General features: G+C 45.2%; 9 protein-coding genes and 1 long non-coding RNA gene across 10 annotated transcripts; 2 read left to right on the plus strand and 8 right to left on the minus strand.

Moving 5' to 3' along the window:
• The first annotated feature begins 13058 nt into the window (after window positions 1-13058).
• LOC117061458 (SLAM family member 8-like) lies at window positions 13059-13809 on the plus strand. The gene is made up of 2 exons (XM_033174297.1): window positions 13059-13380; window positions 13496-13809. Exons 1-2 carry the CDS (start codon window positions 13143-13145, stop codon window positions 13807-13809), a joined length of 552 nt encoding a protein of 183 aa, XP_033030188.1. The 5' UTR covers window positions 13059-13142.
• Window positions 13810-14649: 840 nt separating this feature from the next.
• Window positions 14650-17341, plus strand: LOC117061754. Its single transcript, XR_004428137.1, has 3 exons — window positions 14650-14688; window positions 14828-14916; window positions 16871-17341. It is a non-coding gene; the product is annotated as an uncharacterized LOC117061754 (long non-coding RNA).
• A 1685-nt stretch (window positions 17342-19026) lies between these two features.
• LOC117061459 (SLAM family member 7-like) lies at window positions 19027-21987 on the minus strand. The gene is made up of 4 exons (XM_033174298.1): window positions 21648-21987; window positions 20809-21111; window positions 20125-20152; window positions 19027-19030 (listed from the first exon to the last, which is right to left on the minus strand). The coding sequence occupies exons 1-4, from the start codon at window positions 21883-21885 to the stop codon at window positions 19027-19029; spliced, it is 573 nt and encodes a 190-aa protein (XP_033030189.1). The 5' UTR covers window positions 21886-21987.
• Window positions 21988-30978: 8991 nt separating this feature from the next.
• Window positions 30979-32494, minus strand: LOC117061460 (V-set and immunoglobulin domain-containing protein 10-like). Its single transcript, XM_033174299.1, has 3 exons — window positions 32157-32494; window positions 31740-32042; window positions 30979-31214 (listed from the first exon to the last, which is right to left on the minus strand). The coding sequence occupies exons 1-3, from the start codon at window positions 32278-32280 to the stop codon at window positions 30979-30981; spliced, it is 663 nt and encodes a 220-aa protein (XP_033030190.1). The 5' UTR covers window positions 32281-32494.
• Window positions 32495-44736: 12242 nt separating this feature from the next.
• LOC117061462 (SLAM family member 8-like) lies at window positions 44737-51678 on the minus strand. Its single transcript, XM_033174300.1, has 3 exons — window positions 51631-51678; window positions 45153-45497; window positions 44737-45038 (listed from the first exon to the last, which is right to left on the minus strand). Exons 2-3 carry the CDS (start codon window positions 45454-45456, stop codon window positions 44737-44739), a joined length of 606 nt encoding a protein of 201 aa, XP_033030191.1. The 5' UTR covers window positions 45457-45497; window positions 51631-51678.
• A 10208-nt stretch (window positions 51679-61886) lies between these two features.
• Window positions 61887-62674, minus strand: LOC117061463 (V-set and immunoglobulin domain-containing protein 10-like). The gene is made up of 3 exons (XM_033174301.1): window positions 62649-62674; window positions 62342-62553; window positions 61887-62230 (listed from the first exon to the last, which is right to left on the minus strand). Exons 1-3 carry the CDS (start codon window positions 62672-62674, stop codon window positions 61887-61889), a joined length of 582 nt encoding a protein of 193 aa, XP_033030192.1.
• Window positions 62675-74650: 11976 nt separating this feature from the next.
• Window positions 74651-77929, minus strand: LOC117061464 (V-set and immunoglobulin domain-containing protein 10-like). The gene is made up of 3 exons (XM_033174302.1): window positions 77875-77929; window positions 75112-75456; window positions 74651-74994 (listed from the first exon to the last, which is right to left on the minus strand). Exons 2-3 carry the CDS (start codon window positions 75413-75415, stop codon window positions 74651-74653), a joined length of 648 nt encoding a protein of 215 aa, XP_033030193.1. The 5' UTR covers window positions 75416-75456; window positions 77875-77929.
• A 3546-nt stretch (window positions 77930-81475) lies between these two features.
• Window positions 81476-84094, minus strand: LOC117039186. The gene is made up of 3 exons (XM_033136256.1): window positions 83901-84094; window positions 83663-83751; window positions 81476-82095 (listed from the first exon to the last, which is right to left on the minus strand). Exons 1-3 carry the CDS (start codon window positions 84064-84066, stop codon window positions 81697-81699), a joined length of 654 nt encoding a protein of 217 aa, XP_032992147.1. The 5' UTR covers window positions 84067-84094; the 3' UTR covers window positions 81476-81696.
• Window positions 84095-84393: 299 nt separating this feature from the next.
• LOC117061465 (V-set and immunoglobulin domain-containing protein 10-like) lies at window positions 84394-85181 on the minus strand. The gene is made up of 2 exons (XM_033174304.1): window positions 84853-85181; window positions 84394-84737 (listed from the first exon to the last, which is right to left on the minus strand). The coding sequence occupies exons 1-2, from the start codon at window positions 85055-85057 to the stop codon at window positions 84394-84396; spliced, it is 549 nt and encodes a 182-aa protein (XP_033030195.1). The 5' UTR covers window positions 85058-85181.
• Window positions 85182-130618: 45437 nt separating this feature from the next.
• On the minus strand, window positions 130619-133350 carry LOC117039023. The gene is made up of 2 exons (XM_033136055.1): window positions 133098-133350; window positions 130619-131113 (listed from the first exon to the last, which is right to left on the minus strand). The coding sequence occupies exons 1-2, from the start codon at window positions 133342-133344 to the stop codon at window positions 130725-130727; spliced, it is 636 nt and encodes a 211-aa protein (XP_032991946.1). The 5' UTR covers window positions 133345-133350; the 3' UTR covers window positions 130619-130724.
• Between the last annotated feature and the right edge of the window lie 7681 nt (window positions 133351-141031).

Below are 141031 nucleotides of genomic sequence, written 5' to 3' on the forward strand. Positions count from 1 at the left end.
GGTTTAGTGAAGAAGATCACCCTGCTTTATGTCTATTAATTTGTTTCATTCATGCATCACTTCCCATGAAACATCCAAGGCAATTTAATGCTAAGAAACATCAACAATTAAAAACAGATATAGGAATAGGAATAATAGGAATAGGAATAATTTATTATTGGCCAAGTACATTTTCCAACATACTTGGAATTTGTTTCGGCTACATTGCAATGTAAACATACAGACACTGTTCCTCTCACAATACAAAGAAGCAAAGAAACCCCACCCATAATTTACCTCCCCTTCAGCTATACAACTGCAAATTTAACAATTTAATGGCACAAGGGAAAAAACTATTCTTGTGCCTGGCCGATTTTGTATATGAAGTCCTGTAGCAACGTCCAGATGGAAGTAAATCAAGCAGATGATGACCGGGATGTAAAGGATCTGCTGCAATTCTCTCTGCTCTCTTCCTAACTCGGGTAGCATAAATTGTCTCTATTGAAGGCAAGCTAACACCAATTACCCTTTCTGCAATTCTTACAGCTCCTTGGAGCCTTTCCTTGTCTCTCTTGGAGGCTGTACTTTACCAAGCTGTTATAGAATTACAGAGAATGGTTTCAATGATGCCTCTGTAGAATTGGATCAGCACTTCCTGGGGCAATTTAGTTGACGCAGGAAATACAGCCTCTGGTGGACCTTTTTAATAATACTATTGATGTTGCTTGACCAATTTAAGTTATAAGAAATTATAGAGCCCAGGAACTTAAAGGACTCTACTACTACAACCATGTTACCAAGGATGGAAAGCGGTGGCAGGACGGAAGAGTGCCTTCTGAAATCAATTACAAATTACAAATAAAAACAATTTCAAATTCAGGTGAGTATAAAAATATCCCCACTCAAAAGGCTTGCTAAAAAGATCACCAACAGGTCCTGAAAGGACCATAGAGACCTCCTGATGAGATGATCTCTCCAGAAGGTAGAAAAACAATAAATATTTGTTTATTCCACCTGCTTCCCAAACAAAATATTCCCAAAATCCACCTTTAGAAACGAGAAGAGTTCTCTAGGTAGGGACTAAAAAGTGCAAATCAAACATGCCAGACAAATGGATTTTTAAAAGGGAATATTGTGGGATTCAGGTGGGTCTCCCTCAAAGGACTTCAGCAGATTCAGTGCTATTCTTTTCTTCCAAATATGTTCACCAAGGTGACAACTGTGATCTGCACCAAGAGTCCTAGAAGAATGATGGCAACTCTCAGGCTTACCCAAGACATAGGGATGTTTTCTCCTGTAGGGAAAGAGACAACATTGAAGGAGGGAGCCATCAGAAAATATCTGGGGATAACCTACTCCTGATGAGAGCCTCACAATACCCCCCCCCAAAAAAACCTATGAAGGTCAGAACATAAAAGGGCCCTGCTGTTGGGTCAGGCTAATATTGTGGGCCTGCCCTGCCTGCCCCAATGGAAAACACTGGGGTCGAGCATCCTTCCTCCAGCATCCTGAGATGAGAGAATGGGTGCTCCAAACAGCTGCTCACAGACCCAAATGTGCTCTGACATCGTGCAACCTTTGATAGCAGAACTCTGGCTGGTTTGTTCCCAGATATGTGAATGTTCAGGCACCGGGCTGTCATTTCAGAATGTGGGACTCTGCTCAGAGAAAATCAAAGAGAGGAAGACCTGAATTTATGCTGGTGCAAAAGAAGATTATGCTATGCCTTCCTGCAATTTTTTTTTTTAATTTACATTTTTAGTTTTATTTTATTTTATATTGACAAAGTAATAATCATAAATAAAAAAATAAATAAAAATGTGCACCCCACCACTGAGACCATTCAATTGTAACTACCCAACCTCCCAAAATTTCAAAACCAAAATATTTAAACCAAAACAACCAAACACCAACCCCTGCAATTCACCCATAGGTTTGTAGCTAACTCACCCCTAGTCTGGCAGATGTTGAAGACACTGAAGGAGATGTTCTTCTGATCTGCTGGATTGGTAACCAGGCAGGTGAAGTTGGGCTCTGAGAAGTTGAGCCACCAGGACAAGTGGAGGTCCTTGCCATTATTAGAGAGCTGGAACCAGTCTGACCCAACTTCTACATCCCCGAGGGGGTTCCCTCTTCTCCAGGAGATGTTAAATTCTCCCTCTCCAGACACCTGACATTGCAAGGTCACATTGCAGCCATATGGAGTACTGGACACATTTTGGGGGAGAATCTTCGGCTCTGGGACTGGCTCTGTGGGAAAAGGCAGGGAAAGTTTGTGCCATCAGTGCCGCTGACAGGTGTCAGTAACAACGAGGGATGGGAAGGGCTGGATCCTTTTCCATGCTCAGTTAACAAACAGACACAGGTAGGAAAACAATCACTTACCGTATACAGTGAGGAGGAATGTTTGATCTTGAAAGTGTTTTGTAACAAAGCTCACGCGAGCCCTGTACGCTCCACTGTCCTCCACCTGCAGATCATTGATCCTCAGTGTGGTCTCATTGACCATTTCCAGCCGCTGCCCAAATCTGTCTCTTGGGTGAGGCCTCTCCAGCTTTCTACCCCTGAATTCAGCAAACCAGAGTTCCAAACCAGTTTCAAGCTTGAAATCCCATTCAATTCTTTCTACGGTTTCTTCCGAGGGAACGCTTACGTGCAGCGAGACTGATCCTCCTGTGGTCCAGCTTACCTGGTACTGGGGAGGGATCTCTGCTGGATTACTTAGAGACCCTATTTATCAAAGAGAAAGGTGAGAGAGAATGTTTATGTCCCAATAAAAATGATATAGGCGCACTGTTCACAGTCCTTGAAACTTGCATCTGCATTCAGTCGTTATGTCTACCTTTCACACACACAAAAACCTCCTCACCCATCCAAACCACCCTTGCTTCTCTTAACCCTTAAAAATCTGGCATTGGCATCCTTATTTACACTGGGAAGGATCACCCATGCAACACAAGGAAATCAGCCTTTGCAGGATATGGCTATGGTCCCATTTGGCTGCAGATGTCCTGCCAGATTCCTGCCTCACCTGCAAATTGGATAATCCAAAGCAACAGAATTAGCCAAGTGGTTTTTGAGTCCATCTTCTTTGCCACTGTCCCGTTTCAGAGCTGGAATGGGCTCCACTGTGGATGGTTAAGCCCCTCCTGCTTTGACCACAGCCCCCCAACCACAGCAGTTTCCTCTTTTTCTTTTGGCCTCTTATCTTCTCTGTGACATCTCACTTCCTTTTCAGAAATCGAGTATCACAGAAACAATTTCCCACCACAATGCCTCCTTTTCTGCACCAGCCTCATGTTATTAATGGAAAATATTTTGCTGACCTCAACAAGGTCTTTGGCTGATTAAGCTACCTATGGCCTTTTAAATTGTTATTGTTATTATTATTATTATTATTATTATTATTATTATTATTATTATTATTATTCTACCCATCTGGCTGGGTTTCCCCAGCCATTCTGGGTGGCTCGCAGCATATATCAGATCATACTAAAACATCAAACATTTTAAACTTCCCGATACAGGGAAGCCTTCAGGTATTTTCTAAAACAGTTTTTAATCCCCTTGACATCTTACAGGAGGGCGTTCCACAGGGCAGGCGCCACCACCGAGAAGGCCCTCTGCCTAGTTCCCTGTAACTTCGCTTCTCGCAGGGAGGAAACCGCCAGGAGGCCCTCGGAGCTGGACCTCAGTGTCCGGGCTGAACAATGGGGGTAGAGACACTCCTTCAGGTATAGTGGACCAAGGCCGTTTAGGGCTTGAAATGTTTTGTTTGTTTGTTACTATGTGTTTTGTGGTTTTATATTGGATACCACCCTGTGATCCTCGGATGAAACCAGCCCTTTATTCAGAACCAGGAGGACTGGAATTCTGCCCTTTTCAGGATATGGCTAAAGAAATTGGAGTTCTTGATAGAAGCAATGCAGAAAATTGTAGAGAAACAAGAACTCAGGCCACAAGGTGATTTAAATGATTCAAGCTTTTCAAGTCTCTTATGGATAGATTTATTTCTTGAAGTTTATATGCCAGGTGGAGTTAATATACCAGGACAAGGCCCTGTTTCGGAGATTCTTCATCAGCCAGCAGAGTCTAGTACACGTTGACCTTAAGACATTTAGATTCTACTGGTTGATGAAGAATCTCCAAAACAGGGCCTTGTCCTGGTATATTAACTCCATTTTGCAGGATATGGGCCATCAGTTTCCTCAGGCTGGGCACTTTATTTTATTTATTTAACAAGATTTGAATACTGCTTAGTACAAAAGCAAACAAGGCTCTAGCTCCAGCCTCCAGCACCTCAAGGTAAGAACTGGTAATGACCCCCTGTCTCAAGCCCCCGAAGTGGGCTTCTGCAGTGAAATTTATGTGTGGAACAGTCAGGGCTTAATTTATAAAGTGGCTTGAGAGCAGTACATGTGAAAAGGATCTAGGAGTCTTGGTAGACCACAAACTTGACATGAGTCAACAGTGTGATGCAGCAGCTAAAAAAGCCAATGCAATTCTGGGCTGCATCAATAGGAGTATAGCGTCTAGATCAAGGGAAGTAATAGTACCACTATATTCTGCTCTGGTCAGACCTCACCTGGAATACTGTGTCCAGTTCTGGGCACCACAGTTCAAGAGGGATACTGACAAGCTGGAACGTGTCCAGAAGAGGGCAACCAAAATGGTCAAAGGCCTGGAAACAATGCCTTATGAGGAACGGCTTAGGGAGCTGGGTATGTTTAGCCTGGAGAAGAGAAGGTTAAGGGGTGATATGATAGCCATGTTCAAATATATCAAAGGATGTCATATAGAGGAGGGTGAAAGGTTGTTTTCTGCTGCTCCAGAGAAGCGGACACGGGGCAATGGGTTCAAACTACAAGAAAGAAGATTCCACCTAAACATTAGGAAGAACTTCCTGACAGTGAGAGCTGTACCGACAATGGAATTTGCTGCCAAGGAGTGTGGTGGAGTCTCCTTCTTTGGAGGTCTTGAAGCGGAGGCTTGACAGCCATCTGTCAGGAATGCTTTGATGGTGTTTCCTGCTTGGCAGGGGGTTGGACTGGATTGCCCTTGGGGTCTCTTCCAACTCTATGATTCTATGATTCTATGAGAGGTATCTGGGCCTAACATACCTGAACTTCACACTACCAGTCTTCTGCCTAAGCCAGGGATGGAGGACCTCAAGCTTGGGGGCCAAGTGCCTCTTTGTCTGGCCTTTAATGTCAGGGATGTGGATGAATTGAGAGCTGGTGAAGAGTCAGACTCAGGTGATGAGAGAAGATGAAAGAATGCCATTACAAAGCGAGACAGAGTCTGACTCTGGAGACGAAAGATTGCAGACAGAGCAGGGGGGGATGGGCTCTGCCCCCCTTTTCCAAGAGTTCCCTGACTCAGATAGTGCAGACAAGGGCAGCTTGCAAGAAGGGGGAGAGATAGACGGCAGTGGGAGGGTTGCTAGACAACCAGCAGAGAGACAGCAGACCAGAGAGTGATTCTCTTGAAAGTGGGAAGAAATTACTCCCTCCTTCTCCCCAGTCTCGGAGAACTGAAAAGATCAGAATGCAACGGAAGTGCAAAAGGGGAAGGCTGGGCTTTGGTGTCCTTCCTGCTGTGGTAAGGGCGGAGACTCAGAGTGACCAACTCCTTGCAATGGCAGCAAGCTGGGAGCCGCGCTCTGGGTGTGATTTATAAATAAACGTACCATAAAACTGCCAAAGGGTCATTAATTCTTATCAAGGTTTGCCTGCCTGCCTGAGATCATTACAGCTGAGACACTTCCCAGGCAGTGTTATGACAGTGCGCATGACTATAGGCATGTCCCCCCCCACACTTGCCTTCACCTCATCACCCAGATTGTTTGAGATTCTCCTTTCTTTTTGCCCAGAGAGGTTGAATCTTGGTTGCAACAAATGAACAAGCAAATGCTTACTAAGCATACTTTGCTTTTTTTATTTTCCTGGTTTTTGCCTCTTTATTTTTCTGCCTTTGACAGAACCTGGTGGGACCTAGCAGGATCACAAGTCCCTTAGGGAGGGGAATAGATGCATTGGTGATTCCCAGGGGTGCCAACTTGAATGAAATATTGGGTGGGGGGTAGGTGAGCCCCATTCTGCATAACTGATCACATTACATGGCACACACATACTGGTACTGTTTGAATGGAAATACCCATCAATGGGGGGTGGGGGTGGCCCCCTCAAATATTTTATTGGGGGTGGCAGCGAAGGGACCTCAGTCCCTGGGCAGTGGCTCCTATATCTTCAACCTGTCCCCACGGCACAACATCCACAAAACAGACTTTCTTTCCGAGACATCTTTTCCATACACACACACACACACCTGTGTGATTGATATATATATATATATATATATATATATATATATATATATATATATATATATATATATATATATACTATTAAATTTTCTGTTTTACAATTTAGACTATTCATTTAAACAACCTTAAAATACCAACGACTCCCCTTCTTCTCTTTCCAGCTTCATTTTGCATATCATAAATCCCTGCATATCTTACAAAAACTAAACCATTCAGTATTCCATGATTACATCCATCAAAACTTATTTACACTGTTGAATTTATCTTAATGCTGCCAACGTTTTCAAGTGTACACAATTCCCCCCCCCCATATATTCAATAAACGTTTTCCATATTCTGTCAGCTTAAGTTGCCATTCTTTTTTAGATGGGACCTCGCTAGTTTTCCATTTTGGGGCTAAGAAAACGAGACATATTTTCTTTACCAGGAAGGCTGCCAGCTGCTGACTAAATAATAGCAATAATAATAACTAATACATATAATAACTAATAACTAATAACTAATACAGTTGCTTAGTAGGAATCCACAACAGTGCCATGAAGATTCTTGCCCGGTATCCACAAGCAGTGACTTTCATAGAGAGGGCGCCCTCTACTGGTCCATCTCTCCATCACTCTCTCTCTCTCGCTCGCCCTCCCCCCCCCCCCCCACACTGAAGGATTCGAGGATTTAGCGGCGAGGGAGGGAGACGCTGCGGACGCTGCGGAGAGAAGCCGTCGAAACGTCCGGAAGCATTTCTGGCATTAATAGGAAAATGTTGACCAGTGGAGCGAGGTCCAGATGCAGGATCCAGTTCAAACCGCCCTGCTCTTGGCACACTTCCAAGGTCTTGGCACACACTTCCAAGGACTTTGGAAAGGTCGTTCTCGGAGTGGGGTGCCCCAACGGTGGAGAATGCCCCGTCCCTAGCCGCTAAAACCAGGAGCAGGCGACGCTCCTCGCGGGCATTCCCTGTTGCAAGGAGCCTGGGGAGGGAGGAAAGCCGCGCAGCGACCCGGGCAACTCGCTTCTGCATCTCCACTCGGCCGCCCCGCCGGGAACGTTCTCCGATGGGAAGAGACAGAGTCTCCCTCTTCTTGCATCTGTTGCTGCTCTTCTGCTGTTTTGGCAAGTCCTACGATGGAAGCGGGGACTCAGTGCTTGTGTGGGGAACAGAGATCTCTCACAAGACTTGTGTTAATAGCCAATCTTTGCAAGGAGAGCAATTCTGCTCCTCCCCCACAATCCACACCCAGCTATACACTTCCGTAGAGAAGGAAACATGACCTTTTCCTGCAGACATTTCCTCTTCGGAATGTTGCTGTACTTTCCTCTGGGTAAGTCCCACTACAGGGCCGTCTCGCCATAGGGGCTGGGTGGCACGGCGCACCAGTGCACCGGGCCCCCAGGGGTACCCCCGCGAGTCCGCCGGCATACCGGGCACCCCCTCCCCGACCCCAACCCGATCCCACGGGCGGGTGGGCGGGCGGATGCTTGCACGCCGGCGGCACAGCCGCTGCTGCCCATGCTGCTCCCCGGCCGCCCAGCCCCGTCTTCGAGCGCAGCGAGGGGGGGGAGCCGCACGGCCCCGCCGGCAGCCTCCCCCTGCCCCCACGGGCGGCCGGGTGCTTGCGCCGCCCGCGCTCTCCCCCGGACGCCCCGCCATGCGGCAGCGCCGCCCTCGTCCGTTTCCTCCATGCTGCAGCGCGGCTGGAGCCTCCCCCATGCCGGAGGAGTGCCCTCCAGCTGCTGCCTGCTCGGAGGGAAACACGGGTGGATCCCGGCCAAGGCGAGGCGGCCGTGCTAAGCTTTCAGCTGCCCAAACAGCTGGCCAGGGAGGTCAGCCCGTTTTTTCCTGTCTGTCACCATCGATGCCAACTTAGCCACGGATGTGTGCGGGATCTTGCCCGCTGCGCCTTACGAGAAGGCTGTTTACCAGCGGGGAAAAGGGGGGGGGAAGCTGCACCTGGCGAGCTGCTGCCTGTTTTGCAGCGGATGAAGATGCAGGAGCTCGGTGCAGGGTCCGTGAGTGAAAATGGAAGTCCCAAGCTGACAGGGGCATTGGGGGGGGGGGGCGCGCCAGAGGGATCTTTGAACCACTGCGCCGGATAGGCTTAATACGGCCCTGGTCCCACACTGTTTGTCCTGAAGAGCAATAAGACTTGCGCAAGCAGCTGATCTTTCCAGAGGCTGCGGAAGAGACTGGCCATCGTTGTCCTCCCCGACATTTGCCTCTTGCAGCAGGATGTGGGAGCCAGCTGTATGCTGCTTGGAGTGTAGCAAGACCAGTGCCAGAAACTTCATTGTCAGTTTACTCTTGTGTTGCTTTGCATCTATGTACTTAAGCTTAATTTTTCTTTAAAAATGTTTGGTGTTTGCCAAATTGTTTATTTCTGTCATTTTTTTTAATTTACCGTCATATTCTGCATTTTGTACATTCGTATTTCCTATGCTCTGCATTTTGATGTTTTGAACGTTTGCTGTGAGCCGCTTTGGGCGCAGCTTGTTGCGGAACTGATGCATATGAATAAACTCAATCAATCCCAATCAAGAGAGAAGTATCTAAGACAACTGCTTATTGGTTACCTGTACTTTTTTGGGGGGGCGGGGATTCTGGAGTAGGCATACCCCTAAACATTTTGTGAATCTAAGTTTGGCCTCATTGAGGGGCAGTATTTTAATATGAGTAGGAAAATGAGAGAGTACCCCTAAACAGTGAATGGGGGGCTGCCTTTGCCAGCTTCAGCCTGTTCTTAGCCAGTCCCAACCTGTCTTCCTTTTTTATATTCAACCAGCCCTGGCACTGCCTTGTCCTTAGTATCTGTGTTACCCTTGTGGCTCTCAGTATGTATCTCATTGCCTCTGGGACCAACTACCGTTGGGCTCTTTACCTACCACCTTCGCCTATGAGGGAACTGTCCAGGGCTGTGGACTTGGTTTCTCTTCTTTGCAATGGTTTTGCAGGACTCCGAAAGGTTGGTAATCTCCAGATTTGGGTGAGAATCAAACACCTATTCTAAACAAAACAAACAAACAAAAAAATCCTTCCAGCAGCACCTTAGAGGCCAACTAAGTTTGTTCTTGGTATGAGCTTTCCTGTGCATGCACACTTCTTCAGGTACACTGAAACAGAAGTCACCAGACTTCTGTATATATAGTGAGAGGGTTGGGAGGGGCATTCAACTACGGCAGACCAACACGTCGGCTACCTACCTGTAACTAGAACTATTCTAAACAGACACCTTTAACAGGCACACACAGGCAGGTGTTTAACACACAAAGAAGCACCTTGAGCTCTCACCCTTTTTCTCCTCCTCCACTGATCCTTGCTGGCTTATAAAGCGAGGATCAAAGAGCAGTGAAAGGAGGAGTCAGAAACAAAGGAGGGAAAACACAGTCTTGCTTGGGTGAGAAGGGGAGGGAAAGCTGGCACAGACAGCCTTGCTGGTATAAAGAGGAGGGTCTGATCTGCTGGGAAGAGAGGGGGCGGAAGGAGAAGTCCGTTGTGTTTGAAAGCTCACGACTCTTGCAAATGAAACCCTGGGCTCGGGCTACGCTTATAAGATGGATGAACAGGCATAGTTTAGGGCACCTATCCTGCGCAGAAAAATGAAGCTGTCCTTCTCAGGGTAGTGAAACAGATGCCTTAATGCTGCCCACAGGCAGGACGTGAGCTCGAAAGCGGCAAGTCTGCCCATCGGTGAGTCCCAGAAACAGCCATTCTGGTGCATGATTGCCACTCATGGCTCTCTGCTGTACTCTTCCTTGAGTAAGGACTTCACTGCTTTCTCCCTCAAAAAAACAAAAACAAACAAACAAAAACCACCTAAATGTACGGAGAGGGGCAGTTTGAGTTTGATTTGTCATGAAGCGGGAAATTATTGGCAATATTAATTACTAGCACTCAGGGTCTCCTCTCTCCCAACTGGAGCCTCCCCCCAAATACCCTTGCTGGCTTCAGAGGAATCTCCAACAGAAGGCTTTTGAGTATTTAATTGTGTGTGTGATATTTGTTACCGAGCTGAACTTGGGGGGGCAATCTGCGTGTATGATGAAGGTGATAAACTCCCCTGAAGGCGTGGGGTGGACCGAAATAAAAGCACAGGATGTGATGACTGCAAGTCGACCTGGTCTCTAGGGCAGAAATGTATTCCTGCAGGATTTTGTCAGTCATTCATCAATACAAAAGAAATGCCAGTTAAGAGCAAGCAGTGAATTAGAGGAGCCAACCAATGAGCATGAAAAGGCAGCTGGGGATCTCGGTAGAACGGAGTCAGTTTCTTCTCTGAACTCTGTATAAACTTATCTCGGTTTCACAAAAAAAATTGCATAATCATTTTTTCCTGAAACACACATGCAGATTGGTTTTAGATTGCTGCTTAGAATAATTTTTCACTGGGTTAGAGGTTTCTGGGTTGAGTTTTCAACAGACATTTTGCACAGCTCTGATTCTGTTTTGAGACTTTCTTACAACCAAGCAGTACTGTATATAAATTTTGTTAACTGAAATAAATGAACTTTTGTTCCCTGTGTAGGTAAATTCTACTTCTTTTCAGAATTTTTCCTTGTGACAATTACACAGAGCCAGATGTTCCACAAAATATGACGAAGGGACAGCTTTGAAAAGATTTAAGTACTGTATTTGATTGCTTTATTTACAGATGAAGTTCAGACCTCACATTATTTTATTTTAATCACCTGGACCAATCTTCTCTCTGAGTTTCTCTGGATCCCAGTTCCTGGACATCAGATAGGTGCCTATTGTTTGAGAACAAAGAGCACTTGATTTCTGGAATTTAACTTGCAACAATGTCCTTCTCTTCCAGTAAAGGGCCACATTGTTTGGACAGTTAGGAGAGTGTAGCAAATGTTTAACTAGTCAGTTGGGCATTTCCAGTGGGACAATGTACAATTCAGCAACAGTTAAAATTAATATTAATATCCTGCAACACCTGGATTCCTTGCGGACCTATGTACGAGTTCTATTTGTGGACTTTAGCTCAGCTTTTAATACTATTGTACCATCTAAATTGTTTTCTAAATTAATTAATCTCAATTTACCTGCCCCTGTTTGCCGGTGGATATACAACTTTTTAACAGACAGGAGGCAGTAGGTGAGGTTGGGGAAAATTATATCGAGCAACAATACCATCAATACCGGTGCTCCCCAGGGGTGTGTGCTTTCCCCACTGCTTTTCTCTCTCTACACAAACGAATGTACCTCAACTGATCCATCGGTTAAGATCTTGAAATTTGCTGATGACACAACAGTTATCGGGCTTATCCAGGAGGACGATGAATCTGTGTATAGGAGGGAAGTAGACCATCTTGTTTCGTGGTGCACCGAAAATAATTTGGTACTAAATACCCAAAAGACAGTAGAAATGGTAATTGATTTCAGAAGGCACTCTTCCGTTCTGCCACCACTTTCCATTCTTGGTAACATGGTTGTAGTAGTAGAGTCCTTTAAGTTCCTGGGCTCTATAATTTCTTATAACTTAAATTGGTCAAGCAACATCAATAGTATTATTAAAAAGGTCCACCAGAGGCTGTATTTCCTGCGTCAACTAAGGAAATTTAAATTGTCCCAGGAAGTGTTGATCCAATTCTACAGAAACTGTTCTCTGTAATTCTATAACAGCTTGGTACGGTACAGCCTCCAAGAGAGACAAGAAAAGGCTCCAAGGAGCTGTAAGAATTGCAGAAAGGGTAATTGGTGTTAGCTTGCCTTCAATAGAGACAATTTATGCTACCTGAGTTAGGAAGACAGCAGAGAGAATTGTAGCAGATCCTTTACATCCCGGTCATCATCTGCTTGATTTACTTCCATCTGGACGTCGCTACAGGACTTCATATACAAAATCGGCCAGGCACAAGAATAGTTTTTTCCCTTGTGCCATTAAATTGTTAAATTCGTAGTTGTATAGCTTAAGGGGAGGTAAAATATGGGTGGGGTTTCTTTGCTTCTTTGTATTGTGAGAGGAACAGTGTCTGTATGTTTACATTGCAATGTAGCCGAAACAAATTCCAAGTATGTTGGAAAATGTACTTGGCCAATAATAAATTATTCCTATTCCTATAGTGCAAACTTTCTTTTATTTAGGTCCCAAATACCCGAGAGACTAGTTTCACCTCCCTCAAACATTTGGGGGAATGCCAGCCCAGGAGTGGATCTTCTTTGTGACAGGCTGCTAAACTGTAGACGTCCCTCCCCACAGAGATGCACCTGGCACCTTTATTGAAGAGTTTCCATTATAAGCTAAAGATTCACCCCTTTACCATACCACTGACACCTGCAATATCATTTTTAGACCCCTTCCTATTACGTTTTAATGCTGCATTTTTAATGCTGCAAGAAGAAGAAGAAGAAGAAGAGGAGGAGGAGGAAGAGGAGGAGGAGGAGGAGTTTGGATTTGATATCCCGCTTTATCACTACCTGAAGGAGTCTCAAAGCGGCTCACATTCTCCTTTCCCTTCCTCCCCCACAACAAACACTCTGTGAAGTGAGTGGGGCTGAGAGACTTCAGAGAAGTGTGACTAGCCCAAGGTCACCCAGCAGCTGCATGTGGAGGAGCAGGGAATCGAACCCGGTTCACCAGATTATGAGTCCACCACTCTTAACCACTACACCACACTGGCTCTTTGCTCTGGCACCTCATGATGGAGGATGGATAAGGAGCTCAAAATGATAATGATACTTATTTTACCCTTTGTTCGTATCTCCTCCCCCACTCCTCCCCACCCCTCACTAGACACTTTAAACCATGCAGTGGGAAATGCACACCATCAGGTGAAGGGAATCCTGGGAGGATCAGTCTTGTTTCCTGCCAACGTATCTCAAGGAATAACAGTGGAGAAAATGGAATGGGACTTTTACCCCCAAAGGGGTGGCCTGGGCTTGTGGCTGGGGGAATTCAGACATGGGAATCTGGAGCACCCAAGTCCCACTGACCGGTTTGGACAACGGCTAGACATGGTGGACGAGACAACTCTGAGGATCAGAGACCTGGAGTTGGATGACGGTGGGACCTACAATGCTCGCATCTGGTTTACTAAGGCACAGTTTCAAGAACAGAGTTTCAGCCTCACTGTTTATGGTAAGTTATTGCTTTCACTGTTTGGCCCATGGAATAGGATCAGCACCATTTCCCTACGAAGGTACTGGGATGGGTGGGAACCAAACCTTATGCTGATTTCATCTGTGTTTCACAGAGCCAGTGCCAACACCAAGCATACTCTTTCAGGAAGTCTTCCAGACTTCGGAGGGATGCAGTGTGACCCTGCAATGCCAGGCACCTGGAAGGGAAGAATTCAGTATCTCATGGAAAAGGGGGAATCCCCCAAGGGCATTAGGAAACAGTCTGTATGGGGACTTTCAGCTTTCTGACAATGGAAGGAAACTCCGTGTCTTCTGGCGCAAAGGCTCTTCGGACTCTGCCTTCACTTGCCTGCTTAGCAATTCTGTTGGCCAAAAGAATGCCTCCTTTGAATTGCTCAAAATCTGCCCAAGTGATGAGGGTGAGTAAAAGTGTGACCTGGTCAGTGTATGGAGGAATAGCCGTATTTAGGTGAGATAGCTCAGCTGGTAGAGCATGAGACTCTTAATCTCAGGGTTGTAAGTATGAGCCCCATGTTGGGCGAAAGCTTCCTGCGTTGCAGGGGGTTGGACTAAATGACCCTCTGAGGTCTCTTCCAACTCTACAATTCTGTGATTTGTAGAAATGGTTTAATTGCTAACCCCCCCGCCGCCCCCTGGGTATGTGATCTTCTGAATCTCTGTGTTTTATCTTATTTTATCATGAACTAATTGGGTAACTTTTGGTTGCAATACAGTTTATAAATAAAAAATAAAAATAAAATGATAGGGGAAATGCAAACCAAAGTGATGGACCGAAACACTGTGCCAAAGTAATCCAATAAAGTCAATACAGTGGTACCTCAGGTTACATATGCTTCAGGTTACAAACTCCGCTAACCCAGAAATAATGCTTCAGGTTAAGAACTTTGCTTCAGGGTAAGAACAGAAATCTTATCCTGAAGGGAGGCCCCATTAGCTAAAGTGGTGCTTCAGGTGAAGAACAGTTTCAGCTTAAGAACGGACCTCTGGAACGAATAAAGTTATTAACCTGAGGTACCACTGTACAAATGGAACAGACTGGCACATTTGCTTACCCTTCGTTATTTGCTCTACTGCTCTCAGCCATGCAGGAAGGTCCCTTTGGTGGTTGTTATTAGAGAATATTTCAAGAGACTCTCGTTGCACATTGCAGATGTACAGGTGAGACACCAGAGACATAGCATTATCTACATTCCACTTCTCACGTTGGTGATCGTGATGGTGGCGGCAGTGATGTGGAGGAGGAGGAGGAGGAGGAGGAAGCAAAAATTCAAAAAGAAGGAAAGAGGTAGAGCCATCTCTGTCAATCTGTTTCCTGCCTCACCTGGGATGGAGGCTGCTTGTCAAATACACCTTTACTTTACTTTTCCTTATCTTGAGAGGCAGAAGTTGGTCCATGCCATGGAATAAATAATATGTCTCTTCAGATATTCACTCGTTGATGCTAGAGGACTTGGAGAGCTCTTCTGCACACCGGAACTCAGCAAGAAGTCCACAACAAGATGGTGAGAATCAGGTGAGACGAGCTCGTGAAGTGGTGAAGGGATGATGGTTCGATCCAATAATTATAAAATCAGTACAATTGTGATCCGTTCTTATTTTGAGGGGGGGGGACCCACACAAAACAGATTACAAGCAGGCAACAAGACTAGGCCACAACTACCCCTCTCCCTTACCCAACTCACTGATCAAGAAGTTGGTTGATTGATTGATTTAAATTTATATCTTGCCCATCTGGCTGGGTTTCCTCAGCCACTCTGGGTGACTTGCAACATATATAAAAACACAACAAAACATCAAATATTGGGGTATTTGGCAACCAACAAACCAATAAATCAATAGAAACCAACAACAACGACAGCAACAACCAGTTTGCAGTTATACCAAAATTAAAACAAAATAAAAAAATAAAAAAAATTCCTTCCAGTAGCACCTTAGAGACCAACTAAGTTTGTTCTTGGTATGAGCTTTTGTGTGCATGCACACCTCTTCAGATACACATGAAAGCTCATACCAAGAACAAACTTAGTTGGTCTCTAATGTGCTACTGGAAGGAATTTTTTTATTTTTTTATTTTTATTTTTACTATGGCAGACCAACACGGCTACCTACCTGTAACTGGAACCCAAATTAAAGTAACTGCCAACCCCAACTAAACATTTAACCAACACCAACCTGACAAAAAAGAAACAGAGGAACCAAAATTAGAACCATTTAGAACATTTTAAAACATTTTAGCCAGTTGCCCTAATCCAAGAATTGTTCCAGCAATGTCCCAGTGGCCTCCCAGGAGCCTCTTTTAGCTGTTCAGGGTGAGTCTGGGCCCATTCTCTAGGCCAGGGGAAAATGGGAAATTTATTATGGCATGAGGCATTGTTATTATGGCATTTCACCTGTATTATGGCATAGGTTTTTGTGAACAAGAATCCAGTTCATCCAATTCATGAAGGAGAGGGAGGCAGCCTCTGCAGAGAGCCAGTTCCCATCAGGGGAACATGCATGCACAGTCAAACTGAGCAGGGTTAAACCCTCCTCTCACCCACTGGCTGCAGGATTCTGCTTCTCCACAGGGGAAGGTGCATGTGGAACAGTCCCCAACAGGATTGTCGCCTCCACTCAGCAGCTACTCTGGATGCCTTCTAAAATGCTAATTGTATCATCAATTCCAACTGGAATATGAAACAATAATTGAAACATGGACCTTGACTTTAAAAATGTCACTTCCAGCAGAAGCAAACTGCCTCCTTTTGTCTGCTAAAACTGGGCAACTACACCCTAACTTAGGGTGAGTGATCCAGGAACCTGTAGAACCAAATGCTAACCCAAAATGAGTGGAAATATTGTATAGAGGTGCAGTGGCATAGCAAGGGCGGGGTGATGGGGGAGGGGTGCCCTGGGTTCCAGGGGAGGGGGGTGACACTTGGCGGCCCCCTCCCGCCACTCCCCACCGCCTGTGCTGCTCCATAGACAGGCAGGGCAGCCCCACGAGGCCCTGGTCGCCGAGGGAGCAGCATCGCCGGGCGGGATGCACTGCGCATGCCCGAAAATTCCGGGCATGTGCAGTGCATCTGAGTCGGTGCTGCTGTTTCTGTGGCAACCGAGCGACCTGCCAAGAGAGTGGCAGCCCGCGGGATGAGGCAGCCCCACGCCCCGCTGCCTGCTCAGCGGGTTGCCCGGTCGCTGCGGGAGCAGTGGCGCCGGGCCGGATGGACTGCGCATGAGCGGCATTTCCACCCATGTGCAGCCTTCCCGATGTGCGTCGTGACCCTGCCCCCAGGGTGGAGAGGCTTCCTCCGCCACTGTAGAGGTGTCTGTGATCTATCTTAGGGCACCATTGGGCTTTGCCAGAACTCCATTCTTTCCCGGGTTTATTTAGGTGGGTACAAATCCTCAGTGACTTTTTAAGGAGCTGCATCTGAGTCTCTCCTGTCATGTTCTATAGCTGGTTCTGGTTCTCTCTGCTCCTGCAGGTTTTCTGGGACAGAAAGGAAGTTTCAACGAGTTCCCCACCACCCTGGAAATCCTGTCCTCTTGTCTGTTCTGACTCTGTATCAGACCCAGAATCTTCAGGAAATGAACATTGCACCCCACAAGCCAAGGACCTGGGGGAGAAGGCACCCCTCTTGGAGTCGGCGCTAGAGATCCTATTAAGGGACCATCAGGGGAGAGAACCACGGAAGACCCTTCCTGGCCATCAATACTGGCGGAACCATACATACCCCAACACTAAATGCCGACAACGGCGCCAGGATTCCATTTCTGAATTAGCTAGACAAGAGTCAAAGTTGCCACCTAAGTATATTAATTAAGGTCATTAGGATAACATTGGAGGCTGCTTATACCAGAGGGCAAATGAGTGGGCCCCCTCTCTCACCTGGCTGGAAGTGAGAAAGAGTTGTCTGTGTGTGAGCTGGGCTAAAAACAGGCTGGTTGCAGAAGCCAGAGAGCTAGAGCCAAGCCTGATTTCTTTGTTTGTGTGTTTGTGTGTGTGTGTGTGATTTTTATTAAGTTTTCAATTTTACAGTTTAAACAACCTTAAAATGTCAATCAATTCCCTTCTTCTCTTTTCATGGTTCAATTTGCATATCAGAAATTCGGCGGTTCGAATCCCCGCGACGGGGTGAGCTCCCGTTGCTCGGTCCCTGCTCCTGCCCACCTAGCTGTTCGAAAGCATGAAGTGCAAGAAGATAAATAGGTACCGCTCCGGCGGGAAGGTAAACGGCGTTTCCATGCGCTGCTCTGGTTCGCCAGAAGCGGCTTAGTCATGCTGGCCACATGACCTGGAAGCTGTCTGAGGACAAATGCCAGCTCCTTCAGCCAGTAAAAGTGAGATGAGCGCCGCAACCCCAGAGTCGTCTGCGACTGGACGGTTTGGGGTCCCTTTACCTTTAAACCATTCCATTAATACATCCATCAACACTTATTTACACTGCTGAATTTATCGTAATGCTGCCAACATTTTCAAGTGTACACAATTTCCCCCATATATTCAATAAACATTTTCCAATCTTTTTTAAACGTATGTTCTTCTTGTTCTCTTATTCTATATGTTAAGTCTGCAAGCTGCGTATATTCCATCAGTTTAAGTTGCCATTCTTCTTTAGTTGGGATCTCTCTCATTTTCCATTTTGGGGCTAACAAAACATGGGCAGCAGTAGTGGAAAACATAAATAGCATTTTTTGACACCTGGGAATTTCCACCTGAACTATCCCCAACCAAAAGGACTCTGGGTTTGTTTGTTTTTTGAAAGGTACTTTTGAACATTTTTTTCAATTCATTGCGGATCATTTCCCAATACTCTTTTACCCTTTTACAGGTCCACCGCATATGAAATAATGTTCCCTCAACCTCATTGCATCTCCAATGCAGATAATCACTTATCTGATTCAGTCTTATACATATTAGCAAGTCTACTCGTAGCTAAATATCATCTGCAAATCATTTTCAAATAATTATCCTTCAAAGAATAACACGCTGTAAACTTCAGATCGTTCTTCCCAAGTTTTCCCCAAAGATTAAAATCTATGTTGTATCCTCTATCTATTGCTCAATGTGTCATATAATCTTTGACAAGCTCATCTTTTGTTTCCCAATCTAATAGCAGATTGTACATTTTAGATAAAAGTTTTTATTTGTTTTGTATAAGTTCTTTTTCGAATTGTGAGCTTTGGTCCAAAACAACAACAACAACAAAACCTTTTTTCCTATGTTAAACATTTCATGTAACTGATGAAATTGTTGTTGGGTTTTTATCTACCCGTGCTGCTTCAGCAGTCCTATTATGATATTATGATTTGTCTATATCATGTGAGTCTGAGAGCAGCGGTGTCAGCTCCCGAAAAAAGGTCAACAATTCTGGGCAACCGGGGCCCCCCGCTGGGCAGATCTTTGCACCCCGGCGCCACATATGCTTAAGACGGCCCTGTGCAGAGTGCCTTTCCCGCCATAGCTGATTCATAGCCCCTTGCTCCTGCACCCAAAACACTCCCATGTGCTCTGGCTTGGCCGTGTGGGGCGCAGGAGCCTTATGTTGGGAGTGCATGGCATCCGAAGGGAGAAGCAGGTCTGTCTGGGAGTCTGGAGCCAGAATTTCTGACTGATGGGAAGGTATTATTTACACCACGCTTATCTGCTCCGGAAAAGAAAACAGGAAACAGGTGTCTGGGAGGAAGGAAACGAACCATGTGGGGAGCGGGATTTAAATCCACACTCACGCGCTTGAATCTGGGGGTACTTTCCCTGCATGTGGGGGAGTTTTTGTGTGTGCGTGTGTGTATAGCACGCGCGTGCTGGTGCGAAGAGTGCCCTCTCTCTCCGGCCCCTTCGGCGCTCCTCTCCCGGACGTCGGAGAACAAGACAAGCAGAGAGGGAAACATTTGCAGAGATAGAGGACTCAGCCTGGGACTCGGGCACACCCGCGGCTGGCAAGCGGCCGATCCAGTCGCTGTAGTCACTCTGCTGGGTTGGGGTTTGGGCGGGCAGGAAGGAAGGAGAAATAAGGCTCATTGGGCTTCGCAGCCTGCACTAGCAGGGTCTCCAGTTGGTCTTCAAGGAGCAGCTCGCCTCCACCCCTTCACTTCTCCCAGCCCCTCTTGATGACATTCAGTCCTGCGCCTCGCCCGCCCGCCCGCTCACTGGCTCTCACTCTTCTCCCCCCCCACCCGGTTGGCGCTCTCCAGGGCAGGCGAAGAGTAACATCCGTCCTACTGAGTTCGGAAAAAGGAGCGGGGGGAGGGAGAGGCAATGGAGACCTGCAGCAACCACAACGCATGCGCAGAGCAGCAGCTTTTTACTCATCAGGCTTGCTCAGGGGTGCCGCTGCTGGACATTGCCTGTGATGTCCTTCCCTTGACGTAGTTATGATGTGTTCCGAAATGTATTCTGGGTTATTGCGGGAAGTTTTAAAAGTTCATGTCACCCTTTGTTCGGGGTTCGGATCCTCCGGAACCTTGTTGCGCAATAAACTCCTTTGCTTTTGCTCCAACTCCTGGCTCGTCTCCATTGACTCCGCAGCGAACCACGGGCTTCTTCCATAGGACCGGGAGCTGAGTAGCCTCTGCCCGGGAATTTCCGTAACAGTCGGGAGCCTCAATCCCAGGTGAGATGGGAAGAAGATTAATAGAGATGGTTCTACCTCCTTGATGCATTTTTCTCCACTGGCATATTGCCACCACAATCACAATTCCCAACAAAAAAACTGCAAAGAGACAATAAATAAGCCACCGGATCTTCCAGGTTCCAGTGTGTTCACCTGCAATGTGCAATAAGAGACTCTTGAAAATGCTTCAATAGCAACCAGAAAAGTGATTCTTCTACATGACCGAGAGAAGCAGAATGAATGAATGAATGAATGAAATGCCAGTCCATTTTATTACTTCAGGGACAGACTTCCAAAACAAAAATGTCTTCCTTTAGGATACAAGAAACCAGTGAGATGAAGGGGAGACAATGAAAAGAGGTGTTGCAACAGGGGCAGGAAATGTGTTGCCCTCCAGATGTTGCTGGACTCCAGTTTCCATCAGCTCCAGCCAGCAGGGCCAAAGGGCAAGGGTTATGCTGGCGGGTAGAGTCTGGCAGCCTCTGCAGGTCACCACACTGGCTACTGGGTGGTGTAGCCATAGGGCTGGATCCAGAATTACAGCACAATCCTGTGTGCAGTCAGGCATTGCTACAGCCTTCACTTTTGCCTGCTCCAAAGGTAATTTATTTACCTAAAGGTAGGAGGAGGAGGAAGCAACAGAAGCAACAATTCAGATGTGTCAGGGCAATCCTCAAGCAGGGCTGAATTTGCTCTAACACAGCTCAACAAGAATGTTTGCATATATGAACGTCTCTCCTTGAATCCCTATAGGGTATAAGTTATCCAAGACCCCAAACAGCAACTCTGGATAAAGATACATTGCTCACCTTCAGTACTTGAGCAGATGTGGAACAAGTCAAATGAGGCTCGCTTTTCACTGACAGGGTTGCTGACCAGGCATGTGAATGTGGAGTCAGAAGGCATGGTCTGCCAGGAGACATGGAGCTGCCTCCCACTATCAGAAAGCTGGAACTCATCCAGGCTGCTTTCTAAGGCCCTGGGGGGATCCCCTCTTTCCCAGGAGACCTTGAGTTCTTCCCTTCCAGGTGTCTGGCATTGCAGGGTCACATTACATCCCTCTGGAGTACTGGATACCGCTAGATGGAGCATCTGGGGTGTTGGCACATGCTCTGTTGAACACAATTGAAAGCAATATAAAGTTTGTGTCCCACCTGTCCCTGTACCAATGTAGTCAAATGCTGTTGATCCTATTCCATGAGCCAAACAGTGAAAGCAATAAATTACCATAAAGTGAAAGCAATAACTTACCATATCAGAAATAGACTGGAAAGAGAAGTTACTGAATTGCAACTTATTACCAAACTTAAAACCATGGAGAGACCTGGTCTGAATAGAGACATTGGATTCTTATCTCAATATACATGATATAGCTATTTTTAGCCATCTCACCCCTTCCTTTTTCCTGTAAGACCAATTGCAGTCGTTAACAGTCGTCAACAGGTATTTCCACACCTATCAGCCAATCATCCATTCCCACCACCCTTCTGAGTCATACCCCTCCCCACCCTCTCACTATATATAAGAGTCTGGTGACTTCTGTTTCAGCGTATCTGAAGAAGAAGTGTGCATGCACACGAAAGCTCATGCCAAGAACAAACTTAGTTGGTCTCTAAGGTGCTACTGGAATATTATTATTATTTTTTACCATAAACAGTGAGGCTGAAACTCTGTTCTTGAAACCGTGATTTCATAAACCAGATGCGAGCATTGTAGATCCCACTGTCATCCAACTCCAGGCCTTTGATCCTCAGTGTTGTCTCGTCCACCATGTCTAGTCGTTGTCCAAACCGATCAGAGGGACTTGAGTGCTCCAGTTTCCCATGACTGAATTCCCCCAGCCAATAGCCCAGGCCACCACTTTCAGGGTAAAAGTCCCATTCCATTTTCTCCACTGTTATTCCTTGAGATACGTTGGCAGGAATCAAGACTGATCCTCCCAGGATTCCTTTCACCTGATGGTGTGGATTCCCCACTGCATGGCTTAAAGTTTCTAGTGAGAGGAGGAGATACAAACATAGGTGAAAATAAGTATCATTATCATGTTTAGTGAAATCTGAAAAAGCAATTGATTAAACACTTAAATCTTTTTAAAGGTTTGCTATGCTGAAAATTTAGGAATATTTGGCTATGTGTAATTGACCCAAGGAAAAATTCTGAAAAATAAGTAGAATTCCCCCTCACAAGGAACAAAAGTTCATTTATTTCAGTTCACAAGATTTATACTTCTTGGTTTTAATAAAGCTTCAAAGCAGTATCAGAGCTGTGCAAAATGTCTGTTGAAAACACAACACAGAAAGATCTAACCCAGTGAAAAATTATTCTAAGCAGCAGTCTAAAAACAATCTGCATGTGTGTTTCAGGAGAAAATGATTATGCACTAATTTTTTGTGTGAAACTGAGGTAAGTTAATACAGAGGTCAGAGAAGACACTGACTCTGTTCCACCCAGATCCCCAGTTTCCTTCTCCTACTCATTGGTTGGCTCCTCTAATTCACTGCTTGCTCTTAACTGACATTTCTTTTGTATTGGTGAATGACTGACAAAATCCTTCAGGAAAACATTTCTGCCCTAGAGATTATTTTCCATCCCACACCTTCAAGGCAGATGACCACCTTCATCAAAGACTTTCAGCTCAGTAACAAATACAGTATGACAAAAAGAATTAAGCCTTGTCTTGCAGATTCCTTGGAAGCCAACAAGGGTGTTCTGGGAGGGTTCGAGATGGGGAAAGGAGGCCCTCAGGGCTAGCAAACAATATTGCCAATAATATCCCTCTTCATGCCAAATCAAACTCAGAGTGTCCCCTACATGCATGTAGGTGGGCTTCTTCTTCTTCTTCTTCTTCTTCTTCTTCTTCTTCTTCTTCTTCTTCTTCTTCTTCTTCTTCTTCTTCTTCTTCTTCTTCTTCTTCTTCTCTTTCATTTTTTGAGGGAGAAAGAAGTGAAGTCCTTACTCAAGGAAGAGTACAGCAATGCTCTGAAGAGGTCTTCTGAGAGAAAAATCCACAATCGTGGAGCCATGAGTGGCAGTGAAGCCCCAAACTGGCCGTTTCTGGGAATCACCGATGGGAAACTTGCTGATGTTGCGCTCAAATCTTGCCTGCTGGCTCCCCGTTCAGGCATCTGTTTCACCACTGCGAGAAGGACAACTTCATTCTTCTGCACAGGATAGGTACTCTAAAATAAGCCTGTTCATCCACTTTATAAGTGTAGCCTGACCCCAAGGTTTCATTTAAAAGAGACATGAAGTTTCCAACACAACGGTCTTCTCCTTCCTCCCTCTCGCTTCCCAGCAGATCAGATCCTCCTCTTTATACCAGCAAGGCTCGCTTTCCCTCCCCTTCTCATCCAAACAAGACTGTGTTTCCCCTCCTTTGTTTCTTACTCCTCCCTTCACGCCTCTTTGGTCCTCCCCTCATAAACCAGCAAGGATCAGCGGAGAAAGAGAAACCGACATGAGCTGTCTCAGTAACTTCGCTCTTGATTAGGATTGAGTTTTTTCAAATGCATCTGTTCCGCAACGAGCTGAGCCCAAAGCGGCTCACAGCAAACGTTCAAAACATCAAAATACAGAGCATTGGAAATACGAATGTACGAAATATAGAATAGGATAGCAAATTTTAAAAATGACATAAATAAACAATTTGGCAAACACAAACTAATTCAATATTGCCCCCCCCCCCCAAAAAAACCCTAAAACTTAAGTACACAGATACAAAGCAACACAAAAGTTAACAGACAATGAAGTTTCTAGCCCTGGTCTTCCTACACTCCAGGCAGCCGGGCTTAAATGCAGCTCAGAGGGGAGGGGAAGATGGATTACAACAGGGTTCCCTTATCCTGCTGGAAAAGGCAAATGTCGGGGTGGAAAACAATGGCCATTCTCTCCCCCAGCCTCTGGAAACACCGGCTGCTTGCGCAAGTCTTATTGCTCGTCACTCAGGACAAACAGTGTGATACGTTACCCCGAAGAAAGTACAGCAACATTCTGAAGAGGAAACGTCTGCCATAAAAAGTCATGTTTGCTTCTCCATGGACGTGTATCGCTGGGTGTGGTTTTTGGCGGCAAGGAGCAGAATTGCTCTCTTTGCAAAGACTGGCTATTAACAAAAATCATGTGACAGATCTGGCCAAAGAGAAAGCAATGAAAAACGCTGGCAGCTGTTGCAGACGGAGAAGGCTGTTGCAAATTTACCAGCAACAAAAAACATTCTAATTGCTCAGGTTTTTATTTAGGGTGAGCAAAAATCACATGTAACTAAACCCCAAAGGAATGTTCATATGCCTCCAAGCTCCAGAGGTATGGAATTAACTCCAGAGGGGAAATCAGGAACGTCAGAACATAACAAGATCGTGTCGGTGGCTCATCTAGCCTGGCATCCTGTTCTTCTCACAGTGACCTTCTGGATGCCTATGGGAAACTGGCAAGCAGGACCTGAGCACCAGAATGCTCTCTCCTTCTGTGGTTTCCAGGAGTTGGTATTCAGAAGCATTGCTGCCTCCAATGGAGGAGGGAGAGCAGAGCCACCCTGCCTAGTGTCCCTCAACAGTCTTCCCCTCCACAAATGTATCTCACCCTCTTTTCAAGCCATTCAGGGGGGTGGTCATCATCATCATCACTGCCTCTTGTGAGAGGATGCCTCTCTTGTGGGTGGTGGGGTCATGGTAGCTAAGAATATAGATCAGCACATACCGGTAGATAGTTGGGTGTGCAATGAACCAAGAGGTGAACAAAGGTTGTGGATGTTGCTCATTGCTGAGATAGCCTGGCAGACCATGTTGGGGAGGAGTCGTTGGCCCCAGTGACATGGGGAAATGTAGTCTAGGGGTCCTGGAAGCCCCATTTAGGATGCTGAAAGTCAGGACCTCTAAGGTACCTTTCCCTGAAATACTACCAGTTCCATATGCAGGGTCAGACAGACAAGCAGAGCTTTGTGGTCTCAATGTGTGAATGACATGATTGTGCACTGGGTAACATTCTGGGGGCAACCTGGGACTCTATAAAAGGGATGGGCGCTCAGTGGTGTAGCAAGCTCAGCTGGTAACTGGTGCTTAAAATTTCTTTTCACACACACACACACATTGATTATTCCCCCCCCCCCCCCCCGCTAAAATGGTTTGACTTTATTTCATATTCTCTTTCAAAGGAATGTGGATTCTGGGCCTTTGATAACAGGTAGGTGACTGTGGACAGATACTTAAATGTACAGGGTGGATTGTGTTTTGGCTTGTGTTATTTTATTTATGTTATTTATGTTATTTACCCGGTATGTTATTTATTTATTTAATAAAATGTATTTTTAAAAACCAACCTGTGAAGTGGTTTACCAAACAAACTCACAAACAAACAAAAAACAACAACAACACAGCAGTAAAATCAAGAAAAATTAACAACCCTACGTTAAAACATAAAAAACCTAAAATATTAAAACAGATTAAAATGGAAACAAAATTAAAAATTTAAAAATTCCTTCCGGTAGCACCTTAGAGACCAACTAAGTTTGTTCTTGGTATGAGCTTTCTTGTGCATGCACACTTCTTCAGATACACTGAAACAGAAGTCACCAGACCCTTATATATAGTGAGATGGTGGGGAGGGGTGTTACTCAGAAGGGTGGTGGGAATGCGTGATGGGCTGATGGGTGTGTTACAGAGTTCAGAGAAGAAACTGACTCTCTTCCACCAAGATCTCCAGTCCTCTTCTCCTGCTCATTGGTTGGCTCCTCTAATTCACTGTTTGGGTTTTTCTTGTGTTTTTTGTTTTGTTTTGCTTTTTGTCTTTTTTTGAGGGAGAAAGCAGTGAAGTCATTACCCAAGGAAGAGTAGGCTACAGCAATAGTCTGAAGAACAAGCCTTCTGCAAGAAAAATCCACCAGCGTATCTCTCCAGAAATGCAGAGATCCATGAGCTGCAGTTACGCACCACAATGTCCATTTCTGGGACTCACTGATGGGGAGTCTTGCTGCTGTTGAGGCAGGGAGGAAGATGGCCACCGATCTGAGAGACAGGGTGCAGGACCTGCTCTCGCCCTTTTATAGTCTTACAGTGGTACCTCTGGTTACGTACTTAATTCGTTCCGGAGGTCAGTTTTTAACCTGAAACTGTTCTCAACCTGAAGCACCACTTTAGCTAACAGGACCTCCCACTGCGCCACCAGAGCACAATTTCTGTTCTTATGCTGAAGCAAAGTTCTTAACCTGAAGCATTATTTCTGGGTTAGCGGAGTCTATAAAATGAAGCATATGTAACCTGAGGTACCACTGTATAGCTTTATTAAACCTTATTTGTTTTATTTTATTTACAGTGGCACCTCGGGGTTTTTTTTTAATAAGAATTTATTAATTTTCCATAACAAACAAATAAAACACCAACATTAACCCAACACCTAACTGAAAATAGACAAATACAAATATACCAATAATTCTTCTTCTTGTACCAAAAAAAATATTTCTTGTTCGAATCTTGGCTCAGACTTCCCCTGCCTTTTCACCTTCGGTTCTAATTCCAAGTATTACTTTAATAACTTCATATTCCAAAAAAAACTCAAATTCATTTTAAAAAGTTCACATCTAAACATTCTTCTTGAAAAATCTTATTTTCTAATATACAATATTTTTCCCGTTCTTAACTTAACAAAAATCAAATCATATTATAACTTCATATTAATTCAACACAAAATTCTAAATCTTAACGCATTATTCTCGAAACAGATCATAACAAATATCCTCTTTCCCTAAAACTGCTGCTAATAACAAAAATTAAAATATCCCTTTTCTTATTAAAAAGCTCAAAGTCTTGACACACCGGTTTCAGGGTACCATAATAGATCAATTTTTCTTTACCCTTAATACAGTTCACCCTATCCCCCTTCTGTCCATTTTCTTTGCTCGTCTTGCTCCGGTGCCGCTCCTCGAAATGACCTTTTTCCTTGCAACTCCACAGATCCAGACGAAGTCCATAACAATCCTTGCATAGAGCATCTGGGTACACATATCCTCTTCTTCCAGCTTCTCCGGTTCACAATACCATTCTTCTTTTATTTGTAAACATAGTAATTTTTCCACCAACGCTCCCGAGCTCTCACCTCGAGAGTTAGATATAACAAATTTCCCCGTCCTGGGTCTGCCACCCCCGAAGGATGTTTCATTTTCCCAGAGTCGCCAGACCATTTTGCCCTGTTCTTCAGCCATCCCTTTCAGCTCTTTGCCAAGGTTCTCTTCCAATGCAGCCATTTCCTGAAAAGTCTCCTCTGTGAGGTATATCTTTTCTGACATGTCCCGGTTCAATATCACCAATTTTTGATTGAGCAGTTCCAGTCTCAAGAAAGTAATCCTTTGATCATCACTTAGCTCATAGTTCGTAACCAACTCAAAAACGAAACCCAGCATGGCAGAAGCGGGCATAGGTGTCAAATTACAGTTTCAACTTCCAAACTTCTCCATCTTAGTGCCAGTAACTTTCCACTCAGTCACAATCTTTCGCAGCCATTTTCCCTGTAACCAGGGCGCAAGAACCACAAATTTTAAAAAGAGATATTTTCCACAAACTTGCTCCCCAAAGGGAGATCGAAAAAGTCTCACTTGTCAAAGTTCAGATACTTTGTAACCATCATTGTAACAGCAGTCTTTTAAACCGGTTATTTTCTTTTCTTTTTATAAGAATTTATTGACATTTTCATAACAAAACATAAACCCACACCCACACCTACATATATAAAACAAATACAGACATAATCACGATTCTTCTTCTTGTACACATATAAGAAAATATTCTAATTCCGAATCTTGACGGTTGACTTCCCCTGCCTCCTCTCCTTCGGTTTTAGATCCATATCTACTTTAATAACATCATCTCTCTAAAAAATTAAATTCATTTAAAAAGATTCAAATCTAGACAATAATATTTGTCCCTAATAGTTAGTAACAAATCTTTAAATCTTAACAAATTATTCTTATATCAGATCTTATATCAAACCGGTTATTTTCTATCCTCCGAGGGGAGGGAGGCAGGCTTCCTTTCCAAATACCTCCCGGATCGTTAAAATAGAACGAAAAACAAGTCCAATCCAATACTCACAACCACCGGGTTTCTTTAATTCCAATCTTGACAGGTAGAACATTGACGCTCGTTGCGAGCGGCGGGCGCCGCTCCACGTCCCGGTTGGGGCATGTCCCCTATAGCCCGGCTCTGTTGTCCCTTCACCCCCACTCCCCCTTTACAGGGGGAACGAGGGAAGGGTTCAGAGCCATAATGGGCCCGCCGGGGAGCCCAGGGTGCGGGACGCTCTTCCCGCACCCCACCGGAGCCCCGCTTTGCACAAGCTGCCTCCCTCCCCTTGTTCCATAATCAGTTTGTTAGGTCTTTTGTTCAGGAGGTGTGGGTCACTGGCCTGTTTTTGTTTTTTAAACCCAATTATTGGTTTTAATGTAAATACAAGAGCAACATATATCTACAGTAACCTGTCCAGTGTCACATTCTTATTAAGTTCCATATGCAGCACACAGTACACAAACAATACATTTATTCATGCATTGTCAATTCAAGTAGCCTCTCCACAGAGATTCTTATGCTGTGTGTGGAATAAAAGTATATATTGTGTCTCATTTCATAAAGGAAAAGAATGGAAGCCAAGTCTCACCAAAAGTGTCTATCTTTGAAGTGCCTCTAATTACCCTTCTATTGTGAGTAAAGGGGACGTGGGTGGCGATGTGGGTTAAACCATACAGCCTAGAGCTTGCCGATCAGAAGGTCGGTGGTTCGAATCCCCACGACAGGGTGAGCTCCCATTGCTCAGTCTCAGCTCCTGCCAACCTAGCAGTTTGAAAGCATATCAAAGTGCAAGTAGATAAATGGGTACTGCTCCGGCGGGAAGGTAAATGGCATTTCCGTGTGCTGCTCTGGTTCACCAGAAGCGGCTTAGTAATGCTGGCCACATGACCTGGAAGCTGTATGCTGGCTCCCTCGGCCAGTAAAGCGAGATGACCGCCGCAAACCCAGAGTCGTCCGTGACTGGACCTAATGCTCAGGGTTCCCTTTACCTTTTATGGTGAGTAAGGCATTCTAATAGAACCACATTCCAAATATTATTTACCAAGATTTCAATGGGGATTTCTACAGGTTGTTTCCAGTATTGGCCTATTGCAAATTGGGCTGCTGATAATCATAAAAATACATTTAAGGTTATTGCATTTAACCTCTGCATTTAAGGTTATTGTTTAAATTTGAGTTTAATGATAACAAGGCAAGAGCTGATGTGGGTGGAAGGGATTTGTGGGAATGATTAGGAACGTGGATGAGGATATATTTTCAGATATATCCTATCCCAGCTTGTGTTAGCAAGCTCCAAACTTAGCAGAGTTTCATTCCCTTTTAAAACACACAAAGCAGACGCGTGTGATGGCCTGGGAGTCAGACTCTGATGCTGAACCTGAGGGATCCCAGCCTGCACAGGATTCCCCGCCTCCAGAACCAGCTGAGCCGGGGCCAGGGCTTGAGCCTGAAGGATCCCCACCTGTGCTGGATCCCCAGGTGCAGGCATCAGCAGAGTCTGCTCTGGCTCCTGATGGGAGGGGGGACCCATTGCCTGCAGGTGCTCTACTCCCAGCCTCTTCAGAGGAAGCTGAGGCGGCCCCTGGGTCCAGTAACCCACCAGCCTCTCCTGAGCTGCAGAGGCTCAGGACAGAGAGGCGAAGAGAGCTAAGTGCCTACAGGAGGAGTGCTCGCCTCCAGGCCCGGAGGAGAGGCGAGTCTCCGGAGGATCGGGGCCGCCCTAAGCATAGGGCCAGATAAAAGCCAGCCAGACCCAGCCCAAGTTGCGTGAGCAACTTAGTTGCAAGCGTGTGCTCAACCTGCTACCTTGTGCCTGAACCTGCCTTGGACCTCGACCTGCTCCCTGCCTTGCTCCCCGCCGGACTGACCTCCTTTGGACCCCTAGACCCAGGACTGGACTTGGACCTCGCTTCACGGATAAACCCTTGGTGCCAGCACACGCGTTTGCACAGGCTTGCTAAAGCCTAAAATAATATATATATTCCTGGTATAATTCCCCTATATCCCTCTTAAAAGACTGCACACGACACAATGTATCTTAAATGAATAAAAAGAGTTTACTCACATACTTCCTGAGTTACACAGCGTTCTCAGAAGGCAGGTTTGCTCAGTAAAAGTATTTACATGTGGTTGCTACTTCCATAGGGAAAAGTAGCTCCCTTTGTTCTCTTGGCTGAGAGCCAGGAGAACATGCTTGTTGCTCTTTGGATAGACGAGGAGAAAATGGTGACTGGTCTTGGGATCTTGTTCCCAGGTGAGACCACACCTACTTCTGGTCACAGAGGAAGTTAACTCAGTCCAGGTAGCAGGAAGTTATGCCTGGAGGACTGAGTTACCCTCATGTCCACTCTAGCAATGTTGTGTTTTGACTGCTTTGTGTTTACATCCCACAGGATTGCTGTGTAATTTTGGAAATAGTTTGAAACACCTTTTCCCAAAAGGAGTAGACCAAAGTGCAACTCCACCATACATGGAAATGAGCCCCTTTCTCTGCAGGGAGAGATGCTAGTGTTTTTTTTTTTTTTACTGGATGGGATGGGAGTCCAGGGCCACCAAAAGACAATTTTAAGAGACGAACAGAGATGGTTTGTAGTGACAGGTTGTGCCACATTGATTGCCATTTATTCTCAGGTCACTGGCCTGTTTGAAATCTGCTTGTTCTTGTTCTTGTTTCTTTAAATATATCTGATTACCACATTAATAATAATTTTGAAAGTATTAAATGCCTCTCAAATGCATCAGATGCTTTCAATGTTATTACATAACAATCATTCCATCATTACTTTGCACACTGATCATCTCACCTCATCTTCTCCATCTTCTGGGTGGCTCCTCTCTGAAGTTCTTGAGTGCAAGAGTGCTGTTCCCCCTGCTCTCGCATCTCTCCTGTGGAATACAACATGAGACACATTATTGAGTCCATGACATTCACCAGTCTCTGCCTCTTGGAATAAGCAAAAAAAGGAAGAGGTATACTTGGCAGGAAGCCCCCATCTCAGGCGAGGTGGGAAGAAGATCAATAGAGATGGTCCTACCTCTTCTATTCCTTTCTAATCTGATCTTCCAGCACATCCAATTCACCATAACCACCACTATTATCACCAGAAGAAATATGAGGGAAGAGATAACCCGTGGACTCCAACTCAATGGTCCAAACTGTCCACCTGCAATGAGCAATAAGAGTCTCTCAAAACATATTTTAATAACAACTGCCAGAGTCTCACATAACCATGGAAATGTAGAGTTGGAAGGTTAAACTAGAGTCATCTAGTCCAACCCCCTGCGTTTTAGGGATCTTTTACCCAAGGAGGGGCTTGAACCCATGACTCCGAGATTCAAAGTCTCATGCTCACGCCTGGCCAAGTGCAGAAGAATAAATAACAAGAGATAAGCAAGTGCTGGTAATCTATCCCATTTGTATTGCAATGATTTGGGCTGTGAATGTCCTGTCCGATACACTTGCCTGCCCTGAATCAAGCTAGGAATAGGAGGAGATTGGGAGGGCAGCAGCAGCAATTCACAGGATCAGGGCAGTCTTCAAGGACAACTGTGTTTGCTCTGATCCTGCTCAAAAGCATGCAAAGAGAAGCATTTATTAATACAAACACATCTCCTCAAATCCCTCATGTTAAGGGCCAGCCTGCCTATTCACCTCCTCTGGATAATGAAGGAGAGGATATATTGCTCACCTTCATCACTCTCGCAGATGCTGAGCAAGTCAAAGGAGGCTCTCTTTTGGTCAACAGGATTGCTGACCAGGCAGGTGAATTTGGAGTAGAAAGAACTGTTCCAGGAGAAGACACGGAGGTCCTGGCCATTGTCAGAAACCTGGTAGCGATTCACACTCTTTCCCAAAGCCCTGTGCGGACCCCCTGTATCCCAGGAGACCTTGAGCTCTTCCCTTCCAGGTGTGTGGCATCGCAAGGTCACGTTACATCCACCTGGAGTCTTGGATTCCACTTGGTGGTGTATCTGTGGGGTTGGCACTGGCTCTGTGGAACACAAATGAAAACAGCATAAGCTTTCACCCCACCCCTACCAAGGCCTATGTTGCGAAATGGTGCTGATCCTACTCTATGAGCCAAACAGTGAAAGCAGTAACTTACCATAAACAGTGAGGTTGAAATGCTGTTCTTGAAACTGTGTTTTAGTAAACCAGATGCGAGTATTGTAGATTCCACCATCATCCAACTCCAGGTCTCTGAGCTTTATTGTTGTCTCGTTCACCATGTCTAGCCGTTGTCCAAACCGGCCAGTGGGACTTGGGTGCCCCAGTTTCCCATGACTGAATTCCCCCAGCCAATAGCCCAGGTCATGCCTTTGTGGGCGGAAGTCCCATTCAATTTTCTCTACTGTTATTCCTTGAGATACATTGGCAGGAAACAAGACTGATCCTCCCAGGATTCCCTTCACCTGGTGGCGTGGGTTTCCCACTTCATGGCTTGAAGTTTCTAGTGAGGGGTGGTGGTGGGGGAGGAGATACAAACAAAGGTGAAAATTAGTATCATTATTGTTTTTAGCTCCATCATGAGGTCCCAGAGCAGGTTACATCAACTTAAAATGCAGTCTTAAAATTTAATAGGGAGGGTCCTAAAAATTATTTTGCAGAGGACTTCTGGTTTTGCTGCTATGGTGAAGACTGCTTCCAATGAACCCGGGTATGCAGGCAATTAAGGATAATTTGAGAGTAATTATCCTTGCAATGCCCCCTCCTCCAGGGTCAGGGGGGGGTTCTGATACCTGCCTCCTGCTCCTACAAAATGCAGGGGGGAGGGGACGCTGAGTGCACAGCACTGCATGCATCAGAAACTCTCCATCGCAGTCATCATGAGCGGAGATTCTTCTGTCTTTTAAGATATTTCAGAATTCAGACTTAAGAAACAGGCATGTTCTGGAGGAAGGAGACAAGTTAACCTGCTAAATGAATCAGCCACTGAGTGCCCAGGTCTCGATCTGGAGAAGATTTTCATTGTGATTGGATTGGTACAGGTATGTGGTGGAGAGAAGCCTTGCTTTCTCTTTTATACAGGTATATTCACTATGCTGTTTTATGATTTGGCAGCTGTTCACTGAAGCAGAAAATTAGCTTCTAATGGATTGTAATTATTAATGGTTTGCAATGGACTGCAAGAGGGAATCAATAAGAAATTTATAATGCTTATGGATTAACTGAAAGAATGTAAATGTTTGGGAAATATTTGGATGTTCTGCGGCAATACCCTCCTTTGGAGGACTTGAACTTTGATTTATTAGGGTGTTGTTGAGATATCAGCTTGTTATCAGATGAGAAAGAATTCAAAGAAAAAGCTGGAAGTCAGCCCAGAGTAATGGCCAGACGCCAGGCCACTTTCGGTTTTAAGAGAAGCAAGATAGTGAAAGGTCACTATGCAGTAAAATTGAATCCTTGGAGTGGGGGGTGGAATGCTGAAAGGAAGGTTGAGTGTTTTTTTAAAAAAACACATTCCACACATTTACCAGATGGAACAGTTAAATCCGAATGAAAGTCAACACATCAGTGGCTGTTAAAATAAAGGATCAACTTCGGGACTATATTACTTGGATTAAATAAGTGATTTGGAGTGGGAACAAGGAATCAATATCTCCTTAAAAAAATCTCCTAAAATCAGAACATGGGAAGTCAACCAAAATGTGTAATTTGGAATCTGACAATTGACTTTTTAAACTGAATTATGATTTGGTATTGTAATTATGTGGTCTATATTGGATTGTTATTAATGAAAAATTAATTAAAATATTTTTAAAAATAAAATAAAAATTATATTGCAGATGTCAACAGTAGGGTAATGAGGTGAATCTTCGGCATATAATGGAAACTCTACTCTAAGGTACCGGGTGCACCTCTGTAGGGAGGGACGTCTGCAGTTTAGCAGCCTGTCATAAAGAAGGTCCTCTCCTGGGCTGGCACTCCCCGAAACGTTTGAGGCAGGTGAAACTACCAAGAGTGCCCATTTTGCTGTTTTTAACAGCTGAGATGGTCTATGGGGAAGGATGTAGTCTCTCAGGTATTTGGGACCTAAATCCAAGAAAGTCTACAATGTCGAAGATTAATCTTAACTGCTGCTAAATTCTACATTGACCCGCTTGAACTACCCAACTCTCTCTAGTTAAACATTTACTGCATTCCAAAGTTACATTCCAAGAATCACGTGCTCTATCTGTTGTCCAGGAAGTGGAAACTGGAAAAACTCACACAGGAGGGATTGGACCAGAAGATGGTTTTTAAAAAGTAAAAAGTTTAGAAATAAAATAGTGTGAGGTCTGAACTTCATCTGTATATAAAGTATAAAGCAATCAATTAAACACTTAAATCTTTTCAAAGCTGACCATTGTTCAGATTTTGGGGAACATCTGTGTAATTGTCCCAAGGAAAAATTCTGAATAAGAAGTGCGATTTACACAAATAAGGAACAAAAGTTCATTTATTTCAGTTCACAAGATTTATATACTGCTTGGTTGTAAGAAAGTCTCCAAGCAGAATGAGAGCTGTGCAAAATGTCTGTTGAAAACTCAACACAGAAAGCTCCAACCCGGTGAAAAATTATACTAAGCAGCAATCTAAAATCAATCTGTATGTGTGTTTCGGGGGGGGGGGGAATTGTGATGTACTATTTTTTGTGAAAAACAAGATATGTTAGTAAAGAGTTCAGAGAAAAAACTGACTCTGTTCCACAAGTCCCCTTTTCCTGCTCATATGTTGCCTCCTCTAATTCACTGTTTGCTCTTCACTGATATTTATTTTGATTTGGTTAGTGATTGACACACACATCACATGAAAAAATCCCGCCAAAAAACCCAACAACATCTATTCCCTAGAGACAAGCTCAACTTGCAGTCCCCATATCCTGTGCTTTTATTCCATTTCACTCCACACCTTCATCATACACGCAGATTGTTCCCCCAGGTTCAGCACAGTAACAAACATCACACACGCAATTAAACTTTCAAAAGTGTTCTTTTGGAGCTTCTTCTGAAGCCAGCATGGGTGTTTGGGGGGAGGTTCCAGCTGGGGAGAGGAGACCCTGAGTTCTAGTAACCAATATTGCCAATAATTTCCCACTTCATGACAAATCAAACTCAGAGTGCCCCCTTCCATGCATGTAGGTGGGTTGTTTGTGGGCTTTTTGAGTGAGAGAGTGAGAGAGAAAGCAGTGAAGGCCTTACCCAAGGAAGAGGACAGCCATAGTCTGAAGAAGAGCGCTTCTGAGAGAAAAATCCACCATTGCATCTCTCCAGAAATGCCGAGAGCCATGAGTGGCAGTCACACCCCAGACTGGCCGTTTCTGGGACTCACAGATGAGAGACTTGCTGCTGTTGAGCTCAGGTCCTGCTGGGGCTTCCCATTCAGGCATCTGTTTCAGCACTGTGAGGAGAACAGCTTCATTTTTCTGCACAGGATAGGGGCCCTAAAATAAGCCTGTTCATCCATCTTATAAGCGTAGCCCAAGCCCAGGTTCTTATTTGCAGGAGTCGTGAACTTTCCGACACAACAGTCCTCTCCTTCCTCCCTCTCGCTTCCCAGCAGATCGGACCCTCCTCTTTATACCAGCAAGGCTGTCTGTGCTCGCTTTGCCTCCCCTTCTCACCCAAGCAAGACTGTGTGTTTCCCTCCTTTGTTTCTGACTCACTGCTCTTTGATCCTCGCCTTATAAACCAGGAAGGTTCAGTGGAGGAGGAGAAAGAGAGTGCAAATTAGCTCAGGGTGTTTCTCTCTGCGTCATACACCTGCCTGTCAAAGGTTTCTGTTAAGAAAAGGTGTCTGATTCGTCCCACCAGATCGCCAACCTTTTGGAGTCCTGCAAAACCATTGCAAAGGAGAGAAACAGTTGCAAACATGCAGAAACACATCACAGCCGTGGAGACTGTTCCCTGAGGGTGAGTGGGGCACTGCCTGCTTCTGCCTGTCCTTAGCCAGCCCCCACTTTCAATCAGCCTGCCAGTTGGCCCTTCCTCCTTAGTATCTGTGCTACTCTTGCAGCTCTCAATAGGGCAGGCTGTGAGAGAACTAGAATTAGTTCGCTCAACCCAGTGCTTTTTTTTCTCCCTTAAAAAAATGTTTTGGGGTAGTCTCATTTTGACTCAAGATAATCAACATTTTATAACTCAAATCAAGGAAAAATAAATACTGTAACTGGACAAAAGTCCAAAGATTCACAAAATGTTTAGGGGTATGCGTACCCCTGTATCCCCCCAGTAAATAAAGCACTGCCTCTACCTATCATAGGCTATGGCCCCACCTACCGGTATGGTTGGGCTTTCTCACTTCCGCCTTCCTCATATGTGCAGATTGTTCTACGAACTGAGCTCAAATAACAACCATCACTGGTGCATTGCCCCACCCTCTCCAGGAACTGGCTGCTGGTAACCAAGATCAGTTGTCTCAGATCCTTCCCTCTTGATTGGGATTGATTGAGTTCATTTATAAGTGTCCCTTCCACAATGAGCTCACAGCAAACATTCAAAACAGCAAAATAAGAGCATTGGGAATACAAATGTACAAAATGTGAAATATGAAATATGTCAGTAAACTGAAAAATTGTGGAAATGTATTTTTTTAATGCAAATACAGAATAAATTCAATATAACCCTTCCCCCCTCAAAAAAATTCTAGGCTGAAGTACATACCGGTAAATACAAAGCAACATAAGTGTTAACTGACAATAACTGGCTTAAATACAGTTCAGCGGGGAGGGGAAGATGGCATACAGCTGTCCCCCATATCCTTCTCCAGACCTTTCTAGGATCCTCCCTATGGATGGCTCATTGAGCTCCCCAGGGTCTGTCCAAGTCTAGCCAGTCCCTCTCGGGCTTCCTGCACAGGGAACTCCTCCCTGTCCCCAGCCTCATCTGGCCAGCGCCCCCACCCCCTGGGCCCATGACAGCTGCCATGATTGTTTGGGCCAGAATGTTAAAGCAGTGGTGGAAAGGAGAAGGTCTGGTGAGGTGAGGTTTCTTTTCAGTGGAATGTGAGCCCCCAGCAGGTGCCAAAACACATTGACCCTGAGATTTGGGGGGGGGGCCTTTCAGGGAAGGGGCCTATTCTCCAGATGAGCTCAGCATTGTCAGTTACTTTCCCCTTCATGACCAAGCAAACCTATAGATTTTCACCCTATGCATTCAGCTTTTCCTACCCAGGGAAGAGAAGATCACCAGGCTCCTGCTTTTATTTCCAGGCATAGGAAATAGGAAATGCTGCGGTGCACAACCCCAAAGCTCCCTCCAGGAGGGAAATAGTGCAAATTAACTGATAAGCTTGTCCACAGTCATCCAGGCTGAGAAAGCTGTGACCTAAAAACAGGAAATGTGCACCAGGAAAGGTGCCTACAAAGAAATTCAATACAAGTTGCAGTTCTTATATTTTACATTATGATGACCTGAGGCATTACCTTTTCTGTATGTATGTTTAATAGCCCCCTGTTGATTTTAGCATTTATTTTGAATCATAGAATTGTGGATTTTGAATTTCCTCCAAGGGTCATCTAGTCCAACCCCCTTCAATGCAGGAATTGTAGGTAAAGCATCCATAACAGATGAAATCCACCCGTGTCTGAATTTTGATTTGCTGTTCAGCAGTCCATTGATATATATAAACATGCATGTACTGGGAAAATGTGTGCGCATCAGTGCATGCATGTTTTGTATGCATTAATCATAAATTGCACCAAGCAACACAATTATTAGTGTTAAATTAAGCAAAATTGCTTTGCTAAGATGGAGGGGGCAGATTGGACCCTGTGGACACCAGTGAAGGTCATTGTAGGCAAATGTGCCTCCAGGGTCTCTAGCCCAGCTTATTATGAGGTGTTCAGGGGGAGAGCAAGCCACTCCGGGGTGGATATGGATGGTGCTGAAGCTGGGATCCTGCCCCACTTCTTATTTCCCCTGTTAATCTTGTGATTCTATCTCTGTCTCTCTCCTTTTGAAGCACAACACCTGGAGAACTTCTCCCCCTTGAGACAAAATACAAGTTCAAGCTTCTGAAAATCTCTCCCCCTCCTCCCTCAGCCGAGGTCACAACCACATCCCACAGTCTGATGAGGGGTGAGGAGAAGAAGCAAAGAAGGAACAAAGCGAAGATTGAACCAAACAGCAAGAAGAACCGGCTCATGTATAAATGCCATAATGTTTGCTTTGCACTTCCAAGGGATCGATCTTTCAGTGTTGGCAGCACTATTCTTTGAAACTCCCTGCTTATTGACACCAGACAAGTGCCGTCACTCTGTGTTTTTAAAATATTTTCCTACTTTTTAGTCTCTCTGGTAGGGAAAACATGTCTCCTTCCCAAAAGAAAGTCTCTTTTGTGGATGTTTTGCCAGGGAGACGAGGGAAAACAACCTTGTGCTCCAGTCCAATGTATTGTTGCAAAAGTCGGGTCCCTGCCCCTCTCTCTGCCCAGTGGTGGAAAGAGCCCAAGGGATCCCAGGCACCCAAAGAGGGTCTGTGTTCCTTTGGAGAATGGAAGGCAAGACAGAGACTGCTGTAGCTTTAAGAAATATAGTTTATTCACAAAATGGTAAAAACTTTGTTGTAGGAATTCCCTCCACACCAGTTCCATAAGCACAAGCCCTATACACTCTCTTCTCCACCACCCCAGTAATCCTTTTTCTGAACGGCCTCTCCCCGTAGATAAGGGGAGTTAGGCTCGGAAATCCCACTTCCTTTTCGGAAGCAAATTTCGTCCATTCATAAAAATGACGTTCTGGAACAGCGCCCCTGGTGGCAAGCTCACGGGTACTGCAGGCCTGTTATCTTGACAAGGTTAACAAGGTGTTGATACAATGTTTCCGCAGTCAATTGACCGTGACTGATCCACTCATAGAATGTAGCAACTTTGCTATACAATGTTTCTGTGTGTTTGTTTGTAACTTTTCCACTTGTTTAATGAAGCCTTGATGAAATCTAGCAGCAGGGCTGACCTGGAAACCGATCAGCCATAATCCTCGAAGCGTGACAGCACGTCCGCAGTGGACTCAGGAAGATGGTTTTCCCGCCTCAATATCGACAGACAGAATATATCTGTATAACAAAGAACTACCGCTCAGGAGTGGATTCAACCCAATAGGACAGTGCTCAGCTCTTTCCTGAGGCAATGACATCTTTTGTTTCCTTGGAGAGCACACCCAGAAGGGGCATGACAAGGAGCAACTCGGGTGCAAAACCGCTTAGGTTTCTGCTCCTAGCCCCTCCCGTCTTGTAAATATTCTGATGTAATCTTGGGGGTGTATTTTGGTGGGGGGGAAGGTAATAAAAGTTGGGGACACTTCTTTCTTGGGGCTTCCATCTTTCCTTTGCTGTGAGGAGTGGGAGCCCTATCGTGACAGTTTTTGTCCTTGAATAAAGACCAAGCCTACTGGCGGCTGTTTGCTCTAAACTTTGGTAGTGGTCTCCAATTTGTCCAAGCAAGCCCTCGGATTCTCCGTTAACAGCTCAGATAATCGCTCCTTTTTTAAAAAAAGGGGGGGAGGGGGAGAAAAATAAAACACTGTAATCTAAACTCTAAAAACCCAGATCTCCATCTTTCCATGCCAGACAGCATACGTCTCTTGGACCCCTTGCTTTCAAAGAGCCCCCTACCATAATAATAATAATAATAATAATAATAATAATAATAATAATAATAATAATAATAATTTATTTTTTGTACCCCGCCCATCTGGCTGGGTCTCCCCAGCCACTCTGGGCGGCTTCCACTAAACATTAAAATACATTTAAAATATCACAGTTTAAAAACTTCCCTAAACAGGGCTGCCTTCAGGAATTTTCTGAATGTCAGGTAATTGTTTATTCCCTTGACTTCTGATGGGAGGGCGTTCCACAGGGCGGGCGCCACTACCGAGAAGGCCCTCTGCCTGGTTCCCTGTAGTTTTGCTTCTCGCAGTGAGGGAACCGACAGAAGGCCCTCGGCGCTGGATCTCAGTGTCCGGGCTGAATGATGGGGCTGGAGACGCTCCTTCAAGTATACAGGACCGAGGCCGTTTAGGGCTTTAAAGGTCAGCACCAACTTTGCAAAAGCATTGCAGGAGATCTTGGGGTCCCTACCAGGCCCCGATGACGACGGTGGTTCTGCTAAACTGCGAACCACCTGGAAGAGTCTCCTGCTGCTGTTTTCTGCAGATGCAATAGAAACGGTGAAGAAGGCCCTCTTCGCCGTTGCCACTGCCACTTGGTAGGCTCGAAGTTGAGCTCTAGCCAGTGTCCGGTCAGATTCAGAATGAGTTTTCCGCCACCGGCGCTCTAGCCGTCTCAGCGACTGTTTCATCGCCCTCAGCTCCGGGGAAAACCACGGGGCTGTCCGGGCTCCATGCAATCGGAGAGGGCGCTTCGGAGCCAGACAGTCAATAGCCCTGGTTAACTCCACGTTCCAGTGGGTCACCAGGGAATCAACTGAAAGGCCATCAACATGGGATAAAACATCCCCCACCACTCTCTGGAAGCCCATTGGATCCATTAAGTAGTGGGGGCGGACCATCCTAATTGGTCCTACCTCTCGGCAGAGGGGAAAGGTCGCGGAGAAGTCCAGTTGGACCAGGAAGTGATCTGACCATGGCACTTCTTTTGTTTCACTTTCACTTAATGTCAGATCACTAACATCCATAGAGGTGAATACGAGGTCTAAGGCATGTCCGCGGCTATGAGTTGGGCCAAACTTATTCAGGGACAGCCCCATGGAGGCCATGCTTTCCACGAAGGCCCGAGCGGCCCCTTGTAAGGTCGTGTCGGCATGGATATTAAAGTCCCCTAAGACAACCAAGCTAGGTGTCTCCAGGAGCATATCCGCCACGACCTGAAGCAGCTCAGGCAGGGAATCCTTGGTGCAGCGGGGAGGTCAGTACACCAAAAGGAATCCTGTACTGCCCCTATTGCCCAACTTCCAGAACATGCACTCAGAAAACTCGGTCTTTCCAATAGGACGCCTGGTGCAAACTAATGACTTCCTAAAAATCACTGCAACCCCCCCTCCCCGCCCAGATGGCCTGGGTTGCTGTGCGTAAGAGAAACCTGGTGGGCAAGCAGCGGCAAGGACAGGCCCATCTGCTTCATCCAACCAAGTCTCTGTTACACATGCCAGGTCAAATCCTCCATCCACAATCAAGTCGTGGATGGCAGTAGTTTTGTTCATCATTGACCTGGCATTACACAGCAACACTTTCAGGTCATGTGGGTATCCCTTGTTGATTCCAGTATCCGTCCGGTCAGGACCAGACCCGGAGGCAGGGATAGTCCTCAAACAATGACTAAGCCTGCCTTCTCGGTAATGACATGGTCTGGTCTTAGCGTGACTCCTCCTCCTGCCCATGATCACTGAGATCGGGTGTACTACTGCATCCCCCCCTGTGGAACATGCCCCAGCCATTCTGTTGGCTGGGGCCCACTCCCAGGCAGCCCTGATCCCACCCCTTAAAACAAAACAAAACTATACAACAACCAATAAAACAAAAACAGAACAATTATACTAAAATTAATCCCCAACAAAATATCCACCCCACCCAGCCACCCCCAACAACCCAAAAGGAGAAAAAAAGGAGGGGGGAAATTGAAATGCCATCGACAGCTTAAGGACATTTTCTAGCCCCACTCTCTAAACACTAGAGTGTCATTTTTATGGCTGGGAGTGTGAGGTTTGGGCCCCGCCCCCTGGCCAGCTGGAAAAGGCCTTGGAAGGGAGCAGGCCCTGCAGTCCTCACCACAGCCACTGATGGTCCCCATATCCATAGTCACTGGATAAGTCTTGGAGTGTTTAAAGCTGCTGGGTAGGCTGCCTCTCCAGCTCAACTGGCAGCAATGAGAGATCTTCAAGGGGTCTTTCCCCTGAGGAACCCTCGGTGAATTCCTTGGCAGTGGCTCCGGCAAATGTGCCTGATCTCCCATGTTGGTCTGTGGGATGCAGTGTTCAATCTCCGAGGGCTCATAAGAATTGAGAGAAGGAGAAGATTCCCTGGGTTGTGTGGAATTGCTCAAAAAATCCTTGCTGTCCGAGTCAGCCTGCAGAGGAAGAGAAAATATGACAGGAGGGACTCTGGGGATGCAACTCCTAAAAGAGTTCCTGGGCATTTGGGCCCACCTGAACCCTGGAGCAAATTAAAGTCCTTTCCAGGTCCAGAGTGCTCTAAGAAAGGATACCAATCTGCCTAAAAGCAGGGATCTTCCATGCACCTCAATCATAGCCTTCAGAGCTAGCTTTCTAGTTCCACTGGAGAACTTGCCAAAATTAAGTCCCTAAGAGAGCAGGTCGAATTGCCCATTTTGAATTGACAAAAGTACAGCATTTTCATTCTCCAGGACTCAGTTATTACCTGAGATTCCAGGTGAAATCAATGATAAAATTAGTATTTTGGGAAGAGTCCAGAACAGCCGGTGAGTGCAATCCTGTTGGGGGCACTGGGGAAAACGTGTGTGAAGCAGAGCCCTGATGGCAGACGGATGAATCCTCCATTCACTAGCTGGTGAGAGGAGGGTTCAATTCTGCTCACTTTAATTGTGCATGCATGTTCCCCTGAAGGGAACAGGATCTTTGCACAAGCTGCCTGCCACAATCAATACCAAAAGGATACCAATCTGCCTAAAAGCAGGCATATTCCCTGCACCTCAGTTCCACTCTTTATGGCTAGCTTTCTAGTTCCACTGGAGAACTTGCCATAACTACGGTAAGTCCCTAAGAGAGCAGGTTGAATTGCACATTTTGAATTGACAATTTTGAATTTTGAATTGACATTTTGAATTTTGAAAAGTATGTCAGTTCCATTTTCAGCATTCATGTTATCAGAGATTCCAGGTTAAAATTAGCATATTGGGAAGAGTCCAGAACAGCTGGTGAGTGGAGAGCCCCATCCTATTGGGTTCACTGGGGGAAGGATGTGGGAACCAGAGGGCTGAATCCTCCATTCACTAGCTGGTGACGGAAGGGTTCAATTCTGCTCACTATAACTGTGCATGCATGTTACCTTGATAGGAACAGGATCTTTGCACAAGCTGCCTGCCTCCCCTTGTGCCATAATCAGTTTGTTGGGTCTTTTGATCACTGTCGTTTGGGTCACTGGCCTGTTTTTGTTTTTTAAATCCAATTAATTGTTATGGGTTTTAATGTAAATACAAGAGCAACATATAACTACAGTAACCTGTCCAGTGGTACATTCTTATTCAGTTTCATATGCAGCACACAGTATACAAACAATACATTTATTCATGCATTGTAACTTGAAGGAGCCTCTCCACAGCGATTCTTATGTTGTGGGTGGAGTAAAACTATATATTCTCTCATTTTATAAAGGAAAAGAATGGAAGTCAAGTCTCACCAAAAGTGTCGGTCTTTGAAGTGCCTTTAATAACCCTTCTATGGTGAGTAAGGCATTCTAATAGAGCCGCATTCTAAATGTTATTCACCCAGATTTCAATGGGGATTTCTATAGATTGTTTCCAGTATTGGGCTATTGCAAATCAATATTGGACTATTGCATATCAGGTGGCCGATAATAGCTTTTAATGTTATTGTTTAAATTTTATTCTATAGATAACAAGGCAGGAGCTGATGTGGGTGGAAGGGATTGCTGCATAATTTTGGAAATAGTGTGAAACACCTTTTCCCAAAAGGAGTAGACCACCATGCATGGAAATATGAGCCTTTTCAGCATAAAGGGGAGATGCTAGTATTTATTTTGGCTGGATGGGGTGGAGTGCAGTGCCAGTGAAAGAAAATTTTAAGAGAAGCCTCCTGCAGAGGAGCAGAGATGGTTCGCAAGGAAGGGATGTGCCAAATTGATTGCCATTCATTATCAGTTCATTATCTGTTTGTTTGTTTGTTGTTGTTTATGCTGTTGTTTCTTTAAAAATAACAGATTACAACTTAAATAATAATATCATAAGTATTAAATGCCTCCCAAATGCATCAGATGCTTTAATTGTTATGATCTACCAGTCACCCTGCCGTTACTTTGCATACTGATCATCTCACCTCATCATCTTCTGGGTGGCTCCTCTATGGGTGCGAGAATGTAAGCTTACTCTCCCTCTTCTCTCGCACCAAAGAGTGAATACCTGTGGAGTGCAAAATGAGACACATTATTTAGTCCATGTCACTGACCAGTCTCTGACTCTCGGGATAAGCAAAAGAAAGGTACAGGTATATTTGGCAGGAAGCCCCCATCTCAGGTGAGACGGGAAGTAGGTCAATATAGATTGTCCTACCTCTTCCACCTCTTCTATGCTTTTTAAATCTTCTCCTCCAGAACATGAACATCAACATCACCATTATCACCAGAAGAACTATGAAGACAGGGATAAGGCATAGACTCAAGAGTCCAAACTGTCCACCTGCAATGAGCAATAAGAGTCTCTCAAAACATGAACCCATGACCCTGAGATTCAGAGTCTCATGCTCACACCTGGCCGAGAGCTGTGGAATAAATAACAAGAGATATGCAAGAGTTGTTAATCTGTCCTGTTTGTATTGCAAAGATTTGGGCTGTGAATGTCCTGTCCGATACACTTGCCTGCCCTGAATCAAGCTAGGAATAGGAGGAGATGGGGAGGGCGGCAGCAGCAATTCACAGGATGAGGGCAGTCTTCAAGGAGCACTGTGTTTGCTCTGATCCTGCTCAAAAGCATGCAAAGAGAAGCATTTATTAACAAAAACACATCTCCTCAAATCCCTCATGTTAAGGGCCAGCCTGCCTATTCACTCTGGCAGATGCTGAGCAAGTCAAAGGAGGCTCTCTTTTGGTCAACAGGATTGCTGACCAGGCAGGTGAATTTGGAGTCAAAAGAGCTGTTCCAGGAGAAGACACGGAGCTCCCGGCCATTGTCAGAAACCTGGTAGTGATTCACACTCTTTCCTAAAGCCCTGTGCGGATCCCCTGTTTCCCAGGAGATACTGATCTCTTCCCTTCCAGGTGTGTGGCATCGCAAGGTCACATTACATCCACCTGGAGTCTTGGATTCCACTTGGTGGTGTATCTGTGGGGTTGGCACTGGCTCTGTGGAACACAAATGAAAACAGCAAAAGCTTTCACCCCACCCCTACCAAGGCCTATGTAGCGAAATGGTGCTGATCCTATTCCATGAGCCAAACACTGAAAGCAAAAACTTACCATAAACAGTGAGGATGAAACACTGTTCTTGAAACTGTGTCTTAGTAAACCAGATGCGAGTATTGTAGATTCCACCATCATCCAACTCCAGGTCTTTGAGCCTTAATGTTGTCCCTTTCACCACGTCTAGACGTTGCTCAAACCAGTCAGTGGGACCTGAGTGCTGCAGTTTCCCATGTCTGAATTCCCCCAGGCAATAGCCCATGCCACGCCTTTGGGGGCGGAAGTCCCATTCAATTTTCTCCACTGTTATTCCTTGAGATACATTGGCAGGAAACAAGACTGATCCTCCCAGGATTCCCATCACCTGATGGTTTGGGTTCCCCACTGCATAGTTTAAAATGTCTAGTCAGGGATGGGTGAGGGGTGGGGAGATAGAAACAAAGGGGGAAATTAATATCATTATCGTTTTTAGCTCCTTATCTACCCCCCTTCATGAGGCCCCAGAGCAGGTTGAAACAATTTTAAATGCAGCATTAAAACATAGTGGGGAGACCTAATATGTCTGCGAGATGGCCAAGATATGTGGATATACTGCAGCAAGAAGGTGAGACTTTTAAGTTGAAAAGCTACGAACAAATAAAAGAAGAGGTCACCGACTGGCTGCAGTATCATCAAATTTATGAAACTTTTAAACTAGACAAAAAAATTGGTTTTCAAATAGAAAAATCAAAGCTGGAAACAGAATTAATTGAACCGAACTCTAAAAACCTTTCCAGGATGTATAATTTGTTGCTAGAGTGGCATACAAAAGATGAATTGGTTAAATCTGTAATGATAGATTGGGCAAAAGATGTTGGACACAATATTATGATGGATGACTGGGAGAAGTTTTGGAAGGAAGGTATTAATTTTACTGCTTGTAATGTATTAAAAGAAAATATTATGAAAATGATATATAGATGGTATTTGACACCAGTGAAGTTAGCTAAGATATATCATACTTCAAGTAATATGTGTTGGAAATGTAGAACTGTGGAAGGTACCTTCTATCACATGTGGTGGACATGCCCAAGGGTTAAGACTTTCTGGGAGAAGATTTATAATGAACTCAAGAAAGTAATGAAAATTACATTTAGTAAGAAACCAGAGGCCTTTCTTTTGAGCATGACCAATGGTGAGATACCCAGTCAGGACAGAGTCTTTTTTATGTATGCCACAACAGTCGCTAGAATTTTACTTGCAAGAAACTGGAAAGGTGAAGAGCTCCCGACAGTAGAAGAATGGCAGATGAAGTTGATGGACTTTATGGAACTTGCCGAACTGACCGCGAGACTCTGAGACCAGAGGGAGGAGAAGGTGCAACGGGAATGGAAGAAATTTAAGGACTATTAAAAAAAATCGTGAAAAGTTAGATATTTGAAGCAGAATTGGCTTGTTTAAATGGCTTTGCTAGTTGATGTTAGAGAAAATTGTATATGAGAAGTAAGGTTTAGAATGGTTAAGAATATTAAAAAATGCTTAAGGATAGGGTTTTAAGTGATGAATAATATATGAAGAGTAAGTATTTTAAAGGATATTAAGAATAATGGTAAATGTTAAGAAATTAGATACAAAGTTACCAAAGTATATTAATATTGAACGCAGTTGAGAGATCGGGGGAAGTCCCCCTAAAGAAGATTGAAACTAGAATTAAACTATGATAGTTTATTGTTCCTGTGTATTTCTGTAGGTATGTATAAGTTTTCTTTTATTTTTCGCTGTTTTTAATGTTTTTATTATGTTTTCTTTTTTAAAATTGTATTTGTGTGTGTATTGTGTTTTTGTGGTTTAATGTGAAAAAATAATAAAATATTTATATATTAAAAAAAACCATAGTGGGGAGGGTCCTAAAAATGATACTGCAGGTGTCAGTGGTAGGGTAAAGGGGTGAATCTTCAGCATATAATGGAAACTCTACACTAAAGGTACAGGGTGCAACTCTGTAGGGAGGGACATCATTCTACAGTTTAGCAGCCTGCCACAAAGAAGGTCCTCTCCTGGGCTGGCACTCCCCCAAATGTTTGAGGCAGGTGAAACTACCAAAAGTGCCCCTTTCGCTGGTTTTAACAGCTGAGATGGTCTATGGGGAAGGAAGTAGTCTCTCAGGTATTTGGGACCTAAATCCAAGAAAGTCTATAATGTCCAAGATTAATCTTAACTGCTGCTGAATTCTACATTGACCCACTTGAACTACCCAACTCTCCCTAGTTAAACATTTACTGCATTCTCCTAGTTGTCCTAACAACTTGGCCCTTTACTTTAAGAGAAGGACATGGTTACAAGTCCAAAGTTAAATCTTTGTTCTGCAGCAATAGGCATCTATCTTATCTGTTGTCTAGGATCTAGGATCCATAAAAACTCAGACAGTTCAGTTCATTTTATTTATTTCGGCTTTAAGCCCATATACATAACAAACAAGAACAAAGAAAATGTGCACAATCTGATTTACAATTACTAACAACAAAAAAGGTTAAAAAGGTATACTAATTAAATGAATAATAATGGAGATTAAAAATTTCAAGTTGTGTATATCCATCCATTGCGTCTCTTGAGTGTCACTACTGAGGTTAATTTTTTTGCCATTTGTAGAGTTACAATCGTATCAGAATCTTGCAACAAAAGAGCAAGATGAGACTCTTCCAAATACCCTGGCAGTTTTTGAATTAGTGGAAGCAATAAATTCTTTCGGGCAGCATAACATAGAGGGCAAATAAGCAGTATGTGATGTAGGGTTTCAAATGAGCGGCTATCACAGGCACATAAATCCGAGACTTGGCCCTTAGAAAATCTATGAAAAAGGACGTTTGAGGGGAAGACATTAAAACGTGCTTTAATAAAAGCAAAGTGGTGGCTAGCAATAGAGAGAGATGTTAAATAAGCTGCCACTTGCAATGAGGGAACAATGGCCAGGTATCGCGGAGAGCATGTCCCCTCACCAAGCATAAAATTACATTGCATCTCTATGTTGTCTATCTCTATGGGTAATAATTTCCTTTTGCTGTATTGAGATCGTAATTCAGAATTTCTAGAGGCGAGATTCCAATAAGCGCTAGTTTGGCATGGATCTTACCAGCCCAAGGGCTAGTGAGCTCATCTCGCCATAGGCATTGGACTAGATAATAATTAGGTAATCAGACAGAAGATTGGCCCAGAAGATGGTTTTTAAAAAGTACAAAATATAGAAATAAAATAGTGTGAGGTCTGAACTTCATCTGTATATAAAGTAATCAATTAAACATTTAAATATTTTCAAAGCTGCCCATCGGTCAAATTTTGGGGAAAATCTATGTAATTGCCACAAGGAAAAATTCTGAAAAAGTACAACTTCCAAAACAAGGAACAAAAGTTCATTTATTTCAGTTCACAAGATTTATATACTGTGATATATTCCAGAACCTACAGGGTTAAACTGTTAAACTGCTCTGGTCACATGACGTGCTGTAATCTGGGTGTGCCTATGTAATAGGAGTATAGCCATGCCCCCTACACTTTCACACCGTCCAGGTTCCCCATGTACAGAGAGGGGACTCATAGATCCACTGCAACGCCATTTTCCCCACTTTTCCCTTAAGGACAGGAAAAGCTAGCTGACTAGCAAGAGGTGGAGGGGAGGGGGGGGAGCAGGACGGGCGACAACAAAGCACACATTCGGATGCAAATCCAACTGCTCCCGGCTCATCCAATCACCCATCGCCTCGCCTTTACACCCACCCTCCACCTGCACCCAGATTAACCTCTCCATTAACCTTTCCGCCCAGCCCTCCAACGTTTGCATATCTCAAATCTATCAGCCGACATTCAGCAGGTAAACAATAGGCAAATATCACCTCAGGTCCTGGCCGGAACGACCTCCTTATCGCTGAGGCTGCCATCCCCAGCTCACCCCCTCCCGGAACTGAAATCGCACTGTAAAAAGCGTGCTTTCCTTCTCACTACACAATTGCCCAGCCTCTGTTATACTTGATCTAATGTGCAGTATAACCCAAGTGTTATGTATTGCTACATTGTGTATGGACCTCCGACTTTGTATCCAGATGTAACTCATGCTATGTAACCTGATGTATCTCTGCCTTAAATGTATCCTTGTACTCCATGTATGCTTCTCTGTAACAACCACAATGTTATAAAGTTATCTGTAACCTAATCATTTCCAAAGAACGCATAAAGGGCTTCCTCTGGCAGCCGCCTTCATAAAGACTAACTGTCATTTGGGAGCTGTCAGATTCCCGTTCTTAACATTCTATGAACTGTCAACCCTCCCGCCCTTATACCACAGCGCCATCTACTGAGTCTGCCACCAAAGCAGCAGGGTAAAAGGACAATGGAAACATCTGTCACCCAGAGGAAATCGCTTTATTCATATACAAAGGGACACGGACATTCACCACTCAGGAAGTTCCGATCACCGACTCCACCCTGCAGGACAGAAGACAACAGAAGTATTAGCAAGTCCAAAGAACCGGCAGGAAGACCACTCCGTCACTATTGTATAAACCCATCTCCTTGTCATTTAATGTACTTACCTTATGTAAATCCCTCCTTCCCGCTCTTTTCCTTCCATTTACCTGTATGGAAACAAAAATGTATAAAACCCTCCCTGTGACTATACTCAGGGTTCTTCTCTCTCTTCGTGATCCACACGTCGCTGGGAGGTAGAACCTCTGTTGCAACAGATCCAAATAAACGGGGGCATCGCCTTGCTTCCCTTTTCGCAGCTCCTGTGTCGTCTTGGTTCATTTCCGTTGGTAAGTGGGAGGCTTCAGCCAAACCTGTAGCTTTCCGGGGCAAAACTCTCCGGGACTCCCTCTCGGGTACCGGACCCTAATTTCTCTCCGTGGTGCATCGATTGGCTTACGACAGCCTATAAATGGGTTTCTGTTGCTTCCTGGATTTGGAAGTTTGGGGCGTGGTTTTTTCCTTTCTGTTATGTTCTACAGTACTGGGAGCAAGCATGCTATTGCCCTCTCCCAGGAGTTGTAATGTTTCTGTAAATAAATGCTTCTAACTGAGATAAGAAAGAAGACGGCTGCAGAGAGTTTTATTGCGGATGCCTTACACAACAGACCTGCTTCTTGCTGCGTGAGTAGTCTCTGCTAACAGCCCAGGAAACTGGGGGGAAAGCAAAGTAGCACAGCAGGAGCGTGCTGGACTTTTAGTCAGTTTAATGTGGACTTGTCCAGTAAACTGGGTAGCCTCAAAGCAGTTTGCAAAATCTGTGCTGTACAAAATCTTAGTTGAAAACTCAGCACAGAAAGCTCTAACCCAGTGAAAAATGCTTCTTAGCAGCAATCTCAAAGCAATCTGGATGTGTGTTTCGGGGGGGGGGGGAGATTATGCACAATTTCTTGTGAAACTGAGATAAGTTAATACAGAGTCCAGAGAAGAAGATGCCTCTCTTCCACCAGGATCCCCAGTCCTCTTTTCCTGCTCATTGGTTTTCTCCTCTAATTCACTGTTGGTGGAGCCTTATTTGCCCCTACGGGTTCCCATTGTTGCGCCCGGTGAGAAAACATAGAAGCAAAAAAAAAACCTGAGGCTTCTGGCTTCAGAGAGAGAAAGATTTAATTTCTGCATGCAGAGGTACTTCGGTGTTTAGATAGCCAAGCAAGTACAAAACTAGTCAAATTTCAGACAGTTCTTATAGACAGTTCTCTGGCTCTCTTCCCACCCCAGGAAACTTCCTCTTGTCCATATAAGGAACATTTCCTGTTGTACATTTCCTGTTATACATATAAGGCAAAGGACATATAAGGCAAAAGAACATTTAGCCCAGTGTTGGTTCATGCGCACTTCCAGCAAGGCCATCCTATCTCTTGACCTAGGCAACAGTTCCTCTCTACAAGGACAGCTACAGTCTGTGGAAGGTCTACTGTTCTTATCTCCAGACACTTAGTAAGGCAAAGCTTGCCAGAGAGAAGTACAATGCAGATCAAAGTTCACAGCTTTACAGAGCAATTTCATACAGAAAAGCTTAACAGGGGCACTTTTATACTTAATACATTCACTGGACTAACAATACATTCAGGTAAATATATTTTAACTGACATTCAGGTAAATATATATTAACTGACATTTATTTTGTATTGGTGAATAACTGTCACATCATAGGAAAATATCCCGCAAGAAGACATTTCTGCCCTAGAGATGAGGTTGACTTGTCGTGAGCATGTCCTGTGCTTTTACTCTATCCCACCCCACACCTTCAGGGGAGATGATCACCTTCATCATACACGCAGATTGTCCCCCCAACTTCAGCTCAGTAACAAATATCACACACACAATTAAACACTCAAAAGCGTTCTTTTGGAGCTTCCTCTGAAGCCAGCAAGGGTGTTTAGGGGGAGGTTCCAGCTGGGGAGAGGAAACCCTGAGTGTTAGTAATCAATATTGCCAATAATTTCCCTCTTCATTACAAATCAAACTCAGAGTGGCCCCTCCATTAATTTAAGTGGGGTTTGTTTGTTTGTTTTGAGGCAGAAAGCAGTGAAGTCCTTACCCAAGGACTGGTACAGCAATAGTCTGAAGAAGAGGCCTTCTTTAAGGAAAATCCACCGGCGTATCTCTCCAGAAGTGCAGAGATCCATGAGCTGCAGTTACGCTCCACAATGTCCGTTTCTGGGACTCACCGATGGGGAGACTTGCTGCTGTTGAGGCAGGGAGAAAGATGGCCACCGAAATGAGAGACAGGGCGCAGCAGCTGCTCTCGCCCTTTTATAGTTTTATAGCTTTATTGACCCTTATTTATTCTACTTTATTTATTGTTTTATTGCCCAGTTTTATCTCTCTTCGGTTCTATTTCTTTGACAGTTTCATTTTCCTGCATGGGATAGGTGCTCTAAATTGAATCTGTTCATCTGTCTTATAAGTGTAGGCCAAGCCCAGGGTTTCATTTGCAGGAGTCGTGAACTTTCCGACAAAACAGTCCTCTCCTTCCTCCCTCTCGCTTCCCAGCAGATCAAATCCTCCTCTTTATACCAGCAAGGCTGTCTGTGCTCACTTTGCCTCCCCTTCTAAGTAACAGTCTAAGATGGCGCCAAGAAGGGCAGCCTCGGCTTTTGCTCTGTAAGGCATTTGTTCTTTTTTAGGGGTTTAGGAGTGTTTTAGGGTATTTTAAGGTGTTGTTTTTATTGTTTTGTTGTTTTAGGAGTTAGGAGTATGATTTTTAAGGCTTTCTGTTGCCTTTATTGGCTGCAGGACAGCTGAAGGAGTGAGCCGTTAAAACCGTTAAAGCCGTTAAAGATTCTGAACATCTTTATCACTCCTCATGGCTTTTTGCAAACCTTCCCGGATTACATATTCCAGGGAGGAGATTCTAAACATAAGAGAAGCCTCTTTGCATATTTACGCTACTACCTTAAAATATGTTTTGGATGGAGTAGCCCCTTGCAGGATCTGGAGGGGGCGTCAAAGAGGGAGGCGTGCTGGCGCTCTGGTTAAGCTACGAAGGCAAGGAATGAGATCAGCTTTACCGTCTATTCACCTCTCAAATCTTCGCTCACTTGCCAACAAAATGGATGAACTGCATCTTATTAATCAAGTAAATCTTGATTTTTCAAACTCTGCTGCTATTTGTTTTACGGAGACTTGGCTTAATGAGTATGTTATGGACAGTGCAATTGAACTTTCAGGATTTCAAGTGTTTAGGGCAGACCGTTTGATGGAAACATCTGGAAAAATGAGGGGTGGAGGAGTGTGCTTTTATGTAAATACAAACTGGTGCAAAGATGTTATTGTGCTGGAGAAAACCTGTAGTGAGGAGTTGGAGGCACTGTTTATCAATTGTAAACCATTTTACTCTCCAAGGGAGTTTTCCTCAGTAATTTTAGTCGGGGTTTATATTCCACCTCAAGCCTGCTCTAGTCGGGCATTAGCAGATTTGGCAGACAGGATTATCAGTATGGAAAAGAAATACCCAGATTCCCTACTTATTGTACTAGGGGATTTTAATAAAGCAAACTTATCTCATGAACTGCCCAGATATAAACAATATGTAAATTGTCCCACCAGGGAAATGAATATATTGGATCACTGTTATACTACAATTCCAAAGGCTTACCGGTCAGTTTCTCGCGTGGCCCTGGGTTTGTCTGATCAGTGTATGATTTTTCTCATTCCAACTTATAAGAAAAAACTAAAAGCTGTGAAGCCTGGGGTTAGAACAGTGAAAAGGTGGACAGAGGAGGCAAAGCTTAAGCTCCAGGCCTGCTTTGATTGCACTGATTGGAACATTTTTGAAATGGCCTCAAACAACCTGGATGAATTTACGGACACTGTGACATCATATATTAGCTTTTGTGAAGACTTATGCGTGCCTACTAAAACCTTGCGCATATACAATAATAATAAACCGTGGTTTACAGGAAAACTCAAGCAACTCCGATATGCTAAAGAGGAGGCACATAAGAAAGGAGATAGAATTTTGTACAACCAAGCTAGGAATGCACTGGCCAAGGAGATTAAAGTGGCAAAACGAACTTATGGTGAAAAACTGCAGACTCAATTCTCAAATAGTGACTCATCCTTTCACTGCTCTTTGATCCTCGCCTTATAAACCACCAAGGATCAGTGGAGGAGGAGAAAGAGAGTGCAACTTAGCTCATGTTGTTTCTCTCTGTGTCATACACCTGCCTGTCAAAGGTTTCTGTTAAGAAAAGGTGTTTGATTCTTCCCACCAGCATTTGGAGATCGCCAACCTTTCGGAGTCCTGCAAAACTCTTGCAAAGAAGAGAAACAGTTGCAAACATGCAGAAACACATCACAGCAGTGGAGACTGTTCCCTGAGGGTGAGTGGGGCACTGCCTGCTTCAGCCTGTCCTTAGCCAGCCCCCACTTTCGATTAGCCTGCCAGTTGGCCCTTCCTCCTTAGTATCTGTGCTATTCTTGAAACAAAATAGAAAATTCTTTCCAGTAGCACCTTAGAGACCAACTGAGTTTGTTCTTGGTATGAGCTTTCATGTGCATGCACACTTCTTCAGATACACTGAAACAGAAGTCACCAGATCCTTAAATATAGTGAGGGAGTGGGGAGGGGTATTACTCAGAAGGGTGGTGGGAATGGGTGATCAGCTGATAGGTACTGGAAAGAATTTTCTATTTTGTTTCGACTATGGCAGACCAACACGGCTACCCACCTGTAACTGTGCTACTCTTGCAGCTCTCAATAGGGCAGGCAGTGAGAGAACTAGAATTAGTTCGCTCAACCCAGTGCTTTTTTTTCTCCCTTAAAAAAAATGTTTTGGGGTAGTCTCATTTTGACTCAAGATAACCACCATTTTATAATTCAAATCAAGAAAAATAAATAGAGTAACTGGACAAAAGTAAATAAAGCACCGGCTCATAGGCTATGGCCCCACCTACCGGTATGGTTGGGCTCTCTAACTGCCACCTTCGTCATATGTGCAGATTGTTCTACGAACTGAGCTCCAATAACAACCATCACTGGTGCATTGCCCCACCCTCTCCAGGAACTGGCTGCTAGTAACCAAGATCAGTTGTCTCAGATGCTTCCCTCTTGATTGTGACTGATTTGAGTTCATTTATATGTGTCCCTTCCACAACGAGCTCACAGCAAACATTCAAAACATCAAAATGCAGAGCATTGGAAATACAAATGTACGAAATGTGAAATATGACAGTAAATTGAAAAATGATGGAAATGAATTTTCTTTGGCTAATACAGAATAAATTCAATATAACCCTTCCCCCCTCAAAAAAAAATTATAGGCTGAAGTAAATAAATACAAAGCAACACAAGCGTTAACTGACCATCACTGGCTTAAATACAGTTCAGCGGGGAGGGGAAGATGGCATACAGCTGTCTCCCATATCCTTCTCCAGGCCTTTCTAGGATCCAGTGGCGTAGCGAGGGCGGGGCGTAGGGGGCGGGGTGCCCTGGGTTCCAGGGGAGGGGGTGACACTTGGACCAACCCCACCCTGCCAACAGGCCCCGAGCAAGTGAGGCAGCCTCGCCCTGCAACCTGCTTGCAAACCTGCTCAGCAGTTTACGAGCAAGCCGCGGAGCGAGGCCGCTCCACCCTGCGGCCCGCCCAGGGCCCACCCACCAGCGCCGCTATGGGGCTGCCATGCGTGATCGGCGACTCGTGGGGCTGCCCCACCCCTGCTGCTTTTCGCTCAGTGGAAGCAGCAGAGCTGGCCAGGATGGAGTGTGCATGCCTGAAATCCGGCGCATGCTCACTCCGTCACAGGGCCGCTGCTGCTCCTGCAGAGACCTTGCAAGCTGCAGAGCAATCGGCGGCTCGTGGGGCTGCTGAGTGTGAGTGGCGGGCGTAAGGCCATGCTGCTTTTCACGTGCGGCAGCCCCACGAACTGCCAATTGCTCAGTGGCTCGCAAGGTCGCCGTGGAAGCAGTGGCAGTGGCCCCGTGGTGGAGCGCGGATATGCCGGTTTAGCACATGCGCACTCTGTCCTGTCATTGCCCCGCCCCCAGGGGGTGCCTTCGTCCGCCGCCCCGAGTAGCGATGAGGCTTCCTCTGTGCCTGCTAGGATCCTTCCTGTGGCTGGCTCATTGAGCTCCCCAGGGTCTGTCCCAGTCTAGCTGGTCCAGAGCAGGACCCAGTGGTGCAATAGGCAGAGTGGTTGAGCCAGAGCCCGACTGGCAGCTCTGAAGGTGAGGCCAGTGCTGCACACTAGGGTGACTGATGGGGAGCCTGGAGGGCTCCTTTCTAGGATCCTCCACGTGGAAGGCTCATTGAGCTCCCCAGGGTCTGTCCCAGTCTAGCCGGTCCCTCTCGGGCTTCCTGCACAGGCAACTCCTCCCTGTCCCCAGCCTCATCTGGCTAGACACCATGATTGTTTGGGCCAGAATGTTAAGGTAGTGGTGGAAAGGAGAAGGTCTGGAGAGGTGAGGTTTCTTTTCAGTGGAATGTGAGCCCCCAGCAGGTGCCAAAACACATTGACCCTGAGATTGGGGGGGGGGGCTTTCAGGGAAGGGGCCTATTCTCCAGATGAGCTCAGCATTGTCAGTTCCTTTCCCCTTCATGACCAAGCAAACCTACAGCTTTTCACCCTATGCATTCAGCTTTTCCTACCCAGGGAAGAGAAGATCACGAGGCTTCTGCTTATATTCCCAGGCATAGGAAACAGGAAATGCTGCAGTGCACAACCCCAAAGCTCCCCCTAAGAGGGCAATAGTCCAAATTAACTGATAAGCTTGTCCACAGTCATCCAGGCTGAGAAAGCTGTGAGCTAAAAACAGGAAATGTGCACAAAGAAATTCAGTACAAGTTGCAGTCCTTACATTTAACACTATGATGACCGGAGGCATTACCTTTTCTGTATGTATGTTTAATAACCTCCTGTTGATTTTAGCACTTAGTTTGAATCATAGAATCACAGAACTGTGGATTTCGAATGTCTTCCAAGGGTCAATTAGTCCAACCCCCTTCAATGCAGGAATCGTAGGTGAAGCATCCATGACAGATGAAATCCACCCATGTCTGAATTTTGCTTTGCTGTTCAGCGGTCAATTAATATGCACACACCTGTATTTACTTGGAAAATGTGTGCACATCAGTGCATGCATTGTTTGAATGCATTAATCATAATATGTACCAAGCAATGCAAGTATTCGTGAAAATAGCACAAAACGTGTTAAATTAAGCAAAATTGCTTTGATAAAATGGAGGGGGGGAGAGATGGGACCCCATGGACACCAGGGAAGGTTTCTGTAGGCAAATGTGCCTCCAGGGTCTCTAGCCCAGCTTGAGGGGTTCTGGGGCAGAGCAAGCCACTCTGGGGTGGATATGGGTGGTGCTGAAGCTGGGATCCTGCCCCACTTCTTATTTCCCCTGTTAATCTTGTGATTCTATCTCTGTCTCTCTCCTTTTGAAGCACAACACCTGGAGAACTTCCCCCCCTTGAGACAAAATACAAGTTCAAGCTTCTGAAAATCTCTCCCCCTCCTCCCTCACCCGAGGCCACAGCCACATCCCACAGTCTGATGAGGGGTGAGGAGAAGAAGCAAAGAAGGAACAAAGCGAAGATTGAACCAAACAGCAAGAAGAACCGGCTCATGTATAAATGCCATAATGTTTGCTTTGCACTTCCAAGGGATCGATCTTTCAGTGTTGGTAGCAATACTCTTTGGGACTCCCTGCTTATTGACACCAGACAAGCACCGTCACTCTGCTGCTGTTAAAATATTTACCTTGCTCCTTTTTAGTCTCCCTGGTAGGGAAAACATGTCTCCTTCCGAAAAGAAAGTCTCTTTTGTGGATGTTTTGCCAGGGAGACGAGGGAAAACAACCTTGTGCTCCAGTGCAATGTATTGCTGCAGAAGTCGGGTGCCGGCCCCTGTCTCTGCCCAGCGGTGGAAAGAGCCCAGGGGATCCCAGGCACCCAAAGAGGGTCTGTGTTCCTTTGGAGAATGGAAGACATGACGGAGACTGCTGTAGCTTTAAAAAATATAGTTTATTCACCCATTTACACCTTCAGTCTGGATGGAGGGTGTCTAAGCTAAATACGAAATAATAATAATAATAATAATAATAATAATAATAATAATAATAATAATAATAATAATTTTATTTATACCCCTACCCAGCCAAAACAGGTCTCTGGGCGGCTAAAACCAATAAAATTACAATAAAACGTAAAAGAAAGAAAAAACAATTAATAAAAATACTGGTTAAAATACAATTTAAAATGCAGCCTCATTTTAGAGTAGCCCATAAAACCGTAAAGGGGGGGGGAAATATAATGGTCTGACTGAGTCCAACCCAAAGGGGGCCAGTACTGAAATGACCTTGGCCCTAGTTGAGACCAATCTAACAATCTTGTGGCTCGGGACCTCCAAAATGTTGTTATTTGTGGACCTTAAGGTCCTCTGCGGGGCATGCCAGGAGAGGCGGTCCCATACGTACGAGAGGCAAGGCAAAGGAAAGGCGCCTGCGTTGAAGCAGCCAGAGACCTGTGTTGTTTCCAGCAACAGGAAGGCTGAGGAGGAGCACATCTGCTGCTGGTTATGAAGGTGTTCCTGATATTCCTTGCCTGATCTCCCATGCTGGTCTGTAGGGTGCAGCGTTGAATCACCAAAGGCTCTGTTTCTAAGAACTGAGAGAAGGAAAGGATTCCCTGGGTAGTGTGGAACAGCTTGAGAATTCCTCTTTGTCTGAGTCAACCTGCAAGCTTGGTCTATGGGATGCAGTGTTTAATCAGCATTGAGACCAGCTCTTCCATCTCCTTGGCAATGTTTCCTCTGCAGGGACCTCTTAGCAAATAGGAGGTGCTGCTCCCATGCTTCTTTCTGATGTAGATCTTTATGCATTTCTTGATCCAATGTGGATTTTTATCTCTCTGCCTCCCCTGTTCCTGATGTACCGGTATATCTTCACTCAGCCCTTCTCGCCTGTGCTGTTAGAAGAGGTGTGTGCCTTATACACTCTTGCTAGTGCCTCTCATGCAGGCATCTCTGAGACTCCTTGCTCTCAAGGAGACCCCTTCCATAGTCCCTGGATAAGTCTTGGTATGTTGCTCTTTGTCCTGGTCACTGGACTCTGGGGACGAGTGTTTAAAGCTGCTGGGTAGGCTGCCTCTCCGGCTCAATTGGCAGCAATGAGAGATCTTCAAGGGGTCTTTCACTTGACGAACCCTCAGTGAATTCCTTGGCAGTGGCTCCAGGAGATGCGCCTGATCCCCCATGTTGGTCTGTGGGATGCAGTGTTCAATCTCTGAGGGCTCTTTGTCTGAGACTGCATAAGAACTGAGAGAAGGAAAGGATTCCCTTGGTGGTGTGGAACTGCTCAATAATTCTTCTCTGACCAAGTCAGCCTGCAGGGGAAGAGAAAATATGACAGGAGGGACTCTGGGGATGCAACTCCTAAAAGAGTTTCTGGGCATTTGGGCCCACCTGAACCCTGGACCAATTGAAAGTCCTGTCCAGGTACAGAGTCCTCTAAGAAAGGATACCAATCTGCCTAAAAGCAGGCATATTCCCTGTACCTCAGTTCCACTCTTTACGGCTAGCTTTCTAGTTCCACTGGAGAACGTGCCATAACTAAGTCCCTAAGAGAGCAGGTTGAATTGCCCATTTTGAATCGAGAAAATCATGTCAGTTCCATTTTCAGTACTCATATTATCTGAGATTCCAAGTTATAATTAGTATATTGGGAAGAGTCCAGAACAGCTGGTGAGTGGAGAGCCCAATCCTATTGGGTTCACTGGGGGAAGGATGTGGGAAGCTGAGCCCTGCAGCCAGGCGGCTGAATCCTCCATTCACTAGCTGGTGACGGGAGGGTTCAATTCTGCTCACTATAACTGTCCATGCATGTTACCTTGATAGGAACAGGATCTTTGCACAAGCTGCCTGCCTCCCCTTGTGCCATAATCAGTTTGTTAGGTCTTTTGATCACTGTCGTTTGGGTCACTGGCCTGTTTTTGTTTTTTAAATCCAATTAATTGTTATTGGTTTTAATGTACATGCAAGAGCAACATATATATACAGTAACCTGCCCAGTGGCACATTCTTATTCAGTTCCCTATGCAGCACACAGTACACAAACAACACATTTATTTATGCATTGTAACTTGAAGGAGCCTCTCCACAGCGATTCTTATGTTGTGTGGTTTGAATAAAACTACATATTCTGTCTCATTTTATAAAGGAAAGGAATGGAAGCGAAGTCTCGCCAAAAGTGTCGGTCTTTGAAGTGCCTTTAATAACCCTTCTATGGTGAGTAAGGCATTCTAATAGAGCTGCATGCCAAATGTTATTTACCCAGATTTCAATGGGGATTTCTATAGATTGTTTCCAGTATTGGGCTTTTGCAAATCAATATTGGCCTATTGCACATCAGGTGGCTGATAATAGTAAAAATACAATTTCTCTGCCTTTAAGCAAAACAAAATAAAAAATAAAAAAAATTCCTTCCAGTAGCACCTTAGAGACCAACTAAGTTTGTTCTTGGTATGAGCTTTCGTGTGCATGCACACTTCTTCAGATACCCTTCAGTTCTCTATATTGGACAAACAGGCCAAACCCTGCGCCATAGGATAAATGAACATAAATCTGATATCAGGAATCACAAGACAGAGAAACCAGTTGGAGAACACTTCAGTCTCCCAGGACATTCTATACAAGATCTCAAAGTAGCTGTCTTAATACAAAGGAATTTCAGAAATAGACTGGAAATACAAAGGAATTTCAGAAATAGACTGAATTGCAACTTATTACCAAACTTAAAACCATGGAGAGACCTGGTCTGAACAAAGACATCTGATTCTTATGACAAAGCTATCTTTAGCCATCTCACCCCTTGCTTTTTCCTGTAAGACCAACTGCAGTCGTTAACAGTTGTCAACAGGTTTTCCACACCTATCAGCCAATCTCCCATTCCCACCACCCTTCTGAGTAATACCCCTCCCCACTCCCTCACTATATATAAGGGTCTGGTGACTTCTGTTTCAGTGTATCTGAAGAAGTGTGCATGCACACGAAAGCTCATACCAAGAACAAACTCAGTTGGTCTCTAAGGTGCTACTGGAATGAATTTTCTATTTTTATTTTGTTTTGACTATGGCAGACCAACATGGCTACCTACCTGTATCTGCCTTTAAGGTTATTGTTTAAATTTGATTCTATAGATAACAAGGCAAGAGCTGGTGTGGGTGGAAGGTATTGGTGTGAAATTTTAGAAATAGTGTGAAACACCTTTTTCCAAAAAGAATAGACCAACATAAAACTCCGCCATGCATGGAAATATGAGCCTTTTCAGCATAAAGGGGAGATGCTAGTATTTATTTTGGCTGGATGGGGTGGAGTGCAGTGCCAGTGAAAGATAATTTTAAGAGAAGCCTCCTGCAGAGGAGCAGAGATGGTTCATAGGGAAGGGATGTGCCAAATTGATTGCCATTCATTATAAGGTCATTGGCGTGTTTCAAATCTGTTTGTTGTTGTGTTTGCTGTTGTTTCTTTAAAAATAGCAGATTACAACTTAAATAATAATATCATAAGTATTAAATGCCTCCCAAATGTATCAGATGCTTTCATTGTCATTACTTTGCACACAGATCATCTCACCTCAACATTATCATTTTCTGGGTGGCTCCAGAATGGAAGAGAACACTCCCACTTATTTCGGATCAAAAAGGAAATACCTGTGGAGTGCAAAATGAGACACATTATTTAGTCCATGGCAAAGACCAGTCTCTGACTCTCGGGATAAGGAAAAGAAAGGTACATCTATATTTGGCAGGAAGCCCCATCTCAGGCAATATAGGAAGAAGGTCTATAGAGATGGTCTTACCTCTTCCACCTCTTCTATGCTTTTTAAATCTTCTCCTCCAGCACATGAACATCAACATCACCATTATCATCAGAAGAACTATCAAGGCAGGGATAAGCCATAGACTCAAGAGTCCAAACTGTCCACCTGCAATGAGCAATAAGAGTCTCCCAAAACATGAACCCATGACCCTGAGATTCAGAGTCTCATGCTCACACCTGGCCGAGTGCAGAAGAATAAATAACAAGAGATATGCAAGTGTTGTTAATCTGTCCCTTTTGTATTGCAAAGATTTGGGCTGTGAATGTCCTGTCCGATACACTTGCCTGCCCTGAATCAAGCTAGGAATAGGAGGAGATGGGGAGGGCAGCAGCAGCAATTCACAGGATGAGGGCAGTCTTCAAGGAGTGCTGTGTTTGCCCCACTCCTGCACAAAAGCATGCAAAGAGAAGCATTTATTAATAAAAACACATCTCCTCAAATCCCTCATGTTAAGAGCCAGCCTGCCTATTCACCTCCTCTGGATAATGAAGGAGAGGATATATTGCTCACCTTCATGACTCTGGCAGATGCTGAGCAAGTCAAAGGAGGCTCTCTTTTGGTCAACTGGATTGCTGACCAGGCAGGTGAATTTGGAGTTGAAAGAACTGTTCCAGGAGAAGACACGGAGCTCCCGGCCATTGTTAGAAACCTGGTACTGATTCACACTCTTTCCCAAAGCCCTGTGCGGATCCCATGTTTCCCAGGATACCTTGAGCTCTTCCCTTCCAGGTGTGTAGCATCGCAAGGTCACATTACATCCACCTGGAGTCTTGGATTCCACTTGGTGTTGTATCTGTGGGGTTGGCACCGGCTCTGTGGAACACGAAATCAGCATAAGGTTTGCGTCCCACTCATCCCAGTACCTATGTTGCGAAATGGTGCTGATCCTATTCCATGAGCCAAACACTGAAAGCAGTAACTTACCATAAACAGTGAGGATGAAACGCTGTTCTTGAAACTGTGTCTTAGTAAACCAGATGCGAGTGTTGTAGATTCCACCATCATCCAACTCCAGGTCTTTGATCCTTAATGTTGTCCCGTTCACCACGTCTAGCCGTTGTCCAAACCGGCCAGTGGGATCTGGGTGCTGCAGTTTCCCATGTCTAAATTCCCCCAGCCAATAGCCCAGGCCACCCCTTTGGGGACGGAAGTCCCATTGAATTTTCTCTACTGTAATTCCTTGAGCTACATTGGCAGGAAACAAGATTGATCCTCCCAGGATTCCCTTCACCTGAGGGCGTGGATTTCCCACTTCATGGCTTAAAGTTTCTAGTGAGGGGGGTGGTGGTGGGGGAGGAGATACAAACAAAGGTGAAAATTAGTATCATTATTGTTTTTAGCTCCATCATGAGGTCCCAGAGCAGGTTACATCTGTTAAGGAGTGGGTGGACACAGCAGACGACACAGTGATTTCCAAGCAGCTCTTGTTTATTCTCAGGCTGGAACAGAAGTGAGCTGAAGGCCTCAGCAGCCTGCTTATATAGAACTCAGCTACAAAGCAACAGTAACAACTTTCTGTAGTTACCCAACCCCTGAACGTCCCTTTTCAATCCCTCATTTGCATGTGCGGACCTGAGTGAAAACTGCAGCAGAATGAACTATATACACACACCCCTAGTGGCCTAGGGTGAGAACTTCAATACATAACAACATCAATTTAAAATGCAGTCTTAAGATGTAATAGGGAGGGTCCTAAAAATTATTCTGCAGAGGACATCCAGTTTTGCCGCCATGGTGAAGAGCAGTTCCAGCGATAGCGGACCCCGGGTATGCAGGCAATTAAGGATAATTTGAGAGTAATAATTCTTGCAATTACCAGATATAAACTCCTCTTCCAAATTAAAAGATATGGAACAGTTAAATCCGAATGAAAGTCAACACATCAGTGGCTGTTAAAATAAAGGATCGACTTTGGGACTATATTATTTGGATCAAATAAGTGAATTGGAGTGGGAACAAGGAATCAATATCTCCTAAAAATCTCCTAAAATCAGAACATGGGAAGTCAACCCAAATGTTTAATTTGGAATCTGACAATTGACTTTTTTAACTGAATTATGATTTGGTATTGTAATTATGTGGTCTATATTGGATTGTTATTAATGAAAAATTAATAAAAAATATTTTTAAAAATAAAATAAAAATTATATTGCAGATGTCAACGGTAGGGTAATGAGGTGAATCTTCGGCATATAATGGAAACTCTACACTCAAGGTACCGGGTGCAACTCTGTAGAGAGGGACGTCTACAGTTTAGCAGCCTGCCACAAAGAAGGTCCTCTCCTGGGCTGGCACTCCCCCAAAAGTTTGAGGCAGGTGAAACTACCAAGAGTGCCACTTTCGCTGGTTTTAACAGCTGAGATGGACTATGGGGAAGGAAGTAGTCTCTCAGGTATTTGGGACCGAAATCCAAGAAAGTCTACAATGTCCAAGATTAATCTTAACTGCTGCTGAATTGTACATTGAGCCACTTGAACTACCCAACTCTCTCTAGTTAAACATTTACTGCATTCCAAAGTTACATTCCAAGAATCACCTGCTCTCTGTTCTCTAGCACCTATCTGGTGTCCAGGAACTGGGATCCAGAAAAAACTCAGACAGAAGATTGGCCCAGAAAATAAATAAATATATATATATATATGTATATATATATATATATATATATATATATATATATATATATATATATATATATATATATATATATATATATATTTCAAGCTGGGTGTTTGTTGGTGAAAGCCTTGCTCCGTAACCGTTTGACCGATTCGTATCAAATTGGGACACAACATTCCTTGGCTATATGGGAAGGTTGTTAGCTACATAGATTGCAAAAATATCACACCTTTCCCAGGTAAATCCATGAATTTGTTGAAAAAAATCCCAGCGCCCTCCAGTGGACGTAAAACAGACAACAGACAGGTCAGCTCAGCCAATAGGCTGCTGGCGGGGGAGTGGCCAGAACACGCTTCAACTGCCACCACAAAGACAACTCCTTGCCTCAGGCTGCGCCATTTGCAATTATACAACAGTAAGCAACAGAGTTTCAGGGTGACCAGGGAGAGTGCAGGGGTGGTGAACAAATCACACCACAGGAGTTCAAAAGGAGAAGCTGTGGGGAGGCAGGCAAAAACAGGGGGAAATACGAAGAGGAGGCAGGTGGAAGTTCAACAGGAGAAGCTGTGGGGAGGCAGGCGAAAACAGGGGGAAATATGGAGAGGAGGCAGGCAGGAGTTCAAGGGGAGAAGCTGTGATGTCATGCACACGGAGCGACGCCCCGCCCCCATGGGTGCCACTGGGCTTGCTGCCCCCGGCAGCCCAGCGGCTAGCTACGCCCCTGGCTTTTACTCTATCCCACCCGACACTTTCAGGGGAGATGATCACCTTCATCATACACGCAGATTGCCCCCCCCCCCCAACTTCAGCTCAGTAACAAATATCACACACGCAATTAAACACTCAAAAGCCTTCTATTGGAGCTTCCTCTGAAGCCAGCAAGGGTGTTTGGGGGGAGGTTCCAGCTGGGGAGAGGAAACCCTGAGTGTTAGTAATCAATTTTGCCAATAATTTCCCTCTTCATTACAAATCAAATTCAGAGTGGCCCCTCCATTAATTTAAGTGGGGTTTGTTTGTTTGTTTGTTTTGAGGGAGAAAGCAGTGAAGTCCTTACCCAAGGACTGGTACAGCAATAGTCTGAAGAAGAGGCCTTCTTTAAGAAAAATCCACCGTCGTATCTCTCCAGAAGTGCAGAGATCCATGAGCTGCAGTTACGCTTCACAATGTCCGTTTCTGGGACTCACCGATGGGGAGACTTGCTGCTGTTGAGGCAGGGAGAAAGATGGCCACCGAAATGAGAGACAGGGCGCAGCAGCTGCTCTCGCCCTTTGACAGTTTCATTTTCCTGCACGGGATAGGTGCTCTAAATTTAGTCTGTTTATTCATCTTATAAGCATTGCCCGAGTCCAGGGCTTTATGTGCAAGAGCTGTGAACATTCCAACACAACAGTCCTCTTCTTCCTCCCTCTCGCTTCCCAGCAGATCAGATCCTCCTCTTTATACCAGCAAGGCTGTCACAGTGTTCGCTTTCCTTCCCCTTCTCACCCAAGCAAGACTGTGTGTTTCCTTCCTTTGTTTCTGACTCATCCTTTCACTGCTCTTTGATCCTTGCCTAATAAACCACCAAGGATCAGTGGAGGAGGAGAAAGAGGGTACAAGCTCAGGGTGTTTCTCTCTCTGTCATCATATACCTGCCTGTCAAAGGTTTCTGTTAAGAAAAGGTGTCTGATTCTTCCCACCAGCATTTGGAGATCGCCAACCTTTCGGAGTCCTGCAAAACCCTTGCAAAGAAGAGAAACAGTTGCAAACGTGCAGAAACACATCACAGCAGTGGAGACTGTTCCCTGAGGGTGAGTGGGGCACTGCCTGCTTCAGCCTGTCCTTAGCCAGCCCCCACTTTCGATTAGCCTGCCAGTTGGCCCTTCCTCCTTAGTATCTGTGCTACTCTTGAAACAAAATAGGAAATTCTTTCCAGTAGCACCTTAGAGACCAACTAAGTTTGTTCTTGGTATGAGCTTTCATGTGCATGCACACTTCTTCAGATACACTGAAACAGAAGTCACCAGATCCTTAAATATAGTGAGGGAGTGGGGAGGGGTATTACTCAGAAGGGTGGTGGGAATGGGTGATCAGCTGATAGGTACTGGAAAGAATTTTCTATTTTGTTTCGACTATGGCAGACCAACACGGCTACCCACCTGTAACTGTGCTACTCTTGTAGCTCTCAATAGGGCAGGCAGTGAGAGAACTAGAATTAGTTCGCTCAACCCAGTGCTTTTTTTTCTCCCTTAAAAAAATGTTTTGGGGTAGTCTCATTTTGACTCAAGATAACCACCATTTTATAATTCAAATCAAGAAAAATAAATAGAGTAACTGGACAAAAGTAAATAAAGCACCGGCTCATAGGCTATGGCTCTACCTACCGGTATGGTTGGGCTCTCTAACTGCCGCCTTCGTCATATGCGCAGATTGTTCTACGAACTGAGCTCAGATAACAACCATCACTGTGGCACTGCCCCACCCTCTCCAGGAACTGGCTGCTGGTAACCAAGATCAGTTGTCTCAGATCCTTCCCTCTTGATTGGGATTGATTGAGTTCATTTATATGTGTCCCTTCCACAATGAGCTCACAGCAAACATTCAAAACATCAAAATGCAGAGCATTGGAAATACAAATGTACGAAATGTGAAATATGACAGTAAATTGAAAAATGATGGAAATGAATTTTTTTTGGCTAATACAGAATAAATTCAATATAACCCTTCCCCCCTCAAAAAAAAAAATCTAGGCTGAAGTACATAAATACAAAGCAACACAAGCGTTAACTGACAATCACTGGCTTAAATACAGTTCAGCGGGGAGGGGAAGATGGCATACAGCTGTCTCCCATATCCTTCTCCAGGCCTTTCTAGGATCCAGCGGCGTAGCGAGGGCGGGGCGTAGGGGGCGGGGTGCCCCGGGTTCCAGGAGAGGGGGTGACACTTGGGCCAACCCCACCCTGCCAACAGGCCCCGAGCAAGTGAGGCAGCCTCGCCCTGCAACCTGCTTGCAAACCTGCTCAGCAGTTTACGAGCAAGCCGCGGAGCGAGGCCGCTCCACCCTGCGGCCCGCCCAGGGCCCACCCACCAGCGCCGCTATGGGGCTGCCATGCGTGATCGGCGACTTGTGGGGCTGCCCCACCCTTGCTGCTTTTCGCTCAGTGGAAGCAGCAGAGCTGGCCAGGATGGAGTGTGCATGCCTGAAATCCGGCGCATGCTCACTCCGTCACAGGGCTGCCGCTGCTCCTGCAGAGACCTTGCAAGCTGCAGAGCAATCGGCGGCTCGTGGGGCTGCTGAGTGTGAGTGGCGGGCGTAAGGCCATGCTGCTTTTCACGTGCGGCAGCCCCACGAACTGCCAATTGCTCAGTGGCTCGCAAGGTCGCCGTGGAAGCAGTGGCAGTGGCCCCGTGGTGGAGCGCGGATATGCCGGTTTAGCACATGCGCACTCTGTCCTGTCATTGCCCCGCCCCCAGGGGGTGCCTTCGTCCGCCGCCCCGAGTAGCGATGAGGCTTCCTCTGTGCCTGCTAGGATCCTTCCTGTGGCTGGCTCATTGAGCTCCCCAGGGTCTGTCCCAGTCTAGCTGGTCCAGAGCAGGACCCAGTGGTGCAATAGGCAGAGTGGTTTAGGCAGAGCCCGACTGGCAGCTCTGAAGGTGAGGCCAGTGCTACACACTAGGGTGACTGATGGGGAGCCTGGAGGGCTCCTTTCTAGGATCCTCCACGTGGAAGGCTCATTGAGCTCCCCAGGGTCTGTCCCAGTCTAGCCGGTCCCTCTCGGGCTTCCTGCACAGGCAACTCCTCCCTGTCCCCAGCCTCATCTGGCTAGACACCATGATTGTTTGGGCCAGAATGTTAAGGTAGTGGTGGAAAGGAGAAGGTCTGGAGAGGTGAGGTTTCTTTTCAGTGGAATGTGAGCCCCCAGCAGGTGCCAAAACACATTGACCCTGAGATTGGGGGGGGGGGCTTTCAGGGAAGGGGCCTATTCTCCAGATGAGCTCAGCATTGTCAGTTCCTTTCCCCTTCATGACCAAGCAAACCTACAGCTTTTCACCCTATGCATTCAGCTTTTCCTACCCAGGGAAGAGAAGATCACGAGGCTTCTGCTTTTATTCCCAGGCATAGGAAACAGGAAATGCTGCAGTGCACAACCCCAAAGCTCCCCCTAAGAGGGCAATAGTCCAAATTAACTGATAAGCTTGTCCACAGTCATCCAGGCTGAGAAAGCTGTGAGCTAAAAACAGGAAATGTGCACAAAGAAATTCAGTACAAGTTGCAGTCCTTACATTTTACACTATGATGACCGGAGGCATTACCTTTTCTGTATGTATGTTTAATAACCTCCTGTTGATTTTAGCACTTAGTTTGAATCATAGAATCACAGAACTGTGGATTTCGAATGTCTTCCAAGGGTCAATTAGTCCAACCCCCTTCAATGCAGGAATCGTAGGTGAAGCATCCATGACAGATGAAATCCACACTTGTCTGAATTTTGCTTTGCTGTTCAGTGGTCAATTAATATGCACACACCTGTATTTACTTGGAAAATGTGTGCACATCAGTGCATGCATGGTTTGAATGCATTAATCATAAAGTGCACCAAGCAATGCAAGCATTAGTGTTAAATTAAGCAAAATTGCTTTGCTAAAATGAAGGGGGGGGAGATTGGACCCTGTGGACATCGGGGAAGGTCTCTGTAGGCAAATGTGCCTCCAGGGTCTCTAGCCCAACTTTTTTTGAGGTGTTCAGGGGGAGAGCAAGCCACTCCGGGGTGGATATGGGTGGTGCTGAAGCTTGGATCCTGCCCCACTTCTTATTTCCCCTGTTGAACTTGTGATTCTTTTTTTTATTTTTTTACAAAGATTTTATTGGTTTTCCACAAAAACAAACACAAATACAGTAAAACAAATACAACAACCGAACACCAACATTCCTTTTACTAATTAAAAATTCTTGTTTTAAATCTACTTGGGGGACTTCCCCCGTTTTCTCTCCCATGCTTCCAATTCTAATCTACTTTAATAACTTCTCATCTCTAAAGTTTGAATCCATTACCCTCAGAATATCCAAATATAAACTTCTAAATATATAATTTAACTTCATAATACATAATATTACTTCTTAAATCAATCTTAACATCTTATTTTACTTAAACTACTGCTAAAGATCAATCCACGTATCTCTTCACTAATTCAAATCAAAAGTTCTTAACACACTGACTTCAGGGAACCATGATGAGCCGTCCTAATTACATTTACCAAAGTTTTTCACCCTATCCCTCTTCTATCCATTTTCCTTCGGCATCTCAGGGTCATCCGCCAGGCTTCTTTCTACCTCCTTCCAACATCATTATCCAGAATGTCCTCTTTTTCTTTATATCCAAAAGCCAGAACACAGTCCACAAACATCCTTGCAGAGAACTCCAGGGAACACAAAACATCATCTTCCAGCGTCTCCATTTCAAACTTCCAGTCACCTTCTGATTGTAATTTCCAAAATTGTTTTCCCTTCATTTCTGGGCTCTCACCCCAGAAATCGGATATAATGTGTTTTTCAACCCTGGGCCTCTCACTCCAACAGGATTTTCCTTCTTCTTAGAGATGCGTAATCGCTGTATATTGTTGCTCAAATATTTCCTCAAGTTCCCTGGCAAGGTTTCCTTCCAATTTAGCAAAGTTCTCAAAAAGTCTTTCCCGTTGCAAAAAAAATTCCATCAGCATTCTGCTTCAACGATTCTAATTTCTGGTTTAACAGTTCTAACTTCAAAAGAATTATCCTTTGTCCATGGGTCAAGCCCGGATCTAAAGCCAGTTTAAAAACGAAACCAGACATGGTAGAAGTAGGCAGGGGATATCAAGTTTCAGTACTTTTCCATCTTTAACCACAAGTTTCAGCCACCATTTCCCCCCAAATCAGGGTGAAAAGATTGTAATCCATTTAAAAAAGAAATACTTCCAACTTCTTAGTTCCCCTTAACGGGGATTCAGCCGATCGAACTTGTCAAAGAACTCCGTAGAGACATTGTATCCACTAATGCAGCAGCAGCTAGAAACATTGTTATATTCTTCCGTTCAGCAGGGGGGAGGAACGGGCTTCCTTTTTACATTCCTCCTGAAAAGCCAATAACAAATTTAAGTCAAATTAACCTCCGTACTTACGGCTTACGGGGTTCTTCTTCTTTTTCTTCAATTTCGGTCAGAACGACACGCACATTGCTGGCGGCAGCCGCCACTTCGCCTACCCGGTTGGGGCATAGCCTCCACAGCCCCGCGCCGTTGTCCCTTCACTCCCGCACCCCTTTTACAAGGGGAACGGGAGAAGGGTTCAGCGCGATTTTGGGCCAGCTGGAGTGCCCATGCCGCGGGACGCTCTACCCGCGGTTTTGCGGAGCCTGCTGTGCGGTGGCGGGGCTCCTACCCCCGGGGAGGCCAAGGTCGTCTCACTGCCGAGACGACCTTCGACCGTCGGCAATGGCGTCCTCGCCGGAAGTCCCCCTGTTGAACTTGTGATTCTATCTCTGTCTCTCTCGTTTTGAAGCACAGCACCTGGAGAACTTCTCCCCCTTGAGACAAAATACAAGTTCAAGCTTCTGAAAATCTCTCTCCCTCCTCCCTCACCCGAGGCCACAACCACATCCCACAGTCTGATGAGGGGTGAGGAGAAGAAGCAAAGAAGGAACAAAGCGAAGATTGAACCAAACAGCAAGAAGAACCGGCTCATGTATAAATGCCATAATGTTTGCTTTGCACTTCCAAGGGATCGATCTTTCAGTGTTGGCAGCAATACTCTTTGAAACTCCCTGCTTATTGACACCAGACAAACACCGTCACTCTGCTGTTTTTAAAATATTTTCCTACTTTTTAGTCTCTCTGGTAGGGAAAACATGTCTCCTTCCCAAAAGAAAGTCTGTTTTGTGCATGTTTTGCCAGGGAGAAGAGCGAAAACCACCTTGAGCTCCAGTCCAATGTATTGTTGCAAAAGATGGGTGCCTGCTCCTCTCTCTGCCCAGCGGTGGCAAGAGCCCAGGGGATCCCAGGCGCCCAAAGAGGGTCTGTGTTCCTTTGGAGAATGGAAGACACGGCAGAGACTGTTGTAGCTTTCAGAAATATGGTTTATTCACCCATTTACACTTTCAGTCTGCATGGAGGGAGACCAGCTCTTATGGCATGCTCATTTCAAGGGGCAGCAGCGCCTGCAGCCAACATGCCCAAGATGGATCTCTGCTCTTCCTCCTCCTCCCCCTTCCTCCCAGTAACCCTTGCCCCCCCCCAAGCAGTTGCCCTGAAAACCTTCCATATCCCCAGTCTCTGTTCACACCTGGGGCAAGGGGAAAGGAGTTCTCATTGCCTCCCAGTATGTTTCTGGGCACAATTCAAAGTGTTGGTGTTGACCGTTAAAGCCCTAAATGGCCCGGTCCTGTATACCTGAAGGAGCATCTGCACCCCCCCCCACCATTCTGCCCAGACACTGAGGTCCAGCTCTCAGGACCTTCTGGTTGTTCCCTCACTGCGAGAAGTGAGGTTACAGGGAACAAGGATTGATTGCTTATGTTTTTACACACACCCGCACAGTCGTGGGTGAAATTTTATTCAGTGTACCCAAAATAAAATAACTCTTTGATCCTGCTGCCCATAACCTTCTATCGATCTGGCTATGAATAATAGGTTGAGAAAGATTCAAAGAACAAATGAAGGGTTGTACTGGTATGTATATTATTTCCTCAGAGCAAGCCCAGTGAAATAAGTGAACTTAAGGCCATTGATTTTAATGGGTCTCTTCTGACTAAAATGGGATGTCATCCAAGGAAAACAGTGTACAGTAGAACACATATGTGTGAGCCCAAAGTTTGCTTTTTTATTTTCTCTCATAACAGAAGAAAAAGGTTATATCAGCAGAGTCTCATACTTGCACCTGATGAGTCTATTGTCATCTAGACGCATGTCTATGGCCATTTCCCATCCCGCCTCATTTAAATTAAAGCTAAGGAAATTTAACATAGGAAGTGGAGGGGGCATTGTCCAGCTTCCCCATTTATTTGCTGTGTAGTCCCTTCTTGGTCGGGACACGGTGGGGCTGAGGAAGAGGAGGAAGTAACTCCCATAGTGTGATGGGGCACCCCCTGCCTTGATGGACTGGGTGGAGGGGCTTTTGCTGCTGGCCTGCACCCTGTGGTGGGGGAAAGGAGATGGATGGGGGTGGGGGGAGAAACCAGGCTCTTTGTTCAGGGACAACCTGAATTCTTACCTCTGTCCCCCCCCACCTCCCCAGTTGTGCATTGCAAATAGTCACTTTCCCCCACACCTTATAGTTTGAAAAAGTCACTGTGGAGTAGAGGAAGGAGCTGTAACCTGTGTGCAGATAGAAGCTCCCCTTGCCCATATTTTGTTTTCTAAGCCTCTTGGCGTACGATAAGAGGTTTCTGTCTTCTGAACAACTCCATTGTTTTCAACTTGAGTTTTTTGTTCAGGTGCCTGCGGCAGCTGTTGTTAATATGGGGAGAAAGGAGGAAATCCGATAGAGAGGAAAAACATGGAAGAGCTTAGCCTGAGCCCATGGGATGCTGGATTTTACCAGTTTGCCAAGATAAGTTATGTAGAATAAGAAGGCAATGGAAGGCTATATTTAAGACAGACTGCGGCTAGAAACAAAAATATGTGACATTTTGCAAAGAGACCTGCATTTAGGACTCTCCATATGGAAAAGCATGGGCAGGGTTGTATATACTGTGCATAAGGCTTTAAACTAAGCAGCGCTGCATTTGGTATTTAGTGTCAGTGGCAAGTGTTGAACGCAGTTTTTCAACACACATACGCTCAACTATGCTCCAAAAGAGACTAGTTGGTTTGGCAACTATATCAATTGAACATGCTGAAGCATCAGCACTTGACCTGAAGGAACTGTTAACTGTGGGAATGTTTAGGAGTGTGGATGAGTATATATTATTTATATATCTCAATCCCAGCTTGTGTGAGCAAGCTCCAAACTTAGCAGAGTCACATTCCCTTTTTAAAACACAGCGGAAAACGGTTGCATAGGCTTCCTAGAGCCTCTATAAAAGGAAGATATATTCCTTGTGTATTCCCCTTGTTCCCTCTTAAAAACAAAGACACAATACAGCACTGATTATTAGATATGAAAGAGTTTACTTACAGACATCCAAGAGTCACAGGCTCAAAGAGGCAGATAAACTTAGATAAACATATTTACATGTGGTGAAGCTGATTCCATAAGGAAAGAAGCTTCACTTCTGCTTCTCTCAGCTGCAGGCTGAGAGAGAGCATCCTGCTTGTTCAGGAGATGAGGCTCCCAGGTAAGACCACACCTACTTCTGGTTCCTGTAGCTCAGTCCAGGTAAACAGGAAGTTAAGCCTGGAGGACTGAGTTACCTTCATGTCCTCTCTAGGAGTGTTGTGTTTGGCTGCTCTGTGTTTACATCCCACATTAACAAAATTTGCAAAGGAAAAGGCACATAAAATAAGATGTTGATATACTTGAAATTAAAACATTAAAGAGACTTAAACTTCAGCATCACATTTAACATTTCTCAAAGTGATTTCTGTGCTAAAACTGTGTTCTGTTTTAGAAAATAAATCAGAAATTGTTTTATGACTTGTTTTCACAATTTTTTTTAAAAATATTTTTATTAAAGATTTTCAAAGGTAGTACAATGTCTCTCTCAAGTTTTTCCATATAACATTTTTGTAAGTCAGTGTTGGTGAGACATTAGAAAAGAAAGGGGGGAAGGGGGAAGAGGTGGGTGGGACTGTGCTTTTCATTCTTCCTATAATACATCTGTGTTTGAAATACGATTGGCTGAGGGGGGGGGGGCGCGCCAGAAGGTAATCTCGCCTAGGGCGTAAAAAACCCTAGCACCGGCCCTGGTTACTTGGCATACTGATCATCTCACTTCATCATCATCATCTTCTGGGTGGCTCCTCTCTGAGATCCAGAATGGAAGAGTACTCTCCCTCTTCTCTAGCATCAGAGCGAATACCTGTGGAGTGCAAAATGAGACACATTATTTAGTCCATGGCAAAGACCAGTCTCTGCGTCTCGGGATAAGCAAAAGAAAGGTAGAGGTATATTTGGCAGGAAGCCCCCATCTCAGGCAATATAGGAAGAAGGTCTATAGAGATGCTCCTACCTTTTCTATTCCTTTCTAATCTGGTCTTCCAGTACATCCACATCACCATTACCATCACCATCACCATTATTACCAGAAGAACTATCAAGGCAGGGATAAGCCATGGATTCCAGCTCGAGGGTTCCAACTGTCCACCTGCAATGAGCAATAAGAGTCTCTCAAAACATGAACCCATGACCCTGACATTCAGAGTCTCATGCTCACACCTGGCCGAGAGCTGTGGAATAAATAACAAGAGATATGCAGTTGTTAATCTGTCCTGTTTGTATTGCAAAGATTTGGGCTGTGAATGTCCTGTCCGATACACTTGCCTGCCCTGAATCAAGCTAGGAATAGGAGGAGATGGGGAGGGCAGCAGCAGCAATTCACAGGATGAGGGCAGTCTTCAAGGAGCTCTGTGTTTGCTCTGATCCTGCTCAAAAGCATGCAAAGAGAAGCATTTATTAACAAAAACACATCTCCTCAAATCCCTCATGTTAAGGGCCAGCCTGCCTATTCACCTCCTCTGGATAATGAAGGAGAGGATATATTGCTCACCTTCATCACTCTGGCAGATGCTGAGCAAGTCAAAGGAGGCTCTCTTTTGGTCAACAGGATTGCTGACCAGGCAGGTGAATTTGGAGTAGAAAGAACTGCTCCAGTAGAAGACACGGAGCTCCCGGCCATTGTCAGAAACCTGGTACTGATTCACACTCTTTCCCAAAGCCCTGTGTGGATCCCCTGTTTCCCAGGAGATACTGAGCTCTTCCCTTCCAGGTGTGTGGCATCGCAAGGTCACATTACACCCACCTGGAGTCTTGGATTCCACTTGGTGGTGTATCTGTGGGGTTGGCACTGGCTCTGTGGAACACAAATGAAAGTGACATGAAGCCTGTGTCCCACATGCCTCTAAGTACATATGTAGGCAAATACTGTTGACCCCATTCCTTTATCAAGACAGTGAAAATAACAGCTTACCATAAACAGTGAGGCTGAAACTCTGTTCTTGAAACTGTGCCTTATTAAACCAGATGCGAGTATTGTAGATTCCACCGTCATCCAACTCCAGGCCTTTGATCCTCAGTGTTGTCTTGTCCACCATGTCTAGCCGTTGTCCAAACCGGTCAGTGGGACTTGGGTGCTCCAGTTTCCCATGACTGAATTCCCCCAGCCACAAGCCCAGGCCACCCCTTTGGGGGTAAAAGTCCCATTCCATTTTCTCCACTGTTATTCCTTGAGATACGTTGGCAGGAAACAAGACTGATCCTCCCAGGATTCCCATCACCTGATGGGTTGGGTTCCCCACTGCATAGTTTAAAATGTCTAGTCAGGGATGGGTGAGGGGTGGGGAGATAGAAACAAAGGGGGAAATTAATATCATTATCGTTTTTAGCTCCTTATCTACCCCCCTTCATGAGGCCCCAGAGCAGGTTGAAACAATTTAAAATGCAGCATTAAAACATAGTGGGGAGGGTCCTAAAAATGATGCTGCAGGTGTCAGTGGTACGGTAAAGGGGTGAATCTTCAGCATATAATGGAAACTCTACTCTAAGGTGCTGGGTGCACCTCTGTAGGGAGGGACGTCTACAGTTTAGCAGCCTGCCACAAAGAAGGTCCTCTCCTGGGCTGGCACTCCCCCAAATGTTTGAGGAAGCTGAAACTACCAAGAGTGCCCCTTTCGCTGGTTTTAACAGGTGAGATGGACTATGGGGAAGTAAGTAGTCTCTCAGGTATTTGGGACCTAAATCCAAGAAAGTCTACAATGTCCAAGATTAATCTTAACTGCTGCTGAATTCTACATTGAGCCACTTGGAACTACCCAACTCTCCCTAGTTAAACATTTACTGCATTCTCCTAGTTGTCCTAACAACGTGGCCCTTTACTGTAAGAGAAGGACATGTTTGCAAGTCCAAAGTTAAATCTTTGTTCTGCAGCAATAGGCATCTATTTATCTGTTGTCTAGGATCTAGGATCCATAAAAACTCAGACAGTTCAGTTCATTTTATTTATTTCGGCTTTAAGCCCATATACCGTACATAACAAACAAGAACAAAGAAAACGTGAACAATCTGATTTACAATTACTAACAACAAAAAAGGTTAAAAAGGTATACTAATTAAATGAATTATAATGGAGATTAAAAATTTCAAGTTGTGTATATCCATCCATTGCGTCTCTTGAGTGTCACTACTGAGGTTAAATATTTTGCCATTTGTAGAGTTACAATCGTATCAGAATCTTGCAACAAAAGAGCAAGATGAGACTCTTCCAAATACCCCGGCAGTTTTTGAATTAGTGGAAGCAATAAATTCTTCCAGGCAACATAATATAGAGGGCAAATAAGCACTATGTGATGTAGGGTTTCAATCGAGCGGCTATCACAGGCACATAAATCCGAGACTTGGCCCTTAGAAAATCTATGAAAAAGGACGTTTGAGGGGAAGACATTAAAACGTGCTTTAATAAAAGCAAAGCGGTGACTAGCAATAGAGAGAGATGTTAAATAAGCTGGCACTTGCAATGAGGGAACAATGCCCAGGTATCGCGGAGAGCATGTCCCCTCACCAAGCATAAAATTACATTGCATCTCTATGTCCTCTATCTCTATGGGTAATAATTTTTTTTTGCTGTAGTGAGATTGTAATTCAGAATTTCTTGAGGCGAGAGTCCAATAAGCGATAGTTTGGCATGGATCTTACCAGCCCAAGGGCTAGTGAACTCATCTCGCCATAGGCATTGGGCTAGATAATAATTAGGTAATCAGACAAAAGATTGGCCCAGAAGATGGTTTTTAAAAAGTACAAAATATAGAAATAAAATAGTGTGAGGTCTGAACTTCATCTGTATATAAAGCAATCAATTAAACACTGAAATATTTTCAAAGCTGCCCATCGGTCAAATTTTGGGGAATATCTATGTAATTGCCACAAGGAAAAATTCTGAAAAAGTACAATTTCCAAAACAAGGAACAAAAGTTCATTTATTTCAGTTCACAAGATTTATATACTGCTTGGTTGTAATCAAGCCTCAAAGCAGTTGCAAAATCTGTGCTGTACAAAATCTTAGTTGAAAACTCAGCACAGAAAGCTCTAACCCAGTGAAAAATGCTTCTTAGCAGCAATCTCAAAGCAATCTGGATGTGTGTTTCGGGGGGGGGGGGAGATTATGCACAATTTCTTGTGAAACCGAGATAAGTTAATACAGAGTCCAGAGAAGAAAATGCCTCTCTTCCACCAAGATCCCCAGTCCTCTTTTCCTGCTCATTGGTTTTCTCCACTAATTCACTGTTGGCTCTTAACTGACATTTATTTTGTATCGGTGAATAACTGACACATCATAGGAAAATATCCCGCAGGAAGACATTTCTGCCCTAGAGGTTGACTTATCGTCAGCATGTCCTGTGCTTTTACTCTATCCCACCCCACACCTTCAGGGGAGATGATCACCTTCATCATACACGCAGATTGCCCCCCCCCAACTTCAGCTCAGTAACAAATATCACACACACAATTAAACACTCAAAAGCGTTCTTTTGGAGATTCCTCTGAAGCCAGCAAGGGTGTTTGGGGGGAGGTTCCAGCTGGGGAGAGGAAACCCTGAGTGTTAGTAATCAATATTGCCAATAATTTCCCTCTTCATTACAAATCAAACTCAGAGTGGCCCCTCCATTAATTTAAGTGGGGTTTGTTTGTTTGTTTGTTTGTTTGTTTGTTTTGAGGGAGAAAGCAGTGAAGTCCTTACCCAAGGACTGGTACAGCAATAGTCTGAAGAAGAGGCCTTCTTTAAGAAAAGTCCACCGTCGTATCTCTCCAGAAGTGCAGAGGTCCATGAGCTGCAGTTACGCTCCACAATGTCCGTTTCTGGGATTCACCGATGGGGAGACTTGCTGCTGTTGAGGCAGGGAGAAAGATTGCCACCGAAATGAGAGACAGGGTGCAGCAGCTGCTCTTGCCCTTTTATAGTTTTATACCTTTATTGACCCTTATTTATTCCATTTTATTTATTGTTTTATTGCCCAGTTTTATCTCTCTATGGTTCTATGTCTTTGACAGTTTCATTTTCATCCATCTTATAAGCATAGCCCAAGTTTAGGTTCTTATTTGCAGGAGTCGTGAACTTTCTGTCACAACAGTCCCCTCCTTCCTCCCTCTCGCTTCCCAGCAGATCAGATCCTCCTCTTTATACCAGCAAGGCTGTCACAGTGTTCGCTTTGCCTCCCCTTCTCACCCAATCAAGACTGTGTGTTTCCTTCCTTTGTTTCTGACTCATCCTTTCACTGCTCTTTTATCCTCGCCTTATAAACCACCAAGGATCAGTGGAGGAGGAGAAAGAGAGTGCAACTTAGCTCAGGGTGTTTCTCTCTGTGTCATACACCTGCCTGTCAAAGGTCTCTGTTAAGAAAAGGTGTTTGATTCTTCCCACCAGCATTTGGAGATCTCCAACCTTTTGGAGTCCTGCAAAACCCTTGCAAAGAAGAGAAACAGTTGCAAACGTGCAGCAGCACATCACAGCCGTGGAGACTGTTCCCTGAGGGTGAGTGGGGCACTGCCTGCTTCAGCCTGTCCTTAGCCAGCCCTAACTTTCAATTAGCCTGCCAGTTGGCCCTTCCTCCTTAGTATCTGTGCTACTCTTGCAGCTCTCAATAGGGCAGGCAGTGAGAGAACTAGAATTAGTTCGCTCAACCCAGTGCTTTTTTCCCCTCCCTTAAAAAAATATTTGGGGGTAGTCTCATTTTGACTCAAGATAATCACCATTTTATAATTCAAATCAAGGAAAAATAAATACAGTAGCTGGACAAAAGTACAAAGATTCACAAAATGTTTAGGGGTATGCGTACCCCTGTGTCCCCCCCCCCCACAAAAAAGCACTGGCTCTACCTATCATAGGCTATAGCCCCACCTACATTGGGGCTCTCTAACTGCTGCCTTAGTCATATGTGCAGATTGTTCTACGAACTGAGCTCAGATAACAACCATCACTGGTGCATTGCCCCACCCTCTCCAGGAACTGGCTGCTGGTAACCAAGATCAGTTGTCTCAGATCCTTCCCTCTTGATTGGGATTGATTGAGTTCATTTATATGTGTCCCTTCCACAACGAGCTCACAGCAAACATTCAAAACATCAAAATGCATAGCATTGGAAATACAGATGTACAAAATGTGAAATATGAAATATGTCAGTAAACTGAAAAATTGTGGAAATGTATTCTTTTAATGCAAATACAGAATAAATTCAATATAACCCTTCCCCCCTCAAAAAAATTCTAGGCTGAAGTACATAAATACAAAGCAACACAAGCGTTAACTGACAATAACTGGCTTAAATACAGTTCAGAGGGAGGGGAAGATGGCATAAAGCTGTCTCCCATATCCTTCTCCAGACCTTTCTAGGATCCAGTGGTGTAGCGAGGGTGGGGCGTAGGGGGCGGGGTGCCCCGGGTTCCAGGGGAGGGGGTGACACTCGGGCCAACCCTGCCCCGCCAACAGGCCCCAAGCAAGCAAGGCAGCCTCACCCCACAGCCTGCTCGCAAACCTGCTCGGCAGCCTGCGAGCAAGTCGCGGATTGAGGCCGCTTCACCCTGCGGCCCGCCCAGGGCCCACCCACCAGCGCCGCTATGGGGCTGCCGCGCGTGATCGGCGACTCGTGGGGCTGCCCCACCCCTGCTGCTTTTTGCTCAGCGGAAGCAGCAGAACCTGCTTGGTGAGTCCCCATGTGCTGCGCTACACCAGTGCAGCGTGGCACAGGGACTCACTTCCGCAGTGCCAGAAATTCTGTCTGTGCAGACGCAGATGCTGGAAATCACGGGCACGTGTGCGCACGCAATCCAGCCAATGGAGGGGACTCCGCGGCAGTGTACCGGCCCAGGCAACGTAAGCCTTGCGGACCCCTGCTCTTCATTCTTCCTCCCAGTATCCCTTGCCCCCCCCAAAACAGTTTCCCTGGCAACCTTAGAATTCCCCAGTCTCTATTCACACCTGGGACAAGGAGAAAGGAGTTCTCTTGTATTGTTGTTGTGGTTGTTGTTGTTGTTGTTGTTGTTGTTGCTTAGTAGTGTCTGACTCTTTGTGACCCCATGGACCAGAGCACTCCAGGCATAGTATGTCCCTCAGTTGCTTTCTATAGTTCCTTGATGGCCCCAGCTCAGTCAGGCTGTTTAGCATGAGCTAGCCCAGGAATTCCTCTGCCTGGCACAGCTCTGCAGCCTGTACTTTAATCCATATCCCAATTAATCAAAACTATGCCATTTATTAATTTTTATGGTTCATGGGGACCCTCCCACCCAAATCTATAACAGTATAGTGCATATTTTAACCCATACTGTGCATTTGGCTAACTGGCAGAAATTGGTGGTGTGTAGGTTGTTCAGAAAGCATCTGTGTGCCTCTGAGACACACACCCAGGTCAGAATCAGGGCATGGCCAGGCCTCTGCGGGTTCCTGGATGGAACAAAATTGCAGGCAGATGTGGATTTTGTTGTCTCCAGAATCTGCAGTCATGAGGCTGCAGGGCTACGGATGCTCTGATCAACAACAGGAACACGTCGGTTAATAATATACTGACAATATTTTTCTAACACTATACTGTTTCATAAACAGAAGACATATGGTATGTGCATGGAGTCTCAAACTAATAAGAATCAAATAAATGAACAGGAATGGAAGGAGTGGTCATTCACTGTCAAAGATCACTGAAACGGAGCCAAAATGCCTTTCCACAGTCAATATCTTACAAACGTGAGATGATGAGTGCTCCAAATGTCACAGTACGGTGCTCCGAGCACAGCAGAAGACAGTACAGTTCTTCCAGGACAGTGAACTGTTTCAATGCTAGTTCTTCATCAGCTGGCAATGATATGAAATGAAAACCATTACATTCAAATACAGTCCAGTGAAAGAAATGACAAGCCTGCATGTTAACCAACCAAGAATAAATACATACCAAATTAATAGTCTCCAAAGTTGCCTAGAGAGCACAAGTGCTTGCGGTTTTCCACTCCCCGCACTGCTTTCCCGTTGCTGTTTGTTCTGGTTAAGCACCAAAGAGCAGTTTTCCCCAGGTAAAAGTAGCAGGACAAAAGGAAGTGTCGATAAGCCAGGAGTGTGAATAAGCCCTGACTCACATTGTAGTGGACCTTGCGCATATGAATTTAATTCATTCCAGGGGTCCATGCACACCCTGAAAATTTCGTAAGCAGAGGTGCCACTTCTGTGAATGTGCACATGGCAAAACCCAAAAGAATACACTTCTGGGTTTGCCGTGTTCGCAACCCAAAAGTTATGTTACCTGAAGGTAATGTAACCTGAGGGCCCACCCTATTCAACTAACAGTCACAGAACAATCCCACCTCTCCTCTCCTCCCCGCCAGCAGGAGCAAAGGCAGGGCAGGAACCACCATTGCCCTTGCTGGAGAGGAACAGCTTTGCTTTCAGGTATTTTGGTAGCCATCCCAGTCTTCCCTTCCAACAGGATGCATTCTTTTGACACCAAGTGGCAGCCTTTAAAAGCTCCTGGGAGTAACTTACCTTCCTCTTTTCTGGAAGAGAGGGCTCAAGAGGAGTGCCTTATATATTTTGGCTGCTGCTGGTGAGGAAGGCATTCCCAAGATTCCTTGCTCTCAAGGAGACCCCATCCATAGCCACTGGATATGTTTTGGCATGTTGCTCTCTGTCCTTGTCAAAGGAGTTTTGGGCCCAGTGTTTAAGGTTGCTGGGTACACTGTAGCTCCTCTGGCTCAACTGGCAGTCTTGAGAGGTCTTCAATGGGTCTTTCCCCTGAGGAACCTCAAATGAAATCCTTGGCAGTGGCCGCAGGGGATGTGCCTGATCTCCCATGTTGGTCTGTGGGATGCAGTGTTCAGTCTCTGAGGGTTTTGTTTCTGAGACTGCATAAGAACTGAGAGAAGAAAAGGATTCCTTGGGTGGTGTGGAACTACTCAATAATTCCTCTCTGACCAAGTCAACCTGCAGAGGAAGAGAAAATATGAAAGGAGGGACTCTGGAGATGCAACTCCTAAATGAGTTCCTGGGCATTTGGGCCCACCTGAACCCTGGACCCAATTAAAGTCCTTTCCAGGTCCAAAGTTCTCTAAGAAAGGATACCAATTTGCTTAAAAGCAGGAATATTCCCTGCACCTCAGTCACAGCCTTCAGAGCTAGCTTTCTAGTTCCACTGGAGAACTTGCCATAATTAAGTCCCTAAGAGAGCAGGTCGAATTGCCCATTTTGAATTGACAAAAGTACAGCATTTTCATTTTCCAGCACTCAGTTATTACCTGAGATTCCAGGTGATATCAATGATAAAATTAGTATTTTGGGAAGAGTCCAGAACAGCCGGTGAGTGCAATCCTGTTGGGGGCACTGGGGAAAATACGTGTGAAGCAGAGCCCTGATGGCAGACGGATGAATCCTCCATTTACTAGCTGGTGAGAGGAGGGTTCAGTTCTGCTCACCTTAATTGTGCATGCATGTTCCCCTGATGGGAACAGGGTCTTTGCACAAGCTGCCTGCCACAATCAATTTCTAAGGTCTTTTGATCAGGAAGTTTGGGTCACTGGCCTGTTTTTGTTTTCTTTCATACAAAAAAATTGTTATTAGTTTTAATGTATTTACAAGAGCAACATAAACCACAGTAACTTGTCCAGTGATGCAATCTTATTAAGTTTCATATGCAGCACACAGTACACAAGCAATACATTTATTTATGCATTGTCAAAACAAGTAGCCTCTCCACAGAGATTATTATGTTGTGGATAGAATAAAAGTATATTCTGTCTCATTTTATAAAGCATAAGAATGGAAGCCAAGTCTTGCCCAAAGTGTCTGTTTTTGAAGTGCCTTTAATTACCCTTCTATGGCTAAGTAAGGAGTTCTGATAGAGCCACATTCCAAATGCTATTTAACCAGATTCCAAATAGGGATTTCTATAGGTTGTTTCCAGTATTGGCCTATTGCAAATTAGGCTACTGATAATTGCAAAAATACAAAGTCTCTGCCTTTAAGGTTATTGCTTAAATTTGAGTCTAATGATAACAAGGCAAGAGCTGATGTGACTGGAAGGGATTGCTGCGTAATTTTGGAAAGATTGTGAAACACCTTTTCCCAAAAGGAGTAGACCAACGTGCAACTCCACCATGCATGAAAATGAGCCTCTCTCTCTGCAGGGAGAGATGCTAGTATTTATCTTGGCTGCATGTGATGGGAGTCCAGGGCCAGCGAAAGGTCATTTTAATAGAAGCCTCCAGATGAGCAGAGATGGTTTGCAGGGACAGGTTTTGCCAAATTGATTGCCATTTATTAATGGGTCACTGGCCTGTTTGAAATCTGTTTGCTGTTGTTGTTTTTAAATAACAGATTACAACTTTAATAATAATTTTGTAAGTAATAAATGCCTCCCCAATGTACCAGATGGGTTATGGACAAATAATAAGTTGTTGTTGTTGTTGTTGTTGTTGTTGTTGTTGTTGTTGTTGTTGTTGTTTTGTTGTTATATACCAATCACCCATCATTGTTTGCACACAGATCATCTCACCTCACCATCACCATCTTCTGGGTGGCTCCTTTTTGAGTTCTGGAATGTAAAAGTATTATACCACTTCTTTTGCACCAAAGAGTGAACACCTGTGGAGTGAACATGAAAGACATTGTTGAGTCCATGTCACTGACCAGTCTCTGCCTCTCAGGATAAGCAAAAGAAAGGTAGAGGTATATTTGGCAGGAAGCCCCCATCTCAGGTGAGACGGGAAGTAGGTCAATATAGATTGTCCTACCTCTTCCACCTCTTCTATGCTTTTTAAATCTTCTCCTCCAGCACATGAACATCAACATCACCATTATCACCAGAAGAACTATGAAGACAGGGATAAGGCATAGACTCAAGAGTCCAAACTGTCCACCTGCAATGAGCAATAAGAGTCTCTCAAAACATGAACCCATGACCCTGAGATTCAGAGTCTCATGCTCACACCTGGCCGAGAGCTGTGGAATAAATAACAAGAGATATGCAGTTGTTAATCTGTCCTGTTTGTATTGCAAAGATTTGGGCTGTGAATGTCCAGTCCGATACACTTGCCTGCCCTGAATCAATTTCTTAAGCTAGGAATGGGAGGAGATGGGGGCGGCAGCAGCAATTCACAGGATCAGATCAGTCTTCAAGGAGGTCTGTGTTTGCTCTGATCCTGCTCAAAAGCATGCAAAGAGAAGCATTTATTAATAAAAAACACATCTCCTCAAATCCCTCATGTTAAGGACCAGCCTGCCCATTCACCTCCTCTGGATAATGAAGGAGAGGATATATTGCTCACCTTCATCACTCTCGCAGATGCTGAGCAAGTCGAAGGAGGCTCTCTTTTGGTCAACAGGATTGCTGACCAGGCAGGTGAATTTGGAGTTGAAAGAGCTGTTCCAGGAGAAGACACGGAGCTCCCGGCCATTGTCAGAAACATGGTACTGATTCACACTCTTTCCTAAGACCGTGTGCGGATCCCCTGTTTCCCAGGAGACACTGAGCTCTTCCCTTCCAGGTGTGTGGCATCGCAAGGTCACATTACATCCACCTGGAGTCTTGGATTCCACTTGGGGGTGTATCTGTGGGGTTGGCACTGGCTCTGTGGAACACAAATGAAAACAGCATAAGGTTTGCGTCCCACCCCTACCCATGCCTATGTAGCAAAATGGTGCTGATCCTATTCCATGAGCCAAACACTGAAAGCAAAAACTTACCATAAACAGTGAGGATGAAACGCTGTTCTTGAGACTGTGTCTTAGTAAACCAGATGCGAGTATTGTAGATTCCACCATCATCCAACTCCAGGTCTTTGAGCCTTAATGTTGTTTCATCCACCACGTCTAGACGTTGCCCAAACCGGTCAGTGGGACCTGAGTGCTGCAGTTTCCCATGTCTGAATTCCCCCATCCAATAGCCCATGCCACGCCTTTGGGGACGGAAGTCCCATTCAATTCTCTCCACTGTGAATCCTTGGGATACATTGGCAGGAAACAAGACTGATCCTCCCAGGATTCCCTTCACCTGATGGTGTGGATTTCCCACTGCATGGTTTAAAGTGTCTAGTGAGGGGTGGGGAGGAGTGGGGGAAGAGATACAAACAAAGGGGGAAATAAGTAACATTATCGTTTCTAGCTCCTTATCCATCCTCCACCATGAGGTCCCAGAGCAGGTTACAACAATTTAAAACGCAGCATTAAAACGTAAGAGGGAGGGTCCTAAAAATTATATTGCAGGTGTCAGTGGTATGGTAATGGGATGAATCTTCAGCATATAAGGGAAAGTGCAATAAAGGCGCTGGGTGCATCTCTGTGGGGAGGGGGCGAGGGGGCATCTCCAGTTTAGCAGCCTGCCACAAAGAAGGTCCTCTCCACACACAGCGATGTAAACCTGAGCAGTGCGCATAGGAAGATGGAGGGAAACTCGAGGGATCTGGGGAGAGGTCTGTGTGATGCTGCTGGAAGAGGGAAGGTGGGCTTAGCGTGCCTTTCCCAATCGGGGAAGGGGGCAGCTGCAGGAGACTGAGGGGGGTGCGAGGAGCAGCCGCGTGGGAAGACTCCCTTTGACAGGGAGGGAAAGAGGGATAAGGATCAGCTGCTCAGCCCCCTTTGACAGGGGGGAGGGCAGGCACTATCGGGATCCACCCACGTCAGCTGCAATGCTCCTTTGACAGGGGGAAGAGAGATCGTGTGCTGGTTTGGGGGTAGGGGAGGATAGGCGTTGCTTAGGACAGCTCCGCATCCCAGCTGGTTGTGCTCGCTCTCCCTTCCCTTCTCATCCAAACAACCCAACCGTCTTCTCCAACCCAATGGTCTTCTCCTTCCTCCCTCTCGCTTCCCAGCAGATCAGATCTTCCTCTTTATACCAGCAAGGCTCGCTTTCCCTCCCCTTCTCATCCAAACAAGACTGTGTTTCCCCTTCATTGTTTCTGACTCTTCCTTTCACGCCTCTTTGGTCCTCCCCTCATAAACCAGCAAGGATCAGCGGAGAAAGAGAAACCGATATGAGCTGCCTCAGTAACTCAGTAACGCGCGTGATTAGGGTTGAGTTTGTTCAAATGCATCTGTTCCGCAACGAGCTGAGCCCAAAGCGGCTCACAGCAAACGTTCAAAACACCAAAATACAGAGCATTGGAAATACGAATGTACGAAATATAGAATATGATAGTAAAATTTAAAAATGACATAAATAAACAATTTGGCAAACACAGAACAAATTCAATATTGCCCCCCCCCAAAAAAAACCCTAAAACTTAAGTACATAGGTACAAAGCAACACAAAAGTTAACGGACAATGAAGTTTCTAGCCCTGGTCTTCCTACACTCCAGGCAGCCTGGCTTAAATGCAGCTCAGAGGGGAGGGGAAGGTGGATTACATCTGGGTTCCCATATCCTGCTGCAAGAGGCAAATGTCGGGGTGGAAAACAATGGTCATTCTCTTCCCCCAGCCTCTGGAAACACCGGCTGCTTGCTCAAGTCTTATTGCTCGTCACCAGGACAAACTGTGATACGTTACCCCGAAGAAAGTACAGCAACATTCTGAAGAGGAAACGTCTGCAATAAAAAGACATGCTTGCCTCTTTACGGAAGTGTATCGCTGGGTGTGGATTTCGGGGGAGGAGCAGAATTGCTCTCTTTGCAAAGACTGGCTATTAACAAAAATCGTGTGACAGATCTGGCCACAGACAAAGCAATGAAAAATGCAAGTATCTTTTGCAGACTGAGGAGGCTGTTACAAATCTAACAGCAACAAAAAAAAACATTCTAATTGCCCAGATTTTTATTTAGGGTGAGCAAAACTCACATGTAGCTAAACCCCAAAGGAATGTTCATATGCCCCCAAACTCCAAACTCCAGAGGTATTAAGTCCAGAGGGGAAATCAGGAATGTCAGAATATAAGAAGGTCCTGTCAGTGGCTCATTTAGCCTGGAATCCTGTTCTTCTCACAGTGACCAGCCAGATTGGAGCACCAGAATGCTCTCTCCTTCTGTGGTTTCCAGGAGTTGGTATTCAGAAGCATGGTGGAGGCAGAGCAGAGCCACCCTGCCTAGTGTCCCTCAACAGTCTTCTCCTCCAAAAATGTATCTGAGCCTCTTTTCAAGCCATCCAGGATGGTGGTTCATCCCTGACTCTTGTGGGAAGATGCCTCTCCTGTGGGTGGTGGGATCGTGGTAGTTAAGAATATAGATCAGCACAAAGATAGTTGGGTGTGCGATGAACCAAGGGGTGAACGAAGGTTGTGGATGTTGCTCATTGCTTAGATAGCCTGGCAGACCATGTTGGGGAGGAGTCAGTGGCCCCAGTGCATGTTGGCCCCAGTGATATGGGGAAATGTAGTCTAGGGGTCCTGGAAGCCAAATTTAGGATGCTGGGTAGGATGTTGAAAGTCAGGAGACCTCTAATGATGTTTTCTCCAGCTGGCAGGTTAGGGCGGGTTGTGAGACAGGAAGGCAGGCCCACTAGAGCAGCAGTGGCAGCCCCCCACCTCAGCTGTTGAGGAGCACCACTTGGCACGGGCTGAGGGGAGGGGATGGGGGCATGAGGATTTGATTGGGTGGAGGGGGGTTGGAGAAAAGGTGGAAAGAAGAGCTAATTGTGGTTAAGGGGCGCAATGTGGACGGTTCTGCCAGGGGCACAAGATCACCTAGCTAAGGCTCTGGGCAGAGCAGCTTTTAATTTTATTTTTTGGTGAAAATTTAAATGTGGGTGGCTGAGAATTGAACAGTTTAAGTGCAAGGGCACAATATAGCAATTGAGAGAGAATTTGGGCAGATATAATTAGAATGACAGTGAGATTGAATGCATTATTGACAAGAAAAGGAAGGCCTTTCAGATCTGGCAAAGAGATAGAAACTGCGGCACTAAGAAAAAATGTCAACACTCAGGCTGAGGTTCAAAGAAGAACCAGAGAACTAAAGAACACCTGGTGGATAAAAGAAAGATTATACCTCAACGCAGGCTTCAAGGAAGGAAACCAAGGCACACAATGGACACTCAAGCCCTTCAAGATCTCCCTCTGGGGCATCATGCATTGGCAACTCCTCCCTGTCCCCAGCCTCCTCTGGCCAGCGCCCCCACCCCCTGGGCCCATGACAGCCACCATGTTTGTTTGGGCCAGAATGTTAAAGCAATGGTGGAAAGAGGAGAAGGTCTGGTGGGGTGAGGGCTCTTGTGACATGTGAGCCTCCATTAAGTGCCAAACCACACTGACCCTGAGATTGGGGCGGGGGGGGGGGAGCTTTCTCCAAAGGAGAGAAGGATCACCAGGCTTCTGCTCACAAAATTCATGAAAATTTCTGGCCAGGAATATAGGGAGCCTCAGGTGTGGATTCTGCTGCTGGAGAGGTTGAAAGTGTGTGCTTTAAACTTCACTTTTTTAAACCAAACATGAGTTCTGTATATTCCACTGTGGTGCAACTCCAAGTCTTTAATCCTCAGCATTGTCCGGTTTGCCATGTCTAGGGATTTGGGTGATCTGGTTTCCCATGTCTGTATTCACTGAGCCTAAGGCCCAGGTCACCAGTTTTTGGGTGGAAGTCCCATTCAGTTTTCTCTACTGTTATTTCTTGGGATACATTGACAGGAAATGAGATAGATCCTCCCAGGATCCCATTCACCTGATAGACTGGATTCTCCGCTGAATGGATTAACATGCCTAGTGTGGGAGGGGGAGATACTAACAGAGGGGCAAATTAGTATCATTATTGCATCCATATCCTTTCTTCACCGAGAGGTCCCAGGGCAGATTACAAAATTACAATATTAAGAACAGTTAAAGCAGATTGGAATTAAGTAAATGGGGAGGGTCTTCTGTAATGCAAGTTATAAATGGAATCCCAGCCAGAAGTCGGCTGCTGCATTTTTGGACCAGCTGAAATTTCTTAGCTGTCTTCAGGGGCTGAAAAAAAATATGGCAATAGTCTGAAGACGGAACTTCTGCAAGAGAAACATCCTGTTTGCTTCTTCCCGGCACAGTAGCAAAGGGCTGCATCATTTGCAGAGGATATCGAAACTTGAAAAACCCAGAAAGAAAATTGATCCAGGTAAATATTAAAAGTAAAATGTTTAAAAATAAAATACTGAAGTCTACTTGATGTAGTCCAGAGTGTGTGATATTTAGCATAAATTTTTAAGACCAAACACTATTGCCAGTATGCATTCAGTTTTCTCCACAAGTCAGAAGTAAACACGAGACTGGCTCCAGTATTTGTATGTTTCTGACCCAGGCATCACTCTGAAAGCCTATCTCCACTCCTTACCCTGGTATAGCAAAGTGAAGTCTGAACCTCATTCATGAATAAAATGATCTATTTAAATTGTAAATCTATTCAAAGCTGCCCAAAAGTCAAATCTCAAGGAAGCAAACAAGCAACACAAAATAATTTGATTTATTCCACGTGTTTTATATCCCATTTGATTGTAACTAATCCTCAAACGCCTTTGTAAAATCAGAGCAGTAGTACAAAACTTTTATGGAAAATTCAGCAGAGAAAGCTCTAATCCAGCACAAAGTTATTCTAAGCAGCAAGGATGGAATCTAAAAGCAAAGTCTCTCTCTCTCTCTCTCTCTCTCTGTGTGTGTGTGTGTGTGAAATAGAGATTAAGCTAATACCAAGTTCAGAGAAGAAATTGACTCTGTTCCACCAACATCGTCAAAACCCTTTTCTTGCTCACTGTTTTAAACACTATAACATTGCTTTGTATTGTTCTATGACTGACAGATCCCAGGACAAAATCCTGCAGGAAAACCTTTCTGCTCTGAGAGGCATTCAGCTAGATTTTGTTCACCATGACCAATGTTTTTCTCCCATTCCATCTACACCTTCGGGGGGTGGTGATGATCACCCTCATCAGACATACAGATTATCCCCCAAATTCAGCTCAGTAACAAAGATCACACACATGCAGTTAAGCTGTTGAAAGTCTTCTGCTGAAGTGCCCTTAAAACCTGGTTCCAGCGAGGGCACTCTGGAAGCTGCTTCAAGCTCAAGAGAGGAGGCCCTATTTGGGTGCGAGTAACCAACATCAGAGGGAACATCTAAACCACAATGACTAGGGCTTGCCAATCAGAAGGTTGGCGGTTTGAATCCCCATGATGGGGTGAGCTCCCATTGCTTGTTCCCTGCTCTTGCCAAACTAGCAGTTGAAAGGACATCAAAATGCAAATAGATAAATAGGTACCACTCCGGCGGGAAGGTAAACGGCGTTTCCGTGCGCTGATCTGGTTCACTGGAAGCAGCTTAGTCATGCTGGCCACATGACCTGGAAGCTGTACACCGGCTCCCTCGGCCAATAAAGTGAGATGAGCGCCCCAGAGTTGCCCGCGAGTGGACCTAATGGTCAGGGGTCCCTTTACCTTTACCTTTAACCAACATCAAACCAAACTCACAATCCCTCTCCTCCATGCATTGAGGGGTGGGGGTGGGTTTTGCAAGTAGTTAGGGACTTACCAAAGGAAGAACACAAGAATATTCTGAAGAGGTGGTCTCTGAGAAAAATCCAGAATTGTATCTCTGCTGGAGTGTAGCGAGCCATGATTCGTTGGCAAGGACTGGAGGTTAACAAAAGGCTTCTGTCATTTCCAGTTGTTTCAAAAGTGAAACTAAGTTGCTTAGAGGAAGAGAGCGTGGCCCACATGGGAAGGCTGTGGCAGTGTTGCAAGTTTAGCAACAACAAAATCCATTCTCATTAGCCAGATGCTTGGGGAAAAGTTCACAAAAGAGAAGAAGCAAAATTCACAGATCCCTGAACCCGAAGGGAATGTCCATATGCCCCTGAAACCCATTTTTTTTGGGGGGGGGCCTGCCCCATATTCTATATCTCCATGATCAGGAGACTTTACCCTTCAAGCCCAACAACCCTTTCCTTCAATCAAAATTATCCTGCTTACGCGACACAAATAGGCTCAACATCTGCCAAACTGAGGGTGAGTTGGCTTAGAACCTATGGGCGAATCTCTTACTCAAAGATGTTTTAAAAAGAGGAACACTTAGTTAATGGAATCAAATATTCTCTGGGGGCGGGGAGAGAGAGAGTGCACAAAGTGCTCCCAGCATAAAAACAGATCTCCCTATCTGAACATTCACCAGAGCCCCACAATAAAAGGTTAAGAGCATAGGAGCATGAGAAGAGCCTATGGGATCAGGACAATGGCCCATCTATTCCAGCATCCTGTTCTCACACAGGTCAAACTGCTGCCTATGGGAAACCAGCAAGCAGGATCCGAGCACAAGAGCAATCTCCTGAGCTTTCCAGCAACTGGAATTCAGAAGGTTGCAAGATCAGCTGGATAGCTTAGTTGGTTAGAGTGTGGTGCTGATAACGCCATAGTTGCAGGTTCGACACCCCCCCCCCCCAGTATGGGACAGCTGCATATTCCTGCAGTGCAGGGGGTGGGGCTAGATGATCCTCAGGGTCCCTTCCAACTCTGCAATTCTATCATTCCATGATTCTGTGTCAGAGCCCAGCTAGGTCTGTGTCGTCTTAGGACCCTGGAGGGAGCGTGCTAGAGACCAAAACCCACCAGGGCTGGACCACCACATGTTGGTGCCTGACAACAAGATGGTTTCTCCCCCCCCCTCACATTGGGCTGGCAGCTGAAACTTATTTTGGGGGGGGGGCTGTGATGGGAAGGTGATTTCCTGTGGGCAGCAGGCTACCTGAGGGGGCACAGGGCAGGCTCTCCCCCAACATCTTGATGCCACTCTCCACCATCTACCTCCAATGAGGTAACTATCTTCATGTGTTCATAGCTTATCTTTTTTGGCTGCAATTGGGATTTCATCAAGATTGAATAGGCATTAGTAAGAACAGGATGCTGGGTTAGCATGGCATCAGGTGATCAAGCAGACTTTTATCTTCTGATGCTCAAATGAAGCTGCCCCTGGGTATCGTCTCAGTTTGTGGGAGGGAAACATGAGCAAAACTGCACCTTGAGTATCAAGCTTTTGGCATGACCGTGCGTCACAAAGCAATGAAGTGCGTCCAAAGAGAGCCAGAAACGAGGGGATACTCTGTGATTTATTGATCATTCTTTCAGAAGGAAGGGTAGATTAAATTATAGAGTTTATGATTACGCTTATTGGAAACCACAAATAACACTGGACAGGAAAAAAGGCGATGACACTGATGTTCTCATCATATGTTCATCCTGAGATAACTTAGTAGAGTTGAAATACATCTGCAGACAGAAGATCAGGGGTGGGTCAGAACTCCAGTACCGAATTTTATGATGTTGAAGTTCTCTATTGATCTCAGTGGAGCTCGATGGGGTCCACCTTGTTGGTTGACTTTTCATCTGGGGAGGGGTGGACTGTTCAATTTGTCCTAAAAGATCGGTCTCTGGTGTACCCTCCAAATCATGGAGAGCTATTGCAACAGCAGTGAGGCAGAGCTAGCATGCTTGCACATCCCTGTTGCCCTCCCCTCGCCCATTTATTTAATGCCTGACGAGGGCTAATGCCTATTCAATTTATATGCAAAGTTCAAGTACATAGCAGAGAAGCATAGCAGCCAATTGCAACAGCTGTGATTGGTGATAACAGATGTTTTCACTATTGTTATTTTCTATTGTTCTCACCACTACTGCTGTTACATTTGTAGTGTAACGCCCCATAGTAGAAGACATTCCTGCCGCAATACACTTGTTTGAATGGGACCAGTTTCAACAAGTAGATTCTGCTAATACAAATTTATCCACCATGGACACTAGAGGGAGATAACGCATCACACTCTGAACAGAACAACGTCAGGGAGGTCAAAGCCCATCTCGTTCACAGGTCTCTTCAAGAGAGACTTACTTTGGTTGTTGGGTAACCAGGTAGCAAAGCAATATCAGATGAGTTCTGGTGTAAAGTTTCCCCACTCAAGGAGAAGATCCTGTGAAAGAACCCATAATGAAAGCTTTTGTAGTGTAGGAGAGCCAGTGTGGTGCAGTGGTTAGAGTGTTGCGACAAGGACCTGGGAGATCAGGGTTCAAATCCCCACTTGGCTACATGAAGCCAACTGAGTGACCTTGGACCAGGCCCTGCCTCTCACTCTAACCTACCTCACTGGTTGTTGTGGGGGTTTAAATGAGGAGGGGGGAAACCATGTATACCACCTTGGGCACCTTGGAACAAAGGTGAGAAGAAGAAGAAGTCATCAAATAGAGGGGGAGAACGTTCTCCACTTTGCTATGCCAAAGGTGGAATCTTGCATTAAGTATCAGATTCACACAACCCACTGTCTTGTATGGGTTTTCCTATGAGTCTCATGCACTGGACAGCTCCATGAAGAAGAAGAAGAAGAAGAAGAAGAAGAAGAAGAAGAAGAAGAAGAAGAAGAAGAAGAAGAAGAAGAAGAAGAGTTTGGATTTGATATCCCGCTTTTCACTACCCGAAGGAGTCTCAAAGCGGCTAACATTCTCCTTTCCCTTCCTCCCCCACAACAAACACTCTGTGGGGTGAGTGGGGCTGAGAGACTTCAGAGAAGTGTGACTAGCCCAAGGTCACCCAGCAGCTGCATGTGCAGGAGCTGAGACGCGAACCCGGTTCCCCAGATTACGAGTCTACCGCTCTTAACCACTACACCACACTGGCTCTCCATGAATGGTCTGTCCATGGAATCTCTTTCCCCAGCACCAGCTTCCAGAAATCCCACCCCACAGCACTGCCTTAAGAAGGTGGCAATAACAGAAAAAACAGTTGAAGGAACACCTAAGGAGGGGCAATCAACCATATTAGAAATCATAATGTGTATATTGGATCTCCGTTGACCTTCCCTTGTAGGAGAACTACTTTGGGGGCCACTGGGATGGCTGCTTCTTCTGCTGGTGCCGGTACAAACACTTTCTATGCTTTCACATAGAAAACCAATGAAAAATGCATCTAGCAAAACCATGTTTCTTCTTGTTTGTTTGTTTGTTTGTTTGTTTTAAAAAAAGGGAGAACCTCTAAAAATGGAGAACAATAATGGACCCTGATGAATAAGTCTCAGGATGCCTGCTCTTTAGGGAAATTTATAAAATGATGTCTGAGTATAACCAAACATGGTCAGGAAGGGAGGGAAGGGGGGAAATCAGTTCAGCCCCCCCCCCCCCCGGAACAATGACTGAAATGGACATCCCAGAAGGTGAACCACAAGCAAACGTCACCCACACAGCACAAGAGACCTGTCAGAGGTGAGAAGATGTGGTCAGATAAACTTCAGAAATAGATGCAACCTTAACTAGTATTTGCTGGCCTGCTGTTTGGCACGTAGATTCTCTGACATTTAAACTGCAGGAAGAGAGTTTGTTCTCACAGGCTGATATTTATAACACAGCTAGAACAACAGCTAATATCTGCTGTATCTGAGAAGTGGGAGGAGAAAGCCGAGGGTGGACCTATGGCCACAGGAAACAGTCAGCGACCTCAACACCCATCCATACCTTGGCTCAGTGTGGATTATGAACCCCTCGTGCATCTTCTAAACCCACCCCCTGCCTGTCCATGCAGCCTTCTCCTCTCTCTCCAACAGCCCCAGACTTTCTCATCCCTAAATCTGCACATGTCTCATGCAATCAATGCAGCTCTCCTATTCAGATTTCTAAAGCATAGGGGATCTCTGGCTTAGGGAGAAGAAAGCATAGGGAAGCAGGAATTGGAGGAGAAAGCTGCATGGATGAGGGTAGAATTAGAAGATGTGCAAGGGGTTCACAATCCATATTCAGGAGAAGTGTGGACAAGATCCAAGTCTGCACTCTTTTGCGTTTTTGCATAGGAACTCAGAAGGCTGCTTTATACAAAATCAGACCTGTGCTAATGTCTCTATCATTGATATTTTCCTAAGAAGCAGACAAAGCAAACTGAACCATTGGAAAGGTTTATTTTAACATTTATAAGAAAGAAGGGATCGTCTATGTTCTTGCAACCTTTTTTCCTGGTACTATAATTTTAAGGAGGTTATTGCTATGCTCTCCTATGGACCTCCATATGCACTGCCCAGGCTTGCAGCCCAGAGAAGTCACTTTGGTAACACAGTGATATGACTTCACCCCCGGAGGTGCACTCCATTGTCTCTCAAGACAGATGGATGTCCACAACATCTCTTCTTGCAACAGTACTGTGTTCAAGGGCAGGTTGAGTGATAGTGGGTTGCCCAATGCTCTGGCTGAGAAGCTATAGAAATCCTGAAATCTGTGGGCCTCTACTCCATCAGGCTGTCCACTGGGTCTTTTAGTTGTTGTCGTCACACAACTGGGAGTCAGAGAAATCCTTTTCGATCCATTGCTGTTCACTCAGAGATCCACCAGTAGATCCCAGTCTACCTTTCGCCCACTAGACCAACAGCTCTCCATTCAGATCCACCCCACGGAAGCTCTCTGATCCAGTGCTGAGGCAATGGAAGAAGGCCCAGTCAACCTTTGCTCCCAAAAAATTGAAGCTTGACCTTGTTTCAGTGACCTGTTTGGATCTGGGTGTAGATAGTTGGAGAATTTGTTTCAGGATTCTGATCTGGGTTTGCAGAGATATTATTGACTTCCTGAAATGAAAAGGAAAAATGTAACATCCTGATAGATGGGGTATCTTTTGTGTGCTTACATGGGAGAGCTTGTAGGGAAGGTGAGACCCACTCTTCAGCCAGGGGGTGTGTAAAAAGGAGTGGGGATCATGCAAAAGGTAGCAACCCCCCCATTCATTCATTCATAAGATTTTTACCTGCTCCCGGGGTGAGAAGATAAATCTGGCTATTGTGGCTACTAGCTATCAATATGCTTATCTTCCATTTCCATGGAATTTGTCTAATCCCCTTTTAAATCTATCCATGCTTGTGGCCATATTTTGCCAGGGTGAGACCCATAGTTTAAATCTGCACTGAAGAAGTCCTGTGTTTTGCCTGTCCAGAATCTCCTAAAACAGTGTTTTTCAACCTTTTTGGGGCAAGGGCACACTTGTTTCATGAAAAAAATCACGAGGCACACCACCATTAGAAAATGTTTAAAAAAATTAACTCTGTGCCTATATTGACTATATATAAAGTAATTCTCTTGAATAGGAATCAAATAAACAAAATTTTCCCACGGCACACCAGGCAACATCTCGCGGCACACTAGTGTGCCGCGAAAAACACTGTCCTAAAACCCACCTTCCTTTCCCACAAGGTCTATTGTTTTGAGGGCAGATTTATCCCTATCCACTTTCTCTAAACACTTCTTTCATGACCCATGAAATATACTTGGAGTCAAGTGTGATTTCATGCTCTTTATTCAGCTCATAGTAGTGAGGAATGCAGTTCCCCCAAACGTTTGCTTTATATACACTATTTACACAATGGGCCCCTTGTGATTGGCTAATTCCGGGATACTCCTGTATGCCAATCGGGTTGCGGATTCATTTCCACCTGGAGCTGGATTGGGTGGCTCCTGCGGACCAATCAGACTGCTGCAATCTCAATCCTATTGTTCTAGGACCAATCAGACTGCTGCAATCTCAATCCTATTGTTCTAGGACCAACCAGACTGCTGCATTTTGGATCCTATTCAACCCATAACAACCCACCTTCCTCGCTCTTTCTCCAAGCTTAAAAGCTCCCCAAGTGTCTCTGTTTTAGTCCCACCGTGCAAGACCCTCTTGCTCTCACCTGGCTCTCACCCCCTTTTGAAGGGATCCTTCTTTTTGGGAACTCTGCGTAGTGAAGCCCAAGACTGACATACCCCTCCTCTCCTCTCACAGGGGCCACAGCTGCAGGGGTGAGACATTAGACAAATTTGGTTGCACTGAAATGACCTGCCTTGCAGGAGAAACCAAAGGAAGAAAAAGGTGTTTGTGACTATGCTGGCTGGCTGGGGGGCAAAGATGGGCAGAGAAAGGGAGACATTCCCTACCTCTTTCAGATGGAGCCGTCCTACTTTTCTTCCATAGCCAGCACCCCAAACCTGCCACCATCATGAGGAGAGCCACAACGACAACAAACCAGAGCGGAGGATGTGAGATGGATGATCTACCTGCAGGGAGCCACAATTGTCCATTAAGAGATAATTGACAGCAACTGCCTCTGTGCCCCATGGTTAAAAATTCCTGCCTACATGAGCTGCTGCTGCTGCTTCTTCTTAAGGAAGTATTTGGGTTCTGCTCCATCTTTATAAACCAATCCAGGCAGCACACACAGATTATGGGCTTAATTTTATTTCACTTCCTGAATGTATATGCTGCTTACTTGTTGGAAACCTCAAAGTGGTTTACAAAAGGGGGCGGGGACTCAATGGGTGACTGGCCGCCCGCCACTGTCTCTTAGCCTAACCTACTTCCCAGGCTTATGGGGGTTAAATAAGGAAGGAGAGAACAATGGACGCCACCTGGAGCTCCTTGGAGAAAAAGGTGGGGCATAGACACAACAAACAAACAAACAATTGTTAAACTTATTTCATAAAATATATACTGCTCGATTGTAAAAAAACGAAACAAAAAAAACCACCCAGTGTCAGAATACTTGCTGTCTTAGATGCCCACTAAAACCTTTTTAAAATTTCTGCAGATGTGCCCAGCCACATATTTAGCTATGCATAGTTTGACTACTTTTTCTTTCTTTCTGATGCTTATTTTATCCGCGCATTATTAATAATTATTTTATATTATTGCATGTACTCTGCTTAGAAATCTCTGTTTTGTTTAAACCGGATAAAATACCTGGAGAATTGCTCACCGTGGGTTTGGCAGATGTCAAGCAAGTTGAAGGAGTCGCTCCTCTGTTCAGCTGGATTGGTGACCAGGCAAGTGTAGGTGGGCTCTGAAGAGTTGAGCTTCCAGAACAGGTGGAGATCCCTGCCGTTCTCTGCGAGGTGGTACCTGTCCGACCCATCTTCTAAGTCCCTGAGGGGGTCCCCTCTTTTCCAAGATAAATCCAATCCCCTCTTTCCAGGCACCTGACACCGCAGGGTCACATTGCAACCATCTGGAGTCTTAGAGACATCTTGGAGGAGAATCTTTGGCTCTGGGATGGGCTCTGTTGAAAAAGATATGAAAAAACACATCCTCTCCATGGATGTCAGTAACTTGGTAGAACCAGCATTGCTGGGTCCTTTCCTGCTGCCAATTCCACAACAAACTGAAGAGGATCCCATAATAATTACCTACCATATACAGTGAGGCAGATTTTATGATGTTGAAGCACTCCTCTGACGAAACGCACACGAACTTCATATATTCCACTGTCCTCCGTCTCCAGATCTTTGATCTTCAGTGTGGATTCATTGGCCATTTCTAACCTCTGCCCAAACCTGTCGCTTGGATCCGGCCGCTCCAGCTTCCCGTCCCTGAACTTAGCAATCTGCACCCTCAGGCCGTTGTGTGTCTGCAAGTTCCACTCAATGAAGGCCAATGCTTCTGCTGGTGAGACATTGGCAGCGAGCAAGACAGATCGTCCCAGGATCCCGCTCACCTGTTCCAGGGTCTGATTCTGTGATGAGTTGCTTACAGCACCTTTTTTTAAGGAGTGGAGAAGAAGAATGGAAAAGGTGGCAAATCAATTCAAATGTCTACTGCACAGATGTGTGCAGGAAGCCCACCATCAAGCCTTAATCTTCTGTGTTCTTAGTAAATATTGGTATTTACATAAGCTCTTTGCTAGATTCTGAACTTCTGTAAACAACTGTTTGCAACTCGACAGTTCTAGGATTCTAAATCAGTGTTGAATTGCTGAAGTAGTTGTAATTGGATTTTGAATAAAGGTGCAATTAATTGTTACTGTTTTGAATGTTGTAGTGTTATTATCTTCCGTGAAATTTAGTGCTTGGTACGCTTATCTGCCCCCCTCCCACTTCGAATCTCGGGCACCATACCTGTCCAACCTAACCATCCCAAAATTTAGGCGGGCCTTTACACTGGCCAGACTAAATATGTTACCCTCAGCTGTTCTTGAAGGTAGATACCAAAAAATTCCAATCGAGATCCAGCTATGCCCCTGTGGATCCGGCCATGTAGAGACTGTGTCACACGTACTCTTGTCCTGCCCCCTATATAAAGACCTGAGGGATGAGACCATCACGCCGCTCCTATCTGCCATCCCAGGCCGCTCTTGTGAAGCTAAATTGTTTTCACTTCTAGCCGACCAGAACAGCTCGATAACAGAGAAGGTTGCCAGATTTATCGAGAGAGCAATGAGACTGAGAGCTGCTATCTGAACGACAACAGTGTAGTCATCCGGATTCCCAGCATAGGATTTTATTATTATCATTATTATTAATATTTTACTATTTCTGCTAAGTTCCAAGGAGTTATTACCTTGAGTTTTAATAGGTTATAAGGTTTTATTGGTAACCATATTTGTTGTATTTTTGTTGGTGTTTGTCTTTTAGATGCTATGGCCAGTCGGCTACGCAAATAAAGTTTGAATTAATTAATTAATTATCTTCCGTATTTTCTACATCATGCAAATCGTTATTCTGAATAATACTTTTTTATAGTGTAGAGGGCTCTGTGGATGAATTTTTGGAACCAAGCAGCGGTGGCCCCAAAAACTTTGGGAAGTGCTTATCTAAATTAAAAACCATGTATTTTGGAGTTGATGCTCTCAGTGAAATAACCAAAACTCTTTCAACAGCACAGAAATGAACCAGAAGTCAGTGCAGTGAGTTAAAAATTGCAGAGAATTTATAGCAGTGCTGTTATATTTTTGAGCCAGTTGTACCTTCCAAAAGAGTCTCCATCTCAGCTCTATATGATAGCTGAATCATTATACTCTCTACATCCAGAAAGATTTAGGTCCCATGTGATTTCCTAATATCGAGACTGCACTCTAGTCAGGACTCAGAACAAAGCAGGTCAATTCTGCAGTTACGAAAACAAAGCGAGCTACAAACAGGGCAAATCAATAAAGTGAATCAAACTCACAAATAACATCCTACAGGACAGCTATTAATTTCAGTGCTTGATAGGAAAACAAATCTGATTAGAACCTGCTATTTAATGTGAGGAATTTGATCCCTGTGAACCATGGAAATAGAAATAAAATGTGCAAGATCAACCACTCGTGACTTTAGTCATAATTTGCTAGCAAAGGAGGGTTTTCCCTCCACCTCTCACTGCCATATTTATAATCAAATATATTTCAGGGGGGAAACTAAAAACACTGCTTTTATTGATGCAGCTGTTTATTTCATTTTTGCCTCTCAGAGTTCTACTTCATTGTGATTTTTATTTTATCTGTCGTGGGGTTATATGAGAACCTTTCAGTTTTAAGGACCAGATTACAGAATTTGCTAAGTAGAATTTTGGAAAAGGGACCACTTTTGCCTAGTCAAATTCAAGAGGATTTTCTAAAAAAAAATACAACCAGTAGCCAGTTCCTCACCTTGTTTCCAGTTGCTAATCGGATTACAGGGGGGGGGGATGTAATAAAGTTATGAGATGTCAATGGAATGGTATAGGGACAAGAGAAGAATTATTGTTAAGTCAATTAAACATAATTCTTCTCTTGTCCCTATACCATTCCATTGACATCTCATAAATTTATTGCATCCCCCCCCACTGTAATTGACTCATGGAGACTGCATAATCCTCTGGAAATGGAGGCAACTTTCTTTTCAGAGGTGGTGTTGGCATGGAGCAGACTCGATTACATATGGATTACAAAGGATTTGGCACCAAGAATCGCTAAGGTACAGATAGATCCAAAAACTTGTTCGGATCACAATTCAGTTCAATTGGAATTAAAATTGACTTTACAAGGTTCATTCAGATGGAGGATGAATGATTCGCTTCTAAGAAATGATAAAATTATTGAGAAGGCCCAAAAAACCCTAAAAGACTATTTTGAAATTAATTTAATTTGGAAAAAAGGGTGATTTGGGACGCAAGCAAAGCCGTAATGAGGGGCTTTCTGATTCAGCAAAAGGCAATTAGAAGGAAAGAACAAAATGAAAAGAAAGAAAGAATTCTGGCTAAAATCAAAGAGAAGGAGGAAAAATTGAGATGTAAGCCAAAAGATCAACAGATACAAAAAGAAATCAAAGTGTTACAAATACAGTTTTCAAATTTGATAAATCAGGAAATTGAGTGGAAAATCAAATGGCTGAGACAGAGAACCTTTGAAACAGCGAATAAGTGTGGGAAGTTATTGGCTTGGCAATTGAAGAAGCGTCAGAGGCAGAATATTATTACAAGTTTAATGGATGACGGAAAAAGCATTGAAGATCCTAAGGATATTAGGAAATGTTTTCAGAAATTTTACAAGCAACTATATAAAGTTTTTGATGCAAATTGTATATTTGCATCAAATAGTTCTGTTTTTGAAAATGAAATAAAAAGACAGATTAGTAAGATTCTTCTCCGCCACACTGAATATGTTTCTGTATAACGAGATTCTACAACGCTGTGTCATATTTATTTCCCCGCAATTAGAGAGAAAGGTTGGGAACGATCAGTTGTGCTGCTTTATATATTGGATAATTAAAGAAACAAAAGCTTTACGACAGACTACTGACTCTGCAGCTAATTCCACCCCTGATTTCCAGCCCATTCAACTTGCCTTTCCTCATCCGATTCGCTTTTTCTCCAGCAACACATGTTTGATTCAACAAAGGTCTTCATCTTCACAGCTCCATTGTCAAAGGTTTACAAGTGATCAAAGAACAGGAGCTGAAGCCGTGGTTACTCCTTGCGGCTATGGAGCTGATAAGCGTCTATCTCCTCTTTGCAAGGCAGGAAAACGTACATTTCTGGTTTCCTCCTTCAACACCCACTCCCCATCAATATTACGATGTGTTAAGGTTTTTAGCAAGCCTTGGTCAACTTACCAGAGTAGGAGCAGATTAATGTGCTGCAGAGAAGAAGGGTCTTGAGACTTTTGCGAGCGCACAACACAGCCATCTCTGGCCTTTGCTGCTCAATTGTTTCTTTAGAGGCGGGGAGCTGTGTCAGGTGTGCCCGCCAAAGGGGTTTGTCTCTTTTGGACCAGCCCTTCAGGGCTGAGGGCAAAGGGCACCACCCCTTTTTCTTATTGTTTCCCCCTGGGATGTTCAAATCCAGCTGAAACCAGGAAACTAAACCCAGGCTACCATGCTGGCCATGCTGGATCTGTACATTAACAAATGATCAACTGAAGGTAAAATTAGAAACTAGGGGAGTGATGAGAAAAGGAGATCAGGGTGGGGAAGGGAACCTAGGATTAACTTCCTACCTTCCCACAGGTATAGCAGTGGGAGAGGCATGTGGAGACCTTTGAGGAATGGTCTCCTGAACCCAAGATAGGAACAATGACCTCCAGAAACCTCTGCAAACAAAAATTCACAGCTGATAATTTACGATTTTCACAGCACCACCATCACCACAGTGCTTTGTATTTAGGTGTCTGTGCCTGCACAGATGCCAAAAAGGTCCCACTCCCACTGAAATTAGGCTTCTAAGAAGTACTATTGTAACACAAAATGGCTGTGAATGGGGGGGGGGGTTGTGTGCTGAAACTAGTTTTTTTGTAGTGTGAACGGGTTCAGTGACTGCATCACACAGTTGTTGTTTGGGAGTAATACTTATGGATTTTTAAAATATTTAATTTCATAAAATTTATATACTGCATGATTGCAAAAAACAACATCCCCAACAACCTGAAAGTGGGTTTACAAATCATAGCCGCTTAAAAACAGCTGTTTGAAACATTCAAAACTAATTAAAATCAATATTGCTGTTACATTGCATTTTGATGTATCTTGCTATATATTGTATCTTGATGATTTCTATATGATTTTTTATGGTTCTTAGTTATACATGGTTTAGTGAGATTTATTTAATTACATTCCTTGAATTGTAGAATGATGGTGAGCATCACTTGGTTTTGAATGTTTGTTTTGCTTGTATTGAATCCTTTGTCACTGGGAACTGCAAGCTGCTTAGAGTTTCTGTTGAAATGTGAATCAGATTATAAATTGGCCAAAATAAATAACTAATCAGTTGCAGCATGTGTGTATTCTGCCCACTTGCAAAATCTGTCTACCAGCCTGAAATGACTGGTGATGCCTCTAGGGCAGATGGGGGGGGGGAGGAAGGAAGGAAGGAAGGAGGAGGAGGAGGAGGAAGAGGAGGAGGAGGAGGAAGACCACTGGTCTGATTCCAGAACTCCCAGGCAAAGCAGGAAAGGGTGAGGCTGAGCTGCAGGGCCACAGACAGCTCAGAGTGAGCACCTTTCTCCAACAAAAGTTGAGAAGAAACTGAGGCCTTTATGCCTCTACCCCTTGTGAGAACTTCAGTTCAGCCTGAAGGTGGGAGCTCCTCCTTCACTTCATAGCCTAGCTCCTGGGGCACTCCTGGACTGATGACGTGTCCTTGGAGGCCTCTGGTTTCTTCTGGTGCAGGAAAAGATGTCCATGAGGGTCTAAGCTGTGGCCCTACAGCAGGGGCGGAGGAAGGAGGTGCGGTGGGGCAGTGGGGGAGCTTCATGCTGTGGCACCAGGGGGCGGAGAGCAGGCAGGGGCGGGGCTGGTGTGCATCTGAGGGGGCAGGGTATGCGTCCTGGGGGCATGGTGCCCAGCGCAGCCTGTGGGGCATGGTGCCCAGCATGGGCGGGGGCCCAGCTGCGATGGCACCCTACCGGGATCGCACTGCCGGGGTCGGTGCACTCCCCCCTGCACTCCTCTTCCTCCGCCAGTGGGTGGGGGCGGTCCGCCCCAGGTGTCATCACTGAGAGGGGTGACAAAATGCTGGGTGGCACTCACTGCGGGGCCTGCAGCGTGCCCGAGCCATGTGTCTCTCCTGGGAGTGACGCGGTGGCTTGGGTGCCCGAAGGCTCCATCCTGCCCAAATGGTCTGCCCCCCCGCCTCCCCCTCAGCTGTAGGGCGGCTGGGTGGGAGAGGCAGGCAGACTCTTCGAAGGCCCCATGGAGTGTCCTACCCTGGCTCGCCCTGCCCCGTGGGCGGCTGGTCCCACCCCTGGATGCAAGGCACGTGCGCCGCTCCAAGTGCCCGGTCGGCTTGCTCCGCCGCTGCCCTACAGGCCCTGTTGCTCCAGGAGGTTCTTCTCGGCATCCTTGTCCCACCACTTCAAACACACTGGTCTCCTTATCTTCCACTGCCATCTCTTAGCCCTAACCGAAACCCAGTTCCCTGTCTGGGTTTCTGTGCGCAAATCACTGCCGGATACAGAGGTCACAGTGACAGCCGGGAAGTAACTCCAAACTTCTTCATCCAGTAAAGCTTCATCTGACCCCATGTTCTTATTTCTAGGAGTCCCAGGCTGTGGACACAAGAATCGGCTCCCTTGGTTACCTTTAGAAGCATTTATCTGCACTTTCTGGTTCTTTGGAAACCATCAACCCAGTTTTTAAAATTATTTTTTGAAATTGTACAGTGATGTACTCAAAGATTGTGCCCCCAAACCGTGGTGGTGTATTATAGCCTTATTTTATTTATGTACCAGAAATCTGTATTTGTATTTTTTATGTTTTATGTTTTGACTAAATTTTATTTCTGTGGGCTTATAGCCGAAATAAAGATCTATCTATCTATCTAACCCAGTTTGTTTTCTGTTGCTGTTGCAACCAACCCACAGCAGGAGGAAGTGGCAGAACGGCAGGAAGGGGAGATGCTCAGAATATGAGATATTCCTTTCCACTCCTTCCACGAATTCTCTCTCTCTCTCTCTCTCTGTGTGTGTGTGTGTGTGTGTGAGAGAGAGAGAGAGAGAGAGAGAGAGAGCGCTTTGTGGTTGCCTGATTCATTGTTTGTGTTAGGAGCGTTTCTGTTTCTCTGTTTGTCCCATTGTTAAGGATTTGGGTTAAGCGGTTGTCTGATGTGTGCATTTGAACTGTATCTGTTCGGAATGTGTGACTGCATGTGTGCGGTTTTGGGGTGGTTATAAATGAAATTGCTCAGCTTCGTTTAACATTATATATATATATTTCTACAAAGCAGCTTAGACCATACAAAATAAAACCGACACCAGGTTCTGGACACGAAAATACCAAAATGTTGCAGAACACAAAATAATAAATAAATAAATAAATAGGTGAAAGATTTATACGATCTGAGGTGAAACCAGAGTATCTAAACATCCTGTATTGTGAACCAAAGTTAGGAAGGAAGGATAGAAGAAAATAAGATAGAAGGATTATAAGGAATATCATAGTAGTAAAAAAGAGGAGGGGGAAGGAATATATAGTAGAAATAGACAAGAATATACAGAGGAATGGAAGAAAGAATTATCACTAAAGGTTAGTAGAAATTGATTTAAGTGATTATTGAAATTGGGTATTATTATGTTTGGTTTGTTTATTATTTATAATATAGAACCGAATTATTTGGAATATATGAATGTATTATTTGAAGGTATTTTATGGTTTCTTTCTAAGAAGAAACTCAATATGTAATTTTTAAATCTTTTCTTTATTTACTGTTTTTTTCATTGTTCTTTTTTCCTTTTTTGTATTTGACACAATAAAGTTATTCAAAATAAATAAATAAATAAACAAATGCATTTCAACTAAAGCATAAACCAGTGTAAAAGGTAGGGTACATAAATAGATTCTAAAACATAACACAGATCACCAAAAGCGTATTAAGACGTAAATGCCAATTAAAACAACAACAACAACAACAACCAAAACTGTTCAAGGCAGAGTGGAGCAGCACAGAGTCAACCAACATGATGGATGGTCTAAAACAAAACAGCTTCTCCGTGAAAGACCTGGAGAAAGCCATGTGTCTTCTGCCTATGAAGCTATGCAGCAAAGCTATTTATCTTGTGAACCATCCTGAGACCTGCAGGTATAGGGCAGTGTACAAATCAAATAAATAAATAAATAAATAGATAGATAATTAATAACAAAGGCACACTTTGGTGCAGAAGGAGTTCCGCAGTTCAGGGGCTGCCACATAGAAAGGGGGCTCACCCAGACCACCACCCACTGAGCTTTTGTCAGTGGTGGAACTGCCAAGTAGGAATGCAGGAAGACATCCTTTTCCTTAGGGAGCTTGTTATGTTTAGCCTGGAGAAGAGAAGGTTAAGGGGGGATAGGATAGCCATGTTCAAATATATCAAAGGATGTCCTATAGAGGAGGGAGAAAGGTTGTTTTCTGCTGCTCCAGAGAAGCGGACACGGGGGAATGGATTCAAACTACAAGAAAGAAGATTCCACCTAAACATTAGGAAGAACTTCCTGACAGTGAGAGCTGTTCGGCAGTGGAATTTGCTGCCAAGGAGTGTGGTGGAGTCTCCTTCTTTGGAGGTCTTTAAGCGGAGGCTTGACAGCCGTCTGTCAGGAATGCTTTGATGGTGTTTCCTGCTTGGCAGGGGGTTGGACTGGATGGCCCTTGGGGTCTCTTCCAACTCTAGGATTCTAGGATTCCTTTCTGCCTCTTCTTTATCCACTGCCATTCATCTACTGCCCAAAACTACACTGCCTCACTTTCACTTATATAACGCTCATAATTGCATTAAGTCGTTACTTCCCCCCCCCCCCAATCCTTTCAATGCAGAAGGAACACAATGCAAATGAGGAAAGAACCGTAATCAGTTGCAAATCGTTAGTCCCGATTATATTCACTGGATTGCTCTCCATTCCGGACATGGGACAAAGAAGTGGAAGCCAGCAATTTCTTCTTCTGTCTCTGTCTCCGCTGGAATTATTGGACATCCCTTCTGTCAAGAGGGCGCCCTCGGCTGACCTTAGCACCTGGGAGGGTCTGTGGGGAAGGTGCCGCTCCTTGAGAAATTTGGGACCTCCGTCAGTTAGGGCTTTCAACACTAACTGAGTATAATGTATTGTGCCCAGAGACAAAGTTGCAACCAGTGCAGCCACTGTAAAACCCCTGTTATGAGAGCGCAAGTGCCTCAGTGTTCCTCCACAGTCCTCTTAATAGGATGACTTGGTGTTGCCTACTCAGACAAACAAACATCATAGCAACAGCTTCCCCCTTCCATGTTCCACCTCTCCAATTCTTCATACAAAAGACCTTCCTTTCTTTGTGTGCTGTGTGGTTCTGGGAAGCGGGTGCTGTTGCGGACAGGAAGCGGGAGTGAGAGCAGAGGAAGGTTTCAAAAATACTCTGCACATGCTCAGAGGCAATGTCCTTGTTCCTCCACTGTGGGAAAACAAAAAAACAAAAACAAAATTCCTTTGTCATCCTATGCATTATCAGGGCATGCACCTGTCACCATTCTTTGTCTAGTTCGATCAATCGCTCAGTTGGTGTCAGGGAAAGACGGATTGCTCGGGAGGAGCAGGGGGAGAGAAAGGGGCAAGCTGCAGCTGGGAGAAAAGATAGCGATTCTTCCAGTAAAGGGGGATCACTGGGATATAGAGAGCAGTTGCCTATAATTTCAACAGATTCATCTTCCTCCCCCAGCCCCCATCAGGAATGGTCTCCGGAGGAGGGGGAGATTTCATACATTGTCAGTAGCAGACAAGTGAGTGAGCCGAGGGGAGGAGGAGGCGCAGACGTCATCTCAGAGTGCCGAGGAATTGGCTCTGTTGGTGCGCACGGGAGGACTCAGCAGTCCGGGAAACTGAAACTGATTAAGCAGTCATGCTTCAAGACTCTGTAATTCTTAATGAACAATGAATAGTTTTATAGCTCACCGTGAAGCTGGTCGTTTCTCACGAGCAACCCCAAAGGGAAGAGGATTCCTGACAGCTGGGTTTCCAGTTGCATCGCTAGACTTCTCCACAATAACATTCAAGTTGCTCCCCTCTAAATCAAGTAAGTAAATAAAAAAAACACTTAACTAAAAGTAGAAATAATCAGAATATTTGAAACTGAAATGTTATTCTTGTTGCATTTCTTTTACTGCCAGAACATGAAGAAATGCTAGTGGAAATTTCTGCCTCATGTCTGACCAAAAGCACTGAATGTTGGCCATGTCATTTGCTGATCTGTCTCAGGCAACAGAGTAGCCCGTAACAGCCTTACAAGGAACTCAAAGTTTAAAGAGGGTTTGGGGTTGTTAAAAAAAGGGGGGGTATAGATGGATGGTTAAATAAGTAAATACTGTATTGCTTTGATCATAATCCATTACCCTTAAAATGAGATTTCTTAAATTATGGCTTCTCTAGGAGAGCCAGCTCCTTCATGGATCACTGCTTTGTCGTGGCGAAGGGGCTTGAATAACTCAAGGAAGCTATGAGCTATGCCATGCAGGGCCACCCAAGATGGACAGGTCATAGCAGAGAGTTTAGACTAAATGTGATCCACCTGGAGAAGGAACTGGCAAGCCACTCCAGTATCCCTGCCAAGAAAACTCCATGGACAAAGACAACAGGCCGAAGAATTGATGCTTTTGAATTATGGTGCTGGAGGAGACTCTTGAGAGTCCCATGGACTGCAAAAAGATCAAACTTATCCTTCCTTAAAGAAATCAGCCCTGAGTGCTCACTGGAAGGACAGATCCTGAAGTTGAGGCTCCAGTACTTTGGCCACCTCATGAGAAGAGAAGACTCCCTGGATAAGACCCTGATGTTGGGAAAGATGGAGGGCACAAGGAGCAGGGGACGACAGAGGATGAGATGGTTGGACAGTGTTCTCGAAGCTATTAACATGAGTTTGGCCAAACTGCGGGAGGCAGTGAAGGATAGGCGTGCCTGGCGTGCTCTGGTGCATGGGGTCACGAAGAGGCGGACATGACTGAACGACTGAACAACAACAACAACAGGAGAGCCAGTGTGGTATAGTGGTTTTAGTGTCAGACTAGGACTTGGGAGGTCAGGGTTCAGATCCTACCACTTGGCCATGAATCTCACTGACTGTGTCCTTGGGGGGTAGTCACAGCCTCTCAGTGCCTTGGGGGGTGGGGAGGGGCCTGCTATAGGGTTATTGTTCTTATTTTATTTTATATTTCGTGGTCTTTTCTGTGAACTGGCCTGAGACCTCTGGTTATAGGGCAGTGTAGAAATTCTATAATAATATATAATCCACTTCACAGGTTGAATGAGGATAGGGAGAGCCACGTACGTCACCTTGAGCTCTTTGGCGTAAATGCAATAAATAAAATGAGAGTGCTACCCTTATCAATGGGTTGATTAGGAGGTAGGTGAGGCTGTGGCTAAATACTCTCACCATTTTGTAACCTGCTTTTTATTTTTTATTTTTTTTATGTGTTAATAATTTTATAAGCATTAAGTGGCCCCCAAACAGATGAAATGCTCCCATTGCTATTTCAAGTCACCATCCTTTCATTCAGTTCCACACTCACCTCACCTGCTCATGTCCAACTTTGGGGAGGCTCCTCTTTGACTGTTGAGATGAAGGAGAGTGCTGGTTCTCTGGCATTGTGGAGGCAATCTCTGCAGAGGACAACATGAAACACATTGTTTGCTTATTAGGCAGATGTACATACTGCTCAACATAAAATTACCTATGTGGCATATGGCATTTTTTAAAAATGCCAAACTGTGAAACAATATATCATTCTGCATAAAAATTCAAATAAACAGCGACTGAGATCACCGTGTGAAGAAATAAGAGTAACACATGTGTTAAAAGATTGGTTTGTAACTCATATGAACAGGGAGGAAATTCCATAGTCACAGAATAGAGATATTCCTACCTCTTTTTAAATATATATTTCCTCTTCCATATCATTACAGAACATGCCAGAGTTGCAATTAAGCCGACAGGAAGGCAGATCATCCACCTGAGTCTCTGCTGACTACCTGTAAGAGACCCTTGAGATATGTAGCACAATAGCAAACTCTTGATTCATTTACACATTCCTATCCCGTGTACTTTCCTCCAAGGAGCTCAAGGTGGTGGGCATCGTTTTCTCCTCCCCCCCCCATGTTTATCCTCACAACCACCCTGTGAGGTGGGTTAGTGACTGGCTCAAGGTCACACAGTGAGCTTCATGGCCACGTAGGGATTTGAACCTCTCAGGTGTCCATCACTCTAACCACTGCACCGCACTGGCTCTATGCCAACAAGTTCCATTTTATTGAATTAATTCTAGGTTTCCCTGGGTTACTCTGGGACAGAATTTTAATCTGGTACCTGGAGGTGGGTTTCATCTTCTGCCCTCTTCTGTAGATATCAGGAAGCAATGAGATTAAGGGGTGTGTGACTCCAAAGAGGCATTAGGGGAGGGGAAGGCAACCTGTGGCCCTCCCAATGCTGTTGGACTCCAACTCCCATCATCCTCAGCAGCCAGCAGGTCAGGTATGATGGGACTTGGGAGTCCAGCAACATCTGGGGGACTCCAGTCAGATTGCCCCTGCATTAGAGCCTCAACAGGGTTGAATCCATAGGGTTGGATTCAGAGTGAGTCAGGCTTAGAAAATACATCTTATTGTCACCCAATTCAGTCATGACTACCTAAAACCTCATTGGTGTCATAGGTTTACTCTAAGGATGACTAAAGTGTAGATTCAAACTTGCACAGAAATTATGATCGGGAGATCATCTTTTAATATGGGATATGCATTCATCTCCATGGCATGTAAACCAGAGGAAGAGCCTTGAAGATACACGCCATCGGAAGCTGCCCTATACTGACTCAGACCACTGGGGTCTATCTAGCTTAATATGGCCTACTGACTGGCAGGGACTCTCCAGGTTTAGGGCAGGGAACATTGCCAGCCCTGCCTGGAGATACCAGAAGGGATTGGACGACCCGGGACCTCCTTGCAAGCAAAGCAGGGGCTCTACCACTGAGCACCGCTTCATTCTAAAAACACACCCTCTTCTTAGATTCCCAAATAATAATAATAATAATATTTATTATTTGTACCCCGCCCATCTGGCTGGATTTCCCCAGCCACTCTGGGCGGCTTCCAACAGAAACCAAATACAAAAATGTCAAACATTAAAAACTTCCCTAAAAAGGGCTTGTGGCTGGGAGTCCCACTCCTCAGAGACATGAACAGACCCTCCACTGCTGCCTTTTCCCTGCTCCAATGCATTGTTTGGAGGAAGGGGCAATAAATTACTCACCTTCGTCATCAGTTTGGCAGATGCTGAGCAAGCTGAAGGACGTCTCCTTCTCTCCAATGGGATTTCTGACCAGGCAGGTGAAATTGGAGTCGCCAGCGTTGGGCCGCCACAACAAATGGAGATTGGTGCCATCGTCAGAGATCTGGTACCAGTCCAAGCCATCTCCTAAGTCCCTGAGGGGTTCCCCTCTTTTCCAGGAGACGTCAAATTCCCCCTTTCCACACACCTGGCATTGCAGGGTTACATTGCATATGCCTGAGCTGTTGGAGACGTCTCTGGGGAGAATCTGAAGTTCTGGCACTGGCTGTATTTGAAGAGAAATGGGAAAGATGTGATGTTTGCACCTTATGCCTGTCAGAAACCAGAAAAAACTGTGTCAATCCTATTCCATTATAATAAAATACAAGAGTCATCTAGTCCAGCTGCTTGCAATGCAGGCATCACAGCTAAATAATCCCCAACAGACGGTCATCTAACCTCTGCTTAAATACCTCCAAGGAAGGAGAGTCCACCACCTTCTGAGGCAGTCTATTCCACTGCCAAGCAGCTCTTACAGCTGGATCTGTACATTAACAAATGATCAACTGAAGGTAAAATTAGAAACTAGGGGAGTGATGAGAAAAGGAGATCAGGGTGGGGAAGGGAACCTAGGATTAACTTCCTACCTTCCCACAGGTATAGCAGTGAGAGAGCCATTTGGAGACCTTTGAGGAATGGTCTCCTGAACCCAAGATAGCAACAATGACCTCCAGAAACCCCTGCAAACATAAATTCACAGCTGATAACTTACGATTTTCACAGCACCACCATCACCGCAGTGCTTTGTACTTATGTTAACACAAGTGTCTGTGGCTGCACAGATGCCAAAAAGGTCCCCCTGAAATTAGGCTTCTAAGAAGTACTATTGTAACACAAAATGGCTGTGAATGGGGGGGGTTGTGTGCTGAAACTAGTTTTTTTTCTAGTGTGAACGGGTTCAGTGACTGCATCACACAGTTGTTGTTTGGGAGTAATACTTATGGATTTTTAAAATATTTAATTTCATAAAATTTATATACTGCATGATTGCAAAAAACAACATCCCCAACAACCTGAAAGTGGGTTTACAAATCATAGCCGCTTAAAAACAGCTGTTTGAAACATTCAAAACTAATTAAAATCAATATTGCTGTGACATTGCATTTTGATGTATCTTGCTATATACTGTATCTTGATGTTTTCTATATGATTTTTTTAATGGTTCTTAGTTATACATGGTTTAATGAGATTTATTTAATTGCATTCCTTGAATTGTAGAATGATGATGAGCATCACTTGGTTTTGAATGTTTGTATCGCTTGCATTGAATCCTTTGTCATTGGGAACTGCAAGGTGCTTAGAGTTTCTGTTGAAATGTGAATCAGGATATAAATTGGCCAAAATAAATAACTAATCAGTTGCAGCATGTATGTATTCTGCCCACTTGCAAAATCTATCTACCAGCCTGAAATGACTGGTGATGCCTCTAGGGCAGATGGGGGGAAGGAAGAAGGAGGAGGAGAAGGAGGACTGGCAGGCATCACAGCTAAATAATGCCCAACAGACGGCCATCTAACCTCTGCTTAAATACCTCCAAGGAAGGAGAGTCCACCACCTTCAGAGGCAGTCTATTCCACTGCCAAGCAGCTCTTACAGCCAAAAAGTTCTTCCTAAGATTTAGTAGAAATCTCCTTTCTTATCATTTAAATTCATTGGTTTGGGAACTACCATCTAGAGCAGCAGAACAAGCTTGTTCTACCTTCCATTTCAGATATCTGAAGGTGGCTGTCATATCACCTCTCAGCATGGGCGTAGCCAGGACTTTTATGTGTGGGGGTGGTCAGATCTTTTGTTGGTGGGGCAGATCCAACGTGATCAATCAGTTAGTTAAGTATTTCTATTGTTTTACTTGATTGGGGGGGCAGCTGCACTCCTACCCCCCCCCCCCGGACTACACCCATGCATCTCAGTCTTTTCTTCTTCAGGCTAAACACACCCAGCTCCCACGACTTTCCCCTTTATCATCTGTGTAGCCCCCCCCCCCCCTCTGCATTCAGGACAGTGAAAGTAATGACTCACCATAGACCTTGAGGCTGAAGCTCTGTTCTTGAAACTGTGCCTTAGTAAACCAGATACGAGCAATGTAGATCCCACCATCATCCAACTCCAGGTCTTTGATTCTCAGTGTTGTCTCGTCCACCATGTCTAGTCGTTCTCCAAACTGGTCAGTGGGACTTGGGTGCTCCAGTTTCCCATGACTGAATTCCCCCAGCCAAAAGCCCAGGCCACCCTTTTGGGGGTAAAAGTCCCATTCCATTTTCTCCACTGTTATTCCTTGAGATACGTTGGCAGGAAACAAGACTGATCCTCCCAGGATTCCCTTCACCTGATAGATTGGATTGTCCATTCCATGACTTAAACTTCCTATTTGGGGTGGGTGAGAGAGGGGGGGGATAGGTGAGGAAATACTGAAATAGCTTTGAGCCAATGTGGAAGATATAAAAGACCCTAGAGCTACCTTGCACGTCTACTCAGAAGCAAACCCTCGTGAATCTAATGGGGTTTACTCTGAGGCAACCAGTTGAGGATTGCCCCTTCCACATTGCAATTAGCCTGGAATAAAACCTACCAAGTTTAAAATAGAAGGCACCCTTTAAGTTCAATTTTGGTGGTGATGGTTGAGTCCTCTCTGATGTTATTAGCCTTGAAATAACCCTTCTATTCCTGGTGGCAGGGCAATGAGAGGGCTTCAAGTGGGGAAGAGACAGGTAGATCTGTGCTGCAATTAGGCTCTGGGAAGACATATGTTGGATACATTGGGAAGCTGCTCTAAATTAAGGTTACCAGATCATGTCCCCATTTCCCAGGGACAGTCCCCAGATTTACAAATCAATCCCCTGACAAAATCCATTGAAGTTGAAAAGTGTCCCCAGATTCATTGAAAAAAATCTGGTAACCTTACTCTAAATGCTATTTTTGGGAGGTTACAGGTGGGTAGCCGTGCTGGTCTGCCATAGTCGAAACAAAATAGAAAATTCTTTCCAGTAGCACCTTAGAGACCAACTGAGTCTCTAAGTTGGTCTCTAAGGTGCTACTGGAAAGAATTTTCTATTTTGTTTCGATTTTTGGGAGGGTTAGGGATGCAAGAGGGCTCTTTGCAGGCAAATGTACAGACACACATCCCACACACAAACTCTATAGTAATGACCTGTGGGGTACAATGCAGCTTATTTTTTGGGGGGGTAGGTTCCCAAATCATTGGGGGGCTTTTCTGAGCAAGTACCCCTATATTTTCTGAGAACTCTGATTCAGACAAGAAGCTTGAGGCATTTGAGGAAGAGGACTTTGAATGGGAGGAAGCGGGGGTGAGATTATGGAGCAGAGCCATCGCTTCCTTGCTCCCTTCATATCCTGAGGAGGCAGGAGACCCAGAGGCTACATCTTTCCTGCCCATGGGGAATGAGCGGGGCACAGAGGAGCTACTACAGAAAGCGGGAGGACATAGAAGGGGATGCTTACTCGGTGGTGCTTCCAATAAGAAGGTGACACACCAAGAGGAAAGTTTAGGCTCAACACTGGCTAAGAGAAGTGCCCACCTTCAGGCCAGGGACTCCAGCAAGGGACAGGGATTTCTGTCAATAGCTGGAAGATTCTCCACATCTGCATATTAGCTTGACAGGCGAGTGGGGGAAATTCTTTGGGTCGGGACACTTTCACAGCTCCCTTGCAGGCTCAGAACTCTTGCTAGAAATCCCAGACTCCTGAATCTCATTCTTTGCACCAGAACCAGACGGATCATTGCTGCTCTCCTTTCTTTGCCTTGTGAGAAACTTAGGGCTAGATCAGGCACAGGCAAACTCTGCCCTCCAGATGTTTTTGGACTATAATTCCCATCATCCCTGACCACTGGCCCTGTTAGCTAGGGATGATGGGAGTTGTAGTCCCAAAACATCTGGAGGGCAGAGTTTGCCTATGCCTGGGCTAGATTCTCCTTTTCCCAAGCAGCTGAGTTTAAAAACAACCACAAAAGCGGGGCTCATACAGACACCTGTCTATCGACCTGCTCCTTGGCTTGCTATGTGTCTCATGGTGGTCTGGGAGAGAGAGCAGGACCTCTAAGCTGCATTTTGAACTTCTGGGCAGAGAAGGAAGTGGGAAATGGGACCAACCTCCCCTTGGCCAATTATTTCCCCCTTCACAACAGACTTCACCCTCCCCACTCCTCATATGAGCTCCCTCTCCCCGCCCAAGGACTTACCAGATGAAGAAGAGATCCATGGAGTGAAGAGAAGGATGGCGAGGAGGCTTCTGCAATGGACTTCCGCAATCATTTTGGCGAGGGATGAAGAGAGCTTTGTTTCCAGCCCAATTTCTTTCGTACAAGGGCTCCCCTACACTCCCGCTTGTCCTGCGCCTAGAAAGTAGGGTCCCCACCTGCGCGCTCCTTTCCCAGGTAATTCCCACTCTATAGCTATAAATCAGAACAAACTGCGACCCCCAGAAACCCCGATTGTTGCTTGCTCCGATTGAGTGCTCAGGTGCCGTCTTTCTTCTCCTCAAGAAGTTGAGACCCTGGTGAGGTCCAAAAGAGTCTTCTGGTGCTACTTCTTGTCATAAGAAATGATGTTATTTGCATGCCCAGATTTCTCATCAGTGGCACCATTTTAGACCGAGCCAGGCTTTTAAACCCGCGACGCCACATCACAGCTTGAGTCAGACGTTAATGCATTTGTCAGAGCACAGGAAATTTTAAAAATATCCCGCATGCCCCTAGAAATAACCCCCCCTCCCCGCCGCTGGTCACTCATCACCCGGCGCTCAGCGCTAGAAGATGCTCTCTGCAGCCTCCTGCTCCTCCGCCGCTGCGCCATCATCTCCAGCATACACAGGACATATTAAAAGCGGGGTAATTTGAGACAGGACGGAAGCGGGCGGAGGCGAGGAGCAGCTGCTGCTGCTGGACCGGGACATCGGCGCTGGGCTAAATCCGAACCCCCCCCCCAAAAAAAAATCCCCCCACAGCACATTCTTCTCCCAGGCGGACCTTGGGAGAGCCTCTTCAGGATTTAGGGGTGCGCGTGGTGTGGCTGTATTGATTTACTTGATTTGGGGAGCAGCTGCCCCCCCCCGCCCCCGTTGACTACTACACCCATGCCCGCGTCCCATGCCCGCGTCTTTTCCTTCTCAGTTCCCTCTCTTCTTTCTTTCCAGATCCTGGTCTCCCTCCCTCTCTTCCCGATCCTCCGCCTTCCTCTGGATTTTGCTTACCCCCCCCCCCTTTCTTTCCTTTGCAATTCCTCGTCGGTCTCTCTCGTCTTCGTTTCCATGTCATCTTTCTTTCTGTCTTTCCTTCTCTCCTCTCCTCTCTCCTCTATCTGCCCTTTCTCCTTCTGTTTGGCTTAACTCTTTCCGTCACCCTTTTCTCTCCCGCCTATCGCATTCCTTTTCCCCTTTTACACATGCACGCAGCTGCCTGGGTGAATTTTTAGATTCATTATGCACGTCCCGCGACGCTTCACTCTCCGCCGCTGACATTTGTGCGCGCGGTGGAATTTTCTTGAACGCATCTGCGGCATTTGTAATTCTGCGTTCCGTCTTGCCTGCTGGATTCCATTGTTCCCTTGCCTGGAAGCCGCCCGGAGAAAATACTTCTATGGCTAATAAAGGAATCCAGTAAGTTACGTCTCTCTCCTCTCGCGACCTCTGCATGTTCCTGCAGTGGCTTCCTAGTTCGTTTCTGAGCCCAGTTCAAGGTGCTGGTTGGTGTTTGAAGTCCGGCTGTAGTGGGAGATTCAGAGTTGTGCTAGTAATAGCCACGTCCCCTGACAGCCCCACACCTGCTTCCAAGGTGCCTGCTTTCTGCACCTCCAGCAAGAACTGGAAGAAATAACTGCAAAACAGGTAGAACTTTGGACACCATCTTCCTGCTTGGCTTTGCTGCTGCTCACCCATGTAGGGAGAGGAGAGATGCCAGATTGTCCCTGGAGGAGGACCCTGGATTGAGAGCAGGGGCTGGACTCCATCATTCTGGGTGGGGAGGTTAAGGGGGGGGGGTGTTCGTTCCAGTGGAATGGTGGTTGGACTGAAGGGTGAGGTATGTCCATCTACTTACTTGGCGGTAGGAGGATTGCTTTGTTGATTGTTTGAGTATTGCTAATCTTGTTTGTTACTGTTTATGTGACTGGTGTGTTCTTTTTGATTTTGTTTAAGTTGTATGTCATACAAAATATGAACATATTATATTACCCCTTCCCTCCATGGTTTTATGTATGTGCACATATTGTTTTATTGTTACGGTTCTCAACCAGTACACACATATCCATAAAAAACAATCCAAAATACATTCTAAAATATGAACTATAAATATAAACTTTAAACTTAAAATTTTTTAGATAAAAGAAGAGATCACTACTTTAAAAGGTGGGCTACAGCTGATTAGAGCACTGGTTCGTCTTTAGCTCTGTCCTGAAGTTGTGTGGGTACTGCGAACTAGATCGGACCGAATTTTTATGGCTCTAGCACAGAACCTGGCTACCTTTGCTGTCACATTAGCGTTAGCATCTGAAAGAAACCACTCTATATAGAAATTGTCCGAGCGTCCAGGTAGCTCAGCCAGCACCGAGTGGATAAACTCGCCTCGCACCTCCTCGTAGAAGCAGCACCACAAGAGTATGTGGTCAGTAGTTTCCACCTCTCCAGATCCACACAGACAGTATCTCTCGCACAAAGGGGTCCGTTTGTACTTCCCTTGGAGAACTGCTGAAGGCATTATATGATTACGGGCTAGAGTAAATGCTCTTCTATGAGAGGGTATTTCTAGTTGGAATAAATATCTGGCTGGACGGGACAGGTACTTTACTCAGATCCTTCTGTCTTTCTATGTCTGTTAACAGAGGTGTGCACATATTTTTCCTTAATGTTAAGTTCTCTTGAAGACCTTTGGGTGACAAGCAACCAGCAAGATAAATAAATAAATAAGACGATCAGAAATTAGCTTGAAATTTTGCTCTGCTTTTATTAGCACATGATGCTTTGAGATACAGCTGCAAAACAGCAACTGGCAGCCTTGATCAAAAACAGCGAGAGGCTGGTCAGAGATAAGGGCTCCTCCTTCTAAGGATTTTGTGGCTCAACTCAGAGCACCCCTTTCCCTCTTCTTTTTGTTATGGGTTACAGCTAAAAACTACAATAAAATGGTTACTACTGAAGAACTCGGTTGCGTGTCGAGACCCCAAAGCCGCCCTCCCAGGAATGAAATAAAAACACCAGGACACAGAATATAAGGTTAATGTGATTGGGTAAAAATTTGGCCACAACTTTATTGGTTACAGCACGTGAGCGGTATTGGCTTAGGCATTGAGTGGACCTGACTATATCTGACTCCTGCCCGCAGAGCAGGAAGTCCAGTAAGGGTAAACCACTGATAAGGGGAGCCCCGTCGATTCAGACCAACTCGAGTTCCCCTTGGGTTCCAATGGGGTCGTGGCATGGCCCTAGCCCCGCCCCGGGCTTCGGACAAGATCCCACACCCCCGGATTCCTTTAACGGACTACCCTTAAGCTTGGAGGGGCAGGCGATGGCCAGGCCTCCCCTCCCCCAACATTAGGTCACTCAATGCCTAACCGCCACAAGAGTCCCGAAAGGGGCTCGCCGCCACATACCCTCACAGCTGCAACCAATACTTCAATCCCTCCGCTATATCGGCCAGCCGAAAGTCATTTTCCTCATTCAGAAAGGAGTAAGCCATCATCTCAAAACAATGTCATCTTGCTGTAAGGTATAGTGTGTAAGCCATCATCTCAAAACAATGCCATCTTGCTGTAAGGTATAGTGTGTAAGCCATCATCTCAAAACAATGCCATCTTGCTGTAAGGTATAGTGGGATGCAGAATCAACCGGCCACCCAGCATGTGCACCTTCCGTGCCACTGAACGATTCAAGCGTTTTTTGGGTATGATCTGCTGCAGCTGAGGAACTACTACCAGGTTCCCTCTGGTCAGAGCCTCTGGTCAGAGCCAATAGAAACTATTCCCTCTGGTCAGAGCCAATAGAAACTAGAATATTTCCCAACCTGCCTTGATGTCTAAAAAGGGGGGAAAGGCAGTTCTTAAAGGGGCAGCACTGTTATTCCTTCTACCTAATACTAATGCACAGAATTGCTATCACTAAATAACTGACCCTTGTGGGGGCAGAACACCCATCAAACCTAGCCTACTTTAAAAGATGTAGAATATCTACTGTACATGAAGGCAGATAATTTGATGTATTATACATAGGAATTTGCACTTGAGCACTCTGTTATGGAATTCTACTCAATATTGATCCAGAGCAGATTCCAGTGTATAGTTAGCAGAGTAAAAACCTAAACACATTGCAGGATTCCCAAAAAATAGACCAGAGACAATTAATATTTCATCCAGCAGAGCTTTACTGCTACTGAAGGCAAATGAGCAGAATGGTCACAAATCCAATACATTCAGGATTGGCCCTGTCCATAAGAAATCCAGTTGCAGCAGACTTAACTTAAACTCACAATAACTTATAGTAACTCTAAACCTTAACACTATATACAGAACACCACATCAGAAAGAAAAATAGAAAAGATATGGAGGATAATGACAAAGGAAGATGAGAAATTAAATAAGAGTTAATAAAGAGATAAAAGGAATGAAAATAAAAGCTTATAATTGTGCGATAAACATAGACAAAGAATACCAGATACAGCGAGATTAATTGGAAGTCTTTCTATTTAACATCAAAACTGTTTTACACTTTGGAAATTATGTTATAAACTTTGTTTTTGATTTTTGTATTGGATTGTTTTCTTATTAATATTGTAAATATCTTTTTTTTCTTTTTCTTTCTTCTTTTTCTTTTTGACTTAATATATTCAATTTTTAATGCTGCTGTGTTTGTTAGTTGTCTGAATGTTTTTTTAAAAAAAATAAAGTTTATTACCAAAAAAAGATGAAAGAAAAATAGAAAAGAAGTGAAACCCAGGCTCTGCCTGGCCTTGTTATTATAATCAGCATGACCTTGACAGAAAGAGATAATAGAAACAGTTTAAGCGAGCTATGCTCAGCTTCTCTGAAGGAATTACCCAAACATCATGAACCTTCTGCTTGTTTCTTTCACACAGAGAAGCTTCCAGACTGTGGGATGTAAACACAGAGCAGTCAAAACACAACATTGCTAGAGTGGACATGAAGGTAACTCAGTCCTCCAGGCATAACTTCCTGCTACCTGGACTGAGTTAACTTCCTCTGTAACCAGAAGTAGGTATGGTCTCACCCGGGAACAAGATCCCAAGACCAGTCACCATTTTCTCCTCGTCTATCCAAAGAGCAACAAGCATGTCCTCCTGGCTCTCAGCCAAGAGAACAAAGGGAGCTACTTTTCCCTATGGAAGTAGCAACCACATGTAAATACTTTTACTGAGCAAGCCTGCCTTCTGAGAAACACTGTGTAACTCAGGAAGTATGTGAGTAAACTCTTTTTATTCATTTAAGATACATTGTGTCGTGTGCAGTCTTTTAAGAGGGGTATAGGGGACCTATACCAGGAATATATATATATATTAGGCTTTAGCAAGCCTGTGCAAGCGCTTCTGCTGTGTGTGTGTTTTAAAAAGGAATGAAACTCTGCTAAGTTTGGAGCTTGCTAACACAAGCTGGGATAGGATATAGCTGACAATATATCCTCATCCATGTTCCTAATCATTCCCACAAAGGGTTATGGGCCCAGTATTGCATATTTTTGTGTATTTTTGAAGGATTGCAATGGATTGTGATTTTGAGTTGATTGGGGTTTTTTCTTAAAGCATTTCCTGGTGAGCACATGTTCTTTTGTCCTTTTGTTTTTACTGTGCTGAAAAGGGGATAAATTACCCCTCCCCTCCCTCAGAGTTTACAGCACTCAGAGGCAGTGAAGATTTGTTTTATATTTTGAGTTTTTGAGATTTTGATTTTGGAATTTTTGACAAATTTTGGAATTTTGAAAATTTTTCAAACTTTTTGAATTTTACGATGGCTAGTGTAGCTTTTGATAGTGATGCAGGGCTAGGAATGCCCATGCTGAATGAATGTGATTTTGTTTCATGGAAGAAATGCTTGATCGTATTTCTGGATTCAAAAGGAGTCCTAAATGCTGTTAAAAATCCTAAGCCTACTGGCTCAAGTGAAGAGGATTTTGCAAAGTGAAGAGGATTTTGCAAAGTTATGGAAGCTACAAAACCATAATGCCAAGACTATTATTTTTAGTCTACTCCAAGAGAAGCAGCTATCAATGATAGATATTGAGAGTGATGCGTCTCAAATTTTAAAGGATTTAGAGCGCATTTGCAAATGGAAATCTGAGTCTCCAGCAAGGAATGCTAGAAGCAAGGACAGCAATATTACAAGGAATTGCAAGGCTCCTAAAGCAAAGGATTCCCAGACCTTTCAGCAAAAGGTAGAAAGGAAGGAAAGATTTGAGTGCACCATGCTGTTGCAAGAGAGGAGCTTAGCTGTCCAAAGAAGTGAAAATAAATGCAATGTTTATTTTAGATTCTGGAGCCAGCAGCCACTATTGTTTTAAAAAGGACTATTTTAATTAATTAAATGATCAAGAATCTGAGATCGAAATAGCAGATGGCCGCATTTTGAAGTCGAAAGGTGCACAGGACCGGTGCTAGGGTTTCTTGCACCCTAGGCGAGACCACCTTCTGCCGCCCCCCACTGCCCACCCCTGCCAAAGCCTGCTTTAGCGGGAGGTGGGGGTGGTGTAGGGGGCAAGCAGCAGTTTCTCCACTGTAGCAGAGAAGGTGCTGCTTGCCCGCCCCGCCCCCCACCCCCCACCAAAGCCTGCTTTAGTGGGAGGTGGGGGTGGTGGAGAGGCAAGTAGCAGTTTCTCTGCTGTAGCGGAGAAGCTGCTGCTCGTCCATCCCGCCCCCTGCCCCCCGCCAAAGCCTGCTTTAGCGGGAGCCGGGAGTGGTGTAGGGGCAAGCAGCACCTCTCCGCTACAGCGGAGAAGCTGCTGCTAGCCCATCCTTCCCCCCCACCCAAGCCTGGCCAGCGCCGCCTCCATTTTGGTGCCCTAGGCAATTGCCTAGTTCACCTTAATGGATCCGCCGGCCCTGAAGGTGCAGGTTCTGTGCATTTGGAGTTCAATGTAAAGAATGAGTCTTTTAGGACCAAAGTGTCTAATGTTCTGTATGTGCCAGAATTAATCTGCAATTTACTTAGTGTGTCCGCTTTGGACAAGAAAGGTTTCAAGATCACATTTGAGAATGGACAATGTAATGTGACCAAAGATGGTGAAGTGTATGCTGAAGCTAGACTAACAAATGGGGTTCATGAGATTAATCTTTCAGAAAAGCAGTCTGCAAAGGTCGCCCAGTCCAACCAGAAAGGTGAAGCAGATGTGGACCTATGGCACAGAAGACTGGGACACAGAGACAGAAACGTCATTCTGGATCTACAAAAGAAGGATCTTGTGAGAGGTTTGCAGGTAAAAGGGAGCAGCAACCAGGCTCCAACAAAATGCATAAGTTGTATAACTGAGAAAGCTGTAAAACCTTCTTCTCCGCATTGTGCAGAACAAAGAAGTACTAAAGTTTTTGATATTGTGCATTCAGATCTATGTGGACCGATGCATATTCCCTCACTTGGAAATAACAAATATATATTGATATTTCTTGATGATTTTACGAGATATTGTGTTGCATATTTCATCAGAGAGAAATGTGAGACAGTGGAAATGTTCAGAGACTACATTGCCATGGTCAAGAACAAGTTCCAGAGAGCTCCAGGTGTGTTGATGAGTGACAATGGAGGTGAGTATTGCTCATGTGAAATGCAGGCTCTCATGTCCAAGGAAGGCATCATACATGTAACCACAGTGGCATATACCCCACAACAGAAATCGATAGCCGAGAGGAAATTTAGATCCATTATGGAAATGACAAGATGCATGCTAAAGGAAGCATCCTTGCCCCAAAGGCTATGGGGAAATGCAGCTGATACAGCCATTTATGTCCAGAATAGATTGCCAACCAAGGGAGCAGAGCGCACACCATTTTAACTTTGGCATGGAAGAGCGCCAAATTTGTCGCACATACGTGTTTCATAGTCTGTGTTACTATCATGTGCCCAAGGAACACAGACACAAGCTAGACTCCAGAGCACAGGCAGGTATCCTGGTTGGGTACTCTTCTGGAGGAAAAGGATATAGAGTGATGGACGTACAAACTGGTAAGGTCAGCGCACAACATGCAATTTATTTTGATGAGCATGCAAAGATTGACACAAAGAAGACTGTCATTGACTGTTCCAAGGAGTCAGAATGGACTCAAGAACTTATACACTTTCCTTCTGTAACCCCACAAAGTACTAATCTGCCTTCTAGTGCAGTGTTTTTCAACCTTTTTTGGGCAAAGGCACACTTGTTTCATGAAAAAAAATCACAAGGCACACCACCATTAGAAAATGTTAAAAAATTTAACTCTGTGCCTATATTGACTATATATAAAGTAATTTTTCAATTTTTCCCACGGCACACCAGGCAACATCTCGCGGCACACTAGTGTGCCGCGGAACAGTGGTTGAAAAACACTGTTCTAGTGTCATAGCGCCCCCTACAGGTGATACACCAGAAGACACAGAGGACCAGAACCCTGGCAGCTCCAGAGATGAAGAGGATCCAGAATGAGACATGCCAGCATTGGAGGAGGGTGAGGAAGCTGATGCGGTTCAGGAACCAGAACTAGAGGTCAGACGTTTATCCAGAACCAACAGAGGTGTTCCACCAGTAAGGCTGTCCTACCTTGCAGGGTCGGCGTCTCCACAGGAACCTTCCACATGGGAAGAGATTCAGCAGATGCCAACTGCAGAAGCCAGTCTCTGGAAGAAAGTCGCGCAGGAGGAGATGGATGCACAGCATCAAAACAAAGACTTGGACCCTCACTGAACTACCTCCGGGTAAGAAAGCCATTGGCTGCAAGTGGGTTTTCAAGGTTAAGAAGGGGTCAGATGGGGAAGTGCAATGCTACAAAGCAAGGCTAGTAGCACAAGGCTTTTCACAGAAATATGGTGAAGATTATGATGAAACGTTTGCACCAACTGTAAGATACAGTAGCGTGAGAATGCTTTTGAGCATAGCAGCCTCTAAGCAAATGAACATAAATCACATCGATATTTCGACTGTGTTTTTGCACAGGAAAATTGCAGAAGAGATTTATATGAGACAGCCTAAGGGCTTCATAAGACCAAATGAGGCACATCTAGTATGCAAACTTGAGAAAGGTCTCTATGGACTGAAGCAAGCTGCTAGAGCCTGGAATCAGAAATTGCACAGTATGCTGGTGCAACTTGGATACAAGCAAGGAAATGCTGATAAGTGCTTGTACAGTAAGTCAAGTAATGGACAATTTTCTTATATATTGGCCTTCGTTGATGATCTGATTATTGCCACATCTAATAACAGAGACTATGTGCAAATTGTGAAACACCTCAGCAAAGAGGTGGGAGTCAAGGAACTTGGAGATGTTCAGTACTACCTAGGAATCCAAGTGGAAAGAGAGGAAGATGGTTTATTTCTTCTAAGTCAAAGACAAAAGATTCATAAACTGATTTAGTATATGCAGATGCAAGATGCCAACCCAGTTGCAACACCCATGGCCACAGACTTCCTGAAGAATCAGCAGGATTCGAAGCTGTTGCCAGATAACAGTGAATATAGGTCGGTAATTGGTAAACTTTTGTATTTAGTTACCACGTGCAGACCTGACATAGCCAATGCAGTGGGGATTCTTAGCAGAAAAGTGAATTCTCCCACTGAGCATGATTGGGCTGGTGTGAAGTGCGTGGTGCATTATCTGAAGGGTACAGTGAACTGTAAATTAAAATTGCCAGCTGTCAGAGACCCTAAGTTGATGGGGTACACTGATGCAGATTGGGCTGGGGATAATGCAGACTATAAGTCAACAAGTGGTCATGTTTTTATGTTTGTGGGTGGACCTGTTGTGTGGGGCAGTTATAAACAGAACTGTGTAGCATTATCTTCCACAGAAGCTGAATATATTTCTGCATCGGAAGCGTGCCAAGAGATGGCCTGGCTGGATCAACTCATCATGGACTTTGGGTTGGTGAGAAAGGAACCTGTCAGTTTTCTGGAGGACAATCAGAGTTGCATGAAACTGACACAGAGTGAAAAGTTGCTTGCCATGACAAAACATATAGGTGTGAGGTACCATTATATACGTCAGGCAGTCCAGGATGGACTTGTGGAACAGTCATAGTGCTGCACCAATGAGATGGCTGAGGACATCCTGACGAAGTCCCTCCCAATAGAGAGTTTCCAGAATCTACGTGTGAAGCTGGGACTCTGGGTGGTTGAATAAAGTTGTTTATATGTTTTAGCATGTTATATTTTGACTGAGAAGGGGTTGGGGGGTGTAAACACAGAGCAGTCAATACACAACATTGCTAGAGTGGACATGAAGGTAACTCAGTCCTCCAGGCATAACTTCCTGCTACCTGGACTGAGTTACCTTCCTCTGTAACCAGAAGTAGGTATGGTCTCACCTGGGAACAAGATCCCAAGACCAGTCACCATTTTCTCCTCGTCTATCCAAAGAGCAACAAGCATGTCCTCCTGGCTCTCAGCCAAGAGAACAAAGGGAGCTACTTTTCCCTATGGAAGTAGCAACCACATGTAAATACTTTTACTGAGCAAGCCTGCCTTCTGAGAAACGCTGTGTAACTCAGGAAGTATGTGAGTAAACTCTTTTTATTCATTTAAGATACATTGTGTCGTGTGCAGTCTTTTAAGAGGGGTATAGGGGACCTATACCAGGAATATATATATATCATTTTAGGCTTTAGCAAGCCTGTGCAAGCACATCTGCTGTGTGTGTGTTTTAAAAAGGAATGAAACTCTGCTAAGTTTGGAGCTTGCTAACATAAGCTGGGATAGGATATATCTGACAATATATCTTCATCCACGTTCCTAATCATTCCCACACATAACCCTCTCAGTTAATTAGAAAAGGAAAGATCTCTACACATCAGATCAATACTTTTGGTGCTATGAAATCAAATTGACACTCTCCCCTTCTGCAGGTTGCAGCAATTTGTATTCTGAAGCATTACTACCTCTGACCACGGAGGCAGAGCAAAGTCATCATGGCTAGTAGCCAACCACTCCTCTCACATGATTTGTTTCATAGCATCATAGAATTGTAGAGCTGGAAGGGACCCCAAGGGTCCTCTGGTCCAACCTCCTGCAACGGGGTTTTGAGGTGAGTGGATAAATGAACTCTCTCCTGGAGCGTTCTGGCTGGAAAAAAAGAAGAAGCCCTCCAGCCTTCCTTACTGTGCATGCTCATCTCAGTAGGTCATCACCACATTTTGCAGGTCTCCTCTGAGGAAGGGTGCAGAAGAGGTCTCTTGAGCTTGCATCTGAGAAGCAGCATCTGCAGAGCAGAACATGAGACCTGCTGTTCATCCCACGGCACAGGCCAACCCCTGCCTCTCAAGAGGAGCAAGGGAGAGACAGGCATATATTTGGCAGTTAGCCTCAAACCCAGGTAATTAAGGGGATTAACAGAGATGGTTCTACCTTTCTCCTTTCCCAACCTTTTCTTCTTCCATATCATTATCAAACATGCACAAGCTCCAACAGCACAGATGAGAAGTGGCAGGAAACCCCAGTATTTTCGTTGTGCACCTGCAACAAACAATAAGAGGCTCTTGGAACACGCTGCAATATCAGCCACCAAAGTGACCTCCTCTATGTGACTAAGAGAAGCAGAACAAATACTGTATTTATGTGAATCAAATGAACCATCAAAACTATTGCACATCTCAATTTTCAAAACCTTGAAACCAAAAAAGTATTTGCTGGCGAATGTAAATGCGCCATGAAATCTAATGTGCACCCTAATTTTCGTGACATAATTTGGCAAAAAAAGAGATGAGCATTAAAAAGGTAAAGGACACCTGACAGTTAAGTCCAGTCGCGAATGACTCTGGGGTTGCGGCACTCATCTCGCTTTAGTGGCCGAGGGAGCCGGCGTCCAGCTTCTGGGTCATGTGGCCAGCATGACTTAACCTGTTTCTGGTGAACCAGAGCAGCGCATGGAAATGCCGTCAAGCTTCCCGCTGGAGCGGTACCTATTTATCTACTTGCACTTTGACGTGCTTTCGAACTGCTAGGTTGGCAGGAGCAGGGACCGAGTAACCGGAGCTCACCCCATTGCAGGGATTCGAACTGCTGACCTTCTGATCGGCAAGCCATAGGCTCAGTGGTTTACCTGCATCCCCGAGAAGTGCATTACATTTGAGTAAATACTGTAAGAAAGAAGAAGGTCTTGTTCCATTAGTGTTGTCTTAAGTTGGCTATCCTGGATTACTTTATATTATAGAATCAAAGAATCATAGAATCATAGAGTTGGAAGAGACCCCAAGGGCCATCCATTCCAACCCCCTGCCAAGCAGGAAACACCATCAATGCATTCCTGACAGATGGCTGTCAAGCCTCCACTTAAAGACCTCCAAAGAAGGAGACCACCATACTCTTTGGTAGCAAATTCCACTGTCGGACAGCTCTTACTGTCAGGAAGTTCTTCCTAATGTTTAGGTGGAATCTTCTTTCTTGTAGTTTGAATCCATTGCTCCGTGTCCGCTTCTCTGGAGCAGCAGAAAACAACCTTTCACCCTCCTCTATATGACATCCTTTTATATATTTGAACATGGCTATCATGTCACTCCTTCACCTTCTCTTCTCCAGGCTAAACATACCCAGCTCCCTAAGCCGTTCCTCATAAGGCATTGTTTCCAGGCCTTTGACCATTTTGGTTGCCCTCTTCTGGACACGTTCCAGCTTGTCAGTATCCTTCTTGAACTGTGGTGCCCAGAACTGGACCCAGTATTCCAGGTGAGGTCTGACCAGAGCGGAATACAGTGGTACTATTACTTCCCTTGATCTAGACGCTATACTCCTATTGATGCAGCCCAGAATTGCATTGGCTTTTTATTCACTCTTGTTATTATTTCTGTTATTTATTGGTAGATTTATAAACCAAAGACTACCAAAGTAGCAGACAATAAGATAAGATATTTCTTTCTTCTTCTTTGGTGATCACTCGTAGCCGAGTAAGATTGTCTTCCATAAACACGGTTTTAACAATGAGTCCGTAAGTGACTGTGGAGGCCAATTCTGGATCCACACGTCCTTCCACAGTGGGGAAATTGGTTCCTGGGCAGGAGTTGATCACGGTGTGGATTTGCCAAACGTGCCTTCCTCTTAGCACGTTTATCACTTGTGTTCTGAGTTCAAGTGTCTTCAAAGCCCATGACACCTTTGGTAAAGGCTGTTCTCCAACTGCAGCGCTCGCAGGCCAGTGTTTCCCAGTTGTCAGTGTTTATAAGATATAATGCACCAAAGATCACATAGTCAGAAAAAGAAAGGAGATAAAACCATTTCTACCATGGTTTATGGACTGTTCTTACTCCATAAAGTGACAGGGTCCCTTTCCCACGTCTCATTTTGGAGATTATTTTTCAATTGTCTGTATATTTATGTGAACACTTCTTTATTTGGAGAGCTGCATCATGGAGAAGTGCAAATCCTGAACGATAGGTGTGTTTTGGTTATCTTATGGGTTTGGGAAGCTAACCAAATGCATTTGTCCTCAGAGACTCCACTCTAAGCATGACTAAATCTGGGTCCAAACCCATCATTTATGAGTTGGAGACATAAACTTACATGGTGCATTTGCTCACCTTCACTGTAGCTGGAATAGCAAGCAAAGCACCTGAGTCCTGCTGGGGGTTCTGGGAGTCCCATTGCAGGGAGATGATGGCATGGCTCTTCAGATATCATTGCTGCTTTCACTTTTGTGGGTCCCATGGCAATTTCTCAGCCTAGGAATCAAAGGAGTAGGCAGCAGGATAGCTTAGTTGGTAGAGCATGAGACTCTGAATCTCGGGCAGCAACTCATAGGGTCAAGCATAGCCCAAACCTGCTAACAAGCATGCAAGGAAGGAGAAGTGTTTGCTTCTACAATCCACACTCCAAGCAGAACCAGTAGATTTTGAAACGGATGATACATTTCTTACCTTCCTCACTTGCACAGATTTTGAGCAAGTCAAATGAGGCATGGTTTCGATCAACAGGATTGCTGACCAGGCAAGTGAATGTGGAGTCAGAAGAGCTTTTTCTCCAGGAGATGTGGAGATTCCTCCCATTGTCAGAAAGCCAGTACTTATCCAAACCTCCTTCTAAGACCCTGCGGGGATTCCCTCCTTTCCAGGAGATAGTGTACCCCTTCTTTACAGGTGCCTGGCACTGTAAGGACACACTGCAGCCTTCTGGAGTCTTGGATTCAACTTTATGGTGTATTCGTGGACTTGGCACTGGCTCTGTTTTAACAGAAATAAATGTGATTAGGTGTCAGGGATGTGGCTGAATCCAATGCCTGGGAAGAGTCTGACTCTGGAGATGAAGAAATGCCAGTACAGAAGGAGCCAGAGCCTGACTCTGGAGACGAGGGTTTGCAGCCACAGACAGAGCAGGAGTGGGTGAGTTCAGCACCACTTCATCAAGAATTCCCAGACTCAGGTAGAGCAGCAGACTCAGAGAGCTCACAGGCAGAGGGAGGGGAGGAGATAGATGACATTGAGTGGGTTGCTATGCAACCAGGAGGGAAGCAACGTTTAGAGAGATCTACGTTTAATAGCTGGGGGGGGGGTTCACCCACCTTCTCCCCAAATGAGAAAATGAAAATGTTAAAATGCAACAGACATACAAGACAGGAAGGACTGGACTATGGAACCTTTTTTGCAGGAGCGGTGCTAGGGTTTCTTGCGCCCTAGGCAGACCACCTTCTGGCGCCCCCTGCCCCCGCCCCACCAAAGCCTGCTTTAGCGGGAGGTGGGGGTGGTGGAGAGGCAAGCAGCAGTTTCTCCACTACAGCAGAGAAGCTGCTGCTAGCCCATCCCGCCCAAGCCTGGCCAGTGCCCCCTCCATTTTGGTGCCCTAGGCAATTGCCTAGTTCGCCTTAATGGATGCGCCGGCCCTGCCTTTGTGCTGCGAAAGGGGTGGAGACTCAGAGTGACCAACTCATAGCAAAGAGCAGCAGGCTTGGAGCTGCACTCAGGTGGTTAATTGTAAATAAACATAAAACTTCCAGAGGCTCATTAATTCTTATTGGGGCTTCCTTGCCTGCCCAAGATCATTACATTAGGAGTTTCTGCACCACATGCCTCTTGGTAACTGTGTAGGGCGGGGGGGGGACACCTTTGGGCCCAGAGGCCAAATATGTCCCTCCAAGCATCTCTGTCTGGCCCTCAGGACTCTCTCCCAGAGTTCCCAGAGCCACATATCTTTCCCAGACATACTCTCCTCAGTGGCCTTGATTCACACTCTCCTTGAGTTCATTTGTCTGCCTGAAAAGTATTATTGAATCTTGATAATGCCCCTTGCTTCCTGGATGGAGGATGGGGCATTGCACACATGTGAAGAAACTCGCATTTTGTAGAATGGTAACATTCAGATTCAATTTTCCCCACACTTATTTCCTCCTCCCCCACTGGCATGTGGCCCCTGGAATGTTGCCTAGGTGAGGATGTGGTCCTCAGGTTGAAAAGGGTTCCCCATCATATTTCATGATCTTCCCATTCTATGCTCAGCTCCACCACAAACTGACAAAGATGGTGAAATCATTACTTGCCATAAACAGTGAGGATGAAGTGGTGTTCTTGGAACTGCACGGCATTAAACCAGACACGAGCTTCATACAGCCCACTATGCTCCATTGTCAGGTTCTTGATCCTCAGAGTGGTCTCATTAACCATTGTCAAGTTCTTGATCCTCAATGCGACGGCATCACCACTTTCCATCAGTTGTTCATACCAGCTCCTGGGATTTGACTGGTCCCATTTTCCATCCCTGAACTCACCAAGCAGATATGGCTCCCCAGATGTGGGGTGGAAGGCCCATCCAATTTTGACCACATTTTGGGCCGAGGGTATATTTAAAGAAAGGGAGGCTGATCCTCCCTGGATCCCATTCACATGATAGGTTGGATTCTCTGCTGCTTGACTCAAAGTGCCTATTGGGGCAGGGGAGGAAGGGAAAGACGGACAAGGACATGGGTTAGCATGCATCACTCCACACTCCCACCATCACCATTGTTCCATTCTCATTATTGCATCTCCAACACCTATTATTTCCTGATTTATTCATTTTGGCTAATCTATCAGGCAACATAGACCATCTATGATGGATCTTCATGAAATTTTCTTTTAATTGGTATGATGCCGTAAAGTTTATATTTTTCGTCCAAAACTGTCTCCAATTTTTATATTTGATTTCGTGGCCTACATTTCAGCATGTTTTTATTTTTAATTTCTAAATCTGATTGTCCATTATTTAATAATTTATACATTTTTGTGAGAGTTTTCTGTTTACTCATTAAAAATTCATCAAATTACATTGATTTATTCTCAAAACCTCTATTTTCCAGAAGCCTCTTGAGTTAAGTAGAATAGGAAAGATCTCTACACATCAGATCCATACTTTCTGCACTAAGAAATGCAAACTGACCGTTTGACCCTGAAGTCTTCAGATGAAGGGCAGTATACAAATTTAGTAGTAGTAGTAGTAGTAGTAGTAGTAGTAGTAGTAGTAGTGAGGCCCCATGCTGGTGTATGCACTCTCAGCCGAAGCCCAAATGCCCTGTTTCCACGAGGTCCAGACTGGCAAGAATCCACAGCAAAGCCCACAGTTCAGATAAGGAGGAACAGGCAAGGTTAAGAGTAGCCCACAGTCTGGTGGAAGCGAAGCAATTGAGGCAAAGGCACAGTCAAGTTGTACTGCAAGATCTGGCCACAGCGAGGCAGTAGTTCAGGCAAGAACGTAGGCAAAGGCATGGCTAAGAGGCATGGCCACAGGGAGGCAGTGCAGGAAAAGAGCAGGGTTGGAAGGGAAGTGTCTTTTCAGCAGCTCTCTCTGCCTCCTATTGAGGATTTTAAGGCAGAGTTGCCAGAACTCCCATCCAGGCACTGCTGAGGTCCTCCTCATAAATAGCCCTTTACTCAAAAGGAGCCCTGCTCTGCAGCCAAGCACTCCTAAGCATCCAGAAGGGGGGGGGCACCTTTTTGTTATTCCCTTCCAGGACTGTCCCACCTCTCTGGAGGCTGAGTCACATTAGTCCCTTCTACTGATTGTGGTGACCTCATTCTGCCTCTTAAGATTCAATCACTCCCAGGGGCTATGGGGTTGTTCTGCCTCCTCTTCCATGTTTCTTCTCTGACACTCCCAGGTCCTGCTTCAACATTGCTCTGGGATATTCCTGAGTGCTGGCAATTTCTGGGGGCTCCAGATCATCCTCATCCAAATGCTTCTTGGAACAAGGGTTGCCTAGTATCCACAGGACACCAAATATGCTGGTGCTGAGGAGCTCATTCCAAGCATCCTGCCCAAGGGCTCCCAAGAACTTAAAATAGGATCGTAGGCTCATAGAATTGGGGTAATCAACCTCTTGCAATGCAGGAATCTCAGCTAAAGAATCTCTGGCAGATGGCCACCCAACCTCTGCTTAAAAATCTCAAATGAAGTAGAGTCCACAACTTTCCAGAGGAGTCTATTCGACTGTTGAATGACTTTTACTGTCAGAGAGTTCTTCCTAATGTTTAGTTGGTACAAACTGGCTTGTAATTTGAAGCCTACATCAAAAGGCATTGTGTTGTTTTCCACAGTTCCCTTTTTAATTTGTACAAATGACCACAATCAGTGGGATGTTCAGTAGCGATTAGGTGTCACAGAACACTCTAAAAGTTGTTTCCAACAATGCAAGGAAGGGGACACAGAATCTCTTCAAGAGCATAGGGGGTTTTTTTGGGGGGGGGGGGTTTCCAGGTGCAGAAAGGGTTTTTATCAGTGAGCCATGCTTTGGAATTCCATGCAAATAAGCAACTGGGAACCAGTAACAAACTTTATCACTATCAATTATTTACCCCTTTGGAGCAAAACAGACTTACAACTTTTCTGTGTATTGAGAGGATTGAGGGCTGTACAAGTACTGAAGGACTTACCAAAGGAAGAGTAGATTAACAGCTTGAATAAGAAAAGGATCCTGAGGCTTCTGAAAGTGTCTTCATTAACTTTTCTGTCTGAGAGTGGAGGCAGACTCAGGTACGGCTGCCGGTGAGGCAAAAGCAGAGTTGATCTTCCCAGCTTGCAGACTGATATTTGGCCTCTGACATTCAGGCAACAACACAAAGCAGACACCGGTAATGTCAACAATAAGCAGATATTATTATCTTTAGTGCTCTGGTCCATGGGGTCACGAAGAGTCGGACACGACTAAACGACTAAACAACAGCAACATTATCTTTAGTTCTCTCTGAGAGTGATTCTTGCTCTTTCCTCTCTTCTTGCACGTTTCTGTGTGCTCTGGTTTCCTTCACTGTGTTTTGTTGCACCAGAAGCTGTTTGGTCCTGCTGGCCACATGACCCGGAAAGCTGTTTATGGACAAACGCTGGCTCCTTTGGCCTGAAAGCGAGATGAGTGCCGCAACCCCATAGTCACCTTTAACTGGACTTAACTCTGCTGTTACCATTTTTAAAAATGTTGGAACCCTGTATAAGCTGGTCACAAAAGGCCACATGTTGGGCTCAAATTTCTCAGTGCTTTTTTTACTCTCTGCCTGTGAGATAGAAGTCACCAGACCCTATATATAAGGTCTGGTCACTCCTCTTTCAGTGTTATCTGAAGTGTGTATGCACATGAAAGCTCATACCAAGAACAAACTTAGTTGGTCTCTAAGGTGCTATTTTTTTTATTATGTTTCGACTACAGTAGACCAAAATGGCTACCTGCCTGTAACTGTGACATTTTAGTTATTTATTTATCTTGGAACAACATTTCCATGCCAACCTACTTACTTGCAGGCTGAGCAGATAGTAACATCGCACAAAGGAATATCTCTCTGCTAATTTGTTCTCTGTGCCAATTATCTTCTTTCTTTCTTTTTAATGTTGGAACAACATTTATAAGCCGGCCAAGAAAAGTGTTTTTTCTGAGAGGCTGACAGGCATTTAAATGACATTAGAATACAGTAGGACTTGATATAACTACCTGAGGAATAGAGGGACACGTGTGGCGCTGTGGTTTAAACCACTGTGCCGCTTGGACTTGCCGATCGGAAGGTCGGCAGTTCGAATCCCCATGACGCAGTGAGCTCCCATTGCTGTGTCCCAGTTCCTGCCAACCCAGCAGTTTGAAAGCACGCAGCGCAAGTAGATAAATAGGTACCACTCTGGCAGGAAGGTAAACAGCGTTTCCATGCGCTGCTCTGGTTTTGGTGTTCCGTTGAGCCAGAAGAGGCTTAGTCATGCTGGTCACATGACCCGGAAAAACTGTCTGCGGAAGCAGACAAACGCCAGCTCCCTTGGCCTGTTAAGCGAGATGGGCGCCACAACCCCACAAAAATGTATGTATTAGGACAAGCTGTGTGTAAGAAAGCATACACTAGTGAAAACGGCATGCCAAAGGGAGGGCATGGAGGCAGCAGCCCCTCTTCCACTCTCTAAGCCTCTAGCACAGGGGTCGGGAACCTGCGGCTCTGAAGCCGCATGTGGCTCTTTTACATATTTGCCGCGGCTCCGGGACGGGGAAATGGTGGGGGGTGCTGCGCCCGTGGCCCGCCTGTGCCGCAATCCATGAGCCCAATGTGCGACCGGTGGCTAGCTTTATATCGGTCGGCAGCCACTGCTCTCTCAGCCTCTCAGCCGGCTCAGCTAGCTTTCCCCTGGGAGGTGGGGTGACACTCTCGGAGCTGGCCCCACCCCCGCAATCAGCGACGCAGCCAGAGCCAGCTCAAAACCTTGCTCAGCCTCAGCTTTTTGCTCTCAGGCAAATCGAGGGCACCTCAAAAGCTGAGGCCAAAATCTCGCTTGGTTCGGCCCTGCCCCTCGTCCGGCGTCCCTGCAGCTTTCTTTTGTATTTTTTCTTCTTCTGACACTGCCGAAGCTGCGAGGAAGAAAATTAAACCGACCAGGAAAAGTAACTCTGGGAAGTTGCTGGGGTGCATATGTCCTCAGGCTCACCCCCCCCAACCTCTCTTTCTTTTTGCTCGGGGGTTTGGTTTTTTCTTTTGCAAAACTGCCGTCTGTTTTCTCAAAGGCAGAGCGCAGGCAGGAGAGGGGGGCGGCGGTGGTGGAGGAGGAGGAAAGTTTTCGTGGGCGAACAGAGAATGGAGCGCCATCGTGGAGAACCGGGTGGTTTGTGTGTGTGAGTGTTTTCGTGTGCATGGAGAGTATCCGATTGGTGTTTGCAAAGAGTCTTCAACTTTGGGGGGGGGTGTCTACTGGGGAGTGGGGGGGGAGAGAAGAGGGAGGAAAAAAGCATGAGAAATGCCTTCCAGGCACTCAGATATGCAAAAGCGAGTGAGAGACAAGGGAGTCAGGGAAGAGGATCTTTTGTTCGGTAACATTCTGTGCAACATTGCGAGAGAGATCCAACTTCTTTCCTGCCTTTTCTCTCTGAATGGAGGTTCTTCTGTTGCCTCCCCCCTCCCCGTCCGGCTTTCTTTAAAGGAAGCACGCACAAACCTTTTTTTTTTTTAAAAAAAAAGATTTCGAAGGTTTCTCCTCCCAAAGCTGCTGTCTTTTTACTTTTACATGCTTCTGTTCCCTCATGATCCCCAAAAGGCAACTTTCCAAATTTTCTCTTTTGCAAACTCCTCCCCACATCTGCCCCCCACCCCACAAAGAAAAAACCCCTGGCGATTTAAGAGGTTTCTCTTAAAAAAACGAAAACAAAACCTGATTTCAGGTGCTTGAAAAATGACAACTTTTGGGGGGAGGGGGTGGATTTGTTTGGAGCAAAGCCGGGGTAACGCGTGCTATTGGGGGGGGTGTTCCGATTGTTTTTTAGCCCTTGGGTGTTGGGGACCCCTCTTTTTTCAGGGGGTGGGGAGGAGAGGAGGTCCCTGCTTATTTCGACCTTGCAAAATACAGAGATCCTTTCCCTGAATTAGAGATGCTTTCTTTCCTGAATTAGAGGTCTCAAACCGGCTCTGCAGCAAAAGTCTCCTTCCACAATACCATGATGTCAGTGATTGGGAGCAACTGAGCTTCCTAAATCCTGACTCTAGAACTGTGTTCTGTTTGAGAAAATAAATCAGAAATTGTTTTATGACTTGTTTTCACAATTTAAAATAAATAAATAAACAATTTCAAATTCTGTGCTTTTCATTCTTCCTATAATCCTGTATATATAGCATTAAGGTAAGAAACAATATACGCAGTGTTATATTTGTTTTAAATGTCGCAATGGTTTTGCGGCTCCCAGTTTTTGTTTTTTTTCCTTCGGAAATGGGTTCAAGTGGCTCTTTTTGTCTTAAAGGTTGCAGACCCCTGCTCTAGCATATGGAGTTTCCACATACTGTAGGTAAAGTGTAAAGGACCCCTGGATGATTCAGTCCAGTCAAAGGCGACTCTGGGGTTGCAGTGCTCATCTCACTTTCAGGCCGAGGGAGTGGGCGTTTGTCCACAGACAGCTTTCTGGGTCATGTGGCCAGCAGGACTAAACCGCTTCTGGCGCAACGGGATACCACGGCGGATACCCGAGCGCATGGAAATGCCGTTTACCTTCCACATACCCATTGCCATCAGCCCTTGACAACAGCCCTCTCAGCTCAGTGCCCAGCGTGGGGAAATCAGTTGTGTTGCCCTAAATCCAGCCCTGCCCCCAACCCACCAGTTGCAGGAACGAGGGAGTGGAGGGCTGGGCAAGATCACTCCCCGCATTGCAGTGTAAGGATGATGTCTGACATCAAAGCCAGAGGTTTTTGAAGAGCTTCCAAGCCTTGTAATAGCAAGCACAGGAGCCAAGTGTTGACTGGGCTGTGGCCAAAAGAGCATCTCTGGGACACATGAGGAGGGAAGCATTTCCAGGCCAAAAGACAGGTGTCACCCATCCTGTATTTGTGCCTTTCATTTTTTTTGCCCAAGTGTAGTACTTTACATTTCTCCCTGTTAAAATTCATCTTGTTTGCTTTGGCCCAGTTCTCTAATCTGTTAAGGTCAATTTGAATTGTGATCCTGTCCTCAGGGGTATTAGCCACCCCTCCCAATTTGGTGTCATCTGCAAACTTGATCAGGATGCCCTCAAGCCCATCATCCAAGTCATTGATGAAGATGTTGAATAAGACTGGGCCCAAGACAGAACCCTGTGGCACCCCACTAGTCACTTCTCTCCAGGATGAAGAGGAGCCATTAATGAGCACCCTTTGGGTTCGGTCAGTCAACCAGTTACAAATCCACTGAATGGTAGCATTGTCTAGCCCACATTTTACCAACTTCTTTACAAGAATATCTTGGGGCACCTTGTCAAAGGCCTTGCTGAAATCAAGATAGGCTATATCCACAACATTCCCTTCATCTACCAGGCTTGTAATTCTGTCAAAAAATGAGATCAGGTTAGTCTGACATGACTTATTTTTCAGAAACCCATGCTGATTTTTAGTTATCACCGCATTCCTTTCTAGGTGCTCACAGACCATTTGCTTAAAGACATGCAGTGATGCCTAAAGACATGCAGTGATGGTGCCAGGTGAGAGCTTTGTGTGGATGATTAAGCTGGAAAGGCAAGAGAAGTATTTTGAAAAGTGTTCCGTGCGAAAAAAAATCCTTTTTTAAAATTCCTTCCTTTTAAAAACACACACACACCCCTATACCTCCACTCTGGCAGATCCTTTGCAAGTCAAAGGACACGATCTTGTGCTCGATGGGGTTGCTGGCCGTGCAGGAGTAGGTGGTGTTCAGGGAGGCAGGCAGCAGCGAGAGGCGGAGGGTCTTGCCATCGGGGGAGACCTGGTATCTGTCGGAGCTCCCGAGCTCCCGGATCGGGTTTCCTTTCCTCCAAGTGACGTTGACCTGCTCCCTTCCCGGAGAGAGACACTGGAGGGTCACATTGCACCCCTTGGAGGTGCTGGAGACCAGCTGGCTCTGTATCCGCGGAGTAGAGACAGGTTCTGGGTAACCAAGGGTGGGGAAAGATGAGAAATGATATGCGGTGGATGTTAGACAGCATGAATTTGAACAGATGGCACAAAGTCATGTCAAGAATTAGGAACCAGGAGCTCCGTCTTGCTTTCCAAACAGGACATTGCATTTCTGAGTTGTCACACAGAAGCCAGATGAAATCTACACTCTGTTTCTAAGCACAGTAAAACTGCAGAACCCTGCATTTCAGAAATCCCAGTCATGAGCTTGTAATGTTTTAATAAATCCAGTATCCAAAGCGCAACAGAGGAGGGGAAATAGCTCTCCCATTTCCTCCCAACACCTCAATATTTCTTAGTAATGAGCCGCGGATCTGTGCCAATTATCTTCTTTCTTTCTTTTTAATGTTGGAACAACATTTATAAGCCGGGCAAGAAAAGTGTTTTCTCTGAGAGGCTGACAGGCATTTAAATGACATTAGAATACAGTAAGACTTGATATAACTACCTGTGGAATAGAGGGACGCGTGTGGCGCTGTGGTTTAAACCACTGTGCCGCTTGGACTTGCCGATCGGAAGGTCGGCAGTTCGAATCCCCGTGACGCAGTGAGCTCCCATTGCTGTGTCCCAGCTCCTGCCAACCCAGCAGTTTGAAAGCATGCAGCACAAGTAGATAAAGAGGTACCGCTCTGGCAGGATGGTAAACAGCGTTTCCATGCGCTGCTCTGGTTGGGTGTTCCATTGAGCCAGAAGCGGCTTCGTCATGCTGGTCACATGACCCGGAAAAACTGTCTGCAGAAGCGGACAAACGCCAGCTCCCTTGGCCTGTTAAGTGAGATAAGCGCCACAACCCCACAAAAATGTATATATTAGGACAAATGGTGTGTAAGAAAGCATACACTAGTGAAAATGGCATGCCAAAGGGAGGGCACGGAGGCAGCAGCCCCTCCTCCACTCTCTGAGCCTCTAGCATATGGAGTTTCCACATACTGTAGGTAAAAGGTAAAGGACCCCTGGATGGTGAAGTCCAGTCAAAGGCGACTCTGGGGTTGCGGCGCTCATCTCGCTTTCAGGCCGAGGGAGTGGGCGTTTGTCCACAGACAGCTTTCTGGGTCATGTGGCCAGCAGGACTAAACCGCTTCTGGTGCAACAGGACACCATGGCGGATACCCGAGCGCATGGAAATGCCATTTACCTTCCACATACCCATTGCCATCAGCCCTTGACAACAGCCCTCTCAGCTCAGTGCCCAGCGTGGGGAAATCAGTTGTGTTGCCCTAAACCCAGCCCTGCCCCCAACCCACCAGTTGCAGGAACGAGGGAGTGGAGGGCTGGGCAAGAGTGGAAAAGACCTAAAGTGGTGCTGCTGGTGAATTGGGGTGTGTGTGTATGTTTGTGCTTCTCATTGTCTTCAGCGTGCACAGGTCGAGGGTGCGACTGGGGGCTTGAGAAGGGGGATCAGTGGGGTGGGGCAGTGCAGCAGAGGACTGGGGCAATCATTGGTAGACCTCGGCTGTGCAGAAAACCCCGCCTAGTGGCTAAGAGCAAACTCAGCTTCCTGTTTTCTGATTGGAGAGATGGAGATTTTTTAAAGATCATCTGGATTTTTAAGATCCACATCCAAAACACACACACATCCCAATAAGGAAAGAGGACCTCAGATCTGTGACTTTCTGACTATTCCCTCCACCCCCTCCAGGATAGACTGGCTGAAACGAACCTCCCCTTCACACTCTCCCCTTGTAACTAAGTGAATTTCTAATCAGATGTTCCGGGTCAACTTTCAATCCACCCCACCTGTCCCTCTGAGGTCCGTCTGTGATATCAATCCCCTTTTATTTATAATCTGGGAATCTCTTAGTAAAGGGAGTTTTCATGTCCAGCGGTTGTGGCCGGTTATATCCTCCGCTCTGGGATTCAGGGGTTAAACTCTTCTTTGCCTACAGTTCGGGGTCTCTCTTTCATTAGATCCCTCACTATATCAGTTAGCTAAGCCCTCTTAGCAACTCTGTGGCAATACAAATGTTTCCGCCCGCTAGCCCCTCCTGAGGGAACTCCAAGACACAAACTATCACCCTGCAGGTCAGTTTTGTCCTTTCCCTGAGTTCACCTCCTCATGAGCATACGTAACTTGCTGGACCCAATAAACGACGATATTTTCTTAGCTCAACAATAACAAGTCTTTATTTCTTACATAACATAACGGTTTCAGTAATGCAATTGTTTATAAGCTTAGTTTCATTACAGTGTAAACTCTTTCTTTCAGCATCATATACACATCTTCAACCTATCCTAACCTACCCACCACTATCCTGGCCCCACACCCTCCTTCTTCCAGTCACCTCTCTCTCACCCTCTCCCAACAGCTGCCCCCTCCCTTTAAAGTGCAGAATGTCCCGCCTCCCACGATATATCTGCCACTCAAACTGGGGTGCACATTAACTCATAAAACACTGTGGTTTCTGAAAATCCCTTAACATATTTCCGATTCGTTATAGTGGCCAACTCCCAACTAAGAGACTGCGATCTGCTGGCAGTGATCTACCCCCTTTTTTGGAGGTTCGGGGGGGGGGGAGTTTGGGTCAAAGTTATTGAGTTTTTTCAGGGAGGAGGTAAAATGTTGAGCTTTTTCTAGGGGAGCCGCAGTTATTCAGTTTCTTTGGGGGGAGCCAATGATCTACCAGTGATCTACCACAGACATCCGGTGATCATCTGGTAGATCTCGATCTACCTGTTGAACATGCCTGGACTAGGAGAAGGATAACCCAGATTGTGAGTGTGCTGGAGGGGTGAGAGGTGGTGGCGATTATTTTGGGGTCACTTTGACTCCTGATCTGTGCACTCAGATCTTCTCTGGCAGGATTTCAGGGGTCAGAATCCCCCCCACACACCATGATTCTGGGTTCTCCTGCATTTCCAGGCCGTGCATCTATCTATCTGTCAGGGACTCACCTTGAGTATTACATTTGTTTAACAAAAATAAATATTAAACCTGTTAATTGTGTGTTCAATTATAT

This window comes from Lacerta agilis, chromosome 17, assembly GCF_009819535.1.
Source record: "Lacerta agilis isolate rLacAgi1 chromosome 17, rLacAgi1.pri, whole genome shotgun sequence".
Taxonomy (NCBI): Eukaryota; Metazoa; Chordata; class Lepidosauria; order Squamata; family Lacertidae; genus Lacerta; species Lacerta agilis.

Excerpts from the sequence above, each read along its gene's own strand:
- LOC117061458 (XM_033174297.1), top strand. The coding sequence starts at position 13,143 with ATGGAATGGGACTTTTACCCCCAAAGGGGTGGCCTGGGCTTGTGGCTG. Across the intron at positions 13,381-13,495 it reads TTTCAGCCTCACTGTTTATG|AGCCAGTGCCAACACCAAGC; the intron begins GTAAGTTATTGC and ends TGTGTTTCACAG.
- LOC117061459 (XM_033174298.1), bottom strand. The coding sequence starts at position 21,885 with ATGGAATGGGACTTTTACCCTGAAAGTGGTGGCCTGGGCTATTGGCTG. Across the intron at positions 21,112-21,647 it reads TTTCAGCCTCACTGTTTATG|AGCATGTGCCAACACCCCAG; the intron begins GTAAAAAATAAT and ends TGTGTTCAACAG. Across the intron at positions 20,153-20,808 it reads CATCTGCTCAAGTACTGAAG|GTGAACACACTGGAACCTGG; the intron begins GTGAGCAATGTA and ends TGCACATTGCAG.
- LOC117061460 (XM_033174299.1), bottom strand. The coding sequence starts at position 32,280 with ATGGTGAACGAGACAACAATAAAGCTCAGAGACCTGGAGTTGGATGAT. Across the intron at positions 32,043-32,156 it reads TTTCAACCTCACTGTTTATG|AGCCAGTGCCAACCCCACAG; the intron begins GTAAGTTACTGC and ends TGTGTTCCACAG. Across the intron at positions 31,215-31,739 it reads CATCTGCGAGAGTGATGAAG|GTGGACAGTTTGGACCATTG; the intron begins GTGAGCAATATA and ends TGCTCATTGCAG.
- LOC117061462 (XM_033174300.1), bottom strand. The coding sequence starts at position 45,456 with ATGGGAATCCTGGGAGGATCAGTCTTGTTTCCTGCCAATGTATCTCAA. Across the intron at positions 45,039-45,152 it reads TTTCATCCTCACTGTTTATG|AGCCAGTGCCAACCCCACAG; the intron begins GTAAGTTTTTGC and ends TGTGTTCCACAG.
- LOC117061463 (XM_033174301.1), bottom strand. The coding sequence starts at position 62,674 with ATGAAGTGGGAAATCCACGCCCTCAG. Across the intron at positions 62,554-62,648 it reads TGGGAAATCCACGCCCTCAG|GGGTGGCCTGGGCTATTGGC; the intron begins GTGAAGGGAATC and ends CCGTCCCCAAAG. Across the intron at positions 62,231-62,341 it reads TTTCATCCTCACTGTTTATG|AGCCGGTGCCAACCCCACAG; the intron begins GTAAGTTACTGC and ends CGTGTTCCACAG.
- LOC117061464 (XM_033174302.1), bottom strand. The coding sequence starts at position 75,415 with ATGGGAATCCTGGGAGGATCAGTCTTGTTTCCTGCCAACGTATCTCAA. Across the intron at positions 74,995-75,111 it reads TTTCAGCCTCACTGTTTATG|AGCCAGTGCCAACCCCACAG; the intron begins GTAAGCTGTTAT and ends TGTGTTCCACAG.
- LOC117039186 (XM_033136256.1), bottom strand. The coding sequence starts at position 84,066 with ATGGGTTCATGTTTTGAGAGACTCTTATTGCTCATTGCAGGTGGACAG. Across the intron at positions 83,752-83,900 it reads GCATAGAAGAGGTGGAAGAG|GTGTTCACTCTTTGGTGCAA; the intron begins GTAGGACAATCT and ends TTCACTCCACAG. Across the intron at positions 82,096-83,662 it reads CAGAAGATGGTGATGGTGAG|GTTGACTTGGTCAGAGAGGA; the intron begins GTGAGATGATCT and ends CTTCCTCTGCAG.
- LOC117061465 (XM_033174304.1), bottom strand. The coding sequence starts at position 85,057 with ATGGGCTATTGGATGGGGGAATTCAGACATGGGAAACTGCAGCACTCA. Across the intron at positions 84,738-84,852 it reads TTTCATCCTCACTGTTTATG|AGCCAGTGCCAACCCCACAG; the intron begins GTAAGTTTTTGC and ends TGTGTTCCACAG.
- LOC117039023 (XM_033136055.1), bottom strand. The coding sequence starts at position 133,344 with ATGGACCAGAGCACTAAAGATAATAATATCTGCTTATTGTTGACATTA. Across the intron at positions 131,114-133,097 it reads GTTAATCTACTCTTCCTTTG|GCACTTTGAGTCAAGCAGCA; the intron begins GTAAGTCCTTCA and ends CTGCCCCAATAG.